This window comes from Bombina bombina, chromosome 10 (genome assembly GCF_027579735.1).
Source record: "Bombina bombina isolate aBomBom1 chromosome 10, aBomBom1.pri, whole genome shotgun sequence".
Lineage (NCBI taxonomy): Eukaryota > Metazoa > Chordata > Amphibia > Anura > Bombinatoridae > Bombina > Bombina bombina.
In genome coordinates this window covers 182,955,231-183,075,969 of record NC_069508.1, presented here as the reverse complement: position 1 = coordinate 183,075,969, position 120,739 = coordinate 182,955,231, and the positions used below count along the sequence as shown (strand labels likewise).

Genomic DNA, 120,739 nt, shown 5'->3' with positions numbered 1-120,739 from the left:
ATTGTTTATCGACAGTTTGTTTAGAGGTGGATTTTTTTCGACTTGTCTCGCAGAAGTTTGTATGTTTGTAGTTGGGTTGCCTCTAATCGGGGTAAGAGGGGATGTCGGGGATGAAATGTGAGCTTGGGTGGCTGCTATTTCGTCCCATGTCATCATAGTCTCCTTAAGAAGCGGATATAATTGCAAGTGCGAGGGGCGGTGTTTCTGCGGGATCCACGCCATGGATCCCACATTGGGGCATTGGAGAATGTCTGAGTCCAACCTTACCCACGCTTTGTGGGCGAGGTTTTGGCTCCACTCTACTATATGTTGTAAGGAAATGGCTTGGCTATATGTATGTAGGTTAGGGAGACCTGTCCCTCCTTTGGATCGGGATCTGTACAAAGTATTTTTGTTTATTCTGGGTTTGATACCCTGCCATACAAAATCCTCCATAGCTTTTTGAATGCTTTGGATGTGCGGAGTGGTTGGTGTCAGTGGAATGGTTTGTAGGATATATAGAATGCGGGGTAAGACATTAATTTTTACAATGTTTATTCTACCTATCCAAGAGAAGGATTTTTTCCGCCACCCAGAGAGATCTGCAATTATTTCCTTTTTAATTTTTTTATAGTTAGCTTCTATGGTTTCGGACAGTGTCGGTTTGATAATGATCCCCAGGTACAGGAGTTCCTTGCATACTATTCTAAGTGGGCAGGTACTAGCTATGCGGTTGAAGTTATCACTTGATTCGTTGACATTAAGGAGCTCGGATTTATTAAGGTTTAGATGGAAATTGGAAACAACACCATACTGCTCCATTTCCCTCAGAACTTCAGGAAGTGAGTGAAGTGTGTTTGTGAGTGTAATTAGAATGTCATCCGCGTACATAGCCAATTTGTACTCTGTGCTATGTACCGTAATGCCTGTGATAGAGGGGTTCATCCTAATTTTGCTGGCTAGGGGCTCAATTGAGATGGTGTGTTTGTGAGTGTAATTAGAATGTCATCCGCGTACATAGCCAATTTGTACTCTGTGCTATGTACCGTAATGCCTGTGATAGAGGGGTTCATCCTAATTTTGCTGGCTAGGGGCTCAATTGAGATGGCGAATAGGACGGGGGAGAGTGGGCATCCCTGCCTGGTCCCATTCAAGATTGGGAATGGGTCTGATAGGACTCCGTTCACATATACCCTGGCATTTGGGGTGGAGTATAAAGAAGTGACCCATCTTATAAGACCCATCTTATAAGACCAGGGCCGAAGTTCATTTTCTGAAGCGTAGAAAGCATGAATGACCAGTTAACCCGGTCAAACGCCTTCTCTGCATCTGTCGAAAGGAGGGTGAGGGGGATAGATGTTAATGAGGCATGTGTGATCAGCTGGAGGACTTTAAGGGTATTGTCTCTTGCTTCTCTGTGTGGGATGAAACCTGTTTGATCAGTTGAGATCAATTGTGGTAGGAATTTATTAATTCTGTTTGCTATTAGTTTGGCCAGGATTTTGATATCGGAGTTTAGCAAGGAAATTGGTCGGAAGTTCTCCGGTTTTGTGGGGGGCTTGCCTGGTTTAGGCAAGACTACTATGTGTGCTTCTAACATGGAGCCAGGCAGGGACGCCATGTTCTGGATTGCATTGAATATATCGAGTAGATGAGGGGCAAGTATGTGAGCAAATTTCTTGTAATATTTGGAATTTAGGCCATCTGGGCCAGGGCTTTTACCCGATGGTAGGTCTTTAATAGTTTGTAAGATTTCAGTGATAGTGAAAGGTTCATCCAGTGAGGCCCTATCGTCATCTGAAAGAGACGGCAACTCCGCCTTTGACAGGTAGTCCTGTATCTGGAGTGTGTCTTCCCTACCATTCTGTGGGTCTGCTGAACTAGCGACGCTCGGGTGTATGTTATACAGTGTCTCATAATATTCCCTGAACGTGTTTGCTATGCTATTCGCATCCTGACGGGTGACATTGTTGGAGTCTCTAATTTCATGAATGTATGTTTTGAGTTTCTTGCGCGCTAGGGCCCTAGCTAGCAGTTTGCCTGCTTTGTCACCCTGGTCATAGAATGTTTGGTTCAGGAGAAGCGCCTTTTTTTGTTGTTCTGCACATAAGTGGGTTGTCAGGTCCGTTTTAGCTTGGGTCAGGTCTGTCAGAAGGGTGGTGTTAGTGGGACTATTCTTATGTTGTTGTTCTAGGTGGGATACCCTAGTTAGTAGGGTGTGCAATCATTCTCTTTTGAGTCTATTCTGTCTAGCTCTTATTTTAATAAGCTCCCCTCGGATTACGCATTTGTGCGCTTCCCATATGGTGGTAAGAGGAAGAGCGTCGGTTTTGTTTAATTGAAAATACTCTTGGAGTGTTTTGGTGAGTTCTGCAGTAGTGACAGGGTCGTCTAACAGCGTGTCGTCGAGCTTCCATATGTAAGCTGATATCGGGGTTTCTGGCCATTGAAGTGTGCAAGAGACAGGGGCGTGGTCTGTCCATGTGATATTCTTTATGGTGCAGTCCGAAATGGTAGTGAGGCCCGCTGTGTCAGAAAAAATATAGTCTATTCTGGAGTATTTATTGTGGGGGTGGGAGTAGAAGGTAAAATCCTTAGTGTTTGGGTGCGAGATTCGCCATACGTCATGTACTACTATGTCCCTCAAGTATTGTGTTATCTGCTTTAATGTCTTATGTGATATGCTGGAGGTGCCATCAGAGGTATCAAGACGGGGATCTATTGGGATATTAAAGTCTCCCCCAATAAAGAGTGCGCCCTTTTGGATTTCTAGGATTTTTTGTGTCATCCGTTTGAGAAAAGGAGCTTGCGCTGTGTTGGGAAAGTAGAGATTTATAAATGTTACTGGTCTGTTATATAGGAGGCCTACAATCATGATATAACGACCTTCGGGGTCTTTTTCAACTTGTGTAGGACTGAAGGGGATCTTTTTATGGAACAGGATGCCCACTCCCCCTTTTTTAGCTTGGCCTGATGCAAAATAAGCTTGGGTGTAGTGTTTTTGGAACCATTTAGGTTCATGGCCCTTTCGGAAATGTGTCTCTTGTAGGAGAACTATATCTCCTCTCATTCTTTGGCGTTCTGCAAGTGCTATCGCTCTTTTATTTGGGCTGTTCATGCCTTTTACATTAACTGTAATCAGTTCTATTCCACGGGGTTGGGAGTGTGTGCTATGGGCTGGCATTATGACAGATGATAGTGACTGGTTAAGACAGGTGTGTGGTTGGTATTTGGGGAGGGGGTAGGTGGATCAGGGGGTGTGAAAGGAGGAGAATGTCACTGGGGTTGTAGTGTAGCGCCCAGGTGCGGGTCAGGTGGGGACAGGGGGGGTGCCTACCTCCACCCGAGGCAGTCAGACCTGTAGGGGACAAATACAAAAAGGAAAGAAAAACAGTGCAATATAATATGGCAAATAAGACAAACAAGTCTATCAGTTCTGGAAAAAAAAAACAGTCAAACAGTAACCAAATACTTTCTAGGGGAAGAGGCCCTAGTTCCTTGCCTATGAAATTAATGTTTGTGTAAGGTTATATGTTAAGTGGGTGTGTGTGCAGCAATGTATGCGGGGTGAGTATGGTTGAAAGTAGTGAGTGGAGTGTTGCGGCTGGTCCATGTGTGTGTTGAGTCCCTATAGTCTCATGTTTCCTAAAACAGTGTGTGTTATGATTCTTATGTGTGGGCATATTTACAGTAAATACAAGAATATTAGGCAAAACATCATAACTTAAATCAGCAGGCAAACATGAGTACAACTTATCTGGGCAACAAGAGGATGGTGGTAATGTCCAGGACTCCAGGAGATTATAGATCTTACTCAGACCGAAATAGTCTCTGAAAGGAGAGTTCATATTTCTTCAGATCAGATTAAGCTTGGGGACCAGTGTGGATCTGCCTGGTCATATTGAGGGGGTAATTCCTTCTCCAGGTGTTTATGCTTCTCAAGCTACAGAGTGTCATCAGCAGCTGACTCTTCCGCTGTGGCAGGTGGATTCTGCAATTGCTCCAGTGCCGGAGGGAGTTTAATTGACAGATTAAGAGAGTTATTGAAGGATGGTAGGTCGTCCAGTGATCGGAACACTGAGGTGGTGTTGTTTCTTGTGGCTACTATGCACGTGGGAAAGCCCCACCTGTAGGGGATGTTGTTTTCTCTCAGGACTACTGTAATGAATTTCAGGTCTTTTCTTTTTTTGTAGAGTAGCAGGGCATATGTCCGAGTATATCTGAATTATTATTCCAGCATGTGTAAGAGGCATTGTGTTCCTTGCCCCTTTAAGTATTTCTTCTTTGTCCCGGAATGATAGCAATTTCACTATAACATCTCTCGGCGGCGCCTTGGCTGGTGGTCTTGGGCGCAGAGCACGATGGGCCCTTTCGATAGAAACTTCTGGTGCAGACGGCGTATTTTTAGCTGTCCGGAAAAGACTCTGTAGGTGACCTTGCAGGGCATCTGGAGGGATTGATTCAGGGATTCCTCGGATCCGCAGGTTATTCCTGCGGCTCCTGTTTTCCAAATCCTCCATTCTCTCCATTAGGTTGTGCAGCATGTCCGCGTGCAGCTGAGTATTGTCAGATTGTGATCGTATTTCTGACTGCTGGATTTCCTGCTTCTTCTCTATGGTTAAGACTTTATGTTCTAGTACTGTAATATCTTTTTTAAATTCGTTGAACATGTCCTTTACTTCTTGCATGGTCTCTCTTATATCCTCTCTTGAGGCAAAGTATTTGAGGTCATTCTTAGTGACCTGTTGAGAAGAATCTGGGTAGCCTATAGTAGTTTGTGTTTCTGATTCTTGACTGTGTTTTATAGATGTTTCACTTGTTAGCTTTGGTGCAGGGTCAGCTGGTTTTAAGTAATTACTCATGGTAGATGTTTTGTAGTCTTTATTCATTTTAGTGAGCCTTTTATTAGGCATTTCAGGTTGCATGAGTCCTGTGGAACTTCTATCTTTTTATTTACTTTTTATTTATTTGTGTTGTCTCTAAGCAGTGCTTTCCTTGTCTTTTTTTTTTTTATTATTTTTGTCTTTTATTAAACAAGCAGTGTTGCGAGGGGCCATTTTACTTATGTTGCTATAGTTGGCCTGAGAGTGTGGTTTCTTTCTTAGAGAAGTTTAACAATTATATAGCGGACTGCAGTTCTGTGGTGTTTTTGCTGGTAGGAAGATAATAGCACAAGTCTGCTTCAACTGGATCAATAAAAATAGAGAGCCTACCTAGTTATGGTAGGTCACTTGACTGTTTAAGTGTCTGCCTGTTTCAATTATTAGTTTAACTTATTGATGCTATCCACTGTCAGCTGACCTCTTCTGCCCTTTACCCCACTGTTGGTCTTCTTTCCCCTTATATCTCTGTGGTTCTTAAGGGGTTAAACTTCTATTAATTCATAAAATTGGCAGCTATTCCCTGCCAGGCCAGGTCTCTGCGGCAGCGTACCGGTCTATTTATAAGAGTGGGGATTGTTATTTGAGCGGGGACTCACCTTCCAGAAGTGCTCAGGATTATATTTCGTTTTCCTCCCCGCTTGGGGTTCAGCACTCACTGGTGCCCCTCTGAAGACGTGTGCGGGAAGAGTTCTGGAGCTGCTTCCGGCGGTAAGTGCACTCAGCGTGAGACCTGCAGGGTCTATGTGCTGCCGCGGCTCGGCTCTTCTGTTTTGGGATAGCGCTGGGGCTCTTCTTCCCCTTAACTTTCAAAGTCTGTGTTGCGGCTGGGCTCCGGTGTTGGAGGGTAGTTAGGCCTTGTTGCGCAGAGAGGGCGCCTCTGTGTCACTCTTGCTGCGCGCGTGGTTTCCCCTCATACAGCGCCCCAAAGATAGCTGAGGGTTCTCTATGTTAGCTACGGCTGGGATTTAGGCTGAGATGGTCAGTTATACACCCGTTGGTGGTCGGCAAGTGAACTTAGGAGCTGTCTCTTCAAGCAGCCATATTCCTGTGCGGCTAAGCTTCGCCCCGGTAGAAAACTTTTATACAAGACCTGATTTAGCGAGTACATAATATCTGGCACATACTACGTACAAAAGTAGACTACGCCAGTGTTTCTCAAGTACCACCAAAGGGCCAGGTTTTCATTATAGCTGAACCAGTGCACAGGTGAAGTAATCAGATAATCAGTAACCATAGTTACTAACTTGCTTGTAACCATCAGCTTATTATTTCACATGTGCACTGGTTCAGCTATAATAAAAACCTGGCCTGTTGGGGGTACTTGAGGACAACGGTTGAGAAACAGTGGACTACACTGACAAACCTCTAAAAAATGTAATCCATGTTCACTAAAGCACGGTCACCGCTTCTATAAATCATATTTAAGGGACAGAAAAGTAGTATTAGCCTGAGAATAATATTTAGATATATATTTTAAATGATATTAAGTTGTTTAAATATTTAAATAAGTGTACATTTTTACTGTCCATAAACCAATTTACAATGCTATGTTGTAACAGGTTTACTTGTCTGCTAAGGCCAGTTATAAATAGGTCACTAGAGAGTGCAATATAGCACTGTTAAAGGGACAGTCTACTTGATTTCTTTTAATTGTTTAAAAAGATAGATAATACCTTTATTACCCATTCTGCAGCTTTGCATAACCATCATTATATTAAAGGAATATGAAAACCACCATTTTTCTTTTAAGATTCAGATAGAGCATGCAATGTTAAAGGGACACTGAACCCACTTTTTTTCTTTCATGATTCAGATAGAGCAGCAATTTTAAGCAATTTTCCAATTTACTTCTATTATTAATATTTAATTGTTCTCTTGGTATCGTTTGTTGAAAAGCATGTCCATAAGCTTAGGAGCTGGCCCATATATGAAGCACTATAGGGCAGCAGTTTTGCAAGAATGTTATCCATTTGCTAGAGCACTAGATGGCAGCACTATGTCCTGACATGTGGTGCTCCAGAGGCCTACCTAGGTATCTCTTCAACAAAGAATATCATGGGAACAAAGCAAATTTGATCATAGAAGTAAATTGGAAACTTTTTTTAAATGGTATGCGCTGTCTGAATCGCATAAGAAAATTGTGTTTTTCATATTCCTTTAATGTGCTTTATAACTTTTGAGTTTGCCTGTTTCTAAGTCCCAGCAGGTCCGTCCCTTATCTCAGTGCTTTTTAAATCTTCCAAATCAGCTAGACAGTGCTTTTTCGTGTGTGCCACATAGATAACATTGTGCTCACTCCCTGATAATGGTTATACAAGAACCAGCAATAATTGGCTAAAAAATGCAAGATTGTAAAAATCACTGAGTTAAGGGGCAGTCTGCAGGGGCTTAGATACAGGTAATCAAAGAGGTAATCAAAGAGGTAAAACATTTATTAATTTAACAGTGTTGGTTATACAGAACTGGGAAATGGGAAATAAAGGGATTATCTATCTTTTTACAAATAATAATGTTCAAGTAGGCTGTCCCTTTAAGAATTGAATCTTCACTTCCACATCTAACAGGTATTGGAGTATTTACAATTTGCACAGATTACTTTAAAGGGACATGAAACCCATTTTTTCTTTCTTTCGTGATTCAGATAGAGCATATCATTTTAAACAACTTTCCAATACACTTCTATTTTCTAATTTGTTGTGCTCTCTTTTTTTTAATTTTTTTTATTTAATTAATTACAAACAGTAAGTATAAAAATCAAGCACATCAATTAAGCAGTTCATATACCTTAGCCTTATGTATTTACACCTCAAGCACAAAAGAGGTGTATAACATATTTAACATTACATATTCATGACGATACAGCAATTTACTGACAATTATTTACAGTAATGACAATGCCCTTTTGACCCCCCCTATGTCTTGTATAGATTTCAGAAGGTAGTATCTCTTACGCTGTGCTTTTATGTGACTAAATTCTTTATGTACCATCAATCACATTACCCTATAGGTATCCTATCTTCCTTCATATAATAAAATTCAAGTCTAGGTCTGTTCCCCAGCACCAAAATTCGTTAACTTCACCTAACAGTGGTGCCAGGATTTGTTTCTGAACTGGAACCTCTAAGACCTTAACAAAATCATTCCATTTCCGAATAAAATTTTTCATACATAACATCATATACCTCGATGGACACTTGTTTTTTTAGTTGTTCAATAATCTTTTTAATATTATGAACAGTCGGTAAAAGCCAAGATCCTAAAATGCATTTCCTTGTTATTATTATTACCATCACCACAAAAGCTTCTGATTTTTTTTCTGTAACTAAATTTCCTAGAGTTATAATATTTTTACAATTGCCACTTTATTTTAATACTTTAGCAATCCAATAGCTTATTTTAGCCCATTGTTGTTTTATCCTCGGGCAATCCCATAAATAATGTTTTAGACTTGGATTACTCAGTTTACATTTTATACATTCATTCTTACAATTAAACCATCTACTAACTGTTCTTGGTGTCACATAGAATTTATGTACTATAAGTCCATGAGTCTTTAACCAACATACAGGGCCGCCCAATAGTCAGTGGGATTGGGTAATTGTTCGAGCATCTATCCCAGTGGCTCGACTCCATATTACAATCTTTTGTAATTAATATGCCCTCATATATCAAGGATACAAAATATGTTCTGAATTTGATGGAACAGGTTAAATGGTAAAACACCTTTGGTTGGGTCACTGTCGATGCTATATCCTTATACTCATCCAGGAGGGTATTATAGCAATACAATTTTACTTGGAAAAATATTCTGAGTTTCAGGCCTATATTGTTACTGTCACTAAATTTCTGACACAATTTTTTTTTCAGTTTCAGGATGTTTTCTATCTCCAGAGGTGTGGGACAGCGATGGGGGGCTAAATCTTATTTTAAATATATTCTTGGATTGACCTTGTTTACTAATTTTCTAGGCAGTCAGATATTTCCTACTCCCCAGATTTGTCTGTTCAAACCATATATTCATGATGTTATTTTAATTATATAACTTGATCCTTATGACCTATTTTTCACAACATTATTTCTGTTCAATAGGAACTGTTATTAATCTGCCCAGGGATAGTTCACTCATGGGGATATGGTATTATTGCATATAAATTAGGATTATATACACCTGCAACATAGGGTATGTTTTTACCAAGATACTTACATATCCTATCCCTAACAGTGGTACTATGAAAAACATGAAGTGTGTTTTTTTCAATAGGGGTATTGTTTTGTTCCAATATGGGCATTGTTTATTATTCTTCAAATGATATTGTGGGCGCATTTTTATGTGTATCACTTACCAATAGAAACACATGTTTATCGACTGGTAAGGGTATACCACAATACATACACTAATGTGTCACTGTATAACATACTCATTACTTTAAGGCATTGGTTGTTAATAATAACATTTATACTCACTCATTTATATTGCCCAGACTTGTGTTAATGTAATAACTTTGGGATTTCTAAATATGTCTATCTCCTGTATCCTATTGAATTTCCCATATTAGAAATTTTAATTATGTTTATGGCAGACTATACTGGCACTTTAACTTTACTGGCACCTGTAAATAGTAATAGGAGGAGTTCTTTTGATTATCCAATCATTTTACCTCTTTGAGCCTTTTTAAACACAGGGGTACTGCATCTAATCAGGCTATGACTACTGCACTCTGCCGAAACACGTAAGCCTGTTTGCTACGCTCCTCTCACCACTAATGTTTTCAGTGCTTGCTGTTCATTAATATCTTTTTTAATTTTTTTTGGAATAAAGTCTTGATTTTTACTTTGAGCGATAGTATCTCCCTTTTTTCTCTTAAATTCTTTATGTACCATCAATCATATTACCCTATAGGTATCCTATCTTCCTTCATACAATACAATTAAAGTCTAGATCTGTTCCCCAGCACCAAAATTCGTTAACTTCGCCAACAGTGGTGCCAGGATTTGTTTCTGAACTGGAACCTTTAAGACCTTAACAAAATCATTCCATTTCCAAATAACATTTTCTGATCTTTGTTCTTTTTTATACATAACATCATATACCTCAATGGACACTTGTTTTTTCAGTTGTTCAATAATCTTTTTAATATTAGGAACAGTCGGTAAAAGCCAAGATCCTAAAATGCATTTCCTTGTTATCATTATTACCATCACCACAAAAGCTTCTGATTTTTTTTCTATTACTAAATTTCCTAGCGTTATAAATTTTTTTTTTACAATTTTAATGCCACTTTATTTTTAATACTTTAGCAATCCAATAGCTTATTTTAGCCCATTGCTGTTTTATCCTCGGGCAATCCCATAAATAATGTTTTAGGCTTGGATTACTCAGTTTACATTTTATACATTCATTCTTACAATTAAACCATCTACTAACTGTTCTTGGTGTCACATAGAATTTATGTACTATAAGTCCATCAGGCCCATTTATCAAGCTCCGTATGGAGCTTGAAGGGCCGTGTTTCTGGCGAGTCTTCAGACTCGCCAGAAACACAAGTTATGAAGCAGCGGTCTAAAGACCGCTGCTTCATAACCCTGTCCGCCTGCTCTGAGCAGGCGGACAGGAACCGCCGGAAATCAACCCGATCGAATACGATCGGGTTGATTGACAGCTCCGATTGGCCGCGAGTCAGCAGGGGGCGGCGTTGCACCAGCAGCTCTTGTGAGCTGCTGGTGCAATGTTAAATGTGGAGAGCGTATTGCTCTCCGCATTTAGCGAGGTCTTGCGGACCTGATCCGCAGTGTCGGATCAGGTCCGCAAGCCCTTTGATAAATGGGCCCCCATGAGTCTTTAACCAACATACAGGGCCGCCCAATAGTCAGTGGGATTGGGTCATTGTTCGAGCATCTATCCCAGTGGCTCGACTCCATATTACAACCTTTTGTAATTAATATGCCCTCATATATCAAGGATACAAAATATGTTCTGAATTTGATGGAACAGGTTAAATGGTAAAACACCTTTGGTTGGGTCACTGTCAATGCTATATCCTTATACTCATCCATACCACACCAGGAGGGTATTAAAGCAATACAATTTTACTTGGAAAAATATTCTGACTATACATCTGAGTTTCAGGCCTATATTGTTACTGTCACTATATTTCTGACACAATTTTTTTTTCAGTTTCAGGATGTTTTCTATCTCCAGAGGTGTGGGACAGCGATGGGGGCTAAATCTTATTTTAAATATATTCTTAGATTGACCTTGTTTACTAATTTTCTAGGCAGTCAGATATTTCCTACTCCCCAGATTTGTCTGTTCAAACCATATATTCATGATGTTATTTTAATTATATAACTTGATCCTTATGACCTATTTTTCACAACATTATTTCTGTTCAATAGGAACTTTTATTAATCTGCCCAGGGATAGTTCACTCATGGGGATATGGTATTATTGCATATAAATTATGATTATATACACCTGCAACATAGGGTATGTTTTTACCAAGATTCTTACATATCCTATCCCTAACAGTGGTACTATGAAAAACATGAAGTGTGTTTTTTTCAATAGGGGTATTGTTTTGTTCCAATATGGGCATTCGCTAGACACTTGATGGATACATTTTAAACTTTTGTGCAATTCTTCTATAGAGACCTGTTCTTCCAACTGTTCCAGGCCTCTGGGAGTTTTGATAAAATGTTGCCTTTATATGAGTCTAGCAGAGCTTCATATATAAACGAGTACGTAAATTTCTCTTTGCTATACATTATAATTGATTTATTCAAACAGTGAGTTTCACATAGCCTAGAGTACTTTTGCATTAATGTATTTATATAATGAATAATTTGAGTATAAGCAAAATAATAGGAGTCTGGTATTTGCACATTTTTTTGTAGTTCTTGAAAGGGAATTACCTTTCTATGTGATAGATCTATTAGATCTCCTATTGTTTTTATATTAATCTTATGCCATTTTTTATAAAATCCTGGAGACCTTCCTGGTAAAAACCATGGGTTTCCTTTTCTAGGTAAAAATATTGAAACATTGTATTGAGTTAGTACCCATAACTTTGTGCACTTCCTGCCAAGCTCTAATTATGCTCTCATACATTATGTTTTTTTCTAATTGCAGGATCGATGTCCTTCCATGTTTGATGTAGCATTGAGGCTATTGTTAGATCCCCAGAATAGATTCATCCATAGCTTTAGTATAAAAATATTCTGTTCCTAAAAACCAGTCTAGTGCAACTTTCACTAATGCTGCTAAATTGTAAAGGTAAATATCTGGAATACCCAGACCCCCATTTTTCCTTTTCATCTGTAATTTTTTTAGGCTAATACGTTTTTTTTACCTTCCCATAAAAAAAGTTAAACATCTTGTTCAGTTTATTAATGTCACTTTTAGGAATTCTAATCGGGATCATATTCATAGGATATAATAATTTGGGAAAGATCATCATCTTTATTAGATGAGCTCTTCCTGATAATGAAATGGGTAACCCTTTCCATCGCTTTAGATCAAGTTTAATGTCTTCGTATATTCGCTACTACAAATAATTATAAATATTTTATAGAACAATCACATTATGTTTAATGTCCCTTTAATTAGTTTAGTATCTCATTGATTTGTTCAACTGGCGTTTAAATTTATTTCTTCCACTGTTAAAATAATTATTTTGTAAATAAACATTTATGTGTTAAATGTTTATTTTTTATCCTCTTTGCAATATTATTGCATTTTAATGATTATTACAGTATTTAAAGGGACATGAAACATACATTTATTCTTTCATCATTCAGCATACAATTATTGAATATCAAATTTACTTTGTTTTCTTAAAGGGACACTGAACCCAAATTTTTTCTTTTGTGATTCAGATAGAGCATGAAATTTTAAGCAACTTTCTAATTTACTCCTATTATCAAATGTTCTTTATTCTCTTGATATCTTTATTTGAAATGCAAGAATGTAAGTTTAGATGCCGGCCCATTTTTGGTGAACAACCTAGGTAGTCCTTGCTGATTGGTGGATAAATTCATCCACCAATCAAAAACTGCTGTCCAGAGTTCTGAACCAAGAGAACAAAGAAAAATTGATAATAGAAGTAAATTAGAAAGTTGCTTAAAATGTCATGCTCTATCTGAATCACAAAAGAAAAATTTTGGGTTCAGTGTCCCTTTAATATCTGTTAGAAGAGCATATCTAGACAGGAAGCGTGCACGTGTCTTCAGTGATATATAGCAGCAGTTTTACAAAAATGCTTTGAACAGTGGTTTAGTATACTGCTGCCATCTAGTGCTCAAAAAAGTGTATAGCATTCTTAAAATCATTCTTACAAACCTGCTGCCCTATAGCGCTTTTCGCATTTAGATTTTGGAATCATTAAAAGCTAATTAACCTAGATTTTATAAAATATATATACATATTGGTCACTCTGAGATTGGTATATGTACAACCTTGCTCCTTTAAAGAAATGTAGTGCTTCAATGATGTCATAAACTAGTGTACCAATAAAAGTTGTTCTCACTCTTTTTAAATTGGCTGATTACATTTGTAACTTAAAGGGACAGTTTACTCAAATGTTTATTTTTTATCCTCTTTGCAATATTATTGCATTTTAATGATTATTACAGTATTTAAAGGGACATGAAACATACATTTATTCTTTCATCATTCAGCATACAATTATTGAATATCAAATTTACTTTGTTTTCTTAATATCTGTTAGAAGAGCATATCTAGACAGGTAGCGTGCACGTGTCTCCAGTGATATATAGCAGCAGTTTTACAAAAATGCTTTGAACAGTGGTTTAGTATACTGCTGCCATCTAGTGCTCAAAAAAGTGTATAGCATTCTTAAAATCATTCTTACAAACCTGCTGCCCTATAGCGCTTTTCGCATTTAGATTTTGGAATCATTAAAAGCTAATTAACCTAGATTTTATAAAATATATATACATATTGGTCACACTGAGATTTGTATATGTACAACCTTGCTCCTTTAAAGAAATGTAGTGCTTCAATGATGTCATAAACTAGTGTACCAATAAAAGTTGTTCTCACTCTTTTTAAATTGGCTGTAACTTAAAGGGACAGTTTACTCAAAAATGTTCTCCCCTTTAATTTGTTCCCAATGATCCACTTTACATGCTGGGATGTATTAAATTGTTTACAAGTATTTCAATTACCCTTATATTGGCATTTGAATTAGTTTATATAGCCTGTGGTACCCCCACCCATCCTGAAATTTTTTGGCCACAAGGCCAAGCTGTATTAACACAGCCAGTAGAAGAAATTACACTCCCAGTGCTTTTGGAGAAGAGATAAGGTAATAAAATGTTAATTTTTCCATTGTTCTCTCCAAGCATTGGTGATTGGTTTATGGACAGATATAAAATAAAGAAGCATGGAGAGGCGGGGCTTGGCCGGGCAGGCAAATGGCTGCGTAGTCACACAGCTCCGGTACAATAGAAGGACAAACTTCGGTTCAAACCGGTGCTATTCACCCTTCACTACGAAAAACAGGCGGCTCAACACTCAGAGACCACAAAGATACTAATGAGGCAATTGGGAGTGTTCGGGCTCCCCTGAACAACCGCAGTGAAAAATCCGCTCCGCACAGTGCCGCCGCCATCTTGGTACTCCCGCAGCAACGAACAACAGCATGTGAGTTAACTAAAAAAAACATTGTGAATATGTAGGAGATCAGTAAGAAAGCACGCTAGAAGTAAAAAGTACCTAATCATCAAAAGACATAGTCGCACTGAAGAAGCGGGCCAAAATGCACATAGTGGATATACACTCATACCCACGCCACTTTTGAGAAAATGGGGACAGCAAGGAACTATTAAATACATGACACGAAACTACTCAGGAATGCATGTGAACTGACAAAGCGCTCCGCATTTAATCTTCACTACCACAGCTTCACATTTGTCACGCCTGAAGAACTGAGAGCCACTACACAGGAAGTTTTGAGCCCCCGGGGCCCACATTACGTTTTTCTTCTTAACTACGCATTGCACTAGCATAAGAATACAAACAAAAATGACGACCAAGCATAAAAATAAAGGGGACAAAAACCTTAAAAGCCAGACCCAAGCTAATGCTCTGGTCAGCTCTTTTTTTCACGCTAACTCACCAGAAGTGCAAGACACAGACTCCTCAGATAACAATGCTCCCATTGACCCCACTCCTGCAGCAGATTATTTGATACAACTAAAACAGGACATTGCCAAACTCCCATCAAAAGAAGATTTTGACTCACTTAAAACTCTTATAACAAAAGAGCTAACATCTTTGCGAAAAAACATGACAGAGATGAGCAAAAGAATAGTAGACATAGAAGAAACACAGGACACAACATCTGAAGTAATTAGTTTATTACACAGTCAAGTAAATGCACAAGAGGATCAAATTGGGGCTTCCGGTGTTTGGCGTCACGCTGCTGAGGAGGAGGCGCTTGAGGAAGAAGGAGCGCGTGGCTGAGTGCGCCAACAAACACCGCTACAGTTTCCTAGGCCGGGATCACAGAGGATCTGGACAGGCCGGAAAGACTTCACCTAGCAAGGACACTTGTTGGTCCTGAAGCCCACATTAAAGAACCGCGAGTGAGAATACTCACGGTAGCCCATCGCATACGGACCGGAGGCGTGGAGGCCGCATAACAGCTGGTATTTGGCCCTACGCCAGGAGGCAGAGACACCGCTCCAGGACACACCGTGGACACCGTTTAGGCAGTCCTTTCCCTCTCGCGGAGGAATCAGCTGGAGGGGGGACAGCCTACGGGAGAGGTGTAGCAGCCGGTAGCAGGACTGGATCAGAGCTGGTGGAGGTGAGAAGGTACCCTGATATAAGTAGGGCCATACCATATAAAATACATCAAGCTGACTTTTTGTATGGGACATCTATGGGGCCCTAGGAAATAAGAGGGCTTGAGAGAAAGAAAAAAAAAAAAGGGACACTTTCTGGGAAATTGAGAACTACCTGTGTTGGCTCACTGACTCATTCCTTAGTCGCCTTGTTTTTTCTTAAATACATGGAAAAGGCTGTGCTGCCCCTGCATACATAAGAGGCATTAAGAGAAGCTACAGAACTGTCCTTTTTGTGTTCATTATCCCTCTATTGATAAACAGCTCCAGAAGCAGGGAGACACGATAGAAAAGGCATTAACAGAATAAAATAACATTAACATTCATCACTGGGGTAATACGGAGCCCAAAGGAGTCTCAAACTTGAGACATAAGACACTCTAACCTATTAGCATCAGGGCCTGATATGAATATTGGATTAAAGGATATTGGATTTTAACCCTAACAAGGGGAAAGGGTGCTATAAAAAGAAACCAAAATCCAACCTGGGACCCTTATGAGGAAGACCTTGTAAAGTGGAAAAATTCTGGAATTTGTTTAATATTGCATATAGGTTCATGTCATATTTAGAATGCCATGTGACTATCTAAGCCCGAAATGTTAGCTATTATGAGTAAGAGGCTATAACTTAGCTGTGTATAAGTTCTATACTGCTAGAATAAAACTGTGCCTATAGCATATAAATACTAATAGAGGAGGTTATCTGAATCTAGCCTGTATTACAGAAACCTATATATGTGTGGTGTATAGATGTACAGGTGCATGTATAGGGGTAAACGTAAATAACTATACATATATACATAAGAATCCTAACCAATCACTGTGTGGAAAATAATAGCTGAAGGCTATGTAAAGAGAAAACTGTGGAATATGTTGCACATAGGTTCTTGTTATAAATTAGAATGTTATGTAACTATCTAAGCTCTAAATGTCTGTCACTATGAGTAAGAGGCTATATCTTAGCTGTGCATAAGTGCTATACTGCTGTAGGGGCGTTGTTGATAGAGCTAGAATTAAACTGTGCCTACAGCATATAAATAGGGGTAAATGTAAATATCTATACATATATACATAAGAATCCTAATCAATCACTGTGTGGAAAATAATAACTGAAGGTTATGTCTAGACACCTCAAAAATGCTATGAACCTTGCAGGGCATTGTTAAATACTGTGCACAAACACTCACATCGTTTTTTTTTTTTTATATAATGCACCATTGCACTTTTCTATAAAAAAAAAAAAAAAAAAAAGTATCTCATATTAATGACACTTCTCTTTTTTCTCTATCTCTATCTTTGAGACACAATTTCAAAGTATACATCACTACACACACATATATATATATTCACACCTTTTTTCCTATTTCACTTTTCTCTTTTTTTCACTGATTTTCATAGTCACATATGGATAGATTTTTATCTAATAAATCACCTGGAATGCCTGCTAGAAATAGAGATAAAAGGGCAACAATGAGGAATAGTGTAGAGAATAGCGCAGAGATTAGGACAGAAACAGTAAGTACAGGTATCAACCCTGCAGATATAAGTGAAATATCAAAGCAAGTAGCAAATCTGTTGCTACCCCAATTCGATAAAATCAGACAAGATGTGGCAGCATTAACAATAGAAACCAAACAGTTCATATCAAGAATTACAGAGGCAGAAAATAGGATCTCAACATTAGAGGATACACTGGTCACACAGGAACAGAGTGTACAAACACATAGCGAGCAAATTGCAGACATGCAGAGGAAGATTGAGGAACTCGAAGACAGGTCACGCAGGAACAACCTGAGGGTTATAGGAGTACCCGAGTCAATAGATTTTCAGGATTTGATGAAGTTTGCATCTACTACTTTACCAGAGTCTTTGGGAATAAACACACAGGATAGAGCTATACCAATAGAGAGGGCACATAGAACAGGTTACTCAAAAGCTCCATCAGAAAATGGAACATATAGGAGACCAATAATGATTAAGTTCTTGAATTTTCAAGATAAAGTAAGCATTCTTAGAGCCTATAGAGGAGTTAATAATCTGGAAATAGCAAAAAATAAGGTTTTAATTTTCCAAGATTTCTCGGCCCAGACTATGTTTAAAAGGAGAGAAATGGCTCCATATTGCACAAAATTGATACAGGAAGGCTTCTTAGCTAGAATGGTATACCCTGCGAATATAAAGATCATTGCAGAAGATAAAATTAGCTTTCTCAGATCCAGTCAGGAGGTATCAGAATTTTTAAAAAAGAATGGCGGCGGGAGCCACTGAAAAATGGTTTTATATAAAAATTTTAGTCTGGTTATTTTACTTTGTTTCTCCCTTTTTTTTTTTTTTTTTTTTTTTTCTCTCCCTCTCTCTTTTGCCCCCCCTCCCTCCTCCTCTTCTCTCCCACTCTTGTTCAGGGATATAGAATTAAGCTTTAGGTATGGCTAATACTAAAATAATATCATGGAATGTGGGCGGAATAACCAGCCCAATAAAGAGGAAGCGTTTACTTGCTGATATTAAAAAAAGTAAAGCGGATATAGCGCTAATCCAAGAGACGCACCTCTCCAAAGCTGAAAGTGATAAATTAAAGGTAAACTGGGTCCAAGAAGTAATAGCCATACCATGTACATCTAGGAAAAGGGGAGTGGCAATTCTATTGCATCAAAATTTGGAATATCAAATTCTATTAAAAGAGGTCGATATTAAAGAAAGATATATAATAATTAAAATTCGAGTTAAGGATAGAATATTTGTAATCTGTAATGTATATGGCCCAAATAAAAATGATCAAATATTTTGGTTAGATTTAAGAAATAAGTTATATCAATTTCTAGACTTCACTATGATAATAGCAGGTGACTTTAACATGACATTTAATAACTTAGATAGATTGAAAACCGCAAATAAGGAGATGGAAAATAGAACGTCAAATAAAGTGCTTAAGAAATTCTGTAAAGATCTTAATTTAACTGATGCGTGGCGTCTGCATAATCCCACCACACGAGCATATACATGTCAAGCTAAAAAGTATAAATCACTGTCTAGAATTGACTTTTTCTTAGTATCAACAGCTGTATTAGGCTTAAAACCAGAATTAGAGATTGGAGACTTTACAATCTCAGACCACGCTATAATCTCGCTTAAGATGCTTTGGGGGGAACGGATATACGATACAGCCAGAAGCTACAAGTTTCCAATATATCTTACATCCAATGTTAAATTTAAGAATTGGATAATGCAGCAATGGCATGTATATAAACTAAATAATCCAGCAGATAATTACAAAGAGGAAACCTTTTGGGAAACAGCTAAAGCTGTCCTAAGGGGGGAAATCAGAAAATACGCTATTAATGCTAGGAAAGATGCAAATCGGAAAGAAAATCAGTGCTCAAGTTATTTAAAAAATAGATATAACGCCTATATTGGCTCGCCTACAAAAGAAAATTGGGACAGATATATAAAAGCAAGAGCGGAATGGGCAATAATAACAGAACAAAAAAATAATATTAAGGATCTTAGACTCAGAGCGAAATTCTATCGCTTTGGGGATAAAATTGGAAAACTCTTGGCTAACTGTGTTAAGATACAGAGCACAGAAAATGTCATCAAGAGGATTAAAATTAATGATAAATATATAACAGATCCAGCCAAGATACAGGAGGAATTTTTTAAATTCTTTAAAAAATTATACTCTAACCCAGAAATAAATGTGTCAAACAAGGATAATTTTTGGCAGGATATTCGCCTACCACAACTAGGTGTAGAAAATTTAGAAACTTTAAATATACCAATATCTCTTACAGAAGTAATGGAGGCGATTGATAATATAAAAATGAATAAGGCGGCAGGGCCGGACCTATTACCTGGGGAATTTTATAAAATATTGAAAGCTCAAATTGCTCCCAGTTTGATGAATCTCTTCAATTCCTATCTTATCAAGGGAGAGGTTCCTTCGAGATCTTTCTCAGAATCTTTAATCACAATGATACATAAGAAAGGCAAAGATCCTGAACTCATAGACTCGTATAGACCTATCTCCCTATTGAACGCCGATTATAAAATATTCACTAGTATTCTGGCTAAAAGATTGAAAAAGGTTATCTCTCCCCTGGTAAATATAGATCAAACGGGATTTATGCCTAATCGTAACCCGTCAGCCAATTTACGTAAAATTTTCCTATTATTAGACTTTTGTACAAATCTACCAAAAAATAGTAAGGAATATAGGACATTACGGAACTCTGCTATATTATCAATTGATGCACAAAAAGCATTTGATTCAATAATCTGGGATCACTTGTTTGGCACGCTGGGACGGTTTGGGTTTAAGTATCAATTTGTTGAATGTATTAAATCGATATATTCTAAAGCATCATCGGCCCTAATAATTAACGGTAACAGAACGAATAACTTTGATCTAGCAAAAGGGACAAGACAAGGATGCCCAATATCCCCATTACTGTTTAACTTGGCAATCGAGCCATTAGCAATTAAGCTTAGAGAGCGCTTAGAAGGAATATCATTGGGAAAGCAGAAATTCATATTGTCACTTTATGCGGATGACTTACTTCTATATATTAAAGATGTTAACTTAGAAATGGATAAAGTATTAGAGATTATACATCAATTCGGTTCGTTCTCCGGATATCGGATTAATATAGCAAAATCAGAGCTTTTCTGGATATTGCAAAGTGTGAAGCGAACTATGCAAACCCCATTCAAAGAAGTTAATACACAATTTACATATCTGGGTATAAATATATGTAGCGATCCCGAACTATGGTATAAAATAAACTATACGCCACTAACTAATAAAATCAAGCGAGATCTGGAAAGTTGGGCTAAACTACCACTCTCACTCACTGCCAAAGTAAACTTAATTAAAATGATATTGATACCTAAGTTTCTATATCTTATGCATAATATACCAGCTCTGATGCCCAAAAAGGATATTGAAAACGTATACAAAAATTTTAGACTTTTTTTATGGGGCAAGGGACGCAATAAAATTGCTCTGAATACACTAATGCAAGCTAAAAATATGGGGGGTCTATCACTCCCTTCACTTAAGATATATAATAGTATTTGTCTAGGGAAAGTAGCTCTAGACTGGCTCACCCATGGCAGCTACATCGCTTCTTTGGAGGCGGAGGAACATATAGTAGCCCCATATAATTTACAAGCATTATTACATTGCCATGTAAGAAATTTGCCAGCCAAGGCAAAAAAATATATGACTATATGTAGTATTCTTAAAGCCTGGCACGGTATATGTGGCTGGCTTAAAACTGACTATACGGTCTCCAATTACCTACCAATAGTAGGGAATCCGTATTTTGTTGCCGGAATTAATAATAAGTTGTTTAAAAATTGGGCCAATAGGGGCTTAAAGTATATTTACCAATTTAAAGAATCTGCTGGCCCTAATATACAAACGTTTTCAGAGCTTAGGCAGCAATATGATCTATCTAACCGAGACTTCTATGCTTATTTGCAAATACGTTATTGGTATAACTCAATAATTAGGAGACCAAATCAGAGTTGGGTAAACCCTAAAATACACTCTGGAATAATCTTATATCAAGCTGGTATCCACTCCTCAAAATATTGGCTCAAAGTGATACTGGAACAGACAGGTGAGGAGAACCGCAGGCGATTGGCCCATATCTGGTCATCAGAGTTTCAAGATATACAAATAGAAGATATTAGTAGAAGTATACAGAAAGCAGAAAATGCTACCTTGGCAGCGAGTTGGAGAGAAAGCCACTTTAAACTGATTAATAGAAGCTATATCACACCGGCTACTTTAAGTAAATGGTTTCATAATACCGAATATGTATGTCCCAGATGCGCAAGTAGTAATGCCGATTTAATGCATATGTTTTGGATGTGTCCCAAAATATACCAATTCTGGGCCAAGACAAGCTATTGGCTAAGCAAAATACTAAAAGTTACTGTCAAATTGGAAAAAAGACATATATTTTTTTTGGTTGACTATGACAATAGAAGCCAAAAAAATGCGCGCTTTATTAATTGTATTATATTAGGTGGTAGATATCTGATACTTAAAGGATGGAAAGATAAAAAAGCCCCTTCAATACACAATTTAACATATCTGATGATGAAACAAGCTATAATGGAACAATTTGATTGTTCTGCTGGCTCTGAGTCATGTATCAAGAAATACTGTATCAAATGGTATAGTTTTATAAAAACCTATGATACAAATACACAAGCTAAATTCTTAGATCCCTTTCTTACATGTAAATACGTGGACTATATTTTGCAGAGGAGCCAGATATAAACGAGAGGGGGGAGAGGGGTAGAGAGAGGTGAGGAAATGAGTCTTCTGTACTGTCTTTCTTTATTCCTTTTTTTTTTTTTTTTTTTTTTTTTTCTTTCCTTTTTCTGTGGCCACTTTCAAGTGCCGATTCTGGTACTCCCTTGTTAGCATTATGTCAATCACTAGGATGATCCGAATCTTTAAGTATGTGTATGGACTTATTGTTTAAGGATAGGGCAACAACCCTAATCCTGCTTAGATTAGCTTAGAAAATAAAATATTGGAGTTGTAGAAGAATTATTTTAGACATATAGAGAAGCCTGCTAATGGAAAACTTCTTATTTCTTTTCTCTTTTCTTTCCCTAATTATTTATACATATATATACATGGAAGTAATGTAAAGTGTTTTTTTTCTTTATATGTCGACAAAGGAAGCTTATGATTAGAAAATAAAACGGAAATGGAATATTTATAATTTAATGAGACTACGGAATGTAAACTGTAACATGTAACAAAATTGACTATTGACTATGTAATCTCTTCTGTTGTACATTCTCCAATGTTTGAATAAAAATTAAAATTACAAAAAAAAAAAAAAAGAGGATCAAATTGAGACCATGCAAGAGAAAATAGAGGATTTAGAAAATAGGGGGCGGAGAAGCAACCTCCGTATTAGGGGGATCCCAGAAGCTATAAAAACTGCTGATCTGATGGAATATCTACAAAGCCTCTTTCGTCAGATTGTAGGCGATCAACAAGCCCCACCATGGGGAATTGAAAGAGCCCACAGATCCCTCCGACCCCCACCCCCCCCAATGCACCTCCCAGAGACGTCATTCTCAAATTTCTTAAATTCAATGACAGAGAAACTATCTGGCAAAAAGCAAGGTCCTCTCACACGATTTCTTACTTGGATCATGATTTACAAATATACCCAGACCTATGCCCAAGTACTATTCAAAAACGAAAAGAAGCTCGCTTCATCACCTCTGTTCTACAGGATAGAAATATCAAATATCGTTGGGGGTTCCCATTCAGCCTAATAGTCCCCCATGAAGGGACGATACTCATCTACAAAGGTATTCAGGACCTGGATAAACTTTCTAAAGGATTGGGAATCCCTCTGAAACCCCCGGGACCTCCATCTTCCTCCGACGAATTTCAACCCCCCACTCTGCGCTCACATCTTTCCACTCTGCAGAAGACATCCTGGAGTAAAGTCCAATCTCTTAAAAAGAAACGGAAAGAACATTCCTACACCTCTCCAGCTACTACTGGAGACTGATTGAACTGTCACCTTATCTTGATTTCTACAGTGGGTGAGATTACATCTACGCTCTAGACGAACTATTGTTGTCATGTTTAATCTGTTTTGCTTTGCTAAAGTTAATTATGCATTCCTGGTTACTTTTATACATATTTACATTTACAATGTTCTTACATAGCTTAATCTACAATTCTTAGTTTTGACTGTGGTGAAGAATTAACCACCCGTATTCTGACCTGTAAAGGTTAATTTACCATTTAATTTTTCTCTTTGAAGGTTTAAGTATGCAACTCTTAATTTATATGTTTGCACTGTTATTTTGTTTTATTAAAACAACTAAGTCCTCTCTGTTGTAAAACCTCTGGCTGAAATGAAAGCAATTTCAGTCACCATTATGGTTCTTTACCATCCCTCCCCCTTGACCATCCACCTTATCCCCAAAGGTTACTACAAGTACTTAACTGCTTATTTCGGTATACTCACACAAGGAATTTATACAGATCCAGACAATACTCAACCTCACTTTTTTCCCCACCAGAACACACACATGAACCAGATGGACCCAAAACAAGGCCCAAGTTATGTTTTCATATATGCTACATAGTAACACAAAATGACTCACAATGCAAAAGTCAGTAGACCGTTAACTTTCCTGTCCATTAATGCAAAGGGCCTAAACAACCCTCACAAAAGGAATATAGTTATTCGAGACCTCAAAAGTAAAGGAGGCGATATAATATTTATACAAGAGTCCCATTTCTTAAAGGGCCACGAACCCAAAACCTTTCTATATAAGTTTGGCCCCTCATATTATTCTTCTAATACCTCTAAAACTAACGGTGTGGGAATTTTAATTAAGAAGGGGATACCTTTCCAGCTGCTGGACTCCCATAAAGATGCAGAAGGCAGATACATAATTCTAGTGGGCAAACTTTATAACACAACAACAACCTTAGTAAGCGCATACACCCCCAATACCGCCCAAGACAAATTTATATCTTCCCTGACAAATAAAATTTTAGAAGTCACCAAAGGTATGCTAATCTTAGGGGGCGATCTTAACATCACTCTAGATCCCTTTAAGGATAACTCCAACCACACCTCATCTACATCACATAGAACCATAGCCTCTATAAGACAAAAACTGAGAGATCTAGCCGTCCACGATGTGTGGAGGATACACCACCCAGAAGTAGAAGACTTTACCTTTTTCTCACACCCACACTCACGTTACACCCGCATAGATTAGATCCTAACCGACGTCACCTCCCTATCATATGCCACACAATCCTCGATCCTATCGTCATCCTGGTCGGACCATTCCATAGTATCATGCATCATTCACTGGCCCTCAGCTTCTCCCTCCACCTATACTTGGAAACTCAACGAAGAACTTTTAGACCTCCCACAATACACTGATAAGTTACAGAAAGCTATACAAGAATTCTTTGATATTAATCTTGGTTCAGTGCCAAAATTTCATAACATATGGGAAGCACACAAAGGGACTATACGAGGGGAATTAATGAGTATGCAATCTCACTATAGAAAACAACAGAGACTCCTGTTACAGGACTCCCTGTACAAGATGAATGAGCTGGAGATACAGCTCAAAAAAAAGCCTACCGACACACAAATAGCTAAAGCCTTACAGGAAAGTAAACAAATCACAACAAATCTACTAGACAAGGAGTGCAAAAGACTAGCCTTTAAACTAAAACAATCATTCTATGAAGGGGATAATAAATGTAGCAGACTTTTTGCCCGCAAACTGAAACGCACATCCAATCGCGCATATATTCTCAAGATCAAAACCACTGATAAAACACATCATGATACTTCCAACATAGCAGAATCATTCCGATCTTACTACGACCACCTATACAACCTAACTGCAACAACCCCAAACAAACACACTCACACCCCGACTGACATTGCATCACGTATTGAACTCTTTTTATCAGATATAAACTTCCCCGAGGTAGCGAAAGAGCAACTAACTGTTCTCCAACAGCCCTTTACCTTACTGGAGATCCGAAAGACTATAACAGACCTTCCCACTGATAAAGCCCCAGGCCCAGACGGTTACACAAACTATTATTACAAGAAATACGCAGACATCCTATCACCACACCTACTGACCCTCTTTAACTCAATTACATCAGACAACCCCTTCCCCACACAGAACCTGGAGGCTATTATTTCCATAATACCGAAACCTGGGAAAGACCCTGAGCGTGTAGAAAATTACAGACCAATTTCCCTACTAAATACAGATTTAAAAATTTATGCCAAGATTTTAGCCACCCGACTAAACACCGTCCTTCCACAATTAATTGGTAAAGATCAAGTCGGATTTGTCCCAGCAAGAGAAGCTAAGGATAATACGATCAGGGCAACCCAATTGATAGAACACGCCAAACTTAGGAATATTCCGCTCTTGGTCCTGTCGACCGACGCGGAAAAAGCCTTTGACCGCGTCGGTTGGCAGTTTCTGAGAGCGGTACTATTAAAAATGGGCCTGGGGCAGGAATTTACAAGCAGGGTTTTTGCCATGTACACCACCCCTACAGCCAGGGTACGGGTAAACGGGTCCCTTTCAGCCCCCTTTCACATTACCAATGGAACCAGACAGGGCTGCCCCCTCTCCCCACTCCTGTTTGCCTGTGCGATTGAAGCACTAGCCCACAAAGTCCGTAATCAACCCCTAATCACAGGCATACAAACTCAAAATTCACACCATAAAATAATGCTTTATGCAGATGATGTCCTGTTCTGTATCACAAACCCACTTACCACTATACCTCATATTCTCCAATTACTAGACGAATTCGGAGTCGTATCTAACTTTTTGATTAATAAGAACAAGTCGGAAATCATGAACATAAATCTCCCCCAGGAAGATTTAGACCTAATCAAACCAATATGTCCATTCAGATGGCAGTCCACATCACTCCGATATTTGGGTATTCATCTAACTCCAACCCCGGACCAATTATTTGCCATAAATCACAAACCCCTCCTCTCCAAAATAATAACGGATCTTTCCTCCTGGAAAAAAACACATATCTCCTGGCTGGGGAGAATTAATGTTGTTAAGATGATCATCCTCCCTAGAATTCTCTACCTCTTTCAGACCTTGCCCATCCCACTTCCACCGAGTTTCGTGAACACATTACAGTCAAATGTATTGGACTTTATTTGGTTCAATAACAGAGCAAGAATCAGCAAAAAAATTATGCTCCTACCCATAACTATGGGAGGCCTCGGGGTTCCGGACTTCCACAGGTACAGACAAGCTACATTCTTGCAGCGCATTATAGATTGGCACAGTAACTTAGACAACAAACTATGGGTCCAATTAGAACACGACCTATCACAAACCCAACACTTAGGCCAATTATGCTGGACACCAAAAGACCGAGGAAGATTCTTAAAATCTCCCTCGCAAATTACTCTAGAAACGTATAAAGCGTGGGACAAAATGCTAATTGAATACCCCAATATTTCAACCAAGTTCTCCCCACTAACACCCTTGACTCACAATACTGAGTTCCGCCCGGGCCTCCCGCTATCAAACAGACTTACCAATACCCCCCTCCGGTCCTTACAGATATACCATATGGGAAACGAACAGCACTCTCCCACACGACAGGAACTAATCTCCACAGGGTTTCTAGTCTTCAAAGATTGGCTCTTCTACAGACAATGTCACTCATACATTACAACTCACCCACAAGCTACTAACATGACCAGATCACTAACACCCCTAGAATCCCTCTGCCATAAAAATACTCCGACCAGGCACGCACTGTCCATCACACATACAATCTTGTCACAACAACCACATGGTTCGCTCCCATATTATATAGATAGATGGAATTCCGAATTAGGAACAGAGATCACATATACAGAAGCCCTGCAAATTTTTAACAATATTAAAAAGACTTCAATTTCCTGTAAATTCATCGAACTCAATATCAAAATCCTGCAGCGATGGTATCTGACCCCAGAGAGATGCAAAAAGATTTACAAACTCAAATCAGCACAGTGCTGGAGATGTGGTTCAGCTGAGTGCCACATGTCCCACATATGGTGGCAATGTGACAAATTATCCCCCGCGTGGGCACTGATTGCGAAGGAATCTAGCTCAATCTTAGGTGTACCCCCCCCCGATCCATGTATGTGGCTTTTTAATAAGATCCCAAACAAACTCCCCACCCCCTCCAAAAAACTATTCCATATTTTAAGCAATAGCTTTAAAATCATACTAGCTAGAAACTGGAAATCAGATAAAGTCCCTTCCCTAGCACAATGGCAATTAGAGTGTCATCGCACCCTTTCCTTAGAAGAATATCATTACATGAAAAACAAAACTATGGACACATATGCCCAAATGACCTTTATGTGGGAAACTTACATACAGACTAAAACTCCAACCACTCAGGAGGCCCAAAATTAATCGGTTCTTGTAAAATTATGTTGATGTAACATAGAACTGCTTTTTGATCCAGATAATATGCTTATTCTTGTAACCATTGTAACCTTAATTGTTTATTCTCCCATTTCTCCTCCCCCCTTCCCTTATACCCCTTTATTACTTCAGCTGTGAAGCGAGTCAACAATGTAACTCATTTTTATTTCTTGCATTTTGAATGTATGTACTTGTTTTACTCTCAATAAACTTTTTGAAAACTAAAAAAAAAATAAAAAAAAAAAAAATAAAAAAAAAAAATAAAGAAGCATGCATATGTACACAATGTGATAAAGTAATGAGATCTGATTATACCTACAAGCTCAACCCATTTTATTAGGTTGTGGCTTCAAAACACAAAATCAGCTAATTAATATACACAAATAAGCCTTAAAAAAAGGAAATCTCATACATTTTATATTTTGCAGCTGGTAAAAAAAAAGTAATTGGAAACACATTAAGGGAAAAACAATTTTATAGTATACTGTCCCTTTAAGCCATGACTACGGCTATATGCTGAAACGCATAGGCTTTAATCTTTTCTTGAGACACTAATCAGAGTTGTTCCTCTTTTAACTGGAAAAATAAATGTTAAAGTGATTGTAAAGTTTAATGAATAAGTCCCTGGTAACGAAAAGTAATCTTACTGAGCAGCAACTGAGGAATGTTTTCAGTGATTTAGAGTTATGTTGAAGGTTAAAAGTGCATTGCACTGTAAGGGGTTCTCCCCTTTTATGTGTTGCCTATGATTAATTTAAAATAGCTACTATTGCCTGTTAAACCCCCAGCTATATTGAAAATACTGTAGAACTCGCTATAGAAAAGGTATGTAAACAAGAGGCATCTGCAGAAATCAGCCTCCAAGTGGGAGGATTTTCCCAGTGCATGAAATACAATGCATTCTTATCAGCTACTTGCCTGAGTACAATGACTTGCCAATGACTTGTTATACCAGCCGCCTAGCATTAAGTTTATTCTAGCAAAAAAGGGAGAGAGAGAAGCTCATCCCATTTAAATGGAAATATTCTTCAGAATAATGGGTTGAAGTTTTAATGATCAAAAGCAACTTTTTCATAAACATAAAGGAGCAGTTTCCATACATTTGAATCTCTGCAGCTGGTATAACAAGTCTTGGAAACACATTAAGGGGAAACCAATGTTAAAGTATAGTACCCCTTAATACTACACTCCTGTAGTATATAATTTATACATTATTAGTGTGCAGAAGTACACACACACACACACACATATATATATATATATATATATATATATTCACACCCTTGTATTCATGGCATCACTAGCACAGATAATAGGAGTCATTTCAGGAGGAATCATTCACTGACACAAGCTCCTAGTGGTAGTAGTTGGAAGCAGGAAGGGGGCAAATGCTTGTTGTACCAGCCCCCTAACAACCACTTGTTGCCTGATAACCTTACCATCCTTTAAGGGCTGCTGCACATTTCACATATACTACTCTACACCGGACATTAGGAGGAACAACCGGTAAAATTGAGTGAACATTTATTTTTAATACATTTATTTTATATGTAGAAAAAAGTCCAATAATTTATTTTTCTCAACTTTACAGCGGATTGCTCTCTGCTATTTACTGGGGATCACCAGGGTTTTTTATTCTTAAAATAATTGGAGCTACATCATAAGACCCTAAACAGATCACATTCCTCTCATAAACATAGATTTTGACAGAAAACAAGAAACATAAACCCAACAAGTCTGCCCAAAATGTTCTAACTGCCTAAACTTATCTAGTTAATAGGTAGGGTAATGCTCATTTTAGGCATTTCCTCACAGTGTTTGTCCTAAGCACCTCTAATGGGAGTTTATTCCATGAATAAACCACACTTTTCTGGGAAGAAGGGCTTCTGCAAATTATTTTTGGACCGGCTACCTTTCATCTTGAGATTATGACCCCTATTTTTGTGAAAAATACTCAAAGCCTTAGCTTTACCAAGCCTAGTGTTGCCAGGTGTCCAGAAGTCGATCGGGCAGTCCAGTATTTTAGCAAGCTGTCCAGTAAAACCTTCACAAATATACTGTACACTTAAATGTTCAGTTTTTTTTTAAAGTCCCCAAATGTTTGCTAAATGTAAAAGGCGGCTTTCTATGTCTCAACACATTACAAATATTGAGAAGGGGGTCAAATCACTTTGGTTTCTTTGTGTCAGACAATGAAGTACAATTATTTATTTGTATTTGTATGCATATAGCCGTAGTCACTGGAACTCAAGGGGGAAAATGAGTGCTGAAATTTGAAAAATATACATGGTAGGATCGAGAGTTGGGGCTAAGGTAGTGCTTTTAGGGGAAATGATTGTGTGATCCCACCCACCAGTATTTTTTAGGTGGACAGAGGACAGCCCTATCTAAGTGAAAGTTACTATCATATCACCTCTTTACTATCTCTCCTCGTCTAAGCTATAAATATTTATGTCATTGAGCCTTTCCGGGTTTTATTTTTTAAACCGTGTATCATTAAGTAGCCTTCTTTGAATATATCCCAGTTTATTTGTATCCTTCTGGAGATATGGCCTCGAGAACAGAACAGAACACAATACTCAAGGTGAGACCTAACTAGTGATCTGTAAAGAGGCATAAAAATATTAATATTTCTACTGCAAATAGCTACCAATACAACCAAGTATTCTACTGGCCATGCTCACTGCAATAATACATTGTTTTTTTTTTGTTTTGTTTTTTTTAAATACTTTATTTTTCCAGTACCACATACAGTAACAAACGATGTGATTTACATAACATATCAATCTGAGTACAATACTTGTCAAACAAAATCACTGCAGTGGCACCATTAATTTTAATTTTCCACCTATCCACCCTCCTTCATAACACAACCCCTTCTCCTAATCTCCAGTTCATCTCCCTTACTGAAAGAGACAGTAGAAGACACATATCTATTGAATTCTGCAACGTAAACATACCAGTATAATGCAACATGCATGTGTCAAAGGAATCAATTATCCTCTCCTCTCCCAGAGCTTGCCTATTCTCTGTCTCAACCCCAGGCGCCACCCCAGGGTTCCCAGTGCCCTGATCCCTGTAACACCTCAGGCAATTGTTATCGTGTCCGAGCCGCTACGTAAATAAGTTCCATTTCCCGTGTAGTTGGGCGTTCAATATAAACTCAGCATCTTTGAATGGGTAAATAATCTGTTTCTGATGCGCTAGGTCTAGCGTGTGAATAAAGGTTTCCCATTTGGTTACAATTTTTTTCGTTCTGCGTGTAATGTCCCCCTGAGTGTCAAGTTGTTCATATATCATTTGCTTTCTTACTATTTCCTTGAGTTGTGTGAAGGTTGGGGGTGCCTGCATCATCCATTGCTTTAGGATGAGTTTTCTTGCGTGTAGTATTACGTTGTGTATGAACTCTGTGTGCTGGCTAGTCTTTGTCTGAGCGTGTAGGAAAATCACCAATCTGACAACTGGATTTTGTCCCCTGTACACTTTTCCAACCACCTCTGTGCCATGGCCCAAAATTTTGTTAACTGCGGGCAGTTCCATATCATGTGTAGTATGTCTGGGTTAGGGTTTGAGCATTTCGGGCATATTCCCATTGCATCTGTCTTCCACTTATGGAACATTTTGGGTGTTATGTATGCGTTGTGAACTAGTTTAGTGTGGGATTCCCTAATTTCGTTTGAGAGAGAAGCCTTCCTCACCTTTACAAAGCTTTGCTCTACATATTCGTCTGCAATGTTATGGCCTATCCTGTTTTCCCAGGCGGTTCTCAGCTGTTCAATATTTGATTTATTAGGCTTAGACTGGAGAGTGTTATAGGTATGTGAGATAGAGGTCATCCCTCCCTTCATCCACTTCAAGAGTTTGTAAATGTCACAGTCAGTTTCTAACATATTCCCAGTTCTCAAGAGATTTTGCACGTAATGTTTGACTTGTAGGTAGGCAAAATGGTGCGAGTTGGGTATACCATAGTCTCTCTGTAATTCAATAAATGGGCGGACTGTGGACCTATCGTCTGATAGTATTTGCTTTAGACTCTTAACCCCCCATTCCTCCCATTGCTTAAATGGTTTTGTGGTGAATCCTGCGGGAAAGTCTGGGTTACCCCTAAGGGGCAGAAAAGTTGTGTGATTGTGCGAGACTCCCAGTGTCCTGCACAACTTCCACCATGCTCTTATGGGGTGACGGAAAAGACCCGCCCCTCCCAGTATGGGGTCTGCCTGAGCTCGATTCATGTGTGGGAGCATTTTTAATGACCATGGTTTGATAATTTCTGATTCTAGTGCATAATTGGTAAAGTGCCCCCCATCCACCAACCAGTCCATCACATACTTTGTTAAGGCTGCCCAGTTATAATATTCGATGTTGGGAAGTCCAAAGCCTCCACGCTCTGGTTGACAAGTCATTTTCTGATAACTGATTCTGTGTTTTTTCCCCCTCCAGATGAAATATAGAATGTCCCTGTTTAGTGTCCCAAGGTCTTTTTTATGCAGCAGCTCAGGGAGCATCTGCAGGGTATAGAGGAGCTTAGGGAACAGGATCATTTTAATAAGCCCCACTCTCCCCGATAAGGTCAGGGGTAGTGAAGCCCAGGTCAAAAGTTTCTGTTTTAGGTTTTGCAACAGTGGTTTGAAATTGACTGCGTACCATTGGGTGGGATTTCTAGTCAGATTGATACCTAGATATTTAAATGTGTGTGAGATCACTTTAAAGTTATCTTCTAATGGTACACTAGGGTCATTGTTCTGTAGCCATAGTAGTACAGACTTATCTTTATTTATCCTGTATCCCGAAATATCACTAAACTCAGCTATCACCCTCAGTACTTTAGGGATGTTTTCCCTGGGGTCTCTTGTGTAAAGTATCATGTCGTCTGCAAAGAGTGACAGGTGTATTGTCTCCCTGCCTATACTCAGCCCTGCTGTCTCTTTCCTGATCCTAATCGCTAGGGGCTCCAATGCTAGGTCAAACAGGAGGGGTGAAAGAGGGCATCCCTGCCTTGTGCCCCTCCTGAGAGAGAATGTCTTTGATGGCTTCCCGTTTATCAGGATCGCCGCTTGGGGAGTGTTGTATATGGTCTCAATAGCTCTCAAATAGGGTCCCCGTATGCCAAATTGTCTCAGGGTGGTAAATAAATGGTCCCATAATATTTTATCGAATGCTTTTTCAGCGTCCACTAGAATCAGGCAGGCCTCTTTCGCATTCTGATCTCGATCCTCGCCCCGTCTCTCCCAAAAGTGTGTTAATACTAATTGCAATTTTCTCATATTTTTAACCGCGGACCTTCCCTTAACAAACCCGGTTTGGTCTTCCTGAACTAGGAGGGGGAGTACCCCCGCCAGCCTATTGGCCAATATTTTGGTGAGTAGTTTATAGTCCGAATTTAGCAGGGAGATTGGTCTGTAGGATGCTGTGAGTAGGGGGTCCCTGTCAGGTTTGGGGAGGACTGTAATATTTGCTTCTGCGAATCTATTGGTTAATTTTGCTCTTCCTTCTAGGATTGCGTTATATAGTAGGGCAAGAGTGTCCACCGTCTCCTCACTGAGCATTTTATAGAATTCCCCGGGCAGTCCATCAGGTCCCGGGGTTTTTTCTAGAGGGAGCGAATCGATGGCCTTTGTAATTTCCAGGGGTTGAATTGGGGCATTGAGTTTCCCTACCTGATCCTCATTTAGCTGTGGTAATGTTAACTCTCTCCAAAATGCGTCTTTCTTTTCTACGTCTATGTCTTGAGAGTCGTACAAGTTAGAGTAATATGAGGTGAATGCCTGTTGTATTTCTGAGTCTTGAGTAAGTATATTGTCTTTGTCCTTGATGGCCACTATAGTGTTTGGCTTTCTATCTAACCTTGTGAGCCGAGCCAATAATTTCCCCGTACGGTTTCCGTACCTGTAATATTTAGCCTGAGAGCGGTTTTGGGCAGCAACCGTTGTTTGTATCAGATAAGTGTCTCTCAAGTCCTTAACCTCCCTATATTTATTCCTGTTCTGTTCTGTAGGATGTCTCAAGTATTTGTTTCTGGCATTTAGTATCTGACGTAAGAGTAGGTCCCCCCTCGCTCTTCGTGTTTTCCTAACTTTGGCCGCATATGCCATAACCACCCCTCTCAACACCGCCTTTGCTGATTCCCAGAATAGAGAAATGTCACCCAGATGCTGTGCGTTCAGTTCTTTGTATGTTAACCATTCCCCTATCAGGTATTTACGTAAGTTGAGGTCGTGGTATAAGTGTGACGGAAATCGCCACCTGTGTGCTTGTCTGTGTGGAGCATCTGTGTCTATGTGAAGTGAAACCGGGGCATGATCTGAAATCGTTATGGGGTCAATTTTGATGTCGGTTATGTGGGGACAAAAGGAACTGGTAACTAAGAAGTAGTCTATGCGGGATAGGGTTGTTTTCGCTGGATGTAGGCAGGTGTAGTCTCGGGCCTCTGGGTTTCTATCTCTCCAGACATCCGAGAGGGATAAGGTGTGTCTGAAGTTAAGTAAGATACGGGTTTCCCTCTTGGAACCTTTCCATATTGTTGTCTTTTGCGGGGCATAGTCTGGGTTACGGAACCTGTCTGCTGGTGTGTGTGGGGCAATATTGAAGTCGCCTCCCATTACAATTGGGAGCTCTGCAAACTGGATGAGCTGAGTTTGTAGTTGAGTCAGAAATGTTTTCTTTTCTGTGTGGGGGCCATACACCCCACAGAGTACTATATGTAATGCTCCTATTTGTAGTCTGACTATCAGGTATCTTCCCTCCGGGTCTATAACAGTTTGCGTGACCTTATAGCTTAGATTTTTACGGAAAAGAATTGCTACTCCTCTAGCTCTCTTCCCTTCATAGGTGGTGTATAAAACCTCCCCCACCCAGCTCTGCTTGAGTTTTTGATGCTCTTTCTGCGAAAGGTGTGTTTCCTCTAATATTGCTATATCCGTCCTCATAGTGTTTAGCTGTCTAAGTATCACTTTTCTCTTAATTGGGGACGTGATCCCTCCTACATTCCATGTAGTCAGTTTCATTTTGGATTCTAGTGAGTGTTTGTTAGTTGTGTAGATCTAGGGACTTGGTACTAGGATATATGTTGTTGTGCGAGCCTTTTATGAAGTGTGGAAGGAAAACAGTACTCACTATTACGTGGATTGCCCCCGTACCTTCTCCCTTCCCCCCGGAGTGGCGCCTCTGGGCAGGACAGGTCAGCTCTTCCCTGAATTCAAATGGTTAGTGCATACAATAAACAATACATATAACAGGAAACAATTAGGTTAATTGCCCCCTCCTCCAACAGTCCCAAATATGTAACGAAGGACTTGAGTTCTCGTCTAAAAAAAAACAAGAAAAGAAAAACAACAAGAAAAAACAAGAAACAAGAAAAAAAAAACAAGAAACAAGAAACAAGAAGGGGGGGTCGCCCCCCCCCCTCACTTTTCAAGGATACATGTTTTCAGCGTTATAGCTTTGCCAGTTTTTTATTATATATGGTCCATTGACCTGGCACCAACCGCTGGCTTAAGCAGCGGTGTCATCTTCATCTGCAATTTGTCGTTCCTCTCCCTCTCTTTGTAGGTGAAGTTTCAGCAAACTTGGTGAGTCAAAGAATAGTGGTCCTCTTGCAGTGTGAAGTCTCAGTCTGGCTGGGAACAGCAGGGCTGCCGTTCGGCCTTGTTCTAAAAGTTGTTTGCAGTACGGTGAAAATTCCCGTCTTCTGGCAGCTACTGCCGCAGAATAGTCCTGGAACAGGTAGATTCTTTTTCCGTTGTATTCTAGTTGTGGAGTTTTCCTGTATGCTTGTAGGATAGATATTTTATCTTTAAAGTTGAGGTATTTCACCATGACTTGCCTTGGTGGTTGGTTTTTTTCACTTTGCTTCCTCTGGTCACCCACCCTGTGTGCTCTTTCTGCTGTATAGGGTAGATACTCTTTGGAGATGTTAAGCAGTTCCGGCAGGGTTCTTTCTGCAAACTCAATTAGTTGGGAACCTGGGAGTGACTCAGAGACCCCCACTATCCTCAAATTGTTACGGCGTGACCTGTTTTCCAGGTCGTCAATCTTAGCCCACAGCCGTTCGTTCTGCTGTTGTAGGGTGTGAACCTGAGTTGCAGTTTCCCTATGACGGGTTTCCCCATCTGCTACCTTTTGCTCCACCTGTGTCAGTCTACCATTAAAAGATTTAACCTCTGCCGTGAGTGAGTCCATGCCTGTCTGAAGCTGTTCAATTTTTGGTAGAAATAATGCTGAGATCTGCGTAACAATTGGGTGGGTGTCCATGAGGCTGATGGGTGACACATCTTCAACCTGCCCTGAAGCCTGTTGATGCTCTGACTGGTGTCTTTTCTTATCTGCATTCTTCAATCTGTTTGTCATTGTGTCTGTTTTTTTGGAGTAAGAGTCGTAATATTTTTGCATACAGTTCTGGGGGGTTCACAGTTGCTATTCCAACTGTGTGCTGCAAAGATGGCACCGTTACTGAGATGTCTCCGTTACTGAAGTGACACCATTACTAAAAGGTGAAAATTACGTGGGTAATGGCAGCCAGGTCTGAAGGTACCAGGTCTCCTAGGGTGTCTAGCAAGCTTTCATAAGCGGTGGGTGAGCGGGGGGGGATATGCCCATTTGATTTAGCCTTGCATTGCGGCTAGGAGTGGTGTCCCCTCCTCAGTTACCGAATAATTATATAAAGGTATCAGAGAGAGCTGTGAGGATATCCCCCCAGCCGGTATTGGGTAGATTCTTGTGTTCACAGATGGTTTAAGTCCTGTACACCGGGGCCCCTGTGCTTTATCTGTGTGTTTATATCTGTAGAGCCTCCAGAAGATGTCAGGGGAACAGGTGGTCAGAGCCGTTCCTATCAGTTCAATCACTCAGCTACAGGGGGGTATGGGATTAGTAGCCAAACTTTCACTTGTAATGTCTCTTTATCCCTCTCTCCCAGCAATTGTACCCCACTTGCTAGTAGTAATTTGCTTTACCAATCCTGCAGCAGCTGTGCCGAGAGATGTCAGTTACCAAATGCTGGCACTGGGCTGTTGGTTTCTTCTGCTTATTTATTACTTTTAGTGAAGGAGAATTGCTATGCTCAGTGAGGAGTCTAATCCTGGGCCTGTAATTTTTTTTCTGGGTATTGTAAGCTGCGTTATTCCATGTCTAGTCTGCCCAGCCTATTAATGTAGTTTTGCCCCTGGGATTTAGCTTTGTTTTGCCGGGGAGTTCGCTGCGCTGTATGTGCGTCACTCTCCTTCTCTATCCCCTCCGGTAAGGCAAGATGGCGTTTTGCCGCCAAAGCTCAAACTCACCCTCTCGACCAGATCTGCCTGTCTTTGTCGCCGGAGGTCACTGGTAGGTGATTTGTATCTCTGTCGCTGCCCTCCGATTTGAGTCTTGGGTTGCTACAGGACGGCTCACTGCCATCACTCTCCTTCTGCTTCTTTCAAGCGGTGCTCCGCGGTGGGGGAGTCAGGTGGTAGACTCCTTGCCGATAACGATGTCACTCCGGACAGGAGTAGGTGACCCCTGCCAAGGAATGTGGCTAGTTTTGGGCTAATACTTTAGGATTTGTTAAGTTACAGTGGCATAAGGTCCGGAGCTCCTTTCCCCTGCTTCCATTCACAGCGCCCGCCCACCGGAAGTCTGCAATAATACATTGTTTACTGAATTTCAAATCATCTGAAATAATAATTCCCACGTCCCATAACATTGTTGTAACACTCAGTAAAGTGTTGACTCTGAATTTTTCTTTCCTAAATGTATAATTTTGCACTTTACAGTTTTAAATTTGAGATCCCAGTCATTTCTCCAATCCTCCAATGTTTTTTATATAACTAGAAATTGATGTCACCACCTTATTCAGCGCTTCTTAATTTAGCAACAGACTGTTGAAAACATTTTTTTGAGTGGATGGGAAATATGAGTTCTGCCTCTTCCATTTACACGTGACACCATCTTGCACCACCTGATGACAGCTTAAAGGATCATAAAATACAGAAGAATAGCGTTATCACCAAATGCATAATAAAAAGACAATGCATTAGCCCTTAGTCTGAAATTCAAATGAGTAGATTTTTTTCTGACAACTTTAGAAGAACTTTAGAAGTTAGTTACATTTTAACTTCCCCTCTATCATGTGACAGCCATCAGCTAATCATAAAATGCATACATGTATATACTATGCACTCTTGCACATGCTCAGTAGGAGCTGGTGCCATAGAAATTGTGTATATAAAAAAAAAAGAATGTGCACATTTTGATGATGGAAATGTATTGGAAAGTTTTTTTTAAAATTCCTTTTTAATCTGAATCATGAAAGTTTAATTTTGACCTTGGTGTCCCTTTAATACAGCAGCCACAGGGATACAAGGGATGACCCCTCCTCATTTACCCCTAGAAAACAGTGAATTAGGGTAGATGTGCAGGACAACAGGACACATCCTATGTTATGCAAAAGAAGCTAATAAAGAAAGACTCAAACAAATGTATCAGTTTAATTAGAAATTGTTTCCTATAGACTAATACAAAAGTAGTGCTAGAGATACAAATCACTAAAATATAACAGACAGAAATACCTTTACACACTTTGGTTTATTAATAGAACTAATCCATAAGAAGGCACTGCATACTGTTACATAACAGATAGCTTACATAAAACAGTTCAGCTTTGTCTTGAAGTTTCAATAAACCAGAATACAAATAACCATTTGGTATCCGTTACATTTCTAACAATTTAAAGCAGTGGTTGGCAAATGTACAGGTATATACATTTTAAAAGCCAGACAGCTGTAGCAAAATTAAAGCCCTTAAAGGGATATGAAACTCAGGAATTTTCTTTTGTGATTCAGACAGAGCATACCATTTTAAAAAAGTTGCCAATTTACTTCTATAATCAAACTGGCCTTGTTTCCAGTGTATTCTTTGTTGAAGAGATACATAGGTAGGTGTCTGGAGCACTATATTGCAGGAAATAGTGCTGCCATCTAGTGCTCTTGCAAATAGATAACATTCTCTCTGAAGTGCTCAAGACTTCAACAAAAGATACCAAGAGAACAACGAAAAAAAAGTTGTATACTATTACATGCTTTGTCTGAATCATAAAAGAAATGTTTAAGGCTTCACGACCTTTTAAAAGAAAGAACATTTAATTTAATTACAAACACAATGTTAACTTCTTGTTAGACATTATGTTTAATTTTATTGTAGTATTTGACCCAGAAATGAATACCAAAACTTTATATATATCTGTATAATAAAAAAATGACATAACAGGAAGTGTATTCATATCCCATTACATGGTTTTAAACAAAGTGATTACACAGAAACAGCAGGGCAAAAGCAAGGCACTCTGGGAGCTGTATCTGGGTGATAGTTGCAAGAGTTAATAAGGATCATTAAATGGATAAAAAGGATGTGACGCATCTCTTGCAACAGATTTTCCATCCACCTGTAAAACAAATGAAATCATATTACCCAGCTATATATTACAGATACTTATTTTTTTTTTTTTAAAGAAAAGTAGATTTAAATAAAACGACAGGTAAATACACAGATGGTTTATTTGTTGTTTGTTGGGGTTTTTTCAAGCAAAAACACAAAGATATCATGCAATCTTCAATCAGGAAAAATATTTTAAATGAAGGAGTAAAGATAGATTATTATAAAGTGTTTAAAATTATTCCTAAGAATAGATGCCGGTCATATCAACCACTAAAATTGTACAGGGGGGTTAAGGCTGGCAAGTAAAGGGGTAGCACTACATTAAAAATAAATCTTTAGAAGGACTTTTAATGCTGTTGTTATAATCTCCTTACATGTCACTTAACCCAATGTTTTTCAACTACCCCTAACCAGCCAGATTTGTATGATATCTGAACCAGAGCACAGGTGAAATAATCAGCTGATCAGGTATAGCTACGTCACGTTGGTCTGCAGATAGGGGCTCCCAAGAGACTCTACTCAAATAAATGCACTTTTATTCATGCCACAAGATTACTATTACCACAGTGATCACCTGGCTATGAAAACTTACATACGAGCTTATTTTTTTAAAAGGGGCTCATGGACTTTATGATAAGGGTTCATGGGGGTCTCTAGGCCTTTTTAATGTCTTGTTTTAAATATATAGGTGTTGACTGTATTTAATACTGTTTATTTTATTATTGAAATTGTGCTTGTACTTTAACTCCGAAGACACACACACGGTTTGAAAGAACAGGTGATTACCTTTCAAACAGTGGGTCTTGGGAGTTTCTATGGCTTAAGGGTTTGAAATGGATGGGTTTGAATACATCTGGGTTTCCAGGGCTTTGTGAAGTCGCCACACCCATGAGTGGTGACGTCACCGGCATACCCAGATTCCCCCAGTAATGCAGATACCCTGAGCCACCTTGTAGGGCCTTGGTAAGTGCATAATAATTGTTTGCAAGAGAAGTGGGGATTATTGGTGGTTCAGGTGTGGATATTATTGTAGGACACCGTATGTGCTTGCATAATAAGTCACTAGATAGAATGATGTATACAAAGCAAGGACCAGTCTGAGAACAAGTGCAGATGTAGCATTCAATGAACTGTAACATGAAGTCAGTTTCTTGCCCATGCTCAGTAAACTTCTGCAGCAAAAAGCATGAGACAGAATGCAACTGGAGAGCTTATGTTCTTAACATATCAGCACCCTTATCTCACTAAAGGCTAAGAGGCCTATCTATCAAGCTCCGAATGGAGCTTGAAGGGCCGTGTTTCTGGCAAGTCTTCAGACTCGCCAGAAACACAAGTTATGGAGCAGCGGTCTAAAGACCGCGGCGCTGTTCCATAACCCTGTCCGCCTGCTCTGATCAGGAGGACAGGAATCGCCGCAATTCAACCCAATTGAGTACGATCGGGTTGATTGACACCTCCCTGCTGGTGGCCCATTGGCCTCGAGTCTGCAGGGGGCGGCGTTGCACCCGCTGCTGGTGCAATGCTGAATATGGAGAGCCTTTTCTCTGCGCATTCAGCGATGTCTTGCGGACCTGATCCACACTGTCGGATCAGGTCCGCAAGACCTTTGTTAAATTGGCCTCTAAGGCTGTGCCTACACTGAGAATTTCTTAGTGCTTATTTTGCAAGAAATCTAGTAAGGTGCATGCTGTTTTTTTATATTTACTTTTTTTTTTTTTTTTACTAAGGGAGAACTTTTTCATATCTTTCTAACTCACGTTGGAAAAAAAGGAAGCCACAAAACTTTCTTTGCACAGTAATTAAAATATTATCATTCGTTAACATTTATGGGGATACTATTCATGCAAAAAGTCACATTTACAATATGTTGTTTTATTTTTGACTTCCATTAAATACCCTACGGACATTCAGCTTGATTACGAGTTTTGAGCGATATAGGGAAATTAATGACTGCAACATTTTCTGCGTTATTTCACCTCCCTATAACGCTGCTATTACAACTTTTAAAAAAGCAGGCTTGTGCGGGCGATATGGTTGCATTGAGCTCCATACCGCACCGAAATCAAGCGATGCTTTGACATGCTCGTGCACGATTTCCCCAAGATATCAATGGGGAGCGCCGGCAAAAAAAAGCCTATCACCTGCAATCGCAGAAACAAAAGCTCCGTAACGCAGCCCCATTGATGTCTATGGGAAAAAGAAAAAGTTACGTTTAAACCTAACACCCTAACATAAACCCCCGAGTCTAAACACCCCTAATCTGCTGCCCCTAACATCGCCGCCACCTACATTACAGTTATTAACCCCTAATCTGCTGCCCCTAACATCGCTGCCACCTATATTACAGCTATTAACCCCTAATCTGCTGCCCCTAACATCGCCGCCACTATACTAAAGTTATTAACCCCTAAACCTAACCCTAATGTAACCCTAAGCCTAACCCTAACACCCCCTAACTTAAATATAATTAAAATAAATCTAAATAAACCTTACAATTATTAACTAAATAATTCCTATTTAAAACTAAATACAAACTTACCTGTAAAAAAACCCTAAGATAGCTACAATATAACTAATAGTTATATTGTAGCTATCTTATGTTTTCTTTTTATTTCACAGATAAGTTTGTATTTATTTTAACCAGGTAGACTAGTTAGTAAATAGTTATTAACTATTTACTAGCTACCTAGTTAAAATAAATACAAAGTTACCTGTAAAATAAAACCTAACATGCCTTACACTAAAAGCTAACATTACAATAAAATAAATTAAATTATTAAAATACAATTTTCTAACTTCCAAAAAAAAATAAACACTAAATTACAAAAAATAAAAAACAAAATTATCAAAAATAAAAACTAATTATACCTAATCTAATAGCCCTATCAAAATAAAAAAGCCCCCCCAAAACAAAAAAAAAACCTAGCCTACACTAAACTGCCTTGTCCCAAAGAAATCAGCTCTTTTCCCTGTACAAACAAATACAAACACCCCCCAACAGTAAAACCCACCACCCACCCAATCAAACCCCCCAAATAAAAACCTAAATCTAAATAAACCTAAGCTAAACATTGTCCTGAAAAGGGCATTTGGATGGGCATTACCCTTAAAAGGGCATTTAGCTATTTTACATTGCCCAAAACCCTAACCTAAAAAAAAAAAAACGCCCAAAAAACTCTTAAAAAAACCTAACACTAACCCCCGATGATCCACTTACAGTTATCAAAGTCCAGACATCCATCCTCATCCAGCCAGCGAAGTCCTCATCCAAGAGGCAAGAAGTCTTCATCCAGGAGGCCTCTTCGATCTTCATCCAGCCGGCGAAGTCCTCATCCAAGCGCAAAGAAGTTTTCATCCAGACGGCATCTTCTATCTTCATCCATCCAGCGCGGAGCTGGTCCATCTTCAAGACATCCGGCAAGGAGCATCCTCTTCGTACGGTCGTCGCTGTAAACTGAAGGTTCCCTTTAAGTGACGTCATCCAAGAGCGCGTCCCTTGAATTCCTATTGGTTGAAAGATTTCTATCAGCCAATAGGAATTAAAGGTAAAAAAATCCTATTGGCTGTTGTTTAGGGGTTAATAGGTTTATTATAGTGGCGACGATGTCGGGGAGCGGCGGAATAGGGGTTAATAAATTTTAATAGTGGTGGCAATATCCGGAGCGGCAGATTAGGGGTTAATACATTTATTATAGTGTTTGAGATGCGGGAGGGCCTCAGTTTAGCGGTTAATAGGTAGTTTATGGGTATTAGTGTACTTTTTAATACTTTAGTTATGAGTTTTATGCTACAGCTTTGTAACGTAAAACTCATAACTACTGACTTTAGATGGCGGTACGGATCTTGCGGTTATAGAGTGTAACGCTCACTTTTTGGCCTCCCAGGCAAACTCGTAATACCGGCGCTATGGAAGTCCCATTAAAAAAGGACTTTTTAAAAAGTGCGGTACTGATGTTGCGTGACGGACAAAAAGGTGTGCGGTACACCTATACCTACAAGATTTGTAAGCAGCGTTAGGGAAAAAGCAGTGTTATGAAGCATAATGCTGCTTTTTCACTCATAACGCCAAACTCGTAATCTAGCTGATTGTTATTAAAAGCATTCAGTTTATTCCACTCCACATACCGTAATTAAGGGGATAATATATCTCCAGTTCTTATTCAAGGTTCCAATTTGTTTCATTTCTTCTTCTGTCAAACAGAAATCAAATACCTGGCCAAAATAAAATCCGGCATTTGCAAATTATTGTGTTAGAATTGTTATTGTTAAAATCAATCATATTTATCAGCTCTAAATTACAACTTGTGATATTAACAAGGATTTAAATAAAATTCTTTGAAGATCCTTTTTTGCAGTTAATACCAGTTAATAGGTTGCTATTTGTTCTTGCGCTTAGCATATAATAATCCAGAAATACTTAGGTGAAATATTTTTGCAATTTCACATTATCAGACAAATTGACATAATAATAATAATGAGCAAAACAGCAATACAATGGGATAGATTCATAAATGGCTGTTAGGATGCTGACGGGTCTCATTGTTCATTCGTGAGTATATTGGAAAGTCATTAAAGGGACATGAAACCTAAATATTTTTTTGTGTGATTCAGACAGAGCAAACAATTTAAAAAAAATTCTATTATCAAATTTTCTTCGTTCCCTCGATGTTCTGTGTTGAAAAGATACCTAGGTAGGAATCTGGAGCACTACAAGGCAGGAAATAGTGCTGTCATCTAATGCTCTTGCAAATGGCTAACACTGCTACAATATAGTGCTCTGCACACGTGCATGCTCCTACATCCCTGCTTTTCAACAATATCTAACTAGAGGATGAAGAACTTATATATATAATAGAAATTAAAGAGGTAGTTTAAAATGCCATGATCTATCTCATTGTTTCTCAACCGCGGTCCTCAAGTACCCCCAACAGGCCAGGTTTTCATTATAGCTGAACTAAAGCACAGGTGAGGTAATCAGCTGATGGGTGAGAGCAGGTTAGTAACCATGGTGGTACTAACAAGCTGATTACTTCACCTGTGCACTGATTCAGCTATAATGAAAACCTGGCCTGTCTGGGGTACTTGAGGACCGCGGTCGAGAAACACTGATCTATCTGAATCAAGAACGAAAACTTTTGGGTTTCATATCCCTTTAAAGTGAATGTAAACTTTCATGAATTAGTGCCCAGTAGTTTTTAAAAATACTTTTACTAATACTTACCTTTCTCTTGTGCAAAGATGGATCGCCGATCCCCCGCCCGTAGTTCCTCTGTACTTATGTCACCAATGACGAAACCGGCTTGCTCCAATCATGGCTTCCCCTCCTCCAGAGCGTCCATCTCGTAAGGCCACGCCGTGATTGGAGTAAGCCGCGCCGTGATTGGAGGAAGCCGGTTTTGCTGTGTAAGTACAGCAGGAGAAGCGGGCGGGGATCGGCGATCCGGCTTTGCACAAGAGAAAGGTAAGTATTTGTAAAACTGCGCTGCAATGTAAACTTTCATGAATGAAAGAGCCCCTGTTTTTAATATTATTTTTAAAAACTGGGCACTAATTCATGAAAATTTACATTCACTTTAATCCTCATTCCTGCAATTAACGTGTGGAATTGCATGAGGTTCCCATTACTTTAGGTCTTAAACCAGAATCACCAGCAAAGTGGAAAAAAAACCAGTAATCACCATCGTACCACTTTAGAAACATGTTTACCAAATGGGTTCTGTGAATGCATATAATTGTTAAACATAAGCATGCCTGCTTTGTAAAGCTGTCTCAATGGATAGGACATCAATCTCACAGACAGGAACAAGGCTAGAGCACTCTGTGAAAAAGGCAATGTCATGAATGATACTGACATTACCACAATCAAGTTCACCCTCCCTATTCCTGGCCACTAGTTGGCATCAGGTGGAGAGATTCCTTAACTGTGAGTGACAGAGACAATACTAAACAAAGGCAACAACAGGGGCTGAGTATGCAAGAGTCCACGAAAAGCAGGAGCAGATGAAAGGCCACAAACTAATAGTAGACAGGTCAAGATGCTAGTAGAAGCAGAGAATAATAAGGCAAAGTCACAGGACTATCCGAGGTCAATGCAGGCTTCTAGCAAGACAAGGCCATAGGGCTATCCGAGGTCAAGGCAGGCTTCTGCCAAAGGAAGCCAAGAGGATTATCCGAGGCCAAGGCAGGCATCTGGCAAGATCACAGGACTATCTAAGGTCAAGGTAGACAGCTGGCAAGGCAAGGCCACAGGACTATCTAAGGTCAAGGCAGGCAGCTGACAAGGCGAGGCCAAAGGACTATCTATGGTCAAGACAGGCGGCTGGCAAGGCAAGATAACAGGGCTATCCAAGGTCAATGCAGGCAAGGTCATAGGACTATCCAAGGTCAAGGCAGGAGGCTGGCAAGGCCACAGGACAAAAACGGAGGTCAACGCACAAACAGACTAAAGTAATAACGCTAGAATGCAGGTAACAGGCCAAATTCTACTTATAAAGGCCAAGGGGTGTGTCTAATATCAGGTATATGACGTGCACGGTTACAACGTGCATGAACAAAGGACTACCATGAAGGCGAGAAGTGCATACACGCAGATAGTGTGCATTAGTACAGGTAAGATTACCTGAATAAATGCCAGTGCACGAACAGGCAATTCCCGCGCAACCATGCAACTCCGATGGCGCTAGACAGACACCCACCAATCTGGCAATTTAGGTACATGACGAGCAGGTTACTAATCTTTTTTATTTCTGAAATTTTGAGTTGCAAAGTTGTGGCAAGTTCGTTTTAGAACTGGGTTTCCTCTGCTCACTGGCTGCTATGGACAACTGTCAAAGAAAAAAGTTGGTTTATTCAGCACAGGGAGATCTATTTTAAAAAAAGCAATGCACTGCAATGCATTTTGAAATATCCTCTTTTAGATGAACTAGAGTAAAACAATAGAGTGCTTTTAAGTGAGCAAAATAATATTTTGATACTGTATTAATAACAAGTGGCTTATGTTGTCTGCACCCATTTAACAACCAACAACAAGATAACAGGGATCCAATCATATATTAAGCCTGGTGACTTACCTGAAGGTTCTGTAGAATGCGAGATGGGGTGACACTTTTTGGAATAGTGATAACTTTGCGTTGAACCTGCCACCTAAAATAGAATAATAAATTTACTTTTTATGTTGAGAAGAAGAATGCATAGTTGTAAAATGCAGATAAAACCATACTAACTGGTACTGATAGTTTCTAGAATCAAATTAATCCATTCTGATGCTTGAAGTTTTTTGTTCAACTTGCAAAGAGCTTATTTTGAAATGATTATTCAAATCAACCCATCGTATTACTGTCAATAAAGGGACACTGTACCCAAAAATCACTGTACCCAAAAATTATTTGTCATGCATATGAGAGAACAACATCTTAACATGCAGAATTGTTTTTTGCAAAAACAAAAGCAAGTAAAAAAAGCAGCAACAGGCATTTTAATTTAAAGTGAAAGTAATACAGAAGTGTACGTCCTTCTAATGGCAATTGCCTCTTCCTGTTAATGTCCATTGGTTGATAGGTACTTCCTGTTAATGTCCATTGGTTGATAGGTACTTCCTGTTAATGTCCATTGTTTTTTTTTTTGGTACTTCCTGTTAATGTCCATTGGTTGAAAGGTACTTCCTGTTACTTCTCAGTGAGAAGTGTCTGTTTACAGATTTTGAAGAAAAGCTTTAACCTTTATCAGCCCTTTATAAAGACACAGCCATACCAATAGGTTCACTCACTGAAAATTACATAACAGCCGATCAGCATTTGAACAGTGATTTCACAGCTACCCACAAGACTTTAATCATTCCAAATTAAATCCACTTAAAAATCTTGATGCACGTTAGAAGTCAAAATAATGATATTACATAAAGAATGAGCATTAAAGGGACATGAAACCCACAATTTTAAACAACTTTCCAATTTACTTATATTATTTTATTTGCTTCCTTCTCGTTACCCTTTGCTGAAAGGTTTATCTAGGTAAGCTCAGGGGCAGCAAAGAACCTAGGATCTAGCTGCTGATTGGTGATTGCATATATATACCAATTGTCATTGGCTCACTCATGTGTTCAGTTAGAAACCAGTAGTGCATTGCTGCTCCTTCAACAAATGATACCAAGAGAATGAAACAAATCAGATCATAGAAGTGAATTAGAAAGTTGTTTAAAATTGTATTCTCTGTCTAAATAATGAAAGAATTTTGGGGGGTTTCATGTCCCTTTAACAACAATGCAACACATATAGGGTTTATTAAATACATTTTTCTGTCTACTTGAGAAATCTTTATATTTCCCAGCTATAATCCTCTAGGTCCTGGCATTGGTTTTGTGCTAATTTCCCTCTGGTCAGCCAGCCCTGTGTCTTTACCCGAGGTTTGCTTGGTGCTATTGGTTCACCAGGACTGGCTACTACCCAAGTCCCACTGCCCCCGTATCCCCTGTGTACTGTAGCCTCCTCTGTCTGGGCCTGGTGTACTGCTCTCCTTCTGGCACCCGGTCTCTTCTTCCAACCGTTCTCTCCTCTAATTCAGTCCCAAATGCGCTACTTGCTATGTCACCCATACTCACCGGCCAATCATCAGCCTGGGTAACTTATAAGTAAACGTGTGACCAATGTTAATAAAGTCAAATTCTTTAAGCTATGTATAATGTGGTTTACATATGTTATGGGTGATGTGTAATGTGTCATAGCCTATTTGTGTGTAACATGCATTGTACATAAAGAAAGATTTCTTTATTTTATAACACTATTGTAACTTGTTTAAGAAACCATTACCAGTAACTTCTTGTATATTTTGTAAAGTGTATACATTAGCTAAGATATATTATTTTACTTAATATTATTATTTATTAATACTAATTTTCTCTCCCAAGAAGACATAAACTTCTTATAACACAACCTCTGACTTATGAAAGTTAGTCATGAAAGTTGATGCACTATCCACTTAAATCACCCACCACAATTATGAGCACTGTCCCTCCTTTCTCACTTTATATGAACCACGGGACCACTCAGATTCAATCCAGTAAACTCCCAGTAAAATGTATACATGCAGCTGCCATTGTGCAAGGCTACCACATAGCAGAGATATCAGCAAGAACAAATTCAGGCAGATGTGGCATGAAAATCTTTCCCAATTATTAGATACTGTACATGTAAAAACACCCATCAAAGAAAGTATCAAAACATCTGTTAAAACAAAGTAGCAGCACGAAAGACTGCAGCTCCGCGGCAGACCTGTTTTGTGCGCATGCGCACTTAGTCACTGCCCTTTGGACCTGTGGTCTTGCACAGATTTTAAAGCAGTCTCTTAAAGCAATATTATACAACAAATAAACAAGTTAATACTCCCCACTGTTACATTCTACATTAAAGACAGAATATACATTTATATAACTTACATGTATGTGCAACTAATGTATACAAAATTGAAGATGAGAACCATTAACACACGTATATGCTTCTCTTCTTAGAAATAAGCAGTTATATAAAAAGATCAATCAACATCTGTCTGTGGACTAGATTACAAGTGGAGTGCTAAATTATCTAAATTTGTCTGTTTGCAAGAGTGCGGTAATTAACCAGCCATTACAAGTAGCTGGTTATTGCTACTGCGAGCCGTAGACAGTTTTGGGGCTTTAAAGTTGGTGGGAGTGGTCAAAAGTGCCTTTACATTGCGGTCTATGGGAACTGTGTGTTGTCTTAGATCGCAATGTAAATATATACTGTATGTATATGATTATAATTATATATACATATATGTGTATGTGTTAAAGGGACAGTCAACACCAGAATTTTTGTTGTTTAAAAAGATAGATAATCCCTTTATTACCCATTCCCCAGTTTTGCAAAACCAACACAGTTATATTAATACACTTTTTACTGCTGTGACTAGCTTGTATCTAAGCATCTCCTGACCGCCCCTAATCACATGACTTTTAGTTATTATCTATTGACTTGCATTTTAGCCAATTAGTGCAGTGTCTGCCACAACCCACGGGCGTGATCACAATGCTATCTATATGGTTTACCTGAACTACTCTCCCCTGCTGTGAAAAGCAAATACAAAGCATGTGATTAGAGGCGGCCTTCAAGGGCTTAGAAATTATCATATGAGCCTTCCTAGGTTTAGCTTTCAACTAGAATACCAAGAGAACAAAGCAAAATTGTTGATAAAAGTAAATTGGAAAGTTGTTTAAAATTACATGCCCTATTTGAAAAATAAAAGTTTTTTTTGGCCTTGACTGTCCCTTTAATATGTGTATATACACATATTAACACATAAATATATATGTATATATTCATATACATAAATATTTTAAAATGCTGCCCATTGCTGCGCTACGTACCCCCTTTCCTAAGCGAGGTTCTGGTTCCCATAGAAGCCTATGGAAACACACTCTCCTGAGTGTAATGCTTTCAAGCACTGCGAACACAAGCTCGCATTTGCATTGTGATTGACTTGTAATACATTATCGTGTGCTGGTAACTAAGACTTTTAATTTCAAGAAAGCAAAATTCAACGATTTAAGGAAATCATTAAATAATATCAATTGGGACAATGTATTTTCTAATAAAAATACAGAGGATAAATGGATAATATTTAAAAATGTGTTAAAAAAGCAATCAAATTAGCCAAAATTGAAAATGAAAAATTAATTGCCAAGGATTCTAAGTCTAACCCTAAAAGGTTCTTTAAGTACATAAATAGCAAAAAATCTAAGAAGGATAATATAGGTACATTAAAATGTGTGGAGGGTAGCATGATAAATAATGACAGGGAGAAGGCTGAGGTACTAAACCAGTTTTTTTCTTCAGTATACACAAGAGAGGAACCATTGAATGATACTTTGGAACATAATAGAACATGCCAGTCCATACCACTAACTGGGTTTTGTTTAGAGGATATCAGGAAAAAAATGGAAAATATTAAGGTAAATAAAACTCCAGGCCCAGATGGAATACACCCAAGGGTGTTAAGGGAACTTAGCACTGTTATAGACAAACCTTTACTCTTAATTTTTCAAGACTCATTATCCTCAGGCATGGTACCCCAGGATTGGCGTAAAGCTGATGTGGTGCCACTCTTCAAAAAGGGAAGCAGGGATGATCCAGGAAGCTATAGACCAGTTAGTCTGACATCAATAGTGGGGAAGATATTTGAAGGGATTATAAGGGATTATATTGATGAGCATATTCGTGTAAACAAGATTATGAGTTCTAATCAGCAAGGCTTTAGGAGAAATAGATCATGTCAAACTAATCTAATTAGATTCTACGAGGAAGTAAGTAAAAATATAGATAAAGGGGAATCAGTTGATGTGATATACTTAGATTTTACAAAGGCATTTTATACAGTGCCACATGAAAGATTAATGCACAAAATTAAGGGACTGGGAATAGCTGAAAATGTTAGCTCATGGATAAATAACTGGATAAAAGATAGGGAGCAACGAGTAGTAGTAAATGGATCATACTCAGATTGGACAAAGGTAATCAGTGGCGTCCCCCAGGGATCAGTACTGGGCCCTGTTCTTTTTAATATTTTTATAAATGACTTGGAGCAAGGATTAAATAGCGACATCTCTATTTTTGCAGATGATACTAAGTTAAGTAAGGTCATTAGGTCAGAGCAGGACGAACTCTCTTTACAAAGGGATTTGCTAAAATTAGAACTATGGGCAAGTGAATGGAAAATGAGATTTAATACAGAAAAATGCAAGGTTCTACATTTTGGAAGTAAAAATAAGCAGGCTACGTATTTTTTAAATGGGACAAGACTTAGCCAAACACAGGAGGAAAGGGATTTGGGAGTAGTAATAGATAACAAGCTAAAGATGGGTGCACAATGCAGGGCAGCGGCTTCAAAGGCTAATAAGATACTAGCATGTATTAAAAGAGGCATTGATTCAAGGGAGGAAAGCATAATTCTGTCATTATATAAAGCCCTGGTAAGACCTCACCTTGAGTTTGGAGTGCAGTTCTGGGGACCGATTGCTAAAAAAGATATTGCTGAACTAGAAAAAGTTCAGAGAAGGGCCACAAAGCTAATAAGGGGATTGGAGAAATTAACCTATGAGGAGAGGCTAGCCAAACTGGGTCTGTTTTCTTTAGAAAAAAGGCGCTTGATAGGTGACATGATTACTTTATATAAATATATTCAAGGCCCATATACAGAGATGGCAGAAGCTCTGTTTATTCCAAGAAAATTGTTTCTGACAAGAGGTCATAATTTAAGGTTGGAGGAAAGGAGATTTAATCTCCTGCAACGGAAACGTTTTTTCACTGTAAGAGCAATAAAATTGTGGAACTCATTACCAAAGGAGGTAGTGAATGCCAATACCATAGATACATTTAAAAATAGTCTGGATAAATTTCTGTATATAAACAAAATTCATGTATATGATTGCTAGTATTAAATGGGTCACATTTTAATGGGGTTATTTAAAGGGACACTGTAATCAAAATTTTTCTTTTGTGATTCAGATAGAGCATGAAATTTTAAGCAACTTTCTAATTTACTCCTATTATCAAATTTTCTTCATTCTCTTGGTATCTTTATTTGAAATGCAAGAATGTAAGTTTATATGCCGGCCCATTTTTGGTGAACAACCTGGGTTGTCCTTGCTGATTGGCGGATAAATTCATCCACCAATAAAAAAGTGCTGTCCAGAGTATTGAAACCAAAAAAAAGCTTAGATGCCTTCTTTTTTAAATAATGATAGCAAGAGAACGAAGAAAAATTGAAAATAGGAGTAAAGTAGAAAGTTGCTTAAAATTGCATGCTCTATCTGAATTACAAAAGAAAAAATTTGGGTACAGTGTCCATTTAAGCTTAACTGGAGCTTTTTGTAAGTATTTTAGATTTGTATAGGTTGAACTCGATGGACTTCAGTCTTTTTTCAACCTTATCTACTATGTTACTATGTTACTATGAGTACTAATATCGCTTGTACACAAGCAATATTTAGTGCTCCATTTGTAATCTAGCCCTGTGTGTTTAATCCCTTGGGTAAACTCGTATGTAGGGTAAAAATACAAAAGATCTTACATGTTCCAAATTAATTTTGTGATTGAAGGAGATCATTTTACCTCCACAGTCACAAGGGAAAAATCACAATATCAGGTTTAAATTGTAACAATTCTCACATAGTTTATTTATTAACATGTGAGGGTTCTTACTCTGAATTTCATAAAAGCAGTAGATTTTTTTCTGATAAATTTATTTGTTCTCTCTTTTTCCGGCCCCCTGTATCATGTGACAAACATCAGCCAATCACAGACTAGTATACATATACTCTGTGAGCCTGTGCACATGATCAGTTGGATCTTGTTCCCCAAAAAGTGTCAATATAAAAAGACTCTCCATAATGTGATAATGGAAGTAAATTGGAAAGTGTCTTAAAACTGCACATTCTTCCTAAATCATAAAAGTTTATTTTGACTTAAAGGGACATAATACTCATATGCTGAATCACTTGAAACTGATGCAGTATAACTGTAAAAAGCTGACAGGAACATATCACCTGAGCATCTCTATGTAAAAAAGGAAGATATTTTACCTCACAATCTCCTCAGCTCAGCAGAGTAAGTTCTGTGTAAAAACTTATACTCAGCTGCTCCCAGCTGCAGGTAAAAACAATAAAAAAATGAAGAAATGAACAGCAGCCAATCAGCATCAGCAGTGCTGAGGTCATGAACTCTTTTACTGTGATCTCATGAGATTTGATTTAACTCTCATGAGATTTCATAGTAAACTTCCTTACACTGAATAGGGAAATAACATGAGAGTGCACAAGGCTCAATCCCTTAGCTGTCCTGGGACAGACATACTAATATGCTGCTTAGAAGTCCTTTACAATGGGATGTGGCTACTGAGGAACTTTTGAGGTAAAATATCTATCTTTTTTACATAGAGATGTTCAGGTGATATTTTCTAGTCAGCTTTTTACAGCTATGCTGCATCACTTTCAAGTGTTTAAACATTTGGGTATTATGGCCCTTTAAAGGGACATAAAACCCCCAAAAAATATTTTAGAAATCAGATAGAGAATACAATTTTAAATAACTTTCCAATTTACTTCTATTGTTTAATTTGCTTCCTTCTCTTGCTATCCTTTGCTAAAAGGTTTGTCTAAGCAAGCTCAGGAGCAGCAGAGAACCTAGGTTCTAGCTATTGATTGGAGGCTGCGTATATATATCGATTGTGATTGTCTCATCAATGTGTTCAGTTAGAAACCATAGTGCATTGCTGTTCCTTCAACAAATGATACCAAGAGAATGAAACAAATTAAATAATAGAAGTAAATTAGAAAGCTGTTTTAAATTGTATTATCTATCTGAATCATGACATATTTTTGGGGGGTTTAATGTCCCTTTAAGTATAGTGCTTCTATAATCTAATCCAGATAACTGCAGTAAGAAATAGAACAGTATAACACTGAACAGTGCATGATAGCTGAGACAAAAGGCTATCAAAGTACTAATTGTAAGTGATGCTGCCCACATAATAACAGTGCTTACCGTATCACAATCTGTGCTTCGGATCTGCCATACTTTTTAGCCATTGCCAGGATGCACGGTTCCTCCAGCAATACGGGATCCTCAGGCTTTCTCCAGCTGCGATCAGGTGAACCTAGTGGACTATATCCTGTAACCTTAATTCCAAGTGCTCGGCAGTGAGCGATCAGTTCATTCTGCGCAAGGTATGGGTGACACTCAACCTGGAAGAAAAAAAAATAGAACGATATGGTCAAAAGTCTTAAAGGGCCGTAATAGTAAACAAATATGTTACAATTTGCAAGAGCATGTAATTGTAAGATTATCGACCCTATGCTAATGTTTGTTTAACTCCCGCAAAGGCTCAGCTGTAGAACTAGTGCTTATGATTGGATCAGCGGCAAATTTCGCTCAGGATCTGCAGTTCTCCCCCAAGAAGACATCAATTACAGCCTCTGACTCATGTTAGTCATAACAAATTAGAGCATGTCATTCTCCCGCCATTATGCCCCTATACAGTGTATTGAATTGGCAGTTTCACTTTCTGATTTCATAGAATTGTCACTTTAGAGTAAACACTACAAGCATTAAAGGGACTGTGCACACAAATGTTCTGTCATCCATATGAATGTGCAGCATAAAAACCCATAATGCTTTATTTAAATAAAGCATTTATTTTAAAACAAATTATACTGATTTTACTACGTGCTAATGGGTTAAATATATAGTCAAAGTTGTGCCCCTCCAGATACAGCTGCTGAGCAAATAAGAAGCAGGCATACATGTGTATGCTGTAGCCGATAGTTGTATCTTCTTATGTAAAATGTTCCATTATTAAAGGGACAGTATACACTCATTTTCATATAACTGCATGTAATAGACACTATTATACAGAATAAGATGCACAGATACTGATATAAAAATCTAGTATAAAATGGTTTAAAAACGTACTTAGAAGCTTTCAGTTTAGCTCTGTTGAAAAGGCAGTTGGAAAGCCCACTGCAAGTGGGAAATAAGACCCTCCCCCCCTCCCCCTTTTTTTGCATATGAAAAGACCCTTTACACAAACAGGAGCAAGCTGGAGAAGGTAGCTGACGGTATTCACATAAAACTTTGGGGCTTGGTTAGGAGTCTGAAAATCAGAGCAATGTTATTTAAAAATAAGCAAAACTATATATTTAAAAAAAAAAAAAAAAAAAAAACAACTTTATGGGCTTTATAAATAGATCATCTACAAAACATTTATGCAAAGAAAAAATTAGTGTATAATGTCCCTTTAAGGTGTTCCAGGAGGGCTACTTTGACAGTGGCTGACAAGTTAAAGACATAGTAAAATAAGGAACTTTGTTTTTACATAAAATGCTCTGATTTGTGTAAAGGGTTTTAATGAGTACTAGCAGGAGGTGCCTAGCAGTCACTGAGCGTCATTAGGAAACACTGACTGTTTTTTTTTGTTTTGTTTTTTTTTAAACGGTTTTTATTAATTAGTTTCAAAATTACAATACAATATGTAATCAGCATTGTTTTGTCAATATAGATACAAGATATTTATACAACATTACAATATTAACCCTTTCGTGACAGGGTTAAAGTGCCTACATCGGAACAACTGTTCCGATGTAGACAAATTGAAACTACGCGATCGTGCATACGATCGCGAGATTTCAATTATTGGATCGCATCTGGGGGGCGTCCCTACAATCCTAGGAACGCCCTCCAGACCGCGATTAAATCCCTGAAGCACAGAAGGCTTCAGGACAGCCGTTAGTTATGACGTTCCATTCCGTCATAACGGCTTTAAAGCCCAGTCTAATTATGACGGAATGGAACGGCATAACGGCTTTAAAAGGTTAACTGGTGATACATCTGATGCAATGAGCATTTAGTTATTAGTAGAAGGTATATATAGTGGTGTTTTTCTAATGACAACTTTAAGTTGACATGTGACTTCTGTCGAGGGAATCTTGTCCTTTTTCCATAATATAGGGATTAGTTGTTTAGCACAATCTAACATTAGGATTAGGAGTGTAGACCTGAGTTTACATTTTAGTTTTACAGGCTTATGGAAAAGGTAGGTTAACGGTTCTACAGGAATGTCAGTTTGGAGAACTTTACCTATTTCAACAGCTATAAGGGACCAAAATTTGGTAATATTTGGGCACTTCCACCATATGTGTAGTGGCGAGCCAACTTGTCCACATCCTCTCCAACATAGAGTGTTAATATGAGGGTATATATTAGTTAATCTTAGAGGAGTATAATACCACCTACTAAGAAATTTCATGTTAGTCTCACGAGTTCTCATAGATGAGGACGAGGAGTTCATGTGGGAAATAATTGTGAGCCATTCTTTTTTACTAAGTGTGGTGTCAAGTTCCTGATCCCATTTCTTTGTATATGTGGGTAGCGTTCTTAGTTTGTCTTGTAAAATTAGTTTGTATGTTATGGATAAGAATCCTTTTGTTATCATGGGACTATAGCATAAGTTTTCTAGTAGTGTCAGGTTTCTGGATATATTAGATCTCTCTGGGTGGGAGAGTATGGCATAACTCAATTGTTGGTATTTGTACCAATGGTCAAACTGTTGTATGTTAAGCCTTAAAGGACCAGTCAACAGAGTATATTTGCATTATCAACAAATGCAAGATAATAAGACAATGCAATAGCACTTAGTCTGAACTTCAAATGAGTAGTATATTTTCTTTCTGACAATTTTAAAAGTTATGTCTTTTTCCACTCCCCCTGTACCATGTGACAGCCATCAGCCAATCACAAATGCATACACGTACCATGTGACAACCATCAGCCAATCACAAATGCATACACACTTATTCTTGCACATCCTCAGTAGGAGCTGGTGACTCAAAAAGTTTAAATATAAAAAGACTGTGCACATTTAGTTAATGGAAGTAAATTGGAAAGTTGTTTAAAATTGCATGCTCTATCTGAATATTGAAACTTTAATTTTGATTGAGTGTCCTTTTAATAGATCATTCCTAGGGCGTAATTTACCACTTTCTAGGACATCATAATAAGGGATTAAAGTGCAAACTGAGCATGGCTGGTTCGGTAAAATATGTTGTCTAGAGTTAAAGTTTGGGATAGTGGCAGTGGGGGTTAAGGGGGAGGGATTCGAGAATAGGGATGAATCTATCTTGATCAAGTAATCCCATAGTCTAAGTGTTTTAGTAGTTAGGGTAGATGCAGTATTTATAGCTTTTTGCTGTACCATTGGAGACCAACAGATACCACTTAGGATAGCAGAGTCAGCCAAGAAACACTCCAGATTTATTGACTCTTTGTCTTTTTAAATTTTGCTCCAATTTACAATGCATACTAAGTTGGATGCAACTTTATAGAATGTAACAACTTTATAGAATGTAATGTTGGGAACTCCCAATCCTCCTCTCTCTTTGGACATGTACATAGTTTTCATTGAAACCCTAGTCATCTGGTTAAACCAAATATACGTATTTATAGACTTTTGAAGAGTGCGCATCAATTGCTCGGCTATTTGTATAGGTAGTGCCTGAATCACGTAAAGTATTTTAGGTAGAATCATCATCTTCATGGAATTTAAACGGCCTAGCCATTAGTTTTATGTTCCCATTTTTGCAGCTCTTGTTTGATATTTTGTAATAATAGTAGGTAGTTTAATGAAAATAGCCTTTCTTTATCCTCTGTGATTAGGATCTCTAAATATTTTATGGATTTGGTCTTAAGTTGGTATTGAAAGGTTTGCTGTATTTGTTGTGAGAGGCATTGGGGATTATTTATATTAAGGAATTCTGACTTGGATTCATTAACCTTAAAGTTTTATAATTTACTATATTTCGCGAATTTTACTGTGAGCTCGTTTAGGGAAGTAAATGGGGAGGTAAGAGTGAGCATAATATCATCGGCATATAATGCCATTTTGTATTGTGTGTTGTTGACCGTGATACCTGTAATGTTTGGGTTTTGACAAATGTTTGTTGCTAATAGTTCCATAGCCAAAACAAATAGAATAGGTGAAATTGGGCAGCCTTGGCGTGTTCCATTTGATATTTCAATGGAGAATGACAATGAATCATTAAGAAATATATTTTGCCCTGGGGGAGTGGAATAGTGCAAATATTTTCCCAATTACTGAAGAGCCGAATCCAAATTTGTGCATTACAGCCTTTAAAAATCTCTAATTGAGCCTATCAAAGCCCTTTTCCGCATCTATTTTTAGGAATACCGCTGGGGTGTTGTTTTGTGAAACATAATCAAGGAGGTTAATTATTTTTATAGTATTGTCTCTGGCGTCACGGTTTGGTGTAAATCCCACTTGATTGGTGTGTATTCGATTGGGGAGTACTCTTAATACGGGCAGCGAATATTTTTGCGAATATCTTAGCATCTACATTTAGTAGAGATATGGGCCTAAAATTTGACTGTAAAGTAGGGGGTTTACCTGGCTTAGGTATGACAACTATATGTGCCTCTACCATGCTTTGGGGGAAAGGGTTATCATTTCCTACTTTATTGAAGAGGGTTAGGAGATAAGGGGCTAAGGTAACCTTGAAGGTCTGATAATAACGTACTGAAAAAGCATCAGGACCTGTGCTTTTACCTGCATTCATGTTCTTTATGGCTTGGGTCAATTCTGTCATAGTGGTCAGTGCATCTAGTTCTATTTTTTTTTCTGCAGTTAAGGTTGGTGTATTAGAATTCTCTAGGTAAGTGGAAGGGTTAATTTTCTAGGTTAGACTGATCTTCTGAAGTAGGGAGATTATACAGTGAATCATAGTAGTCTTGAAATTGCTTTATTATCTCGGGGGCAGTGATTAGTTTTTTTTTACCGGTGATATTCAGTTTGTGAATGAAGGATTTTAACTTTTTGGATTTTAAGTGTCTGGCTATCATTTTCCCTGCTTCATCCCCCTCATAGAAGAACCTTTGTTGATATTTCTGAGCTATAGTCTGCTGTTCCTGGGTTAATAATTCTTTTAATTTGTACCTACACGAAACACTGACCGTTTTATTAGTTTTAATTTATATTTTAACAACTTATACTTAAAGGGACATTAAACACTAAATACGTGCTAGATATAATGATGCATTCAAAGAAAAGATTAGTCTGAGTATAGCATGTTGATGTATTTTTTAAAGTTTCATTAGTTGTTTAAATATTGACAAAATAAGTGTAAAGTTTGAATGTCTATAAAACTATAGGAGCTGCCATGTTGTAACTTAGGTTACCTTCTATGCTTTGGCCAATTAGGGACAGTTATAAATTTGTCAGTAGAGTGTGCAGCCAATGGCTGTGAGGAATATGACAGTGTTCTTCCATTTCTAACAGGAACTAAAAAGCTCACAATTTCAGAATGGAATTACAGGAAAAGGGGACAAAATAAATAATGAACGTATATTGCAAAGGTTTTTTATTTATACAGTTTATTATATTTTATTACAATCTCAAAGTGTTTAATGACCCTTTAAAGGGACAGTCTACACCAGAATTGTTATTGTTTATAAAGATAGATAACGCCTTTTCTACCCATTCCCCAGTTTTGCACAACAAACATTGTTATATTAATATACTTTATAGCCTTTAAACCTCTAAATGTCTGCCTATTTATAAGGCTCTACAGACAGCCTCTTATCACATGCTTGTTTATTAGCTTTTTACAAGACTGCTAATCCATGTGATAGATAACATTGTGCTCTCTCCCGTGGAGTTGTGTGGGACACAGAACTAATTGGCTAAAATGCAAATGAATAGATAATAAATAAAAAATGATGTGATCAGGGGGCTGTCAGAAGCTGCTTAGATACAAGGTAATCACAGAGGTCTACACCAGAATTTTTATCGTTTAAAAGATAGATAATCTCTTTATTGCCCATTCCCCAGTTTTGCATAACCAACACTGTTATATTAATACACTTTTTACCTCTGTGATTGCCTTGTATCTAACCCTCTGCAAACTGCCCCCTTATTTCAGTTCTTTTGACAGACTTGCATTTTAGCCAATCAGTGCTGACTCCTAGGTAACTCCACGTGCATGAGAAAATGTTATCTATATAACACACATGAACTAATGCCTTCTAGTGGTGAAAAAATGGCAAAATGCATTCAGATAAGAGGCGGCCTTCAAGGTCTAATAAATTAGCATATGAACCTCCTATGTTTAGCTTTCACCTAAGAATAGCAAGAGAACAAAGCAACATTGGTGATAAAAGTAAATTGGAAAGTTGTTTATAATTACATGCCCTATCTTAATCATGAAAGTTTATTTTGGACGACTGTCCCTTTAATATAACCATGTTGACTGCAAAACTGGGGAATGGGTATAAAAGGGACAGTCTACACCAGAATTTTGATTGTTTTAAAAGATAGATAATCCATTTATTACCCATTCCCTAGTTTTGCATAACCAACACAGTTATAATAATACAATTTTACCTCTGTGATTATCTTGTATCTAAGCCTCTGCAAACTGCCCCCTAATTTCAGTTCTTTTGACAGACTTGCATTTTAGCCAATCAATGCTGGCTCGTAGGAACTCCACGTGCATGAGCACAGTGTTATCTATACGACACACATGAACTAACACCCTCTAGTGGTGAAAAACTGTCAAAATGCCCTGAGAGAAGAGGCGGCCTTCAAGGGCTTATACATTAGCATATGAACCACCTAGGTTTAGCTTTCAACTAACAATACCAAGAGGACAAAGCAAAATTGGTGATAAAAGTAAATTAGAAAATTGTTTAAAATTACTTTCCCTATCTGAATCATGAAAGTTTATTTTGGACTAGACTGTCCCTTTAAAGGGATTATCTATCTTTTTAAACAATACAAATTTTGGAGTAGGCTGTCCCTTTAACATTCTTTTTTTATAAAAAGAAACACAAAAAAGCTACATATGTAAATGATGCTCTTTGTTTTCTTCATGTTTTGAGTAGAATGTCCCTTTAACATAACAGATATATTTACAACAACCGAACAGCATATTTTAGCATAGCAGCATCTTCATTTTATTAAAATTCATTTGTTTGATTTTGTCTGCAACATTATGTTATATCCAGCAGCCATTCTCATCTAAAGTGGATTTATCTATACGAACCAGAATTCATTGTACTGATTGTATGATTTTTGTTTTATTATTAAAGGGACACTAAACCCACATGTTTTTCTTTTGTGATTCAGATAGAGCAACTTTCTAATTTACTCCTATTATCAATTTTTCTTTGTTCTCTTGCTATCTTTATTTAAAAAAGCAGGAACGTAACATTTAGGAGCCAGCCCATTTTAGGTTAAGCACCATGGATAGAGCTTGCTTATTGGTGGCTGACATTTAGCATCCAATAAGCAAGCATAACCCAGGTTCTCAACCAAAAATGGGCCGGCTCCTATGCTTTACATTCCTGCTTTTTAAATAAAGATATCAAGAGAACAAAGAAAAATTGATAAAAGGAGTAAATTAGAAAGTTGCTTAAAATTGCCTGCTCTGTCTGAATCATTACAGAAAAAATGTGGGTTTAGAATTCCTTTAAAAAGGCCTGCTGCAGTACTTCCACTCATCTCCACTAGAGGGTACAAGGGCATACTCCATAAATCAACCAAGTGGAGCACAAAAATATTAAATATACTGTGAACTAGTCATCTCTGGAGCTAAATCAATAGCACTTTTATTTTTGTCCTCATATTACAAGTTGAAAGTATTTTATTTATCACTCGAGCAAAAGTCTATGGCGCACAGACAGGGGCGAAACTACAGGGGGTGCAGAGGTCGCAATTGTGACTGGGCCCCCAAGGTTGGGGGCCCAGCTTAAAAAAAATGAAATAATAAACAAATAAACAATAAAAAACGTTGACCTGCCACTGCCTGCACTGATATCATGTGAGTGTGACATGATGCTTCACTAGTGTCTCTGACTACAGGGGTTAGTCTTTCTGTTTTACCCATTGGTGTTTATGTGTGTGTGTGTGTATGTATGTATGTATGTGACTGTGTGTGTATTTATGTATGTATGTGTATGTGTGTATGTATGTGTGTGTGTGTATGTATGTGACTGTGTGTGTATTTATGCATGTATGTGTGTGTGTATGTGTGTATGTATGTATGTGTATGTGTGTATGTATGTATGTATGTGACTGTGTGTGTATTTATGTATGTATGTGTATGTGTGTATGTATGTGTGTGTGTATGTATGTGACTGTGTGTGTATTTATGCATGTATGTGTGTGTGTATGTGTGTATGTATGTATGTGTATGTGTGTATGTATGTGTGTATGTATGTATGTGACTGTGTGTGTATTTATGTATGTATGTGTATGTGTGTATGTATGTGTGTGTGTGTGTGTATTTATGTGTGTGTGTGTGTGTGTATTTATGTATGTGTGTATGTATGTATGTGTGTGTGTGTGTATGTATGTGTGTATGTATGTATGTGTATGTGTGTATGTATGTGTGTATGTATGTATGTGACTGTGTGTGTATTTATGTATGTATGTGTATGTGTGTATGTATGTGACTGTGTGTGTATTTATGCATGTATGTGTGTGTGTATGTGTGTATGTATGTGTGTATGTGTGTGTGTATGTGTGTATGTGACTGTGTGTGTATTTATGTATGTACTGTATGTGTGTATGTATGTATGTATGTGACTGTGTGTGTATTTATGCATGTACTGTATGTGTGCATGTATGTATGTATGTATGTGACTGTGTGTGTATTTATGTATGTATGTGTATGTGTGTATGTATGTGTGTATGTATGTATGTGACTGTGTGTGTATTTATGCATGTATGTGTGTGTGTATGTGTGTATGTATGTATGTGTGTATGTGTGTGTGTATGTGTGTATGTGACTGTGTGTGTATTTATGCATGTACTGTATGTGTGTATGTATGTATGTATGTGACTGTGTGTGTATTTATGCATGTACTGTATGTGTGTATGTATGTATGTATGTATGTATGTATGTGAATGTGTGTGTATTTATGCATGTATGTGTGTGTGTGTGTGTATGTTTGTGGAACCAGCAAATTACAGACCTTGCTACTACAGCATGGGGGGGGGGGGGGTAAACTGTATCAGTCTATACAGTACCACTATAAACAGTATGGGGGGGGCTGGACCATGTCACAGACTGTGGTCACTTTATAAAGTACTGGGGCGGGTAGGGTCAGGCCAGCCATCTCATCGGCAGATTACAAACTGTGTTACTAACTCACTATATACAGTACTGGTGGGTTAAATAGTGTCACTATATACAGTAATAGGGGGTCAGACCATCTCACAGAAAAAAAAAAAAAAGATATGTATCAAATTCACTTTTTTTTGGGGGGGTAGGGTTGGGGGGTGGGGGGGCCCTTCTTAGATTCTTGCACCTGGGCCCTGCGGCTTCTAGTTACGCCTCTGCACACTGACATCTGGATGCTGGAGAGTGTGGGTATGCCAAGTCCCTCACATAAAAGACTTCTATGGGGGGGGGGGGTGCTGAAAAGTCAACTATCACTCGAGCACAAATAAAAGGATGGGCAAGTAGTGGAATTCTTCACTTAAATATAAACTATGGTGTTATATTAAAATGCAAGTTTAAAACACCGCACACATACATGTATACAACCACTATACACTCTCACACATATCCCTTTAAAGGAACACTAAAGTCAAAATTACACTTTCTAGATTCAGATAGAGTACACAATTGTAAACAACTTTTCAATTCTCTTCCATTATCAAAATTTCGCAATCTTTTTGTAGAGACACCATTCTGATGCACCAGCTCCTACTGGGCATGTGCAAAAATTCACAATATATACGTATATGCATTTTGTGATTGGCTAATGGCTGTCACATGATGCAAGGGGAAGGAAAATTGAACTAACTTTGAAATAAGTAAGAATAAAATCTGCTACTGACTGATTGTTTTAGAATTACAGCCATGCCAACTTTGCCAGCATGGCAAGAAATGGTCATCTCTCACTGAATTCTCTATGAAAAGGGGATGAACCTGGATGTGCCAACGAGTTATAAAGTAATAAAGCTCTTGAAAATACAGAATCTCACAGGGAAAAAGGAATGTGATAGGGAGCACCTGACGCTGATGGTAACATTTGTTAAACACATACAAATTAAATTACAGTGTTCTCAGCTTGCATTTGTTAGTCTTACATACATGCATAGTCATTACACTATCATACATATACATAACGTCTCACACATATATAAACAGTATATTACACTATCATACATATACATAACATCTCACATATATATATATATATATATACAGTATATTACACAATCATACATATACATAACGTCTCACACACATATATACAGTATATTACACAATCATACATATACATAACGTCTCACACACATATATATAAACAGTATATTACACAATCATACATATACATAACATCTCACATATATATATATATATATATATATATGTATATATATATATATATACAATATATTACACAATCATACATATACATAACGTCTCACACACATATATATAAACAGTATATTACACAATCATACATATACATAACATCTCACATATATATATATATATACAGTATATTACACAATCATACATATACATAACATCTCACATATATATATATATATATATATATATATACAGTATATTACACAATGATACATATACATAACATCTTACACACATATATACAGTATATTACACAATGATACATATACATAACGTCTCACACACATATATACAGTATATTACACAATCACACATATACATAATGTCTCACACACATATATACAGTATATTACACAATCATACATATACATAACGTCTCACACACATATATACAGTATATTACACAATCATACATATAAATAACGTCTCACACACATATATACAGTATATTACACAATCATACATATACATTCAATATTTATTACTGTTATTTATAGAAATATATAAATCCCAGACCAGAATGGATGTCAAGGGGAACATTTGTTATACAGTGCAAAAAAATTACATTTCCTAATAAATCTTATCAGTCTCTTTGAATATAGTTTTCCAAACCTGTAACACAGCCGGCTTCACACTGGCAATACTCATAATATCATCAATTTGCTTTTTATTAAAGTTAGATAACCCAATGGCCTTGGTAAATCCCTTTTCCACCAGCTTCTCCATAGCCTTCCATGTGTCTTTATAGTCTGTTAAGTCATACTGCACTGATCCATCAGGATTTTGGGGAAATATCTTATCACCTCTCCTGAAAAATGAAAATATATGTGAGTGTTTTATAACATTCAGACTTCCTTTATTAATAAAGGAACATATATGTTTAACCCCTATAAAGAGGATAAACACATAGTCTAAGGGACACTAAAGTCAAATTAAACTTTGATGATTCAGATAGAGCATGCATTTTCCAATTCACTTCTATTATCCAATTTTGCATTTTATATATACACATTCTGAGGCACCACTATATCAGAGCTGAGAGTTCGTTGTGGAAAGAAGTACTCCCTTATGAAGGAGGCATTTAACAGGATATGCCAGATTCTAAATTGAATCAAATCTTCGGCTGTGCACAGCTAAGAATGATTCACGGGTGGACAACTCACAGTTCGTAGTATTGGAGTAGATGTTCGGATTCTGTCTGGAGCCCCGAGGGGTAGGATGACGCCAGACCACGTGACCTGATCAGCTTGTTTTACAGGTCTCTCGTCAATAGTGGCTCCTTGTAAGATGAAGGCTAATTAGTTCCGTAGTTGCAGATCCAATACAGCTGTAAAGAAACTGTGTTTGCTCGATTTTTGACAGCTATGAATAAACTGTCGGCATTTATCATTGCACAAGCATTTCTGGTGAAATGCTTGTGCAATGCCGCCCACTGCACATCTGCGGCCAATCGGCTGCTAGCAGGGGGTCTCAATCATCCATATAGCCGTATCTGATTGGGATGATTGCAGTCCGCCACCTCTTAAAGAGCAGCGGTCTTAAGACTCCTTGATAAATCAGCCCCCAACGGTTATTGCATTGACTTTTTATGATGCACTTTGTTAATTATGCATTTCTACTGTATTTAATGTCACCTCCAGAGCAGCAATGCACTACTGGGATGTAGCTGAACATATCTGGTAGGCCAATAACAAGAAATATATAAGTGCAGCCACCAATCACCAGCTAGTACACAGTATTACATTTCAGCTCCTAAGCCTACCTAGGTATGCTTTTCAACAAACCATACCAACAGAATAAAAAGTCTCTTAAAACTGCACACTCTAGGAGGAAGAGGAGGAGCCTGTGTACAAGCAGCAGGCAACGCTCCCCTGCAGCTTTCCTTGTGGCGGTTGTTCGCGCCAGGATCTCCCTTCGACAAGGGGGGGGGGAGAAGTTTGCTGTAGCCACCCTCGCCTTATCGGATTACAACTGGGTGCTACCTCTCACAGCGTAATTCCACCTGCGCTGCGAAAAGAATCTCTCAGACCCGGAGCCTGATCTGAAGGCTGACCGATCAGGCTCCCTTTTGTGGTCCATAGACCTAATTAGCTGAACCCTCTCACATTCGGTTCTCCGTGAGAGGGGCAGACAGCCAAAATTTCATACCTGCAGGCATTGGAGCTTACAGCAAATTGACCGACACTCACCCGCAGCATTCCGCAACAGGACACAGACAACAGCTATCACTTCACAGGTTTACTCTGCTTGCTTGCCTGCCGGATCGCGCTCCCCACCCACCGATGATGCGAGTGGGGAGCTAACAGGTAAGAGCCCTGCAGTAAGACTCCGACCCCTGACCTCCTCACCAGAAGCAACGGCACCTCCCCACCGATGCTGCGTGGAGGAGCCGCTGATCGTGAGCTACAGATCTGAGAGGGAGAAAGCGCTGGAGCCAAGCAGCTGCAGGGAGATTTCCCTCCCTGAACCTGGGGCATAAGGCTTCGGAGAAGTCTCACAGAGGCTACCTGAGAACAGCAACATAAAGGTACAGTTCCCTTTCATATGAGTTAACTGGCTGAAATCCTGTGAGGGCACGTCGATGGAGGGGTGAGTGTCAGGTTATGGTTTCTCTTTAAATGTACTGACAAAAAGCATAATCTATCAAGTGCTTAGGGCGAAAGAGAGTCCCTTAAAGCAGAAAAACTTTAAGTTGTTCAATAAACACATAGAGGTCTAAGGAGGAAAAGGACAGAGCAATAACAAAAAATCTTTTTCTTCATGCACTGCATAGACTTTCTTTTTCTGTAATTACAACTCAACAGAGGGAAAAACTGTATTTAACAAGAGAAAGCAGGAGAGGAGAATAAGAGAATATAAGGGGGTAAAAGGGGAGGGGGAAAGTAAGAAAAGGAGAAGAAAGAGAAAGAAGTGGAAGAAAAAGAGAAAAGAAAGACAAGAAAGAAGAGGAATACACATCTTCTCCCATTTCTTACATTAAGCACCCTCGAAAGATTACCCTAAAAACACAAGACTGCATAATTTGTATTGAAGTGCAGATATTATTGGTATTTTACTTTTTCAAGTGCACTGTGGCAATTTTCATATGTACACCCCCGCCCCTCCTCAAGCAACTTGACCTTGGATATCTTGAGTGTCTCCCTCCCCCAGCTGATTGTTTATACTGCTTGCTGTTTTTCCTTAATTATCTTTTCTTCTTTTTGATGTGTCTAAGCTAAGATATCTAGCTCAATTCGAGCGGGGACTAAGGAAAGATCTATTTCAGTAATTAAGATCTAACATCTGTCAGCACTCTTGGTTAATGCTTAAATCTGTTTATACCAGAAACAATTGAATGTTTGTTACATAAGAAAGCGGCATGTAAAAACAGAATTTATGTTTACCTGATAAATTACTTTCTCCAACGGTGTGTCCGGTCCACGGCGTCATCCTTACTTGTGGGATATTCTCTTCCCCAACAGGAAATGGCAAAGAGCCCAGCAAAGCTGGTCACATGATCCCTCCTAGGCTCCGCCTTCCCCAGTCATTCGACCGACGTAAAGGAGGAATATTTGCATAGGAGAAACCATATGATACCGTGGTGACTGTAGTTAAAGAAAATAAATTATCAGACCTGATTAAAAAACCAGGGCGGGCCGTGGACCGGACACACCGTTGGAGAAAGTAATTTATCAGGTAAACATAAATTCTGTTGTCTCCAACATAGGTGTGTCCGGTCCACGGCGTCATCCTTACTTGTGGGAACCAATACCAAAGCTTTAGGACACGGAGGAAGGGAGGGAGCAAATCAGGTCACCTAGATGGAAGGCACCACGGCTTGCAAAACCTTTCTCCCAAAAATAGCCTCAGAAGAAGCAAAAGTATCAAACTTGTAAAATTTAGTAAAAGTGTGCAGTGAAGACCAAGTCGCTGCCTTACATATCTGATCAACAGAAGCCTCGTTCTTGAAGGCCCATGTGGAAGCCACAGCCCTAGTGGAATGAGCTGTGATTCTGTCAGGAGGCTGCCGTCCGGCAGTCTCGTAAGCCAATCTGATGATGCTTTTAATCCAAAAAGAGTTAAACACTAAAAAACTCTAAGCCATCTCCGTGGAGATGTTGCCTGTACAACGGCAAAGAGAATGACTGGGGAAGGCGGAGCCTAGGAGGGATCATGTGACCAGCTTTGCTGGGCTCTTTGCCATTTCCTGTTGGGGAAGAGAATATCCCACAAGTAAGGATGACGCCGTGGACCGGACACACCTATGTTGGAGAAAAACTCACAGATTAATTGGTTAGATGTCTACCCTCTTTCTAGATAAGAATTTTTGTAAATAAGTTCATATTTTTTCATAGAATAGGCTCCCCCCAGGGGGTAAAACCTTCATCTGGTTAAACCTCGCTTGTGAAGGGGGAAAAAATAGATAGCCAGAAATAAAGTTTTTGTTCCCACATCTGAGGAAATATTTAGAGTTAGCTAGTATAGTTAGTTAGCCAATGTTGAGGGATTGCATATCCAATACATATCTCAGCAGTTTAAAACTTTCCCCCCATGTTCAAATCCATTATAAGGCTAATTTTTGGTTAAATTACATAAAAGGGGAAAGAAAGAACAAAGAAGAGGAAAAAGGAAAACCTCTTAAATTCACGGGCTTTATTCAGAGGGAACATTCTCCACAATATAGGTAGAGAATAAAACTACTGATCAAGTAGGGTGCGCATCGTTTGGCGTTAGTTCATATACTACCCTTTCTTGTCGCCATTTCCTGGTCTTCTTATTAATTTAATCACAGGTGTTTTCTATCTTTCACTTCACTCGAACACTGTCACACTCACAAGGCTTTCTGGTAAGTAGAATTCTTAATTATTTCTTCTCTTTTTTCACAATTTATTAATTAATTTTTTTTTTTTTTTTTTTTTCCCTTCCCTTTCACGATTCACTCTCCCCAATCAGGGGCTTGATGCCTAATCACACACGATAATTGATTTTCTCTTGCACTTTATGGATAAATTTATCACTCCTAAACACAATCCAGGCATGGCGGCCAGGAATAGGGAACGCAAGAATAAAAATTTGTTGGATGCCTCAACAGAAAATACTAATGAAGGCACTACATCAAAAGCCCAAAAGATCAGTGGATCGCAAGACAGCCAAGATTTGGTGGCAAGTATTCTAGAAGCTATTTCCCCAAAATTCGATTTATTAAGGAATGAAATTAAACAAGATCTCACATCCCTTACAGCAGAAATTAGGCAATTTTCTGCTAGATTACAGGAGGTAGAACAGCGGGTTTCCGATCTAGAAGACACAACAAACACATTTATCCCCATGGTAGAAAGCAATCAGAATGAGATAATGAAAATGCAAGCTAAGATTGACGATTTAGAGAATAGATCCAGGAGAAATAATCTAAGAATAATTGGTTTCCCTGACCCCCTTAAACAAGAAGATCTCATGAATATAGTAACCAAAATACTACCTACGTTACTAAAAATTCCTCCAACCCACTCCCCTATCTTGATTGAAAGAGTCCACCGTTTGGGGAGAGCTACAGAAAATCAAACTAACACAAATAGACCTAGGCCAATCATAACAAGGTTTTTAAACTTTCAAGACAAAATGTTATACCTTCAGTTTTACCGCAAAAATCAGCCAATCATATTTGAGGGTAATAAAATTCTTCTCTTTCAGGACTTCTCAATTGAGACTTCCAGGAAAAGAAGAGAGCTCTCCCCAACATGTGGAAGATTGATTAAAGAAGGTTGGCAGGCTACAGTAGTATACCCTGCTAGACTTAAGTTAGTTCATAAAGAGCAAATATATTTTTTTGACTCTGCCGAAGAAGCAATGAAAAAATTAGCAGAATATGGTATTAAATATTAATAGCATGACGGGTGGTTCAACTCGATTGTAAATAAAAATGTTTTCAGTTGTTTGGTTTGTTAGGGGACCCCCCTCCCCCCTCTTTTTTTTTTTTTTTTCTCCTCCGTCCCCTCCCTCTCTCCCTCCTCCTCTCTTGTTCTCCTCTTTTTTATCCAACTCCCGCTGGCCCTTTCTATCGACATTTACTCTCCCTTTTTACGATATTAGATCTTATGATACAAGCCAGCTAGGAATATTATGATCAGAATTACATCATGGAATATAGGAGGAATATCCTCGCCAATTAAGCGGAAGACGATTATCTCACATCTCCAAAAATTAAACACTACAATTGCACTTCTCCAGGAAACACACCTGAATACAGAGGAATCATTAAAGTTAAAACATTCTTGGGTATCGGAAGTACTCTTCGCGCCCTCGCTAAACAGAAAGAAAGGCGTCGCTATTCTTTTAGGGAAAAAGTTAGCTTACGAAAAATTGTTTATTTTTGCAGATCCAGACAGTAGATACTTGATATTAAAAATAAAAATCCTAGGGTCAATTTATACTATCTGTAACCTATACGCTCCAAATGTAATAGACTACCATTTTTGGGATACTCTCCAGGCTCAACTCTTACAGACTATGGAGGGCCAAGTAATCATAGCCGGAGATTTCAATATGTCTCCCTCTTTTTCTCTGGACAGATATAGATATAAAGGTATAATTCGAAAGACAAAAAAGGATAATCTCGAAATGAAGCTATTCAAAAACATCTATCAAACATTAGCAGTAAGAGATGTGTGGAGGGTTCAGAACCCTGATAGCAAAGCTTATTCGTGCCACTCGAGAGCTACTAAGAGTCTCTCTAGGATAGACTTAATGTTAATAAATGACAGTTGTTTTCAAACAGGACCCAAAGCAACCATAGCAGATATCTGCATCTCTGACCACGCTCCAATAATGTTAGACATTGCAATTCAAAAGAGGAACCCAGGTGGTACACGCTTCTTCTATCCAAAATTTCTAAGTAATAATATAAAATTCAAAGACTGGCTAAAAAGTAGAGTGGAAGAGTTTTTTAGGTTTAATGAAGGCTCTGTATCTAGCCCATCAATATTATGGGAAACAGCAAAAGCGGTCCTGAGAGGGGATATCATAGTATATACAGCTAAGATTAATCGAGATTCTAAACAGAAAGAAAGACAATTAATAGCCTCAGTTGCTAATGCATATAACACCTATCTGAGTACTCCTAATGAAGTTAACTGGAATAATTATATTAGAGAAAAAAAAGAACGTGATTCATTTATTACATCAAGAACAGTGCATTCAGAATTAAAATATCAATCTAACTTATACAAATATGGCAATAAGGCAGGAAAAATGCTTTCGAGCCTGGTAAAAAACTCCAGACAATCAAGCACAATCGAATATCTGCAGGTTGAAAATAGTCGAATAACCTCCACAGAAGAAATTTTAGATTCATTTTTTCAATATTATAAGGAGATTTATGCTTCAACGCCGTTAGATAAAGAAGCACAGGAGAGGTTTTGGGATAAGCTCCCTGTTGTGAAAGCCAAAGCTGACTTCATTACACACTTAAACGCGCCAATATCTGAATTAGAAGTCTTGCAGTCAATACGGGAACTAAAATCAGAGAAAGCACCTGGCCCTGATGCAATTCCCAATGAATTTTACAAAAGTTTAGATGAGACAATTGCCCCTTATCTCACCAGTCTATTCAATTTCTTTTTTGAGGGCGAGAATACTCAAATTCCGCCTAATTTCCTAGAGTCACACACTATTCTCATTCTAAAACCGGGCAAGAGCCCGCAAAATAGAGAATCATATAGACCCATAGCACTATTAAACTCTGATTACAAGATTTTTACATCTATACTCGCTAGAAGGCTGCAAAAGGGACTAGTTGAGATAATACACAAAGACCAAGCAGGGTTCTTGTATAACCGCAGTTCAGCTGCCAAAATAAGACAACTCCTTCTGGTGGTCGATTATTTCAAAAATTCTGAGGATAAATTTCAAGCATCATATCCAGATGCAGCAGTAGTGGCAATAGATGCTGAGAAAGCCTTCGATAGGGTCAATCATTATCATTTATTCAACACATTAAGCAGGTTCGGTCTATCAAATAACTTTCTCAATATAGTTAAAAACATCTGCACAAAAGCATCAACAAGCTTAGTGATTCATGGTCAGGTATCGAGAAAAATTAAGCTAGAAAAAGACACTAGGCAAGGGTATCCTTTATCACCCTTGCTATTTGATTTGGCAATTGAGCCGTTAGCCATTTTGATAAGACAAAAAATAGAAGGTATTACAATTGGTAGAAAAGAGGCTAAAGTGGCATTATACGCTGATGATTTGTTGGTTTATTTAGCCAATACCAATAAGAATATCCCCAGGTTATTAAATATAATTGATAATTTTGGTCTTTTCTCAGGATATAAAATGAATACTACTAAATCAGAAATACTTTGGCTAAGGGTAAAAAATGATTCCCTGATCGACAATCCATTCAAAATAGTATCTAGTTCATTTCGATATCTTGGGATTATCATTTCAGCAAACCCGCTAGAATGGTACTCATTAAATTTTACTCCTATTCTCAAGCAAGCAACTCAACAAATGAGGAATTGGCAAAATCTTCCCCTCTCAATAGCAGGACGCATAGCACTTTGTAAAATGGTTATATTACCAAAGATTTCATATTTGTTTCAAAATCTTCCATTAATTTTAAAAACATACGATGTCAGGAAGTTTAATATAGCCCTTCGTAAGTTCATATGGCAAGCCAAGAAACCCAGGATCTCCTTAAAGAGATTATCACTTCCTAAACAAAAAGGTGGGATGGCGCTACCGGATTTACTTTTATATAACCTGGTCTTCCTAGGACGTATTGCGGTTGATTGGATCGCAGAAACAAATCACTTCTCGGATTATGATCTTGAACATAGTATGACAAAGCCATTCTCGCCAATCTCGCTCTTGTACATTCCTCTCCAACAAATACCTAAACAAATAAAAAATCTGAAGACCATATACACGGTGTTTAAAGCTTGGGGGAAAATTGACTCCTATATTCAGATTAATACTCAAATACCGACATACCAATCGTTCTTAGGGAATACAGAGTTCCAAGAGGGAACACAAAATCAAATCTTACGCAGTTGGCATAGCCAAGGATTAACGAGAGTCTCTCACCTTTTTGAGCAAGAATCAGGTGTCATTAAGACGTTCGAAGAATTGAAATTAGAATTTAACGTAAGAAATCAGGAATTTTTTATGTACTTACAGACTAGACATTATGCTTGGCATCTAATCAATAAATATAATTGGAAATGGTCATGGGGCAAGCTGGAAAACTGGATAACACTAAATAGAACGGGTCTATTTTCCATAGCCCCATGGTACAATCTGCTTGTATCATACAAAGGAGACGAAAATTTAATGAACATTGCTCAAAAATGGGCAAATCAGGTCAACGTAAATAGTGATTTACAAGTGGCCAGGTCAATTCAATTATCGAAGGAAGCAACTATGTCGGAGACCTGGAGAGAATCACATTTAAAACTATTATATTGAACATATTACACACCGGAGAAGGGTTACAGGTGGTATAACATAAATTTTAATAAATGCCTCAAATGTAGACTCCCTGCAGTGGATTTAGTTCACATGTTATGGGAATGTCCAAAAATCAAACAGTTTTGGTATAAGTTAGAATATTGGATAAATAAGTCATTAAAAATCATTCCTCTTAAATTGTCCCTGGCTAATGTTGTTTTCTTAGTTGATAAAAATAATAATTACACCGACTCCAAAATTGTAAATCTAGTCATTCTAGCAGCTAGAAATTTAATATTTAAAAACTGGAAAAGCAAGATAGTACCATCAATCACTGAAGTTAAAAATTACCTCAGAAAACAATATTTAATTGAACAGAAGGCCACAGATCTAAAATTAGAAAGAGAAATTAAATCCTTCTTTGACAAGTGGTCAGAATTCATAAAAATCTTCTCGCCATCTGAAATTGAATATTTAATATTCCCTTTCAGAGATACCGACTTAGTACTTCTGGGCACTTGGTGAGGAGGAGAGAGAGAACATAATTGCACCTCCCCCCCCTTTTTTTTTTTTTCTTTTTTCTCTTGTTCTATTTTTTAAGTTTCTAGTTTAAATATATGTGTAAAGTAAGATACAAAACATAGCTTTAAATACAAATTCTTATGTTTATAAAGTTAGATGGTATAGTTAAAGCAGTCAGGCAGGTGCCATGATCAAATTGTTTAATTTTTTAATATAATTTAGACATTATGCATGTAGGACTTATGTAAGTTCTTTTTTTTTTATCGAGTTTCTAGCAGTAAAAAATTGGAAAATATGAGATTGAGTGTATTTAGTTGGTAGGCTTGAACTCTTGTAAGGTTTAAGACGCGATTATGTATTCCTTTTGAAATGTAAGACATTATTCCTTTTCCGCTTGTCATGTATTATGCATTTAACCTCAATAAAAAACTATAAAAAAAAAACAAAAAAAAAACAAAAAAAAAAACTGCACACTCTATAGGAACCATGAAAGTTTACATTTTGACTTTCTCGTCCCTTTGATAGTTTGCTTACTTTAAATGTTAAACAGATGATAGCAGCATTGTACAATTTACACACACACATTTATATTTTCTTCTCATCTAACCCATAATGAACATACTTGAAGGCATAGGGCCAGTGCATGAGATACAGGTCCAGATAGTCCAGCTGAAGGTCCCCAAGTGTTTTCTTTACAGCAGGTTCCACGTCATCTGGGTGGTGTTTGTTATTCCACAGCTTGGACGTTACAAAAATGTCTTCTCTCTTTAAACCCTTGAAGATCAAAATATTAGAAAATGCAACCAATGAAAATAATACAGTAGTTTTTATTTTAGTTTTCTATTCCTTATGGGCAAAGTTTTATACTACTGGAACAAGACTACATTTACAGATGTATTAAAAGGACATGGAACCCAAATAGTTTTTTATATGATTCAGGTAGAACATGATATTTTAAGAAAGTTTCCAATTTACTTCTATTATGAAATGTACTTCCTTCTCATAGTATATTTGTTAAAGATAATACCTATGTAGGTAGTCTGCATGTGTCTGGATGCAATATGACAGTAGTCTTGCAATAATGCTTTTGAGCACTAGATGGCAGCAATATTTGCACAATGTATAACATTGATAAAAGCAGGGATGGCTCTAGACATTGTACTGCCTGGATCCAAAAATACAACTACGCCCCTTTAAATCTCTGCACACTACAGTCTAAACCCAACCATAGTCAGTTGTCTCAGAGATTAAAGTTCAGCAGATATAAAATAAATATATAAGAACATGCTGATGGGCGTCATATAAAATGAATTTCTCTTTAAAAACACTATTATCCAGAATATGCTGTCCCTATGTGCTGCACCTGTCAAGTGCTGCCTGGGTCACCTGGTCCAATTATAGAACCAGCCCTGGTTAAAATCATTCTTTGCAAACTGCAGCCTTGAATTATTTTTACATTAGACGGTCCCTTTAATTAAATGTCATTAACTTCCAGAAGTTTTTCTAGGTTTTACATCTGTTATAAAATAATGTGAAACTATTTCCCTGGTTACATTTAATGCTTAGAGGTAGAATGAAACCATTATATACATGGAATGTTACAGCCACCGAAGTGTTTATTAACTGCAGTCATACTAGCTGTAGTAAACCCAGATTGGGCCTACCGGACATTTTCCTAGTGGACTGGGGTCTGTTATGGGCTGGAGCAGATTACTCAAGGCAAACAGGATTACTTTAGAGACCATCCTGGAGTCATTTGATGATCATCAAATTACTTTAGAAGTCATTTTTACATCATCAGATATCATCAGTTTTGTAAAGTCATCAGCTAAGGTAAAGAATTCTGGGTGATGACTTCAGAATGATTAGCTGATTACATTACTGATTACTTCACAAGCATGAACAGCCAGTGAATGACTCTAGAGGATGGCTACTGATGACTAGTCTGGATTCATTGATTACTTCAGAATGACTATAGGAAGTTAATGCTTTTGACTAGGGTACCCTAGCCAAAGGCTCCATAATCCCAGGTATCTTTAAAAAAATGAGGGGTCTAGCCACTACAATGATAGACTATAGTATGCCATATGTTAAAAGCCGTTGCAGACCATGTATTGATGTGCACACAGCAGGATAAGTGTCCTCTAATGAAGCTGGTATCATCCTAATGCAGAGCCATGGTTGCAGCCATACAGTTATGCACACTCAGTCCCCTAGCAACAGAAACTGCTGCATGACCCTATCACAGCCCTATCAAGCTTCATATTCCCTCTCTCCCCCAGGTGCCCTTTCACTTTCACTACGGTTGTTGTGGAGCAGCCATGCTTTTATACTTCATTTCAGAGGCCTTCAAGCAGCCATGATGTGCAGCATGTTCCCTCAACCCTTAAAGTGATAATCATTGTGATCTACTCCTATAATAGCAGCCATTTAGCTGCTTTCTATCAGCTTAGCTAACCCACAGCCTGGGTTACTAGGATATGTATATATGTACCAACTGGACTATAACTACAACTGCAAGAGTGATGGCTGCAACAGATTTAAAAATGGATATACCCCTGCATGCTACATGATGGGCCCAGCTCTGACCAGGAACCATGATTTGGCTGCAGAGGGCGCCCAGTGAGAACTGACTGGGTTATCTGCTGGTGCTTTGTTGCATGACAGGTAAAGTGTAATGGCACCTGTGACTGTGAATGTCTGAAGAGCATTTTTTGTGTGCATGTGGGTGTCTGTGGATATCGGTGTGTTGTTTCTCTCTTATAGTGCAGCCCACGTATTATGACAAGTGTTCAGGTGCCTGCTTTCTTGAGTGAACATCACTAGACAGACTGATGAGCAATAAGTAGTTATTCTTTTTAAAGTTGAACAATTAGTTTCTGGTGTTTTTGTTATTTTTATATACAACACTACATTGATACATTTATTAAAATTTTTGTTATAATGAAGTATGAGGTTTTCACCATATGTTAATTAGGTTTTGTCACAATTATGTATTTGTTTTTTATTTGAAGCTCCTTGTAGATATCCCTGCCTTGGAAGGACACACTAAGTTATATTAGGGTAGCCACATTGTTATATTATTTATTCTATAACACATTCAAACATTTAATATATTGGGTAGGACATATAGACCTATCATGTGGTTCATTGGCACATTATTATACACTGTATATTATTTTTGTATCACCTATTATAGGCACATTCTTACATATAGGGAGTTAGACTACATATGATACCACGTTCACTAGTATTGATGTCCTATAGACAATGACATCAGGGATAATCTTTTGGTATCTCATGGGATGACTGTATTATTTTTATATTTTATCTTATTATTCTCATTTGGTGGCTTTTTTCAACAGTTATTATTGTTTATACACATTAGTGATAACATCATATTAGACACCCGCACATTATTACTATTAGTGTTACACATTGGAATTGAACCCTATTTTATCACTTGCATCTCACATTTATGATACTAGTGTGTGGGGTAGTGTTTACGTTGTTATGATCCCCATGACGATCAATATTAATGGATGGTCTAAATGACCGTCATTGCAACGTCATTTGTAGGGAAGGGGTTAACGGTGTGGGTCGTGCCACTACACATCCATCATATAGAGGTCACTATTGGATGGCTTAGGTGTTGACAGACGCTACATGACATTGGTGCACAAGGATGTCTTGATTCCTATTGGTGATTATGCTTGACTGTCTATATAGTGATCTCATGTACATCACACAACCTTAAATATATTTATGATGTGTGTTGACATGTGTGTCCTTACATAACATTAAAGATCATATTAAAATTGTGCTAGGCCAGGTGGTGCCCTTATTCATGTTTTATTTCAGTAAATTACAAATACAGTGATTGAAAGGTGTTGCAATCTTTAAATTTTAAAAAAATGGAAATAGCCGGTATAAAATTAAAAAACAGTGTGACGAACCAAGGTTATCCAACCCTGCACCAGTCACTTATTTGGCACAGAAAGGGTTTTCAGCCCCCTTTTCTGTCACCTATAGCTCAAATGCTGCCACCACTTAAAATTTATTAAAGGGAAAATCTTAAGGAAAACCCCAGACTTTACACATTAACTCTAGAAATACAATTTAGCAGAAAATAACCTAAAATTATACAGTTCTAATATTCCAGTCTCTTTCAGTAAAGTGGTTCAATTATTAGACAAAGGCCAAACTTAATAAAGGAATTATTTATTATGCCAAAAATATTATGCACAATGCATTAATAATAAAAAGTTGTTACAAATAAAATTACACACGCAAACAGTGTTTTAAAATAAAAAGGAGAAAAACAGAATTGAATACTTTACTAGCTTCAAGATCTGCGCCAGGGGAATGGCAAGAAAATGATGGCTCCTTACTTCTGTACAGCAGCTCCCCTTGTAAGAATGACAATCTTATTGTTAAAAAATAAGATTCTTAAACCTACTTCTCAGAGATCATGTTGCTTAACCACACCCTCCTGGACGGGCTAAGAAACCCCACTGTCTTTACAAACTTCAATAGACTAAATTTCTTGCCTGAATTTATACAATCCATTATCATTCCTGCTAGGTAAGAAATTTCTATATTTACATATTTAGAACCTCTTAGTTTTATTGGGAGAACCAGTTTGATATCAAATATGCCATAGGTTGTCATATTTATCTGCCGTTAAGGTTATAACACTTTTAACCCACATATGTACATAATATACCAATGTCCTGTCAGTGACCTGGTCAGTTTTTGTAATGAAGGGCCTGTTTTGCATCATGCATTCTATTGACAGCTTAAGCCATAAACTTTATCCTGTGTATCTCTGTGACTAAGAGCTTCAGTGATTTTATGACTCAATGCATACACACTAGCATTTGGTGGCTAGTTAGAGGGTTCTGGCACTTCAAAGAAAATACAAACACAATTCTTCTTGAAAACAAATAACTGTTTTGAGTGCAAGCTGCACAAAGTTAACTCCTTAGGAGCTGAATCCTGAGATATTTGTGACACCTCCCCCAATAAGAGACGCAAAAGGGGGTGGCTACGAGCCACTCCCGATGCGTATCAAAAGGAGCTTCCCCTTGCGGTGAGAACACCATTGCCAGACAGATTGCACCTAGCAGTTTTGGCAGCAGGATGCCCTCCTTTTAAAAGTGACACACTAGTTGCTCTACCCAACCGATTGAATATATTGCAGGGCCCCTCCCATGCAGCCTCTAGTTTGTTCTGTCTCATGGGCGTGAGTACAAGAACATTATGGACCATCTCACACACTCCCTCTCTGGCAGTAAACTCCTGCAACTGTTTTTTGTGTGAATATGGCATCTCTGGGTTTTGCAGGTACCTCCCCCAATAAGGTTGGCATCTTATCCCTGAACAACACATCATCCCCTGTTACAGAGGTGCCTGTGAAACCTAGTGTCTTGCTACCTATGGTGTGCTCTCTAAGCATATTGTGTGCTGTCAGTTGCTGCTTAACTACCATAGGCTCTTGCCCTCCCACTGGAGTAGAATTCCTGTACTCCTGCACTCTGTTATGGTTGGTAGGGGGTTGACTAACTGCCCCCCTTCTCCTCACTGTGGGTTCTAACTGCTGGGGACACTGATGCTGCACATCTATCAGTGTATTTGCTGAATGGCACGGTGGGGCTGTGTAAATACACTTCTCTGTACTCCTCCCCCCTGTGCCTGCAGTCTGTGTCAGTCTCTGTCCCCTAGCCTGTGCAGTCTGTTTATAGGTCACAGATGAGGTTACTGGGGTCTCTGTCCCCCACAATCTTTCACACTCATTCTGGGGGTCCCTCAAAGAGTATCCTGTACCCTCCTCCTCCACACAGTCTGAAATCTGTGGCTTTGCTGCTTCTGTCCTAGAGTGGGCTAGTTTGCCCCCCCTGCTCTCTCTCACAGTCAGTCTGCCACTTTGCATAATCACACAGAATCTGGTATCCTTTTGACACTGGTGCAGACAAGCACACATCTTCCTTCTGCCATTTATCCCAACTATTGTGTCTTTTCACAGGGTACAGAATTGTCCCTGGCAGAGACTGGCACACATCATCCAGCGGCCCAGTCACCCAGTCATTCTCTCCCCCGTCAATCTCACCTCCTTCTATAGAATACACTGATTCAATCACAGACAGACACGCACCCCTCATCTGCCTTCTCTCACAGACAAGCTCTTCCCGTACAGCTAAACTTGGTTCCGGCACAGACAGACCCACACAGTCTATCTGCCTTTCTTTCCCAACAGCTAACGGTAATTCTGCCGATACTGCTGGTTTAAGTACAGGAAGACACACACCGTCTGTCTGTCGTTCTCCCCAGTCAGTCTCTTCTCTCACAGATTCACCTCTCAGCACAGACACCCCCAGTTCAGGCACAGCCCTGCGCACACATGCACTCTGTCCTCCCTCCTGGTCATAATGTCTCTGAGCATTTTTACACACAGCCCTTTCCACATAAGGGTCTGCAACTAATGTCACTAGGTCACATGTAGCATTGTCAGGCACATAAAGAGATAACAATCTACCCAAATCAGTACCCAGTAAAACATCATTAGGAATATTTTCAGATACCCCCACATTTCTTAAACCACTCCCCAATCAAGATATATACGTGCCATAGGCACTGCAAGTTTCATTCCCCCAATCCCTTTAACTGCTAGAGTCTTTCCAGGGATAATGTTCTCAGAGTTCACTAGCTTTGGATGCACCATAGTCACTTCTGCACCTGTGTCCCTTAGCCCTAGGGTTACCTTATCTCCAACAGTCACAGGTTGCAGGTTCTCATGGTTGTTTTCCTCTGGACAGGTAACAAACAAAACAGATGCTGGTACTTCTGAGGGATTACTCCCTCCATCTGATTGCCCCAAGTTAATCCTCTCTGGGCAAGTGGAGCTGATGTGGCCCACTTTGTTGCAAATAAAACATCTGCGGGTATCCCCCTGCCCAGATGCAGCACTCGCCCCTCCTTTCCCAGAGGGAGCAGACACACTGGATAAAGGCACAGCAGGCTTTGTGAAGGGGGGTCGTGCAGCAGCTCCTTTACAGGTGGATCCCCCCTTAGAAAAGGATTTCCTCCCATTCTCTGGAGACCTGTTAGCTGTGTAAAAATCAGCCAGCTCGCCAGCTTCCAATGCTGTTATGGGCTTCCGATCTAAAACCCATTCTTGAACTCCGGCTGGGCACAGCTGCATAAATTGCTCCTTCACAATCAAATATTCCAGCTCCTCCATAGTGGCAACTTTTAATCCTCTGACCCACTGTTTAAAGGCTGTCCTCAAGTTTCCAACAGCTGTAATATAGCTCTCTGACACGCCTTTCTGCAGGGAACGGAATTTCTTTCGGTAAACTTCAGGAGTAAGATTGTATCTCCTCTGCAGGGCAGCTTTAATGGAATCATAGTCCTGATCAAACTCTGGGGGTAGTTCAGCAAACGCCTCCAGTGCAGGACCTTTCAGGCCAGGGGTAAGGTAGTTGGCCCACTGCTCCCTTGGCAACTGGAACTGTCTGCACACTTTCTCAAAGCTACGCAGGAATACATCCACATCTCCATCTTTCTCCAGGGTGGGAAAATTCTCTGCACGCACTCTGGGAGCAGGGGGGTCTCTAGGTTCACTAACAACAGGTGAGACCATCCCTCTCTCCAACCGTGCAAGCTGTAGCTGATACTCTCTCTCTGCCTGTCGTTCAGCAGCCTGCCTTTCAGCTGCCAGAGACGCCTGTCTCTCAGCCACAGCAGCTTGTCGTTCAGCAGCCTGTCTTTCATAAAACTTTGTAATCAGTTCCATGCGCAAACTTGCATCCACTGAGCCCATATGTTTAAGAACAGTTTGCAAATAACAGTCCAAGGGATCCCCAGATTCTGATGAATCGCTGCCCCCAGCTGCAGACATCTCTCCTGAGACCTCAACTGGTGTGATTTGGCTGTTATCATATTCAACAAGAGCTTGTATTAGTAAATCTTTGTTCTTTGAACGTGTTGGAATATCCCGCTCCTGGCATAGGAGTATAAGTGCCTCTTTAGATCGCTGCTCGTATGCCTCCATAGCAAAAATAAAATAGAAAAGAACAACAGAGAATAGGGAAGGGGACTGTTTGCAATGTGTCACTATATAATGCACTGAGTTTTAGCCTTTGGAAATTGTAAGAAACAATCTCTTTTAGTACCGGGATTTCCACACTAGCAAATCCACAAGCACTAAAATCTAATAATAAAAAAAATTATCTACACCGCTGCCCACCAATTTGTGACGAACCAAGGTTATCCAACCCTGCACCAGTCACTTATTTGGCACAGAAAGGGTTTTCAGCCCCCTTTTCTGTCACCTATAGCTCAAATGCTGCCACCACTTAAAATTTATTAAAGGGAAAATCTTAAGGAAAACCCCAGACTTTACACATTAACTCTAGAAATACAATTTAGCAGAAAATAACCTAAAATTATACAGTTCTAATATTCCAGTCTCTTTCAGTAAAGTGGTTCAATTATTAGACAAAGGCCAAACTTAATAAAGGAATTATTTATTATGCCAAAAATATTATGCACAATGCATTAATAATAAAAAGTTGTTACAAATAAAATTACACACGCAAACAGTGTTTTAAAATAAAAAGGAGAAAAACAGAATTGAATACTTTACTAGCTTCAAGATCTGCGCCAGGGGAATGGCAAGAAAATGATGGCTCCTTACTTCTGTACAGCAGCTCCCCTTGTAAGAATGACAATCTTATTGTTAAAAAATAAGATTCTTAAACCTACTTCTCAGAGATCATGTTGCTTAACCACACCCTCCTGGCCGGGCTAAGAAACCCCACTGTCTTTACAAACTTCAATAGACTAAATTTCTTGCCTGAATTTATACAATCCATTATCATTCCTGCTAGGTAAGACATTTCTATATTTACATATTTAGAACCTCTTAGTTTTATTGGGAGAACCAGTTTGATATCAAATATGCCATAGGTTGTCATATTTACCTGCCGTTAAGGTTATAACACTTTTAACCCACATATGTACATAATATACCAATGTCCTGTCAGTGACCTGGTCAGTTTTTGTAATGAAGGGCCTGTTTTGCATCATGCATTCTATTGACAGCTTAAGCCATAAACTTTATCCTGTGTATCTCTGTGACTAAGAGCTTCAGTGATTTTATGACTCAATGCATACACACTAGCATTTGGTGGCTAGTTAGAGGGTTCTGGCACTTCAAAGAAAATACAAACACAATTCTACTGTTTTGAGTGCAAGCTGCACAAAGTTAACTCCTTAGGAGCTGAATCCTGAGATATTTGTGACAAACAGTTATTCAATTTTATTAGGCATATTAAAAGTTAGGTTATTATAAAACCACAGCTTTAGGCAAAAAAGGTCTGATGCGTTTCGGCATCCATGTTTGCCGTAATCATAGACCATATTGTTTTTACCTTTACTCTTGCTATTTAAAGCACCTGCTGTGTTCTGATTTGATCAAACTTAACCTACTTTTTAACTCTAAAGACGCTGGATATAATCATACAACCTTATTTCTCATATATATTGCAATACTCTTACATTTCAAATACTGAATTTGTTTATTACGTAATATATCTTATACAGTCTATATATATTATTGCAGTATTTACTTAGAGTGATGCTTGATATTATTTCACATTTTTTGGGATATGTACAAATAGTTCTTTACAAAAATATTGATTCACAAGATTACAGATATTTAAAAGTCATAATTCTTAGTGTATATATATAAAACGATTCTAGGTTATTTGATACAAATAATCAAACAAACTATTCTCTGAGTTTTATTCTGATATATTGTTACAATCCAATTTATATTTAAAATGATACTTGACCTTATTTTTCAAGAAGATATTTACAACTTATTCCTTACAGAATTATTGATTCACATTATTACAGATATTTAGACATTTTAGTTTCTTGTATATATGCAAAAAAAAAAAAATGTTTAGGCTTTTTAATGTCAATAATTGATTATATTGTTCTCTGAGTTGTATCCCAAAGGTACTTGGGTACACAATTTATAAATCCAATTCCTCCACGTTTTGGTTTTATAATGACCTCTATTGCATTCCAAGAGAAGCTGTGTAAATGTTGATTATGTATTTCAATAAAATGTTTCGCTAGTGCAGAACATGACCTATTGTTCTCAATGTATGTAAGATGTTCTCTTATGCGTGTCCTTACGTCACGTGTTGTCATGCCAACGTACTGCCCTTTGCATTGATTACATTCTATTAAATAGATAACATGTGTTGTAGCACAATTTATGCAACCCTTAACATCAAAAATCTCGCCGGTTGTGTGAGCTGTAAAACTTTTGATTACATTTATATATTCACTGTTCTAAGTGCAGAGAAGAGGAACTGCCATGGGTGCAAAATTTGCGCCCTCTTTTGCCAACCTCTTTATGGGGTGGTGGGGGTGGTCCCTGTTCTCTGCAGATGGAAACCCCATCACCAAGGAGATCATCATATATAGATGATACATAGATGACCTGATAATGGTCTGGAAAGGTGGTGAAAATAATGCCAGATTATTTGTTGAATATTTAAATAACAGTCAGTTTGAAATCAAAATAAGATCTGAATGGAATACAACAAAAGTTTGTTTTCTAGATTTGATACTAGAGGCAGAAAAAAATAGAGTTAAAACAGATCTATATCGGGAACTCATTGCCGGTATTGCTATACTGCATGCAGCAAATAATCACACAAAGCATGCCTTTAAGGGGATAGTAAAAGGACAAATGAGGAGAGTTAAGTGAAACTGTTCAGACACAGAAAAATTAAAAACTGCAAAAGATGAACTTAACTCTAGATTTGAAAGTAGAGGTTATCCAAGGAGATTGATTAATAAAGTAGAGCAAGAAGTAAAACGAATAGATAGAAAAGAACTCCTTAAGGAAAAGAGTATAAAAAATAATGACGACAGTGTAACATTTGTAACTCAATATTCAAATCGATACTCGGAAATTTGCAAAATTGTTAACAAATATTTGCCAATAGTATATGGAGACAAAAGCTTGCATAAAACTTTGGATAAAGGTTGTAGATTTGTCTACACAAAAGCTAGAACACTGGGTAATATTTTGTCACCAAGTATGTTAAAAAATAACACCCATAGTACAAGCTCATGGCTTCATTCTAATGGCACATATAGATGTTGAAATCGAAGATGTAGAACTTGTGAATATATAAATGTAATCAAAACTTTTACAGCTCACACAACTGGCGAGATATTTTATGTTAAAGGGACACTGTACCCAATTTGTTTCTTTTGTAATTCAGATAGAGCATGCAATTTTAAGCAACTTTCTAATTTACTCCTATTATCAATTTTTCTTCGTTCTCTTGCTATCATTATTTGAAAAAGAAGGCATCTAAGCTTTTTTTTTTGTTTCAGTACTCTGGACAGCACTTTTTTATTAGTGGATGGATTTATCCACCAATCAGCAAGGACAACCCAGGTTGTTCACCAAAAATGGGCCGGCATCTAAACTCACATTCTTGCATTTCAAATAAAGATACCAAGAGAATGAAGAAAAATTGATAAAAGGAGTAAATTAGAAAGTTGCTTAAAATTTCATGCTCAATCTGAATCACGAAAGATTTTTTTTGGGTACAGTGTCCCTTTAAGGGTTGCATAAATTGTGCTACAACACATGTAATCTATTTAATACCAGGACATACTTGAAAATGAGAGAAATCTCAATATATCCTTCCTGGTAAAATATTTTATAAATAAATAAATAATAGAATGTAATCAATGCAAAGGGCAATAAGTTGGCAAGACAACGCGTGACGTAAGGACATGCATAAGAGAACATCTTACATACATTGAGAACAATAGGCCATGTTCTACACTAGCTAAACATTTTATTGAAATACATAATCAACATTTAAACTACTAAACTTCTTATCCACTCCTTGGTAATTTCCTGACTTGACTACTGCAATAACTTGCTAACTGGCCTCCCTCTCTCCCGCCTCTCTCCCGCCTCTCTCCCCTTCAATCCATCCTAAATGCATCTGCCAGGCTAATCCACCTCTCTCGACGCTCCGTTTCTGCTGCACCTCTCTGTGAGTCCCTTCACTGGCTCCCCATTCACAACAGAGTTAAATTTAAAATTCTCACCCTAACCTACAAAGCCCTCACCCTACCTGTCCTCACTCATCAACAAATATACTCCAGCCCGCCCCTAAGATCCAACAATGACCTGCTTCTTGCTAATATTGTTCTAACATCACCTCCTCTCATGCTAGACTACAGGACTACTCTCGTGCGGCACCAACCCTCTGGATCACACTTCCTCAAGCTATCAGACTCTCCCCTAACCTCTCCTCCTTTAAACGTTCCCTGAAGACCTTTCTGTTTCTGTTCAGGGAAGCCTATAACCCGACTCATTAACAAATGAACTTCACTAACCTAACAGTTGCCCTCATCTCCCCACTAATATAATTTCCACCTTTGCAGTCCCCACCTGTCAGGGTTCAGCCTGGAATTGAACCTGGGACATGTCTCTATTTCTGCAGCTGTTGTTTCCCAGCCTGTTGTGTTACCACTATGCCACCAGATGGCTTGATCACATGGAAGGAATATTGTGATTTTCTGTTTGCTGCAACTTTGGCTCTCTGGCTCCATCTGCTTGCCAGCTGAAAGAAATCATTTAATCAGCAGCCTGCCTTTATCTATGAGCTTTGTTTGCAATTTGGTGCTTTCACATTAAGAGTGATACTCTGAAACACTCTCTGCTCCTGTTTCCTGTGAGAAATACAGTTATCTTGGATTTCCTGGTTCCTTACTTCTGTTTCAAATACTGACTTCTTTTCTGGATAATTCCTTGGTACTGTGTTTCATTTTTGGACTGAATTCCTGGCAATTGAACTTGCCTAAAACTTTATTTCCTAAGGACTGATTCAGGTACTTTTGCTTGTTTGTTTCCTGATGCTAACAAGTTCCAATTGCAGTCTATGCAAACATCCTGTTTGTTTCTACAAAGTACCAGTTTGCAGTTTATGCAAGTTTCCTTAAAGTACCAGTCTACAGCATATGCAGATATCCTGTTTGTTATTACAAAGCTTTGCATCCCTGCCTGTTATTACAAAGAACTGTTTTCCTGCCTGATACAATACAGTTCCAGTCTACAGCATATGCAAATATCCTGTTTGTTATTACAAAACTTTGCATCCATGCCTGTTATTACAAAGAACTGTTTTCCTGCCTGATACTTCACAGTTTCCAGTCTACAGCATACACAAATATCCTGTTTGTTATTACAAAGCTTTGCATCCATGTCTGTTATTACAAAGAACTGTTTCCCTGCCTGATACTTCACAGTTCCAGTCTACAGCATACGCAAGTATCCTGTCTGTTATACAAGCTCTGTTTTCCTGCCTGATTCTACTCGGCTCCAGTTCTACAGCATATGCAAGTATCCTGCTTGTTATTACAAAGCTCTGCTTTCCTGCGTGTAATTTCACTGTTCCAGTCTAGAGCATATGCAAGTATCCTGCTTGTTATTACAAAGCTCTGCTTTCCTGCGTGTAATTTCACTTTTCCAGTCTAGAGCATATGCAAGTATCCTGCCTGTTATTATAAAGAACTGTATTCCTGCCTAATACAACAACTTATAGACTTTGTCTTATCTAATTGCATATCTCTGCATTGCTTTATCCTATAAATAAAACCATCTCCTTTATTTCCTAAAACCTTGTACCTGTTTAATTATGCCTAAAAGGAAAGACTCACGCAGACAAAACACAACATTAATCCCAAAACCTGACACCTCTGCACAACAGCTCCTTACTCCTGAACCTGCTCCCTTGCAGAGTATGACAGAATGTGAAAGCCATAAATTGGAGCTTGCAGAGGTGATTCACTCTTTGACTGAAGTGTCAGAGAGAATTTTGTCTGTGGACTCATCTACTACAACTTAACCAACTTCTAAAATCTCTTCCGGATGCTTTGAAGTCACTTATCCAAGATTTCACTGCGGGATTCCAGACTTTACAGGATAGCCTGAAAGACTTTTTCACTAAAAATTTTTTTGGCTTTGGCACACCCACTCCTGTGCCCACTACCCCAAAGGCTGTATCCTTATCAATCAAAAGGAGGATTTCAACCCCTCTTACCACTGATGAAATGGCCAGAAGGAGAAATAATGGCTTATGTTTCTATTGTGGAGCCACTGGGCATGTAATATCCTATTGTCCAGTGAGACCCCCTAAGAAGTCTGTTCCTCTGTCTCCACCTCTAAATCCTGAGTTATCAAATGGACAGGCTACAGAGAGGAAGTTAAACTGTGATTCCACTTCGGATTCCTCTGGAGATGAGCTCTGCATGGGTTCTATTCTACATCCCCAATTTGATCAGCCTAGGACTGCACCTTCCAAAGACTCTGATTCCTGTGAAGTACTAACATGTCATACACAGAATCCTAGTACTATGAATCCAGAGATTTTCCTACCAGATCCAGCTACATTCTTATCTTTGTGCCTTCCTGAGGAGATGTCTAACTATTCTACCATTGAAGATGATACTGATTCTGACACTGGAGGGACAGTGCTTCAAACTGCTGTGCGGTCAAAAGGTCCTTTACCACCTCTACCTCAGACCCACCTCTCCAAAACCTACCAGCCTAGAACTGCACAGAAACCAAAGATCAGTCCTGATGGGGCCCTCTATACTAATTCCTCTGATGGCACTTTGGTACGCATCAAAGATTTGGAGTTATATGAGAATGCCAAGTCCGCCCAGAGGTTGTCCTTGAGGAGGGGGTACTGTCAGGGTTCAGCCTGGAATTGAACCTGGGACCTGTCTCTATTTCTGCAGCTGTTGTTTCCCAGCCTGTTGTGTTACCACTATGCCACCAGATGGCTTGATCACAGGGAAGGAATATTGTGATTTTCTGTTTGCTGCAACTTTGGCTCTCTGGCTCCACCTGCTTGCCAGCTGAAAGAAATCATTTAATCAGCAGCCTGCCTTTATCTGGGAGCTTTGTTTGCAATTTGGTGCTTTCACATTAAGAGTGATACTCTGAAACACTCTCTGCTCCTGTTTCCTGTGAGAAATACAGTTATCTTGGATTTCCTGGTTCCTTACTTTTGTTTCAAATACTGACTTCTTTTCTGGATAATTCCTTGGTACTGTGTTTCATTTTTGGACTGAATTCCTGGCAATTGAACTTGCCTAAAACTTTATTTCCTAAGGACTGATTCAGGTACTTTTGCTTGCTTGTTTCCTGATACTACAAAGTTCCAATTGCAGTCTATGCAAACATCCTGTTTGTTTCTACAAAGTACCAGTTTGCAGTTTATGCAAGTGTCCTTAAAGTACCAGTCTACAGCATATGTAGATATCCTGTTTGTTATTACAAAGCTTTGCATCCCTGCCTGTTATTACAAAGAACTGTTTTCCTGCCTGATACAATACAGTTCCAGTCTACAGCATATGCAAATATCCTGTTTGTTATTACAAAACTTTGCATCCATGCCTGTTATTACAAAGAACTGTTTTCCTGCCTGATACTTCACAGTTTCCAGTCTACAGCATACGCAAATATCCTGTTTGTTATTACAAAGCTTTGCATCCATGTCTGTTATTACAAAGAACTGTTTCCCTGTCTGATACTTCACAGTTCCAGTCTACAGCATACGCAAGTATCCTGTCTGTTATACAAGCTCTGTTTTCCTGCCTGATTCTACTCAGCTCCAGTTCTACAGCATATGCAAGTATCCTGCTTGTTATTACAAAGCTCTGCTTTCCTGCGTGTAATTTCACTGTTCCAGTCTAGAGCATATGCAAGTATCCTGCTTGTTATTACAAAGCTCTGCTTTCCTGCGTGTAATTTCACTTTTCCAGTCTAGAGCATATGCAAGTATCCTGCCTGTTATTATAAAGAACTGTATTCCTGCCTAATACAACAACTTATAGACTTTGTCTTATCTAATTGCATATCTCTGCATTGCTTTATCCTATAAATAAAACCATCTCCTTTATTTCCTAAAACCTTGTACCTGTTTAATTATGCCTAAAAGGAAAGACTCACGCAGACAAAACACAACATTAATCCCAAAACCTGACACCTCTGCACAACAGCTCCTTACTCCTGAACCTGCTCCCTTGCAGAGTATGACACCACCTCCTGTTTCCCATCCTCCTACCCATCTAGATTCTAAGTTCCCACGGGAAAAGGGCCCTCAATTCCCCCTGTATCTGTCTGTAAAATGTTGTCCTTAATTGTATTGTTTCTCCGTTGTACTTTTATCCTTGTACCCATGGGCAGCGCTGCGGAATCTGTTGGCGCTTTATAAATAAAGAATAATAATAATAAACAGCTTCTCTTGGAATGCTATAGAGGTCATTATAAAACCAAAACGTGGAGGAAATAAATTTGAAATGTTATCAAAACAAGAGATCTATTGGATCTATAAATTGCCTACCCAAGTACCTTTGGGATACAACTCAGAGAACGATATACTGTAATCAATTATTGGCATTAAAAAGCCTAAAAAAATAAAAAAATGTTTGCATATATACAAGAAACTAAAATGTCTAAATATCTGTAATCATGTAAATCAATAATTCTGTAAGGAATAAGTTGTAAATATCTTTTTGAAAAACAAGGTCAAGTATCATTTTAAATTTAAATCGGTTTAAATATTGTAACAATGTATCAGAATATAACTCAGAGAATAGTTTGTTTCATTATTTGTATCAAATAACCTAGAATCGTTATATATATATATATATATATATATATACTAAGAATTATGACTTTTAAATATCTGTAATCTTGTGAATCAATATTTTTGTAAAGAACTATTTGTATATATCCCAAAAAGGATAAATAATATCAATTATCACTTAAAAATCCATTCTAAGTAAATACTGCAATAATATATATAGACTGTATAAGATATATTATGTAACAAACAAATTCAGTATTTGAAATGTAAAAGAGTATCGCAATATATATGAGAAATAAAAATTGTATGAGATCGCTGTTTGCTTTCCTAGACAGCTGAATGTCGATAGTTGAACTGCCGAAAGATCGGAGCAACGTTTGTGTGAATATGGTCCATATTTGAATGGAAAAGGATAACTCTGAGTAATCAATAGAGCACTTTCACCGACACTTCAAGGAAGATGTAGGGATCGAAGATAAGCAGCGGATAGTATCTTACCTATGGGAAGTGTATTTACCTATGAAAGCGCTGTACTGTTTTTTTCAAAAGAAAGAGAGGGGAAAGAATTCCTGGTAATTCTACTATCAAAAATGCTGATAGGTTTTCATAGTGGTCTCCCGGTCTGATTAAATAGAGCTATTTATTTCAAGAGGACACAATATCCATATTTTTCCTACAATCTTTAAATGTTTTTGTCAATAAAACATGTACATTATACTTGTCATTTGTGGTGTATGGTGAAATAAATTGGGGAAAGGGGGGAGTCTTACCTTTGCAGGTCCAATACTTTGTTTAATTCCATCTCCCACTTCTACTTCATTTCCATAAACAGAAGCGCAGTCAATATGGCGGTATCCTGCACCAAGGGCGTATTTTACTGCGTCCCTAACCTATCACCAGGGGGAAAAAAACGAACACAGTTACTTGCAGAAACTACACACATGACCATCAGTGCTATTGGATTACATTTTTAAATTGGATCAAGAAACGTGAAAAGACAATTGTTATGCGTGGTGTTGCCCCACGTTTTAGTCTACAGTCTGTCAGAAAAGCTCTTTAAAATGGGTTTACTAAAAGTTTTCAAATACAGGGTCATGAACAATCATAATCAAACCAGTTCTTCTGATGTATTCTGAATACTTTCGCACACTTTCTTAAGCTCCTACCCAAGCACCTACCTAGCATGTACAAAAGTTCAAAGTATATATATATATACGTGTATGCGTTTTGTGATTGGCTAATGCCTGTCACATGCTACATGGCAGGTAAAATTGAAGTAACTAAAGTAAAAGTCATAAAAAAACAAAGCTACTACTCATTTGAAATTCACACTAAGGGGGCGATTTATCAAAGGCTTCGCAAGGCTTTCGACCCACTATGGCTCTTGTGAGAACCTGCACGCCGTATTTAACAAGCAGCCGTCATCAGACCGCTGCTTCCCTAATCTTTCACCACCTCCAAAGTGGCGAAATTTAATCTCTGCAGTCTAGTCCGACCGTCGATATTGACTGCTCCTACCCGCGCGTGATTGGTTGTGTGTGGGCAGGTGATGGGATTGCACGCAAGCACAAAATAGCACTCGTGTGCAATGCTGAATTCTGCCAGGGGAATTCAGCCCGCCAGAGGCGAGCTGCGGCGGACAGGGGTGCGTATGTGCACCGCTGTCCGCCTTAGCTTGATAAATCGCCCCATAAAGACTTGATGATCAAAAACTTGTTGAGATAGAGAGAAATGTCACATAATCTTTATCAGCTCGTTTTGAGCATTATATTGCAATGGATGTGAATCACATTTACATCCCAAAACCTGCATAACTACTAGATAAACAGTTTTCAAACTAAAATTTACATTTCTAAAATTCTTCCAAGGACCTCAAAGTACTAGCAAGACTTGTTAAATAATCCTTTCAGAGCAAAAAGCTTTAGATTATCCGGCACTAAGTGTTATTGCATTGTACTTTTCAAACGTATTGTTGATTATACAATTCTCCTGCATGTAGTGGTCCCTAATAGATGAGTTGCTTGGATATGACATATGCTATGTCGGTTGTTTGAAGTCACCTTTCATGTATTCCCGAACACGCATAATAGACGATCTGCTTTCAACTTGAAATCAAATTAGTTGCTGCATTCAAATTCAAATGAATCATTGCTTTGAAAACGCAATGTTTAGTCCAGATGTTTAATAGGATCTATTGACAAATGTAAGATCAGCGTCTCTTGAACACACCTGTGTCTGTCAATTTAATAAAAAGATATTGCAAGAGGGCTTAGCAGAAAGAGATGGACGTGTGTGTGTTTCGCATAATCTAAATATGAAATGTAGAGCCAGTGTTCTTCAAACCAACAGGGCTATCAGTTCATATCCATTGTAAAAATGTTACCCAACAAACCAAAGAAAGGTAACAGAAAATAAAAATAATTTTAATAAAATTAGGCGTATCTGCATCTCCTAAGTGCAAAATGATTTATTTTGACTCACAGCATTGTGCTGTGTCCTTACAATGGAGATACTCACTGTGTTCTTTATATACCAAACCTCAGTAAATTGTGCTGCAAACCTAACACTCTATGTTCAGCTCCAGCCTCTGCCCCAGTCTATGGGGAGGCTGCAAAATCCTCCACCTGCCGACTAACGCAAAAGGCCTCCAAGACTTCTGTATATAATTAGTATGAATGCCATTGACTAGGTCAGCTGTGCCTGTTTCTGATACAACTCACGCCAGTATAATCAGTCCAGTTAATAGCAAAAGTAAACTTTATTAAACAATACAACCAACCTGATCCCCTCTGCTGTGGTCAGTTAGATACAGATGTAAATTAGCTTAGGTTCTGAGCTAACAGTCACAGTGTGGAATATAGCAGGGTCAGAAATGTTCACTGTACTTAAAGGGATAATGTTTTTCTTTCATGATTCAGATCAAACATACATTTTTAAACAACTTTCTAATTTACTTCTATTATCAATTTTTATTCGTTCTCTTGGTATCTTTATTTGAAAAGCAGGAATGTAAAGCTTAGGAGCTGGCCCATTTTAGTTTCAGCACCCTGGATAGCGCTTGCTTATTGGTGGCTACATTTAGTCACCAATCAGCAAGCACAACCCAGTTGCTAAACCAGAAGTGGGCCGGCTCCTAATCTTTACATTCCTGCTTTTCAAATAAAGATACCAAGAGAACGAATAAAAATTGATAATAGAAGTAAATTAGAAAGTTATTTAAAATTGTATGTTTTATCTGAATCATGAAAGAAACATTTTGTGTTTCATATCCCTTTAATCAGACTAACCCTACTGGCACAAAATAGTATCCAGAGTGGCAAATCAATTCTAGAGAAATGGCGCTAACTGGTGGATTAACGCAAATGAAATCCACAAGGTCCTTTCATTAGAGCAATGTGCATTGTATAGAAGGGAGCCTTGTGGCTATGATTATTATTATGATCAGTTATTTGTAGAGCGCCAACAGATTGTGTAGCGCTATTAATAGATTTCATTCACTTTACTTATTTTCTTTTGTTTTTAAGAGACCTAACACTGCTGAGCTACAGATAATTGTCAGTACTTTACATCTCCTCAGACAGAGGTGTGAGTCAAGAGACCAGCAATTACCTATCAACACCAATTTAATGTGATCCCTTACTAACACATGGCCAGAAAACCTCATGTGTGGGTTTTACTAAATGATGGAAACACCAGTGTGCACGAGCTGCAAAAAGTAAAAGGTTTAGAAATATTGATGATCTCTGAAAGACATAATCAGATACAACAGAAAAAAACAAAACAAATATACAGTTAAAAAAATAAGTTTTTTTCAATTTCCTTCGATTATAAAAATGTGCACAGTCTTTATTATGCATAATTTCTGAGTCACCAGCTCTTACTGAGCATGTGCAAGAGTTCACAGTATATATGTAAATGCATTTTATGATTGGCTGATGGCTGTCACATGGGGCAGGATAAATAAACTGTGAAATTTGTCAGAAAAATCTACTACTCATTTGAAATTCAGACTAAGAGGGCGAATTATCAATGTCTGGCGGACATGATACGCTGCAGTGTATCATGTCTGCCAGACATCACTGATTGCCAACAGCATACGCTGTCAGCATTTAGCATTGCACAAGCAGTTCTGGTGAACTGCTTGTACAATGCTGCCCCCTGCAGATTCGCAGCCAATCGGCCGCTAGCAGGGAGTGTATGTGATTGGGCGGATTGATGTCCGCAGCCTCAGAGGCAGCGGACCAGTTAAGGAGCAACGGTCTTAAGACCGCTGCTTCTTAAAGGGGCACTAAACTCCAATTTTTTTCTTTCATGATTCAGATATAGCATGCAATTTCAAGCAACTTTCAAATTTACTCCTATTATCATTTTTTCTTCGTTCTCTTGCTATCTTTATTTAAAAAGCAGGAATGTGATGCATTGGAGCCGGCCCATTTTTGGTTGAGAACCTGAGTTATACTTGCTTATTGGTGGGTAATTGTAAGCCTCCAATAAGCAAGCACTATCCATGGTGCTGAACCTAAAATGGGCTGGCTGCTAAGATTTACATTCCTGCTTTTAAAATAAAGATAGCAAGATAACGAAGAAAAATTGATAATAGGAGTAAATTCAAAAGTTGCTTAAAGTGTCATGTGCTATCTGAATCATGAAAGAAAAAAATTTGGTTCAGTGTCCCTTTAACTGCTGTTTCCGGCGAGCCTGGAGGCTTGCTCGGAAACAGCTGCATTGGGGCTGATAGGGTGCATGTTAAATCGGCCCCTAAGTGTAACTGCTATGTGCACAAACATGAACTTGCTGTTCATCTCAAAGTAGATTTAAAAGGGACAGTCTTCAATATAATTAGATAATCCCTTTATTACTCATTCCCCAGTTTTGCATAACCAACACAGTTATATTAATACACTTTTTACCTCTGTGATTACCTTGTATCCAAGCTTCTTCTGACAGCCCCCTGATCACATAACTTTTTATTTATTATCTATTGACTTGCATTTAGTACTGTGTTGTGCTAACTCTTAAATAACTCCCCGGCATGAACACAATGTTATCTATATGGCCCACATGAACTAGCCGTCTACTGTTGTGAAAAGATAATAAAAAAGCATGTGATAAGAGGCTGTCTGTAGTGGCTTAGAAACTGGCAGAAATAGAAGATCTAAATGTTATAAAGTATATTAATATAACAATGTTGGTTGTGCAAAGCTGGGGAATGGGTAGTAAAGGCGTTATCTATATTTTTAAACAATAACGACATAACATTTGTCATACTAAAAATACTTTCATATGTTTAAATAATACACTTTAATAAGCATGATATAAATGTTTGCGGTTAAAGGGACATTAAACACTTTGAGATGGTAGTTGTGTTCTGTTGTCCAGAAGTGGCAAACAAAGACTTGTAACTCACCTGACCAGGGGCACTTTTCCACGTTCCTAGACCCACAAGGGGCATCTTCTGGCCAGTGTGCAAAGTCTCATATTCGGCTGCAGTTGCCATGCTTGCCCAAAGCTGCAGAGTGGAAAGAAAAAGATCAGTAATCAAAATTATTTATTTATTTAATTTATAAAATATTTTACCAGGAAGAATACGTTGAGATTTCTCTCGTTTTCAAGTATGTCCTGGGTCCACAAAACATTGCATTGATACAATAGGATACAATAAAATACAAAAACAATAATAATAATACACAATATATGCAGAAATGTAACATAGAACAGGTAAGAAATATATAATCAACCCTGACAGGTGCATTCTGTTTTGAGATATGTAGAGAGGGATCTCTTAAAGGATTTTAGGCTTGGTGAAAGGTTTGAAAGTGTGCGGGAGGTCGTTCCATAACTGTGGTGCTCTGTACGAAAAGGAGGATCGAGCTGCTTTCTTTTTGTATAGAAGCAAACTAAATAATGTGCTGGTACTGGATCGGAGGTTATAGGAGGTGGGAACAGCCGGGGAGAGCATACTGCTCAGGTAGGGTGGGAGCTTCCCAGAAAAGCTCTTAAACACAAGGCAGGAAAGATGGAGGGTGCGTCTGGATTCCAGCGACAGCCAGTTCTTTTAGCATGTCACAAAAAAAGTTTATTAAGGTGAGTTTGCGGTGCAGGTGCGTATACTACATCCCCATAATCCATGATAGGCATCAGCGTTTGCTGTACAATCTTTTCCTTTACTGTAGGGCTGAGGCAAGATTTGTTTCTGTACAGGGCACCTAGTTTTGGATAGAGTTTAGACGCAAGTTTTTCTATGTAGAGGCCAAAAGTTAGATTAGGTTTTAACAACATACCCAAGTATTTGAAAGAGTGGACTACGGTCAGTGTGCAATTTGATTTTGTTTTGATGCGTAGATGGGAATTTTGTTGTTTGTGTAATTTAGGTACCGTTCCAAAGATCATTGTGACAGTTTTATCAGTGTTTAGGAAGAGTTTGTTTTTTGAGATCCACTTTTCTACCTCTGTGAACTGGTCTTGGAGCACTGCCTCAAGCTGCGGCAGATCGGATTTGCTTGCATAGATTACCGTGTCGTCTGCGTACATGTGTACAGTTGAGGATTTGCAGACATTTGGAATACGTTGGGTTTCTCACAGCGCCTCCTCTGTATCCTACTGGCTCCCCAGAAAAAGCAAGACACCTAGTTTGTCTTCAGGTTCAAAAATAGTACAAGTTAAGATCTAGGGAGCGCCTCAAAATGGGCAGGGATATTGTTGAAATGACACTATACTGATTGAGGTGATATTACACAAATTTAATGATACATACACAATGGTAAATGTTTAAAATAATACTGTGTTAAAGTTACTCAGCACAAAGATACATATAGTCTCATATAATTATATAAATAAAAACACAAAAATATTCATGGATCCATGAGTACAGTAGATTAAATTAAAATAAAACATATAACCGATTTGCAGACATTTAGCAGATCACTTATAAATAATGTAAATAGTAGGGTGCCGAGAATGGAACCTTGGGGAACACCACACGTGAATGGGAGAGGGAGGGAGTCGCTGTCAGAAATGGAGACATATTGTGACTAATTTGATACATATGATCAAAACCAGGTTAGTGGACGATCACCAATACCTGAGTTTTTTAGTTTGAGCAGTAGTATGTTGTGGTCTACTGTGTCAATGGCCTTTGAAAAATCAAGGAAAATTTGAGTTAGGTCTCCTTGTTCCATGCCAGTTTGGATGTCGTTGCAAAAAAATAAAAGTAAACACAAGCAGGTGTTACCAGTGATTCAGAGTTATAATGTTCCTTCTAGTATGAAAAAGACAGATAATCGCTAGATTAGTGCACGCTTTATAGAGATTCAAATTTCATCTCTGGGCTCCTTCCAGGCAGTTTATATATGATCTTATCAATTTATCAAGAACAATTTCTTTTGTTACCAAAAGATTTTTATTTTCATTTTTCATTTCCTAAAGAGATATATAATAAATAAAAATGCCTATACGATCTTGGCCAGCATGCATTGCTACATTGTAGCTAAGGAATTGCACTTTAAAGGAACATTAAAGTTGAAAATAAACTTTCATGGTTCAGAAAGCTCATGCAATTGTCAGAGACTTTTCAATGTCTTTATATTTTCAAATATACTTTGTTGTTTTCTTGGTATCCTTTGTTGACTATCATACATAGGTAGGCTCAGAAGCAGCAATGCACTACTGGAAGCTAGCTGCTGATTGGTTACATACATATGCTTCTTGTCATAGGCTGACTTTCATTAGGGACAGTACATTGTAAAATTATTTTTCCATTAAAGGGATAGGAAAGTCAAAATTAAACTTGAATGATTCAGATAGAGCTGGTAATTTTAAGAGACTTAAATTCATTTCCATTTTCAAATGTGCTTCGTTCTCTTGGTATACACACATATCCTACACTAGTGGGAGCTAGCTGCTGATTGGTGCCTCACACATTTGTCTTATGTGATTGGCTGACTAGATGTGTTCAGCTACCTGCCAGTAGTGCAAAGGGGTTCCTTCCGCAAAGGATAACAAGATAGTAAAGCAAATTTTATAATAGAAGTAAATACGAAAGTTGTTTAAAATTGTATGTTCTATCCAAATCATGAAAGAAAATGTTAGGGTTTCCTGTCCCTTTAATGTGTTTCCAATGACTTGTTATACCAGCTGCAGAGTATAAAATGTATGAGAAATTGCTTCTTTTGGTTTAGTTTTAGGAGCCTATCTATAAAGCTCTGAATGGAGCTTGATGCCCCGTGTTTCTGGCGAGCCTGCAGGCTCGCCAGAAACAGCAGTTATGAAGCAGCGGTCACAAAGACCGCTGCTCCATAACCTGTCCGCCTGCTCTGAGCAGGCGGACACACATCGCCGGAAATCAACCCGATCGAGTATGATCGGGTTGATTGACACCCGCCTGCTGGTGGCTGATTGGCCGCGAGTCTGCAGGGGGCGGCGTTGCACCAGCAGCTCTTGTGAGCTGCTGGTGCAATGCTGAATACGGCGAGCGTATTGCTCACCGTATTCAGCGAGGTCTGGCGGACCTGATCCGCACTGTCGGATCAGGTCCGCCAGACCTTGATAAATAGGGGCCATAGTCTTTAGAAGGGCTTTTTGTAGGGCATTGCCCTAAAGTGTTACAGCTCTTTTTAAAAAAATACTACAACCTCATTCTACAATAAAAGTAACCCCACCCCCTAAAAAAAGACTAAGTTAAAAAAAAAACACTTTAACTTACAAAAAAAACTATTTAGGGAAATGCCCTATAAAGAGCTCTTCTAAGGGCTATTCTTATAGTAACTGTTGGTTTAGGGTTTTTTATTTTGGGGTGGGATTGTTTTTTTTTTTTTTAAAGGGGCACTTAGTTTTAGTAGAGGCATAACTGTGTTTTTTTATTGGCTCTATTCTTTTGTTTTCTGTAATGTTAATTTTTTTTGTAAATGTAGTGTTTGTTATTTTTTGTAACTTAGGGTTTTTAACTTAGAGGTGGGGAGGGTTAGATGTTAGTAGTTAAGCAGGGTAGAGGTAGTTTGCGTTGGTGGGTTGTAGTGGTTTGGGGTTAATAGGCTAGGAGGTATTTGTAGTATAGGGGTTAAGTATTATAGGGGTGTTTGTGGTGGGCTATTGGTGGTATAGGGGTTAAGTAGTGTAAGCAGTGTTTGCGGTGGGCTATTGGTGGTATAGGGGTTAAGTAGTGTAGGGGGTGTTTGCAGTGGGCTATTGGTGGTATAGGGGTTAAGTAGTGTAGGGGTGTTTGTGGTGGGCCATTGGTGGTATAGGGGTTAAGTAGTGTAGGGGGTGTTTGCGGTGGGCTATTGATGGTATAGGGGTTAAGTAGTGTAGGGGTGTTGGTGGTGGGATATTAGTGGTATAGGGTTTAAGTAGTGTAGGGAGTGTTTGCGGTGGGCTATTGGTGGTATAGGGGTTAAGTAGTGTAGGGGTGTTGGTGGTGGGCCATTGGTGGTATAGGGGTTAAGTATTGTAGGGGGTGTCTGCGGTGGGCTATTGGCGGCATAGGGTTAAGTAGTGTAGGGTTAGTTTGTTGTGGTGGGTTATGGCGGTTTAGGGGTACATAGGAATAGTTATTAGGTTGTGTGCGATATGTTTAAAAGGGATTCTTTACGTTACATCGCCAATGTTGGTACCGATGCTGCTTGGAATATTTCACCAGCATCGCCACCTATTGCGATGTATGGTGAAACGCCCCCCTGCAATAGTGTCTTTAAAGAGTAATGTTGGCACTTTTGAATATGTGGGTGGCATTCTCAAAATCGCATCGGATCCCTATTGAATTTATATCCACCTTGCCGCACTTTCAATCATCGGGGCCTCAGAGATAACAACTGACAATTAACATTTTATAACTTGCAACCCCAAACCCCCACTCAGAGTATAATTTATTCTGCTGGCTATGTTAACATAGCTTTTCTATAGCCAATACTTAAGTATAGAAACTTTCAGTATAAGTAGGTATACCACAGGCAAAACAGCTATTTCAAATGCCAAAATAAAAGTAAAGGGTCAATTTGTAAACAACTTAATACACTCCAGCAGGAAAAATGGATCACTGGGAACAAATTAAAGGGGTGAAAAAATAGGTATACATATGTATATGAATTTAATGTCCCTTAAAATGTTTAATACTAGAAAAATAAATATATATATATATATATATATACACACACAGTATATAATGTAAAAACTGGGGCAAAACTGTTTTTCTCTGAATGAAGATTTTAAAATGGATTCCCAATCTGTAGTCATATTTTCTCATGTATAAGAGCATTACAATTTATTCAAATGTAATTATATTTCTATTATATATATATATATATATATATATATATATATATATATATATATATATATATATATATACATACTAGTCCTAAAGCCATTTTTTCGCAGTACAGCAGTCCCACCCCTTGATCTCTCCCTTCCCCTCTCTTTTGCTCTCTCTATCCCCCCACTCTTTTGCTCTCTCTCCCCCCCTCTCTTTTGCGCTCTCTCTCCCCCCTCTCTTTTGCTCTCTCTCTCTCCACCTCTCTTTTGTGCTATCTCCCCCTCTCTTTTGCTCTCTCTCTCTCCACCTCTCTTTTGCGCTCTCTCTCTCCCCCTTCTCTTTTGCTCTCTCTCTCCCCCTCTCTTTTGCTCTCCCTCCCCGCCCTCTTTTGCTCTCTCTCTCTCCCCCATCTCTTTTGCTCTTCCTCTTGCCCCCTCTCTTTTGCTCTTTCTCCCTCCATCTCTTTTGCTCTATATCTCTCCCCCTCTATTTTGCTCTCTCTCTTCCCCCTCTCTTTTGCACTCTCTCTCTCCCCATCTCTTTTGCTCTCTCTTTCTCCCCCTCTCTTTTTCTCTCCCCCCTCTCATTTGCTCTCTCCCCACCCTCTTTTGCTCTCTCTCTCTCTCTCTCTCCCCCCTCTCTTTTGCTCTCCCTCTCTCCCCATCTCTTTTGCTCTCTCTCCCCCCTCTCTTTTGCTCTCTCTCTCCCCCCTCTCTCTTGCTCTCTCTCGTCCCTCTCTTTTGCTCTCTCTCCCCCTCTCTTTTGCTCTCTCTCCCCTTCTCTTTTGCTCTCTCTCTCCCCCCCCCCTCTTTTGCTCTCTCTCCTCCTCTCATTTGCTTTCTCTCTCCCCCTCTCTTTTGCTCTCTCTCACTCTCCCCCTCTCTTTGGCTTGCTCTCCCTCCTCTTTTGCTCTCTCTCAATCCCCTCTTTTGCTCTCTCTCTCTCAATCCCCTCTTTTGCTCTCTCTCTCTCAATCCCCTCTTTTGCTCTCTCTCCCCCCTCTTTTGCTCTTTCTCCCCCTCTCTTGCTCTCTCTCCCCCTCTCTTTTGCTCTCTCTCCCCCCTCTTTTGTTCTCTCACGCCATGCCGCTCCCACCAGGCCCTGCCCACCATTCTCCCGGCAGACAGCAAATCAGGTGTGTTTGTCTTAGGCCAGGTGTTTCTGTCCTTGTGCTGTCTCTACTGGGAATGACAGCTTCGGACAAACACACTTGGCCTTTTATATTATAGGATTATATATATATATATATATATATATATATATATATATATATATATATATATATATATATATATATATATATATATATATATATATATATATATATATATATATGTATATATATATATATATATTGCAGTATATATTATTGCAGTTGTTATTAGTTAATTCCAATTAGGGACAGATGAGTAGCAGTGTTAGCCTTGAGAAGTCAGCAGGTGCATTTGAAATTCTAAGAATTAGACAAATCTACAATTGTCTGAGCTAAATTACAGGAAAAGAGATCAAAATAAATAATGAAAGTATACTGATAAGTTGTTTAATTATGTATAACTAAACATTGTATATGAAAATCTGAATATGTTATCATGCAGCTGCTCTATAGTATACATGATATAGTTTTTTGCACACAACCAACTTCCCCTAATACGCGGCCTGCAGACACGTTAGTACAAGAACTGGAATTTGCGTTACCAACAGTCACTGTTATACAACCCAACATGTAACATAAGCGATCAGAAAGAGCTATGGAACAAGAGACAATACCCACTCAGGTTTAATCTTGCCAGAAGCAGTTTCCAACATACAGAGATGTGTGTGGGGTCAGGCAAGGTAATCAGCTACTCCAGCGTACAGGAAAAGCAGCATGACTAAGGACATTCTTAACATTAACAACCTCAGAGTGGGAAACAGAACCGGAATGTACAGAAATGGTTCCACATAGTCATCAAAATATCTTAATATAAATCACATTCTGCTTGTAATGATTGCAACACTGTGGTTCAAGAGAAAATTAGTCTGCACTAACATTTAAAGGGACATTGCAAAGCTAAAATGTCATACTCTAATGTGGTACTGTACAACATGTCACATGACTGATCCTAGCGTATGGGTAAATCCTAGAGCATTCGTTCACTTAGTTATTACGCAAATGCGGAAGAAGGCGGCCACTCAAAGCACTCAGCTCTTTTGGGAGCCGGGGTTCTTCTTGTAAAAGTGCAACACACTAAGATCTGGCTTTACACAATTCTTAGTGTTGCACTTTCACAAGAAGAACTCCGGCTCTGAAAATAGCAGTGAGCGACCGCCTTCTTCCGCATTCGGATAGTAACTAAATATACAAATGCACGCGTCTAGTAAATCCATTCTAGTGGCTATGCACGACTACTGCTCACCAGCCATGTTCTGCTCTCTTAAAGGGACATAAACCTCCCAAAAAATATATCATGATTCGGATAAATCATACAATTTTAAACAACTTTCCAATTTGCATCTATTATCAAATTGTCTTCGTTTTTCTTGTTATCCTTTGTTAAAAAGTAGGAAGGTAAGTTCAGGAGCGTGCACGTGTCTGCAGAACTATATGGCAGCAGTTTGGCAAGAATTGTATACATTAGCAACAGCACTAGATAGCAGCACTATTTCCCGTCATGTAGTGCTACAGACGTGCATACTACCTATCTAGATATCTCTTCAACAGAGAATAGCAAGAGAACAAAGTAAATTTGATCATAGAACTAAATTAGAAACTTTTTTTAAATTGTAATCTCTATCTGAATCATGAAAGAAAAAAAATTGTGTTTCATATCCCTTTAAGTGCTTCTTTACCTATGTATTTAAACACTGTGACAGTTAAAGGCTTAGCAAGCTGGGGCCAGAACTGCAAAAATAACAATGACTTAGTGCATGTCACTTTTGCATTTGTGCTTCCATTTAATAAAAGAATAGAAAAAAATTATTTGACCAGTGAATGCTTTTCCAATGCTGAATCATTGTTGAACCAAGAATCTTGGCAGAACATTGCAGCACTAACTGTGCTGAGACTCTTTGGCCAATACACTGAGTTTTTACATGTATGCTGTTTACTTGTTAACAAACTTGTCTGAAAGAAAACATATTGCTTAAATCAGACTTTTAAACTATGTGTAATGCTCGTGGGATATTCCACTATCAGACCGAACTTGGCCAGTAGTCTTCTTATCCCGGCGTCGAGCCGGAATGATAGGGAATATCCCAGAGCAGAGAAAGTTCGCAAGATGAGGTAAGCGGCACTCACCACAGGCAGGATAGTCTTCAGCGGCAACAGGCTGGGAATCAGAGAAACGCAGTCCAGAGATAAACCACTAGGATGGTATGGCAGGGTCTGGAAATGGTAAAGCAGTCCGGCAGGCAGGGTTTGGCAACGGTAAAGCAGTCCAGAGATAAACCACTAGGATGGTATGGCAGGGTCTGGAAATGGTAAAGCAGTCCAGAGATAAACCATTAGGATGGTCAGGCAGGCAGGGTTTGGCAACAGAGAGGCAATCCAGAGCAATAGGGGTTAATCAAGCAGAGTAGTCAGACAGGCAGGGTTCAGCAATAGTATACACAGAAAACAATGTAAAATCTAAAGCGCCAGTACAGGCAAAAAATACCAAGGAAAAAGAGAGCAAACGATTTTGATGTTTATATTAAAAATAATTTATTCTTCAACAAATGTCACAATGAGAACCTAAAAATAAAAATATATGTATAACATGGAATAATAATCTCCTAGGTAAAAATTACACCTTATACAAGAATTCAGACAGTAAAATATGTGATTGGCCAATCACTATTAAAAAATGTGAGTAATCTATAAAAGCATTTACACAAGGAAAATCACACATGTATTGTAGGCTACTAATGTAAGCAACTAGAACTGTATGTATCACAATTTCTAACAATTTGTAACACAATATCTATCATCAAATTATCTACTGATAATCTAAGAGTATGTGCGCTAAGTGCATAAACCAAAATAGCTTCCGTTAAATATGGCTATGTCAGCATGACAGTGAAATGTCCACAAAGGTGCAGATGAGTATGAATGATTTACTGGTATCCGTGATTCCTTTAGTGTAGCACAGTGTTTTTGGGTGTTAGTGCTCTAATGGATCCACTCGAAACTACAGGTACCTGTTTTAGTGATCCTTTTAAGTTCAGCTCTTAGAGTGGAATGAGCTGTCTTCTTTGTCCGATGTCACCTTGTAGAAGTAAATGCCTCCAGAATAAGACGAGCAATGTAACTGCTTTAGCTGATCTTGAAGCCGCTCTGTGAACCCCAGCTACAAACACTTCTGTCTCTTGCTCAGTTCGCGCCTATACCGGTTAGGGCGCTGATTGGCTTAGTGGTATGGGAGTGTCTGGTTTGAGCTGTGGGGTGCCGGCTCTACAGCTGATCCTTTCCTTTCTTCCTCTTGATGCACAATAGGAGATCCGCAACGCGTTTCCGCTGAAATTACTTCAGCCTTTGTCAAGCTTGATCTCCTTTGAATCCTATGGCTTTAAATAGCCCTCCTTCCATTTCTATTGGTTAAGGATTTCAGCCAATGTGTGTCTAATTGGCTCAGAAATAGTTGTTAAACATTTGTAAACATTATATCTCTTGAATTTATGTATATTCAGATATTGTTTATTTGGTAAATTCTAATAATTAGTCATAAACATGTATTTCTCTGAAATCTAAAATTGAATGATTGTATAAGATTATAAGAGATATTTTCAACAAACGTTGATAAAAGAACTAAGATGATAAAAAAACTTAATTTTGTTAAACTAAACTTTATTTAAGAGATATTAAGGTTGGAATTAATCATAAACAAGTATTTCTCTGCGAACTAAAATTTGATTGATTATATAAGATTATAAGTGATATTTTCAACAAACGTTGATAAAAGATCTAAGATGATAAAAAAAAAAAAAAAAAAAGGTTTATTTTTGAAAAACTAATCTCAATTGTAGAGATATTAAGGTTGGAATTCAGAGATGTCCCTAGTAAGGACTAAATGCTACACAATGGTCTAAATTTGTGGAAAAAAGGTGGTGAAAAAAATATATATGATAAAATTTGAAAAATAGTATATCAATCCAGCAGTTTAGGTGTAAACAGGCAGAGTGTTCATACAAGCAGAGTTCAGCAGCAGTAAATCAATCCAGCAGTTTAGGGGTTAACAGGCAGAGTGGTCAGACAAGCAGAGGTCAGCAACAATATATCAGTCCAGCATACATCAATAATAACACCCAGGAGAACACTAAGTAACACCTATACTTGGGCAGGGATAGGTAGCAAGTGAGTAACTTACATAGGCGCAGGGTTCGCGCCACTGGAGATCCTGACCGGCTTCAGAACGGAGGAAGCGTGCGGCAATGACTTCATCGCAGAGAGGAGTTGACTCCCCCCTAGGCAACGAGCAGAACAGCTGGCGCAGTGTCCCTAGCAACAGCTAGAGCGGTGCGGAGTCACTATGAAACTTGTAGCTACCAGAATTTCATACCTCACAACCACCCTCATCCTGCGGGATTGTCATGGGTTGGAAGGTCTGGCCCTTTTCTATCTTGCAGCCTTTGTGTGTCCTGGTTTCAAAGTGATATGAAACCCAAAAGGTTTCTTTCATGATTGCATGCTATTTTAAAATAATAGAAGTAAATTTGAAACTTGCTTAAATTATATGTTCTGTCTGAATCACAAAAGGAAATTTTTGGGTTCCATATCCCTTTAGGAGATATAATGAACCACACCCTTATCTGCCCAACCCCACTGCCGGATAGGCCCACCGGGATACCGGGAGATTTCCCGTCAGGCCTCCAGTGCCACATCAGTTGGCAGAGCATGCTGGGGGGAGTTCACAGAGCGAGCCTTGTGTGCATGCATAGTGCATCTATCTATTCAATGCCGCTCCAATCCTGGCAGCAGGGCCGCAGATGTGGAGGCCTCGGGGGTCAAATCAGTAGCCCCTTAAAGGACCAGAAGGCAATGCTGGGGGCCCCACGCTCCTGGTGCAGCTTCACCCATGGTCCAACAGGCTCAAAGGCATATGCAGGAAACGCCGCCTCAAAATCATATACAGGAACCAGGTAAAAATTCACAAATCTATTATTAAAAGAGCGAAGGCGAAGTTGTAGTACAGTATATGTAAAGCAGTTATATGTATAAGCTGAAAGCCTTTGTGATGGTATGTATATCTTTTAATAATAAATTTGTGAACTTTTACCTGATTCCGGTATATGATTTTGGAGCGAGTAAGTAAGGGACGATTCTGTGTGAGCTGTGTTTCCTGCATATGCCTGGGAAGGCTACGTTTGAGTGCACACACTTTAGAGATAAATTATAAGCTAACAGGATGCGAGTATGGCTCTTGATATATGCATATATGATAGTGCATACAAGGAATATGTGATAGTGTATATGCATACAAGGAATATGTGATAGTGTATATGCATACATGCATATGTGATAGTGTATATGTATATATGCATATGTGATAGTGTATATGTATATATGCATATGTGATAGTGTATATGCATACATGCATATGTGATAGTGTATATGCATACATGCATATGTGATAGTGTATATGCATACATGCATATGTGATAGTGTATATGCATACATGCATATGTGATAGTGTATATGCATACATGCATATGTGATAGTGTATATGTATATATGCATATGTGATAGTGTATATGCATACATGCATATGTGATAGTGTATATGCATACATGCATATGTGATAGTGTATATGCATACATGCATATGTGATAGTGTATATGCATACATGCATATGTGATAGTGTATATGCATACATGCATATGTGATAGTGTATATGTATATATGCATATGTGATAGTGTATATGCATACATGCATATGTGATAGTGTATATGCATACATGCATATGTGATAGTGTATATGCATACATGCATATGTGATAGTGTATATGTATATATGCATATGTGATAGTGTATATGCATACATGCATATGTGATAGTGTATATGCATACATGCATATGTGATAGTGTATATGCATACATGCATATGTGATAGTGTATATGCATACATGCATATGTGATAGTGTATATGCATACATGCATATGTGATAGTGTATATGCATACATGCATATGTGATGGTGTATATGTATATATGCATATGTGATAGTGTATATGTATATATGCATATGTGATAGTGTATATGTATACATGCATATGTGATAGTGTATATGCATATGTTGTAGTGTATATGTATATGTGATAGTGTATATGTATATATGCATATGTGATAGTGTATATGTATATATGCATATGTGATAGTGTATATGTATGCATGCATATGTGATAGTGTATATGTATGCATGCATATGTGATAGTGTATATGTATATATGCATATGTGATAGTGTATATGTATACATGCATATGTGATAGTGTATATGTATACATGCATATGTGATAGTACATACTGTACATATTTTACAATTTGCAGGTCTTTTTCTTTTGGAGGTCTCTTTCAAAGGAAAAGATTACTAGATGGTGGATATATTTTGGGACTATATCCTTTAGTGCACATTTTGTTACACACTTATCACTGTATCAGAACCGCTTCTTTTATTTAAAAAGACTATATTTTGCAATTTATTTTTTGAGCGTTATCTACTAAAAATAAACACTATTTTCTAATAAAATTGATGTATTTATTCTGCTTGTGCCAAAAACTACATCACACATTAAAAACACAAATATTTTGCAATGTTTCAGTACAGTAAAGCTTTATGAAATTCTGGCGTATCTCCCAGCATGTGTTGACAAAATCTTTTTGATTATACAAAGCTGGGAAAATGTGAGCTCAGTTTAGGTATTTGCTAGTTCCCAGCATGCACTAGGACACTTAAAGGGACATGAAACTTAAAGCTTTCTTTATTGATTCAGATGAAGTGAATTTTTAAAAAAAATACTTTCCATATTATTTCTATTTTGAATTTTAAATTGTTCTCTTGGTATCCTTCATTGAAAAGTAGGTAGTTAGGCACAGGAGCGTGCACATAGCTGGAGCACTATATTGCAGCAGTTTTACAAGAAAGCTTTTAACATGTTATAAAGGGACAGTGTGCTGTAAAATTAGTTACTCCCTAATAGGTTTCCTATGACTTGCAAGGTTTATTTTTGTGCATGTAATAACTGGTTTTCTTCTTTGAACCACAACTCATTACAATGGGCTGAACATGCATGGAAATCAGACCTCCTTATCTTATTACTTTCTATATACACAAATGCTTCCTTACCTTATCTGTGTGTGTACCAAAACCCAATTAACATTTTATTACTTATCTCTCCTACCACCCATTCAGAGTTTAATTTCTTCTGCTGGCTATTACATAACTTTTCTATAGCCAATACTTAAGTGAAGGTCAACTTGAGCGTACTCGCTCAAGTCATAGGATATAATTAAAAAAAAATGAGGTAGACTTTAATTCATGAAATCGGTAATTTATACAGATAAACTAATCGTTGTTTCCCCCATGGGGCGTTCAGCCACTTTGCACAAACGTCCCGGCCCAAGGGGAAAACAACGATTAGTTAATTGCAGATTCGTTGCAGCATTAAAATGTAAAAATCTAAGAATCAAAGAAAATAAATTACCGATTTAATGAAGTCTACCTCATTTTTTAAATTATATCCTATGACTTGAGCAAGTATGCTCAAGTTTACTTTTACTTTAAGCATTAAAATGTTAAAGGGGATACAATAATCAAACCCAGCTATTTCAAATGACAAAACAAAGTTAAGCTATTTGAAAACAATTTAAAAGGGACAGTCTACACAAGAATTTGTATGAATAAAAATATAGATAATCCCTTAATTGTCAGGCCATGTGCACCAAAAAGATTATCATAAAACACCTGGTAACTTTTCTAAAAAATAAATAAATACATTTTTGCAAGTGCCACATGTCACAAAAATGTTTCTAAGTACATTTTAAACAAACTGTTCTGCTTTAAAAAAATAATAATTTGTATATCCCTTGAAATCTATACAGAGAACCTTACACGCCGTTGAGGCTTTAATATAGATCTGGCATTGGAATATATTTTTTTTTCTTTCAGGTGTAGTCTTGGCAGCCAATCAGCATTATTTAGGATTACACGTTATTTTGATAAAGTAGGGTTGCATCTATACAAGTGGACTGTGTAAATAGTATAGTGTGTATGGTTACATATGAAAGCAAAGTTAGAGTTTTACATTACAAATTGGAAGAGCAAAGTTAAAACATATGAAGTGGAACATTTTAATCACTAAACCAGATACACGTGTCAGCATAGTTCAAATAAATACTAGACCTATAAAGTTAAAAAAGGGGCAAAACTCTAATTATGTTAGCAATGTATTGCTGTCCAGTGACTTTCCTATTGAATATCATTTTAATCTTATCTCCTTTGCTGGGGAGATTAAAGGGACATGACACCCAATTTTCTTCTTTCATGATTCAGTTAGAGAATACAATTATAAACAACATTCAAATTCACTTCTGTTATCTAATTTGTTTCATTCTTTAGATATCCTTTGTTGTAGAAATAGCAAGGCACATGGATGAACCAATCATAGGAAGAATCTATGGGCAGCCACAAATCAGCAGCTACTGAGCCTATTTAGATATGATTTTCAACAAATGATATTAAAGGAATGAAGCAAATTAGATTATAGAAGTAAATTGGAAAATTGTTTAAAATTTCATGCTCTTTCTAAATCATGAAATAAAAACATTTCAGAGTGTCTGTGCTAATTATGATGCCTGGTATTTGTATAAATATATACCCAAACGTTTGTTTTTGCTAATAATGAGTAATTAAATGAAGCACTACACAAACCTATCTTGCAGCTCAATTACTGCTGAAGGCAAAAACATTTATAACACAAAAATAGAGGAACTGCAAAAGTACAACAAAAGCTGTGATAACTCACGTGATACTGGCAGAAGATCTGTACGGACTGGGCAGTCACTGGCACCGCATGTGCCCTGCTTGTGTATATTGCACCAACTGATGCTCCAAAGCCTAAAGTGCCCCTGTCTAATGCTATAGATTATTTACAGCATTTTAAAGTGTGACCCTTACGATATTTTACAAATATGCAAACAAATCAGATTACCAATTAGCTGGTCTGAGACAGAGGGAAGTTAGTACTCACTGTCAGCAGACAGCGCGGAACCAGCATGTGACATTGTAAACAGCTTCCTAGACACTGCACCATCTCCCCTTAAACTGATCTGCTCTAGTGCTGACACACACAGCTACTACTGACACACAGCTACTACTGACACACACAGCTACTACTGACACACAGCTACTACTGACACACACAGCTACTACTGACACACACCTACTACTGACACACACAGCTACTACTGATACACAGCTACTACTGACACACACAGCTACTACTGACACACAGCTACTACTGACACACAGCTACTACTGACACACACAGCTACTACTGACACACAGCTACTACTGACACACACAGCTACTACTGACACACACAGCTACTACTGACACACACAGCTACTACTGATACACAGCTACTACTGACACACACAGCTACTACTGACACACACAGCTACTACTGATACACAGCTACTACTGACACACACAGCTACTACTGACACACAGCTACTACTGACACACACAGCTACTACTGACACACACCTACTACTGACACACAGCTACTACTGACACACGCAGCTACTACTGACACACACCTACTACTGACACACACAGCTACTACTGATACACAGCTACTACTGACACACACAGCTACTACTGACACACAGCTACTACTGACACACACAGCTACTACTGACACACACCTACTACTGACACACAGCTACTACTGACACACACAGCTACTACTGACACACACCTACTACTGACACACACAGCTACTACTGACACACACAGCTACTACTGACACACAGCTACTACTGACACACAACAGAACTGACACACAGCTCTGCAGATGACACACACAACAGAACTTACACACAGACACGCTCTGCTGATGACACACACAGCTACTACTGACACACACAGCAGAACTGACACACACAGACACCCTCTGCTGATGACACACACAGCTACTACTGACACACACAACAGAACTGACACACAGACACGCTCTGCTGATGACACACACAGCTACTACTGACACACACAGCAGAACTGACACACACAGACACCCTCTGCTGATGACACACACAACAGAACTTACACACAGACACGCTCTGCTGATGACACACACAGCTACTACTGACACACACACAGCAGAACTGACACACAGACACCCTCTGCTGATGACACACACAGCTACTACTGACACACACAGCAGAACTGACACACAGACACCCTCTGCTGATGACACACACAGCTACTACTGACACACACAACAGAACTGACACACAGACACGCTCTGCTGATGACACACACAGCTACTACTGACACACACAGCAGAACTGACACACACAGACACCCTCTGCTGATGACACACACAACAGAACTTACACACAGACACGCTCTGCTGATGACACACACAGCTACTACTGACACACACACAGCAGAACTGACACACAGACACCCTCTGCTGATGACACACATAGCTACTACTGACACACACAACAGAACTGACACACAGACACGCTCTGCTGATGACACACACAGCTACTACTGACACACACAACAGAACTGACACACACAGACACCCTCTGCTGATGACACACACAACAGAACTTACACACAGACACGCTCTGCTGATGACACACACAGCTACTACTGACACACACAGCAGAACTGACACACAGCTCTGCAGATGACACACACAGCTACTACTGACACACACACAGCAGAACTGACACACAGACACCCTCTGCTGATGACACACACAGCTACTACTGACACACACAGCAGAACTGACACACAGACACCCTCTGCTGATGACACACACAGCTACTACTGACACACACAACAGAACTGACACACAGACACCCTCTGCTGATGACACACACAGCTACTACTGACACACACAACAGAACTGACACACAGCTCTGCAGATGACACACACAGCTACTACTGACACACACACAGCAGAACTGACACACAGACACCCTCTGCTGATGACACACACAGCTACTACTGACACACACAGCAGAACTGACACACAGACACCCTCTGCTGATGACACACACAGCTACTACTGACACACACAACAGAACTGACACACAGCTCTGCAGATGAAACGGGCTTTATTATATAGACTCTAGAGCACAGAACATTTCTTACAGTTACAAAAGCTGCTCTCTTCCCTAGGCACCAGCAGGGCCACGGGATGCCCATTGCCCAGATCCCTCTTGGCACACACAGATAAATACTCACCTAGTGCTGCTCCTCTGTGATATAACCAGCTAATCAGACAGAGCAGAGCAGCTCCAGTTCCGTTTCCGACTATGTGAGCAGTGAGTCTGCCAGGCAATGTGAGCAGCTCCCCTGGCCCAGCAGAGGGTGTGGATAGGGAATCAGAGGGCAGGTCCTAGCCCTACTAATCCAGCAGTTTGTAGCCCAAATATTAACTTTGTAACGAGAACCCAGCTTGCATTGTCAGCTTGTTCATAGGAAGGAAGCAGGATACTGGGTTAACCCATTCACCCCTTCTCTTGCTTAGCACAGCAAAAAGTGTAATCATTTACCCAAACCTTCCATAGCTGTGTGTACCACTGTGGGGAAACCATCTCCCCTGTAGGTCTGTAAGATAGATAGATGATAGAGAGATACTAGAAAGAGAGATAATAGATAGATAGATAGATAGATAGATAGATAGATAGATAGATAGATCGATGATAGATAGATGATAGAGAGATACTAGATAGATAGATAGATAGATAGATAGATAGATAGATAGATGATAGATAGATAGATAGATAGATAGATAGATAGATAGATAGATAGATAGATTGATAGATGATAGAGAAATACTAGATAGATAGATAGATAGATAGATAGATAGATAGATAGATAGATAGATAGATAGATAGATAGATTGATAGATGATACAGCAATACTAGATTAGAGATAGAGAGAGATACTAGATGATAGAGAGATACTAGATGATAGATATATACTAGATAGATAGAGAGATACTAGATGATAGAGATATATTAGATAGATAGCTAGATATAGATAGATACTAGATAGATAAATAGATAGATGGATGATAGAGAGATACTAGATAGATAGATGATAGAGAGATACTAGATAGATAGATATAGATACTAGATAGATAGATAAATAGATAGATTGATCGATAGAAACTAGATATATAGATTCTAGATAGATACTAGATATATGATTGATAGATCAATAGAAATGATTGCACGGGCAATTAGCATATCTAAGCAAGTATCCCAGCTTTCCTTTACCCAGTAAAACTCCATATGCATTTGTTACCAATCCACAAGAGGATTCTGGATAAGATATGCCAATTAGATATGTAACATCTCAGCTTTTTGCTTCAAATACTGTGTTAACAAATACAGCAAATACAAAAATCACTGGAGTGGTGGAAAGACCACTGTCACTGGACACTGGAGTAGTGTAAACGTGTTCTCTGGAGTAATAAATCACTTCACTATCTCGCAGTCTAATGGGTGTGGCAGATGCCAGGAGAACGCTACCTACAGAATGCATGGTGCCTACTGTTTGGTGGCTAGGCCCCTTAGTTCCAGTGAAGGGACTTCTTACTGCTTCAGGATACAAAGACATTTTAGACAATTGGATGCTTCCAACTTTGTGGGAAGAGTTAAGGACAGCCAATCCCTGTTCCAGCATGACTGTCCCCCTCCCCCTGTAACACAAACAAGATCCATGGTTTGATGAGTATGGTGAGGAGGAACTTAAGTGGCCTCAACTCATTTAAACACCTTTGGGATTATTTGGAATGCTTATTGTGAACCAGACCTTCTTGCACAATATCAGTGCCTGACCACACAAATGCTCTTTTGGCTGAATGGGCACAAATTCCCCAAATCTTGTGGAAAGCCCTCCCAGTAGAGTGGCAGTTGTTATAGCCACAAATGAGAGGGGGCATCTCCATATTATTGGTTTTTGAATGGGATGTTCACCAAGCTCATATAGGTGTGAGGGTCTGGTGTCCATATACTTTTAGCCATATAGTATGTATATGATAGGCTTGTCAGTAAGTAAATCTAAAACGGGGATGAGAAGCGCACAAGGGGGGATCTAGACAGAATGTTTAGACAACTTTTGCATATCACACCTCATACTGTTTTGAGGTTATATTTTGTGAGTAGACCCCTGAAGGGGGGTTTGGTTTTATATGTGCTGCTATAGGGGTTTCTCTTGCGCACCTCTTATCCCTCTTAATATAATAAAAAATGCTACCTGAGATCATACACACAATTCATTATATATACTCACGATGAGGTGGCTAGTTTTCTTATGTCTTGAGCAGTTATATTCTTCCTTGTTTTTCTGATGTGCTAATCAATTTAAAATTAAATATATGCAAAAGGATTTCTTAAAGGGACAGTCAAATCAAAATTAAACTTTCATGATTCAGATAGAGCAGCAATTTTAAACAACTTTCCAATTCACTTCCATTATCAAAATGTGCACAGTCTTTTTATATGCACACTTTCTGATGCACCAGACCCTACTGAGCATGTGCTAGATTCACAGAATATACATATATGCATTTTGTGATTGGCTGATGGCTGTCACATGATGCAGAGAGTGGGAAAAAATAACTTACTTTAAAATGTGTCGGAAAGAAATCTACTGCTCATTTGAAATTCAAACTAAGTGCTTTTGTGTTGTCTTTTTATTATGCATTTAATGATTATGCTATTCTATGGTGTTTAGTGGTCTTTTAATTGTCCTCTGAGATTTCTTACTAGCATTCTTTCCACCCTTCTGCAGACCCTCTGACATGAGCTCTCTGTCAGTTTCATTAAAGGGACAGTGTACTGTACAATTGGTTTCTTTTTAATGTGTTCCTAATGACTTGTTATACCAGACGCAGTGTTTAAAATGTATGGGAAATCGCTTGTTAATGTTTATGTATATGAAATAACTTTCTGCTAACTGAAACCACAACCCAATACAATGGGCTGTTCTTGTTGGGAGAGAATACCTCATTATTTTATAATTATTTACACAAAGTTCTCCTTATCTTCTGTATTACTGTTTACTCAAAGGCCAGTACTAAGACACAGGGATAGGCAAGGTGTCCGTACACGGACACTGGTGTCCATGACTAGCCCCTGCAGTGTCCACCACAACCTTAGTATATCTTTTCTTTCCGATTAAATAATAGGAATAAAAAAAAAATGTAGCGTGAATAAAGTTAGTGGCTTGTCAAGAGACTGCTAGCGATATTGCCTGGTAAATTATGGAATAAATAAAGTCTGAGTGAAATACTGGATGTGTATCTGCATCTGTATAATAACACCAAGCTCTATACAAAGACACAGTAGTGACAATGGCACATGCGTATAGCCAGACAATGGCTGGTTATAGGGTATAGCCAGAGGAGGGCTGGTTATAGAATCAGTGGTATCTGCATCAGTATAATAACACCCAGCACTATATAATGACACAGTAGTGACACTGGCACATGGGTATAGCCAGAGGAGGGATGGTTATATGATCAGTGGTATCTGCATCAGTATAATAACACCCAGAGCTATATAATGACACAGTAGTGACAATGGCTCATGGGTATAGCCAGAGCAGTGATATCTGCATCAGTATAATAACACCAAGAACTATACAAAGACACAGTAGTGACACTGGCTCATTGGTATAGCCCGAGGAGGGCTGGTTATAGGATCAGTGGTATCTGCATCAGTATAATAACACCCAGCACTATATAATGACACAGTAGTGACACTGGCACATGGGTATAGCCAGAGGAGGGATGGTTATATGATCAGTGGTATCTGCATCAGTATAATAACACCCAGAGCTATATAATGACACAGTAGTGACAATGGCTCTTGGGTATAGCCAGAGGAGGGCTGGTTATAGGATCAGTGGTATCTGCATCAGTATAATAACACCCAGAGCTATATAATGACACAGTAGTGACAATGGCTCTTGGGTATAGCCAGAGGAGGGCGGGTTATAGGGTCAGTGGTATCTGCATCTGTATAATAACACCCAGCACTATATGACACAGTAGTGACACTGGCACATGGGTATAGCCAGAGGAGGGCTGGATAAAGGGTCAGTGGTATCTGCATCAATATAATAACACCAAGCACTATACAAAGACACAGTAGTGACACTGGCACATGGGTATAGCCCGAGGAGGGCTGGTTATAGGATCAGTGGTATCTGCATCAGTATAATAACACCCAGCACTATATAATGACACAGTAGTGACACTGGCACATGGGTATAGCCAGAGGAGGGATAGTTATATGATCAGTGGTATCTGCATCAGTATAATAACACCCAGAGCTATATAATGACACAGTAGTGACAATGGCTCATGGGTATAGCCAGAGCAGTGATATCTGCATCAGTATAATAACACCAAGAACTATACAACGACACAGTAGTGACACTGGCTCATTGGTATAGCCAGAGGAGGGCTGGTTATAGGATCAGTGGTATCTGCATCAGTATAATAACACCCAGCACTATATAATGACACAGTAGTGACACTGGCACATGGCTATAGCCAGAGGAGGGATGGTTATATGATCAGTGGTATCTGCATCAGTATAATAACACCCAGAGCTATATAATGACACAGTAGTGACAATGGCTCTTGGGTATAGCCAGAGGAGGGCTGGTTATAGGATCAGTGGTATCTGCATCAGTATAATAACACCCAGCACTATATAATGACACAGTAGTGACACTGGCTCATGGGTATAGCCAGAGGAGGGCTGGTTATAGGATCAGTGGTATCTGCATCAGTATAATAACACCCAGCTCTATATAATGACACAGTAGTGACACTGGCACATCAGTATAGCCAGACAAGCAGGGCCTCCATCAGGGGGTGACAGGGGTGACTCCTGTCAGGGGCCCAATGGGCCAGGGGGGCCCCATGAGGCAAGAACTAAAAAAAATGGGAAATGTTATTACAAGGAGTAAAGTATTAGCATTTGAGAGGATTTATGAGTGTGCACTAAGCCACTATGCACAGTGTGAGACAGACTTGGCACTTTGTTTGTACAGTGTGTGCCTGAGTCAGACGGCAGATCACTTTCATTTGCAGAGGAAGTAGGACTTACTTAGCAATGTTTTTTATTTCTTTGTGCAATTTCTGATTGTAACTTCAGTGTGGTAGTAATTGTATGGTGGGGCCAGGGGTCCATAAAAACATTTTTTTTTTAGCAGCAGTGTATTTATGATTATTTGACAATGCTGTAGAAATTCTATATTTAAAACCATGCAGAAATGTTTCCTTCTCAATACTCAAATGGTAAGTGCCCTTTTGGCAGATATGCACTTTTATTATCTAAGATTTTTACATCTGCATAAAATGTTATACTCTCAGACTAAGATTGCTCAGTGTTTGAAATGAGACAGGTTAACTTAAAACTTTTCAGTTTACACTACAGCTGACTTAATTTTGAAATACATACCAACAAGCCTAAATCCTGCATTTAACCAGATCTAATGGTATGAGTACGACAGCTTATGCTTCCACCAAGACCATATAGAGTACAGCATTTTCAAAATCCACAAGTACAGCTGACATATGGGAACATTTGTACACTATATTTGAAGTGGTGCTCTTGGTTGGGGAAAAAACAAACATATGTCAACCTTTTAAAAGTACTTTTCTTCATCTAGCCATCTACCCAGATCATAAATGTACAATTTTGAATTCACAGAATTATTTTTGTTTGCACATTTACAAATATGATTCTTTAAAAGGTGATCTCTTAATTTCTGCATTTTTTTTTATCATGCATGTCACACACTGTTGATTTAGGGGATGCAAGGTGCATAAATGTTTCCTCCTGTGAGTGTTTCTGTGGGTGTCTGTGTTTATGTCTTTGTGCTTTGGTTTGTGTCTCTATGAGTGTGTATGTATTTTTTTCTGTGGGTCTCTCTGTGAAGGTGGGTGTGTATGTCTGTGCATTTTCTGTGGATGTCTGTGAGGGTGTGTGTATGTTTGTCTTTGTGTATTTTCTCTAGATGCCTCTGTGAGGGTGGGTGTGTATGTCTGTGTTTTCTGTGGTTGTCTCTGTGAGGGTGTGTATGTATGTATGTATGTCTGTGTTTTCTGTGGATGTCTCTGTGAGGGTGTGTGTTTTCTGTGGGTGTCTCTGTGAGGGTGTGTGTATGTCTTTGTGTGTTTTCTGTAGATGTCTTAGTGAGGGTGTGTGTATGTATGTCTTTCTGTGTTTTATGTGGTTGTCTCTCTGTGTGTGTATGTCTTTGCGTGTTTTCTGTGGGTGTCTGTGTGTATGTCTTTGTGTGTTTTCTGAGGCTGTCTATGTCGGTGTTTCCTTGTGTGTATGTGCAAGTTTGAGTTTGTGTGTGTGTCCATTGTCTGTTCCTTTCTAGGACATTTTGTCCTTACTACTGATTATTCACATCTTTCTACAGACTTTGAAACTAACAATACCTTTCCGGAAGTCACCAATCCACCTTTTTACCTTTAAATTATTGTTTAGGAAGTTCAGGGCCCATCCTTTCAGCCACTGCATGCTGTTGTCATCATTTAGTTGGCATCTTCCTTTACAAAAAGATAATCAGAACTCCATATTTTGTTTTCTAAATCTCCTTTTTTTTTTTTACAAAACTGTAGTTTACCTCATTACTTGTTGTCAGGGAACATCACTTATTTGTGTTGCACACTTTACCTATGTACTTATTTCACACCACTTGTAATTTTGCTAACATTATTTTGCTAACATAAGTTTCTGTCTGTTCTGCCTGTGTTCCACACCTGCTTCCTGTAGCCTAACCACAACGCTCAGAGCTAAGTTCCATGACCCATATACTGCCTACATGATTTCCTGTAAGCTGCAAAATACATTTTTTTCTCCTCCTCTTCATGTCTGTCTTTTTTTTCATATATGTTATGTTGCATGCCAATAAGGCCAGTAGGAAATATATTACTGTGTTAGGCTTGGCCAATAAGATGATGCTACGCACCAGAAATGCCCACGTGTGCCCAAATGTATCCACGTCTATATATTGTGCTTTTGGGTCCACAATAAACGAAACCTTTGCTAATGATAACCTGCCTGTGTGTGTTATTTTGGTAATTGTTTCCCAGACGTCTGAGAAGGTCACTGTTTTCATCCAAGACTCATCTTCCAATATTGTCCCGGGATAATAATTCCTAACAATCTGGTGTCAGAAGTGGGATTGACCACAAGAGGGACCCTCCTCGACGGGGTGAGTAATTTTGTCTAAAATTTTGTGACTTGATTTCTGTACCCTGTTGGGGGGGGGGGCCGTTAAGGTCAATACAGTTAGTTGGGATTTTTTTTGTCTTTGGTAGAACCCGGGTGGGTAAAAAAAAGTGTCTAGGGAGACCTCCATGGAGCTTAAGGTTAAGGTTTAATTTGGCCCTCTGAAGTCTTGGTTGAGACCAGTACCTTATTGCTGCTATTTATGTTTTGTCTTGTTATTGCAACTCTATTATAAGTACATATACG

At 38.5% G+C, this 120,739-nt stretch overlaps 1 protein-coding gene across 3 annotated transcripts; it reads right to left on the bottom strand.

Moving 5' to 3' along the window:
• Positions 1–38,184: 38,184 nt before the first annotated feature.
• On the bottom strand, positions 38,185–113,658 carry AKR1A1 (aldo-keto reductase family 1 member A1). Of its 3 annotated transcripts, XM_053693580.1 has the most exons (10): positions 113,463–113,658; positions 104,303–104,475; positions 96,187–96,288; positions 91,550–91,669; positions 74,690–74,841; positions 64,729–64,924; positions 53,702–53,901; positions 46,220–46,292; positions 43,275–43,361; positions 38,185–39,156 (listed from the first exon to the last, which is right to left on the bottom strand). In XM_053693580.1, the coding sequence occupies exons 3-10, from the start codon at positions 96,274–96,276 to the stop codon at positions 39,091–39,093; spliced, it is 984 nt and encodes a 327-aa protein (XP_053549555.1). In that variant the 5' UTR covers positions 96,277–96,288; positions 104,303–104,475; positions 113,463–113,658; the 3' UTR covers positions 38,185–39,090. The 3 variants fall into 3 exon arrangements, with proteins under 3 accessions (XP_053549555.1, XP_053549554.1, XP_053549556.1); XM_053693579.1 differs by lacking the exon at positions 104,303–104,475 and having other exon boundaries at positions 113,463–113,657; XM_053693581.1 differs by lacking the exons at positions 104,303–104,475; positions 113,463–113,658 and adding an exon at positions 111,001–111,284.
• Between the last annotated feature and the right edge of the window lie 7,081 nt (positions 113,659–120,739).

Excerpts from the sequence above, each read along its gene's own strand:
- AKR1A1 (XM_053693580.1), bottom strand. The coding sequence starts at position 96,276 with ATGGCAACTGCAGCCGAATATGAGACTTTGCACACTGGCCAGAAGATG. Across the intron at positions 53,902-64,728 it reads TGAAGCCGGCTGTGTTACAG|GTTGAGTGTCACCCATACCT; the intron begins GTTTGGAAAACT and ends TTTTTCTTCCAG. Across the intron at positions 46,293-53,701 it reads GAAGCACAGATTGTGATACG|GTGGCAGGTTCAACGCAAAG; the intron begins GTAAGCACTGTT and ends ATTCTATTTTAG.